Below are 104,655 nucleotides of genomic sequence, written 5' to 3'. Positions count from 1 at the left end.
TCTGACCGAGGTTGTGTAATGGCAACTAGCAGAGGGAAGGCTTGATTACCAACAACGATGAGGTGGCCTACAGGGAGGATACGAGGGCCCTCTGAGTGTGGTGTCAGGAAAACAATCTCTCACACAACAACAAAACAAAGGAGAGGTTCATGGACTTCAGGAAACAGCAGAGGGAGCACCCCCCTATCCACATCGACGGGACAATAGTGGAGAAGGTGGAAAGATTAAGTTCCTCTGCGTACACATCACAGACGAACTGAAATGGTCCACCCACACAGACAGCGTGGTGAAGAAGGCACAACAGCGCCTCTTCAACTTCAGGAGGCTGAAGAAATTTGGCTTGTCAAACAAATACTCACAAACTTTTACAGATGCACAATTGAGAGCATCCTGTTCGGCTGTATCACTGTCTGGTACGGCAACTGCTCCGCCCACAACTGCAAGGCTCTCCAGAGGGCAGTGAGGTCTGCACAACACATCACCGGGGGCAAACTACCTGCCCTCCAAGACACCTACACCACCCGATGTTACAGGAAGGCCATAAAGATCATCAAGGACAACAACCACCCGAGCCACTACCTGTTCACCCTGCCATCATCCAGAAGGCAAGGTCAGTACAGGTGCATCAAACCTGGGACAGAGAGAGTGAAAAACAGCTTCCTTCTCAAGGCCATCAGACTGTTACAGCCGTCCCTAACATTGAGTGGCTGCTGCCAACATACTGATTCAAATCTCTAGCCACTTTAATAATTAAACATTTGATGTAATAAATGTATCACTGGTCACTTTAAACAATGCCACATTATATAATGTTTACATACCCTACATTATTCATCTCATATGTATACACTGTACACTATCCCATCTACTGCATCTTGCCTCTGCCGTTCGGCCATCGCTCATACATATATCTATATGTACATATTCTTATTCATTCCTTTACACTTGTGTGTATAAGGTAGTTGTTGTGAAATTCCTAGATTACTTGTTAGATATTACCGCATAGTCGGAACTAGAAGCACAAGCATTCTGCTTCACTCGCATTAACATCTGCTAACCATATGTATGTGACCAATAAAATTTGATTTGATATGCCTTCTCTACTGCTGTCTTGGCTAGATCTTATTCTTTTATTTCACAGTAGAGCTCTCAGTCCCACTCAAAATGCCTTAGCTCTTTTGTCCCACCCCACACACATGCAAAGACCTCACCTGGCTTAAATGGTGCCTCCAGAGACTAAACCTCTCTCATCGTCACTCAATGCCTAGGTTTACCGCCACTGTACTCACATCCTACAATACCATTTTCTGTACATTATGCCCTGAATCTATTCTACCACGCCCAGAAATCGACTCTTTGATTCTCTGTCCCCAACGCACTAGATCTTATAGCCTTTAGCCGTACCCTTATCCAACTCCTCCTCTGTTCCTCTGGTGATGTAAATGTTAACCCAGGCCCTGTAGCACCCACTTCCACACCTATTCCCTAGGCGCTATCATTTGTTGACTTCTGTAACCGTAAAAGCCTTGGTTTCATGCATGTTAACATCAGAAGCCTCCTCCCTAAGTTTGTTTTATTCACTGCTTTAGCACACCACACCAACCCTGATGTCCTAGCCATGTCTGAATCCTGGCTTAAGAAGGCACCAAAACTTCTGAATTTTCCATCCCCCAAATACAACATTTTCCACCAAGATAGAAATGCCAAAAGGGGTTGCAATCTACTGCAGAGATAGCACGTCATAGCTCTGCAGGCTATCAAGGTCTGTGCACAAACAGTTCAAGCTTCTACATTTAAAAATCCATCTTTCCTGAAATGTCTCTCAACATTGCCGCTTGTTATAGACCCCTCTCAGACCCCAACTGTGCCCTGGACACTATATGTGAATTAATTGCCACCCATCTATCTTCAGAGTTTGTACTGTTAGATGACCTAAACTTGTATATGCTTAATGCCCAGGCTGTCTTACAATCTAAGCTAGATGCCCGCAGTCTCACACAAAATATCAAGGAACCTACCAGGTACAACCCTAAATCCGTAAACACGGGCAACCTCATAGATATCATCCTGACCAACCTGCCCTCTAAATACACCTCTGCTGTCTTCAACCAGGTTCTCAGCCATCATTGCATCATTGCCTGCATCCATAATGGGTCCACTGTCAAACGACCACCCCTCATCACTGTCAAATGCTCCCTAAAACACTTCAGCGAGCAGGCCTTTCTAATCGACCTGGCCCGGGTATTCTGGAAGGATATTGACCTCATTCCGTCAGTAGAGGATGCCTGGTAATTCTTTAAAAGTGCTTTCCTCACCATCTTAAATAAGCATGCCCCATTCAAAAAAATGTAGAACTAAGGACAGATATAGCCCTTGGTTCACTCCAGACTTGACTGCCTTTGACCAGCACAAAAACATCCTGTGGCTTACTGCATTAGAAGCAAATAGCCCCCGCGATATGCAACTTTTCAGGGAAGTTAGGAACCAATATACACAGGCAGTTAGGAAAGCATAGGCTAGCTTTTTCAAACAGAAATTTGCACCCTGTAGCACACACTCCAAAAATTCTGGGACACTGTAAATTCAATGGAGAACAAGAACCTCCTCCCAGCTACCAGCTGAGGCTAGGAAACACTGTCACCACCAATAAATCTACGATATTCAAGAATTTTAACAAGCATTTTTCTACGGCTGGCCATGCTTTCCACCTGGCTATCCTTACCCCGGTCAACAGCTCTGTACCCCCCACAGTAACTTGTCTAAGCCTCCCCCATTTCTCTTTCACCTAAATCCAGATAGCTGATGTTCTGAAAGAGCAGCAAAATCTGTACCCCTGCAAATCATCTGGGCTAGACAATCTGGACCCTATGTTAATAAGATCATCCACTGCAATTGTTGCAACCCCTATTACTAGCCTGTTCAACGTTTCTTTCATAACGTCTGAGATCCCTAAAGATTGGAAAGCTGCCACAGTCATCCCCCTCTTCAAAGGGGGTGATAGTCTAGACCTAAACTGTTACAGACCTATATCCATCCTGCCCTGCCTTTCTAAAGTCTTCGAAAGCCAAGTTAACAAACAGATGACCAACCATTTCAAATCCCACCGTACCTTCTCCGCTGTGCAATCTGGTTCCCGAGCTGGTCATGGTTGCACCTCAGCCACGCTCAAGGTCCTAAATGATATCATAACCACCATCGATTCTGAGCAGCCATCTTCATCAACCTGGCCAAGGCTTTCGACTCTGTCAATCACATCATTCTTATCGGCAGACTCAACAGCCTTGGTTTCTCAAATGACTGCCTCTCGCCTGGTTCACCAACAACTTCTTCGATAGAGTTCAGTGTGACAAATCGGAGGGCCTGATGTCCGGACCTCTGGCAGTCTCTATGGGGGTGCCACAGGGTTCAATTCTCGGGCCGACTCGTTTCTCTGTATACATCAATGATGTCGCTCTGGCTGCTGGTGATTCTCTGATCCACCTCTACGCAGACGACACCATTCTGTATTCATCTGGCCCTTCTTTGGAACTGTGTTAACAAACCTCCAGATGAGCTTCAATGTCATACAACACTCCTTCCGTGGCCTCCAAATGCTCTTAAATGCAAGTAAAACTAAATGCATGCTCTTCAACCGATCGCTGCCTGCACCCGCCTGCCCATCAAGCATCACGACTCTGGACGGTTCTGACTTCGAATATGTGGACAACTACAAATACCTAGGTGCATGGTTAGACTAAACTCTCTTTCCAGACTTACAATAAGCATCTCCAATTCCTATTTCGCAACAAAGCATCCATCACTCATGCTGCCAAACATACTCTCGTAAAACTGACAATCCTACCGATCCTTGACGATGTCATTTACAAAATAGCCTCCAACACTCTACTCATTAAATTAGATGTAGTCTATCACAGTGCCACCGTTTTGTCACAAAAGCCCCATATACTACCCACTACTGCGACCTGTATGCTCTTGTTGGCCGGCATTTGCTTCATATTTGTCGCCTAACCCACTGGCTCCAGGTTAACTACAGTTGAAGTCGGGAAGTTTACATACAGTTTTGTCGGAGTCATTAAAAATTGTCTTTCAACCACTCCACAAATTTCTTGTTAACAAACTATAGCTTTGGGAAGTTGGTTAGGACATCTCCTTTGTGCATGACACAATTAATTTTTTCCAACCATTGTTTACAGACAGATTATTTCACTTATAATTCACTGTATCACAATTCCAGTGGGTCAGAGGTTTACATACACTAAGTTGACTGTACCTTTAAACAGCTTGGAAAATTCCAGAAAATTATGTCATGGCTTTAGAAGCTTCTGATAAGCTAATTTACATCATTTGAATCAATTGGAGGTGTACCTGTGGATGTTTTTCAAGGCCTACTGACATACTCAGTGCCTCTTTGCTTGACATCATGGGAAAATCAGCCAAGACCTGAGAAAACATACACAAGTCTGGTTTATCCTTGGGAGCAATTTCCAAATGCCTGTATACGCATGTACAGTGCCTTGCGAAAGTATTCGGCCCCCTTGAACTTTGCGACCTTTTGCCACATTTCAGGCTTCAAACATAAAGATATAAAACTGTATTTTTTTGGTGAAGAATCAACAACAAGTGGGACATAATCATGAAGTGGAACGACATTTATTGGATATTTCAAACTTTTTTAACAAATCAAAAACTGAAGAATTGGGCGTGCAAAATTATTCAGCCCCCTTAAGTTAATACTTTGTAGCGCCACCCTTTGCTGCGATTACAGCTGTAAGTCGCTTGGGGTATGTCTCAATCAGTTTTGCACATCGAGAGACTGACATTTTTTCCCATTCCTCCTTGCAAAACAGCTCGAGCTCAGTGAGGTTGGGTGGAGAGCATTTGTGAACAGCAGTTTTCAGTTCTTTCCACAGATTCTCGATTGGATTCGGGTCTGGACTTTGACTTGGCCATTCTAACACCTGGATATGTTTATTTTTGAACCATTCCATGGTAGATTTTGCTTTATGTTTTGTATCATTGTCTTGTTGGAAGACAAACTTTAAACAACACTTTTTATGGATATCTTTAAGAAATGGCTTTCTTCTTGCCACTCTTCCATAAAGGCCAGATTTGTGCAATATACGACTGATTGTTGTCCTATGGACAGAGTCTCCCACCTCAGCTGTAGATCTCTGCAGTTTATCCAGAGTGATCATGGGCCTCTTGGCTGCATCTCTGATCAGTCTTCTCCTTGTATGAGCTGAAAGTTTAGAGGGACGGCCAGGTCTTGGTAGATTTGCAGTGGTCTGATACTCCTTCCATTTCAATATTATCGCTTGCACAGTGCTCCTTGGGATGTTTAAAGCTCGGGAAGTCTTTTTGTATCAAAATCCGGCTTTAAACTTCTTCACAACAGTATCTCGGACCTGCCTGGTGTGTTCCTTGTTCTTCATGATGCTCTCTGCGCTTTTAACGGACCTCTGAGACTATCACAGTGCAGGTGCATTTATAGGGAGACTTGATTACACACAGGTGGATTGTATTTATCATCATTAGTCATTTAGGTCAACATTGGATCATTCAGAGATCCTCACTGAACTTCTGGAGAGAGTTTGCTGCACTGAAAGTAAAGGGGCTGAATAATTTTGCACGCCCAATTTTTCAGTTTTTGATTTGTTAAAAAAGTTTGAAATATCCAAAAAATGTCGTTCCACTTCATGATTGTGTCCCACTTGTTGATTCTTCACAAAAAATACAGTTTTATATCTTTATGTTTGAAGCCTGAAATGTGGCAAAAGGTCGCAAAGTTCAAGGGGGCCGAATACTTTCGCAAGGCACTGTATAAACACCATGAGACCACGCAGCCGTCATACCGCTCAGGAAGGAGACAAGTTCTGTCTCCTAGAGATGAACGTACTTTGGTGCGAAAAGTGCAAATCAATCCCAGAACAACAGCAAATTACCTTGTGAAGATGCTGGAGGACACAGGAAAAAAATATATATCTATATCCACAGGAAAACAAGTCCTATATCGACATAACCTGAAAGGCTGCTCAGCTAGGAAGAAGCCACTGCTCCAAATCACCATAAAAAAGCCGAACTTCGGTTTGCAACTGCACATGGGGACAAACATTGTTCTTTTTCAGAAATGTCCTCTGGTCTGATGAAACAAAAATAGAACTGTTTGGCCATGATGACCATCATTATGTTTGGAGGAAAAAAGGGGATGCTTTCAAGCCGAAGAACACCATCCCAACCGTGAAGCACGGGGTGGCAGCATCATGTTGTGGGGGTGCTTTGCTGCAGGAGAGACTGGTGCACTTCAGAAATTAGATGGCATCATGAGGTAGGAAAACTATGTAGTTATATTGAAGCAACATCTCAAGACATCAGTCAGGAAGTTAAAGCTTGGTCGCAAATGGGTCTTCCAAATGGACAATGACACCAAGCATACTTCCAAAGTTGTGGCAAAATGGCTTAAAGACAACAATGTCAAGGTGTTGGAGTGGCCATCACAAAGCCCTGACCTCAATCCTATAGAAAATGTGTGGGCAGAACTGAAAAAGCATGTGCAAGCAAGGAGACCTACAAACCTCACTCTGTTACACCAGCTCTGTGTCACGACTTCCACCGAAGTTGGCTCCTCTCCCTGTTCAGGCGGCGCTCGGCAGTCGTCACCGATCCTTTTTCCTTTTCATTTGGTTATGTCTGTCTTGTGTTTCACCTGTGTTCTATTTGGGTAATGAGGGGGGGGGGGGTATTTAAATCTCGCCATTTCCTCTGGGTTTTGTGCGGGAGTGTGTCGTTTCCTGTCATTTAGTTTTGGGTTGCGTTTTTTGGGGTTCTGTTGAACAGGTGTTTTTTTCCCGGACGGTGTCTGTGTGGTTTGAGGTTACTGTTGTAGTCCTGTTTTTTCCTGTTCTTTGGACTTGTTTATTAAATGCCCTTTTCAAAACGTGCATTTTCCTGCGCCTGACTCCACACCCACATCTCCTTTGGGAGATATCTGACACTGTAAGGAGGAATGGCCCAAAATTCACCCAACTTATTGTGGGAAGCTTGTGGAAGGCTACCCGAAACATTTGACTGAATTAAATAATTTAAAGGTATTGCTACCAAATACTAATTGAGTGTATGTAAACTTCTGACCCACTGGGAATGTGATGAAAGGAATAAAATCTGAAATAAATAATTCTCTCCAATTTTTCTGACATTTCACATTCTTAAAATAAAGTGGCGATCCTAACTGACCTAAACAGGGAATTGTTATTACGATTAAATATCAGGAATTGTGAAAAACTGAGTTTAAATGTATTTGGCTAAGGTGTATGTAAACTTCCGACTTCAACTGTATATGTGCATATTCTTATTCATCCCTTTACATGTGTGTGTATTTGTGTGTATAAGGTAGTTGTTGTGAATTCGTTAGACTACTTCTTAGATTTTACTGCATAGTCGGAACTAGAAGCACAAGTATTTCGCTACACTCGCATTAACATCTGCTAACCACGTGTATGTGATCAATAACATTTGATTTGAGTTGCTGTGGCATGACCTCGAGAGCAGTTCACCAGACATCCCAAGAATATTGCTGAACTGAAACAGTTTTGTAAAGATGAATGGTCCAAAATTCCTCCTGACCGTTGTGCAGGTCTGATCCGCAACTACAGAACACGTTTGGTTGAGTTTATTGCTGCCAAAGAAGGGTCAACCAGTTATTTAATCCAAGGTTTCACATACTTTTCCCACCCAGGACTGTGAATGTTTACACGGTGTGTTCAGTAAAGACATGAAAATGTATACTTTTTTGTGTGTTATTAGTTTAAGCAGACTGTGTTTGTCTATTGTTGTGACCTAGATATTTTTGGCCAATGTATGTAGAAATCCAGGTAATTCCAAAGGGTTCACATACTTTTTCTTGACACTGTATTTCTATATACAGGGGCATAACTTTCACTGGGGATGCGGGGACATGTTCTCTTCACATTCTGAAATTGCATTTTTGTCCCCCCCCAGTTTTATCATTAGAATGTGATATAAAATGAGGCAACGTTGTGCTTTAGGTCCATGCCGACGCCTCCGAGTGGTCGGTTAGGCTGTTTGGAGTGAAGGATACAAACTGAACTGTGCCATCACTTCACCGTTTTTAACTGTTGATATTTGGCTCCCTGTGAGTGTATAGGATATATAGTGGGTTGTGAGAATAGACTTTCTTTGTTACATGTGACTACATTTCAGATCTAATCGTACAGATATTTGTGGGACTATGTTGCAACAGTGAAATTATATACAAATGAGTGAGAGAGACACAGAAAGAAAGAGACAGAGAAAGAGAGGTACATGGAGAGAGAGACAGAGAAATGTGGGAGGGAAGGAAAGTGATGAATGGAGGAAGGGAATAAGAGGAAGGGAGGAGCAGAGGGATTGACCAGGGACCCCATCGAGTAGGCACACTCATTCACTCAGTTACTCTCTCCTCTCTCAGTCTGGGACGTCTAGGACTGCTGTGTCTAGCTTTCTAACAGGTTAGTCAACTTGACTCTTATTTTAGGCTGGTTTTATTTAATGACTTTTTATTAACCTTACTGCAGTGCTTTTGGTTTTGATTTATAATATGAATTGTAATTGAAGTATATTAGTCTAGGTCATTTTTGTTAAGTTTACATGTTGGCTCTTGGCTGATTATCTCAGATGGTTCAACATGAGTGGTTGCTTCATTCTAGATTAGTTAGGCAAGGATTAAAACATGTGATTTGATGAACATCAACCATGTCTGTGACTCAACCTTTTTAAATGAAGATTTAACATAGTCCAGGTATCATTTAGGCTATGACTATGAAGCCACATGGATTAATACGTGCAAATACCCACCTAACAAAATGGAATCCAGGAGTAGGATTTATCTGGGTCTGTGAAACTGACATCATTGATGTTGGATGTTACAGGTGTTTCATTAAAATGTGGAATTGTTATGCCATACTCACCAATTCCTGATAATGGTTGCTTTCTGATTCAAATAACTTTCTGGGGTATTTACATGTAATTACAGTAAGAAAGTGAAATTATTATAATGTCTTCTGTGCATCTCAATGTAAAATGTGATCTATGTGTATTACTCGTGTTTCAGTGCACACAGTGAATGTCTATTTAGTAAGGTTATAGTGTTGTGCAATGCTAGGTATGACATTTATATAACATGCATGTCTGTCTGATTGTCTGTGTCTGTCTGGGGTGAAATTTGTTTCAGTAGCCCGAAGGTAATATTTTGTACATATGGGAGATTAGATTTTGAGAACTGAAATACTTATAGACTAATTATACCTCTAAGTTTGTGTGAAATGAAATTATAGTTCTGTGGTTAAACAGAATGTTGGAAATGTAGTGTTGGAAATGTAATAGTTTATTCATATTCTGCCCATATTAGACTGGTTTCTATCAAGTCCTCTTCATTGTATCTCTAAACTCTGTCCAGATGATGTCAGTATTGGCCTATTTGAGGATAGCCATGGCTTTCTCTCTCTTCTCGTTAACAATTCCATGCTGGCTGAGCCCAGATAGGGCCTCTTATTTTTCAAGTGACTATCAGTGCAGCATATGGAGCTAAATATCTAATTGGAAATAATCACCGCTGAATACAATATTATTGAACACTATAAAATCCAATCGAGTAATACAATTGTTATTACTTACAGTCAATTTAGTTTTGAATGTTGGGTTATTATGTTGATGACTCTGACCCTTTCTCTCTCTCTCTCTTTCTCCCCCCCTCCCCCAGACGCCTCTCCGTACTCAGACATGATGCCTCGCATCTTCCTCACCTGCTTGAGTTCTTTGCTCCTCCTCTTCCTCTCCCCCCCAACGCATGCCGAACCCCGCCGACCGTCGTCATCATCAACACGCAGCAGGACCGCACGCGCTCAGGCTCCCGTGGGCAAGGTGCGCCTGGTGGGAAACTATGCCCAGGGACATAACGAGGGTCGTGTAGAGGTGCTGCACAACAACACGTGGGGACGGTGTGTGATGATGAAGTGGACATCAAACTGGCCAATGTCGTCTGCCGGGAGCTGGGCTTCCAGACCGGCATGACATGGGCGCACAGTGCCAAATATGGAGAGGGTGATGGTAAATGTTCCAGAACAGGTGTTGCATTTTGCAACAATCAAATGTAATCTTTATTTCTATAACATAATACAGATAATATACTCTTTACAATTGAAAGGTAAATTAAACAAACGCAGTCACCTGTTGATTTCCAATCTTTTCCATCTGTCAAATGACAATGCATAGGCCTATCTTTCTGTAAATAGTGCATCTGATTTCTAACTTAAATAACTTTCTTCAAACCCTCCATTTCCTAAACACCTGGCAGGCACTTGACTTTTACTGCCGGGCCTGATTTACCATATTGCATTGGCTGCACATTTAGTAATTTCAAAACAGCAGTATCCTATCCCAGGCTGCAACCTGGTCTCATAGCATTTTGTATTATTCTGTACATAAATCAAATACATTCTATTTAGTACGATATGTTACACATTGCAAAACATACTATATGTAACGAATTTGCGAAAACGTAGCTAACTATAGCTAACTGGCTAATGTTAGCTGGGCTAGTGGTTAGGGATTAGTGTTAAATTTAGTTTAGGAGTTAGGATTAAGGGTTAGGGGAAGGGTTATCAAAAAGGGTTAAGGTTAGGGAAAGTGTTTGCTAAAAGGGTCAAGGTTAAAGGGTTAGGGTTAGCTAACATGCAAGTAGTTGAAAAGTAGCTAAAAAGTAATGTTGTAGAAAAGTTGCTAAAATGCTAAAGTTGTCCACAATGAGATTCGAACTCGCAGCCTTTGGGTTGCTAGACATTCGTGTTATACGCCAACCAATCCACTTCGACCAAACACCCTATTTTCAGTTTTGCCATAAGTAATCATCATTCTTATGTAACGATACTCAGGTAACATATCCTACTAATTTCAGTGTCCCGGGTTTACTATGTTACATCTAGTCTATGAGACCAGGCTGCATGATAGGGTGTTGGTGCTAGACAGCCTAGCCTAGCTGCTGCTCTGTCGGTTCACTCGCTCTTCCATTTTAATTGGAATTTAAAGGGGGCAATAAAGAATGTCCATAAACCAAGGCAAGTGTAGCACGTCGCTGGCAGGGCAAGGCTGTCATTACTGTAAAACAAATGCTCCTCTCAGGCCGTATATCGCCAGGCTGCCAGGCAGTGGCTGTAATAAGCAGTGCAGTGAAGTCCTATATGTTATCTTTATGACGGTGGCGAACTCGGCTCAATCACTGCTGGGTTATTTTGATTATATTAATTGGTGGTATTTACTGTGTTTACTCTAAAAAATATATATCAGGGAATGAGGGAATGGATAGATGATTCAGTTAGTCATTTGAATTCATCCATCCATATCGACCTACCCACCCCACCCTCTCATAAATAAATCTACCCACCCACCCACTCACCCACAAACCCACCCACCCAGCCATTTATCCCTCCCTGCCTCCTTACTTCTATCAATGACAAATTGATGTCCATATCCGATAATAACCTTGTTTCCGCCATCCCCAGGTCCTATCTGGATGGACAATGTGCAGTGTGACGGCACAGAGAAGACTCTGAAAGACTGTAAACATAACGGCTGGGGCGTCAATGACTGTAAGCACTCTGAGGACCTTGGCGTGGTCTGCAGTCCGGAGCGACGACTGGACCAGGTCACAGGTTTGCGTAATGGTCAGTCGGTTGCCCTGCGTCCGGATGTCAGTCCCTCGCCCCAGTGGCAGAGCATTCTGGCCAGCCGCAGTAACCCCCGACAGGCCCACCAGGGAAACGGACACCTCCCAGAGAGCCCCAGGCTGAGACAGCACCTCTACAACCCGGTAGGTAGCATTAGACCTTATACTCTCTATCCCTGCTACCTCTAGCAGTAAAGTAGGTACTGTAGACTAAAACAGCACACAACTTGGTAAGCAGCTACAGTGGGCACCACAAACTCCATTATTAATGTTTTACCTTTATTTAACTAGGCAAGTCAGTTAAGAACAAATTCTTATTTTACAATGACAGCCTACTGGGGAACAGTGGGTTAACTGCCATGTTCAGGGGCAGAACTACAGAAAGATGACTTTGTCAGCTCGAGGATTTGATCCAGTAACCTTTCTGTTACTGGCCCAATGCTCTAACCACTAGGCTACTTGTTGCCACTCTATAACTTCGGCACTTGCTGATCAACCACCGATACTGCCAATGGCAATAGTCAATCAATCTCTTTACTGTCACAGTTGATAAATTCATTGTGTAGGTCAACTGAATTTGAAAGTGTCCTTGATCAAACTATTCTACAGTGAAGGCTTAAGAAATCCCCTCCCCCTTCTCTCTCAGTATTCCAGCAAGGTGCGTATCCAGGAGGTGCGTCTGCAACCCATCCTGATGCACACTAAGAAGCGGGCCCTGATCACTGAGGGTGTGGTGCAAGTGAAGCATGCTGGGAGATGGAGGCAGGTGTGTGACCTGGGCTGGAACCTCAACAGCAGCAAAGTGGTGTGTGGAATGCTGGGGTTCCCTGATGCAGAACTACACAACGAAAGAACATACAAGTAAGTCAAACCCTCCATTTTGCCCACAGACCTGTAAATAGTTGGAATGGGTAGATTTCAGACAGGGCTACGATTTGTTTCCTGATGTACTCATGTCCTCATTTCTAAGGTGTTCATATTAAGAGGTCCCTCAGTTGTCAGGCATAACTTTCTCAGTTGTTAGTCAAAGTGTCCTAGATGAAGGATTTTTTTTTTTTAAATACGTAATGGACTTTTCTTGTCTAACATCTTCAGGAGTTCCTAATATGGATGCCTTACAGTTGTTAAGTACTGCGCTATTGGCGTTGACTCCTGGACTGTGACAGCATTGACATTAATCCCATTGTGAAATGATACACAAATGTAAATTGAATAAACGTATAGAGAAGAGAATGTAAAAACAGAGACATCAATTTGAATACTCATTTAAGTCACTGGTGTTCAGACTGGAGTGTAAAGCCTATTGTCTGCCTTATCTCCCTCCTCCAGCCTCCCCTCTCTCTTTTCTCTTTTTCTCATTCTCTCTCCCTTCTTTCCCTCCTCCAAGGCACCCTGCCCAGAATAAGGACAGGGAAGATGATAAAGATAACTCGTCTCCCTCTTTCTCTTTCTCCCTCTCTATCTCTCTCCCCCTCTTTCTACCTCATCTCTCTCTCTCTCCCTCTCGTCGTCTCTCTGCTCTTTCTCTCTCTACCTTATCCCCCTCTTTCTTTCTCTCTTTCCCACCCCTCCCTCTCCCACCTCTCTTTCTACCCCTCCTCTCTCTCTGATGTCATCTCCCTTTCCCTGCCCTCTCAGCACAGACAAACAGCTCCACTCAAACTTATAGATCCCAGTGATGAGCTCTAATATCTATACTGATTGTTATTTAACTGGCCCATCAATACAGAGGCATGTAGGGAACTGGAGAGAGACAGGGCTTTTTGTGGAGGGACTGGTGGTATTGGCAGTTCCCTCACAGGGAGTTTAACTCAACCATTCATCTCCTCACCTTTACCTGCTATTCCCTCTGAGGACACTGCTCATGTTCTGCCAGCCCAGGCATATTATAGAGGTGTGGGTGTGTGTGTGTGTGTGTGTGTGTGTGAGACTTAGTATGTGTGGGTTAGGGTCCTTGGGATGTCCCTACCCCATTGAAGTTTACATTTAAAATGGTTAAAGTAAGGGTTAGGGTTAGGTAAGGATTATGGTTAAGGTTAGGGTCATCCCAAGGATTCTGGATAGCACTAACCTTTCTCAGTCACTCAACTGAACATCCTCTGACCCTGTGGAAAACAGTGGTTTCAGGATGGTTTGATTCATAAACGAGGGAGGACCACACATTAGCATGACTATTTATGTCCCATTATGAAGGAAAGTCCTCTGTCCAGACCTACTTGGAAATCCTACTGTAATTATTTCCTGAATGTTTTGTCCTGTGTGACTCAAAGTTGAGACATTCATTCCACGTATGGGCTGCAACTACTGTGGTGAGCTGTGTGTGTTCGTGTGTGTGCTTGTATGTACGTGCGTGTGATTGAGCTGACCATAACATCTGTTCTATACTCCAGGTGTTAGAATCCTGTAACTGTTTAAAGAGAGCTACTGTTTTAGCCAGTTAATTTCCTCACTAGACATTTTCCTGTCATGCTACGTGAAAGTGAGTGGAGTTTCAAGACCGGACTGGTCAATTTTCAATGTTGTAAAATATTTGATTGGTCTGTTTGCCTGTCAACCAGTTTTTATGTGCCAGATGTTTCAATTACATCATTATATCTTTAGCTCGTGTTTGTATAAGGTGGTGGGAATGGGCGGGGTCTAATAAAATGACTACACCAGCTTTTAGAATGAAGGGAGATCCTCATATAAATACAAAACTGGCTGTTTAATGACTGCAAAGACTCACCATGTTACACCTGGTACGGCTCCTCTTACTCTTGTGGCAACCTAACCCTATAGGTCCAAGTAGACTACGCCACCTTCTGTTTAATGAGGGGAAGGACATGAACCTTAAAGAATGGCCTATTGGTTAACTAAATTGATGTGAGGACAATATTAGCATTACATGTAAGTCAGTTTTTACCATCTCCTCTTTGGTCACTGTGAGAGTTCCACATGTTGTATCTGAATGTGCTAATCGGAGAAATGTAATTGCTATTCCTACTTTGTTTTATTGTCCTAATAAGTTTAATCAGATCTTTGTATTGAAACTCCGTGTGATTTTAAATGCAGAAAAGGTTTGAGATTTTTACATCTTAACATTCATAGTTTATTACCTAAAATGGATAATGTCAAGATCTGAGCCTCTCAGGCAAACCCTGATAAAAAAATTTTTTTCTGAAACTTGGTTAACTGATAAAACCTGGACTCTGAGGATGCTATGGATGGTTACAATGTGTTTAGGGCTGATAAGAAAGGCAAAGGTGGTGGTGTTGCTATTCACCCAAATATTCTTCTTTCTGTGTCTCTCTTTTAAAGGTTACCTCTAGTTCTAAACACTTTTAATTGTTGGTTTTAAGTCTTCAGTTGGGTTCAAACAAAAAAAGAACAGTTACAGGAATCTATCCTCCACCCTCTGCCAAGAAGTGTGCACTAAACGAACTCACTGATTTAATTGCCATTTTTACTACCCAAGAGGTGTTGATCGCTGGAGAGTTTAATATTGCATGAGGAACGCAGGAGGCAGGATTTTAAAGGATTTCTGTACTAATCTAAATTTGTCCCAGCTGATTACAAAGCCTATTCGTCCAAACTTAAAGGACCCTACAAAATCGATTTTGATTTACCCCATATTTACAAATACTCCAGATAAATATGCTGGGACTGGGGTTTTTGCTTTGGATATTAATGACCACTCTCTCATTGTATGTGTCAGGGATACACGGATGCCAAGATCCAACCCTTCTGAGTATAAACTAGTATAAAACTAGTTAAAAAAGCCAAATCTGATGATTATATAAATGTATAGGGAACCCAGGTACATTTTGGAAAGCTGTAACATCACTGAAGGGTTGTCTCCTTTTCTCTACCCCAATGCATTCATTTAGATTGTGGCCCTATTACTGACTAAATGTATCATTAATGCATTTAGTCACCATTTTATCTCTGCAGGCTATACAGTAGAATGCATCTCAAGCCAGCTCTTGAAAAGAGTAGTTTGGATGTTGATGGTGAAAATCTATTGATTGATACTGAAAATGGTGGTCAGGAGTTTTCTTTTCGGAAATTCACTGATAAAGATGCCCTGGATGCTTTGCTAACATTAGACAACAACAAAAATCCACAGGGGCTGGTCATTTGGAACCTGTTCTGTTTAAGCATGCAGCTCCCTTTATTGCTGGCTCAGTAGCCCACATTTTTTATTTAACATTGTTATCAGGAAGTATTCCAAAAGCATGGAAATCTGCTTATGTGCTGCCACTTCATAAGAGATACAAATGATCTTGACAACTATCGCCCCATTTCAAGACTCCCTTCTTTAGCTAAGATTCTTGAATCATTGGGTAATGTACAACTTTGTTTATTTTTTTATCTGATAATTGTATTTTTAATAAAAACCAATCAGGGTTTAGGCCTGGGCATAGTACTACCACAGCATCCACGCTAGTTGTTAATGATCTCAGCTAAAAAGAGCTGTCAAAGTCATTCAACTGTTGATAATTCTGTTTTGCTGAAGAAGTTACCAAAAACAGGCCTGGGATATACAGCCTGTTTATGGTTTCAGAATTATCTTAGTGACAGAACTCAGGCCATCTTGACAGAATGGGGTAAAATCTGAATTTCTTGAGATTCAAAAAGGTGTTCCTCAGGGTTAAATTTTGGGTCCATTATTGTTCACATTGTATCTAATGACATTGGAAACACTGCTAATACTTGTAACATTCATCTCTATGCAGATGACACAGTTTTGTATTCCTGTGCCACCTCGGTGTAGCAGGCCATTCGTAAACTTCAGCATGACATTGATTCAATTCAGAAATCACTTAGTTCTTAAATATGTGTTAAATACAAGTAAAACCAAGCTCATGCTGTTCTCTAGGTCACAAAATGTTGACCCTGAGGATCTGCATATTTGCGCTACAAATGGAGCCCAAATTGAGCTTTTTGTCAATATACTGTAGGTACCTGGATGTCTGGATTGATAACAAGTTGTTCTTCGTATCGCAGATAGAAAATCTGACTAAGAAGCTAGGATTGTTTTTTTATGTCTAAATAAATCATACTCCAGTATTGAAAATAGGAGAAAGATTGTTAATACAACGCTTCTCCCTATAATGGATTTTGATGATATTGTTTACATGCATGCAGCAACCTCTGCAATACATTTTATCACAGGGGACAATTTTAGGACCCATTGTAGTCTGTATACAAATGTGGGATGGACCTCTCTGTCTGCAAGAGTGCTTTGTAATGAAATAAAAGAGAGAATGCAGCTGTCTCACAGAAACTGCCTCCGCTTGTACAGTGTGTATGTGTGTGTATATATATATTAGAATGTGCACAAAATCATATCATTCCAAAAACACCTTGTGAGAAAATCTCCCCCACCAACACACCGAAATGGAAGCTTGCCCACCCAGGATACAGTGCACTCCAGATCAACTGCGGCCCACAAGATGGTGACCGACCTAGAAGGGGAGACACAAAAAACCCTCCACAAGATCGGAGCGAGAGCTCTGACTGAGGGAATTATTTTGATGCCGTTCCCGACCCAATCTAGGAAGTGCCGTTAATACTCTTACACAGTATAGGCTACAATAGTATGGAAGCACACCAGGGGTGTCAAGCACCCCAAAACTCTGAGGGGGCATAAAGTATGGATGGTTTGGGAATTTTTATGCATATCTAAGCACTCCCCTTGTGTGATCTTTAACTTCATGACTGGCGGTCATTTTTTTAAAGGAAGTAAATATGCTTCTCTGTATCTCTGCTAAAATCTGGGTTAAAGATTGAAGGTACTGTGAGTCTTATTTAGTACATTTAGTAGTTGATAGATTTTTTAAAGTCTACCAACCTTGCCAGCAGGCTTTCCAGCTAATATAGTTCGACAAGCTACTCTAACTTGATTGATAGCCTGAAAGAGGTTCTTGGTAGCTAGTTATTTATATATATATAATAAATCAAAATTACAGGATAAATATGAGGGGGCACAGTGATTGGTATGAGCTTTTTTTAAGTACTGGCTACATGCGCCTGGACTGGCTCCCTTTTCCCTCCCTCCCATCCGGCTTCTGAATTGCACTCACAACCCCAGAACAGCAGTGCGTGTTACTTCTCTCGAATACTCCACGCTGCTCAATGACTCACTCACTCCTTCCTTCACCCCTATAGGCAATTATGACTGAATGGTCTTGAGAATATCAGCTGTGTGGGGACTGTAGGTGTTGTCAGCCAGGTCAACACTGCATCAGGCCTGGATACCACAGTAAAGTTTCAATTTTTTTTGTCACCAGTGGTGGAAAAAGTACCCAATTGTCATACTTGAATAAAAATTCAAGACACCTTAATAGAAAGTGTGAAAGTCACCCTATAAAATACTACTTGAGTAAAAGTCTAAAAGTATTTTGTTCTAAATATACTTAAGTATCCAAAGTAAATGTAATTGCTAAAATATACTTAAGTATCAAAAGAAAGACCATACCAGACCAGAGCATATGGCTCCTGTCCCTTCCTGGCTTCAAATTGCTTATATTAAGCAAACCAGGTGGCACCATTTTCTTGTTTTTTAATTTCACAGATAGCCAGGGGCACACTTCAGCATTCAGGCATCATTTACAAACGAAGCATGTGTGTTTAGTGAGTCTGTCAGATCAGAGGCAGTAGGGGTGACCAGGGATGATCTCTTGAGAAGTAGGTGAATTAGACAATTATCCTGTCCTGCTTAGCATTCAAAATATAAAGAATACTTATAGGTGTCAGGGAAAATGTATGGATAAAAAGTACATTCTTTATTTTTTAATGTACTGAAGTAAAAGTTGTCAAAAATATAAATTGTGAAGTACAGATTAAAAAAAACTGCTTAAGTAGTACTTTAAAGTATACTGAACAAAAATATAAATGCAACATGCAACATTTTCATTGATTTTACTGAGTTAAAGATCATATGAGGAAATCAGTTAATTGAAATAAATTCAATAGTATCTTATCTCTAGATTTCACATGACTGGGAATACAGATATGTATTTGTTGGTCACAGATACTGCTCGCCCACACAACGCCATATACCTGGTCTGCAGTTGTGAGGCCGGTTGGACGTACTGCCACATTCTCTAAAACGATGTTGGCAGCAGCTTATGCTAAAGAAATTAACATTCAATTATCTGGTAACTGCTTTGGTCGACATTCTTGTTGTCAGCATGCCAATTGCATGCTCCCTCGAAACTTGAGACATCTGTGACATTGTGTTGTGTGACAAAACTGCACATTCTAGAGTGGCTTTTTATTATCCCCAGCAGAAGGTGCACCTGTGTAATGATCATGCTAATTAGTCAGATTCTTGATATGCCACACCTGTCAGGTGAATGGATTATCTTGGAAAACGAGAAATGCTCACTAACAGGGATGTAAACACACAACATTTGAAAGAAATAAGGTTTTTGTGCTTATGGAACATTTCTGGGGTCTTTTATTTCAGGTCATGAAACATGGGACCAACACTTTACATGTTGCGTTTATATTTGTGTTCTGTATATCTTTACTTAAGTACTTCACACCACTGATTGTCACGTGCACAAGTACAGTGAAATGCATTTCTTAATTTCTGCCTAAACAGAACAGCAGAAAGATAGAGAAGAGGATAGATGGGTAGTTATAGCTTTCGCAGTATTCCTTGAATGGAGCTGAGTCTGACTACGCATCAAGGAGAGGGAGGAAGGGGGAGAGGGAGTGGTGAGTGAAGAGGACAAGATTGGTGTAGCCTGAAGGACTTGGCCTGAAGCCTTCACAGGCAGCTGACTTCTGTTGGCATCTTGTTTTATAACCTCTGAGGTCAAAGGAACCGAAACACCAAGGCTTTCAAGAAAAGAAAGAGAAAGTAAGGAATAAAGAAGAAAAAAACTAAGAGAGGTCGATATATTCAGGAACATTTCTTTGTCCGGTTTTGACAAGTGCATACTAGTCCAATGGCCTTGTCTGAAATCTGTCTTGCCTATTACTTAATAAAACTGCATTCTGTGTATCATAGACATACTATTTAGAACATATGCTTTAGTTCAAATGTATGCAGTTGGCAACAAATATTAACATACTAGACTCACCCATAGTGAGAATGCGTCATCTAATGCGTAATTGTGTTGTTTCCCGCCATTCGTTCATTGAGGTACAGTGTGTCCCCTTATCTCATTATCAGCTAACAACAGTTGTTGTCAAACACAGGTGGATCTGAAAAGATGACACTCTTCCTCAATAGTGTGCAGTGAATTCTACCAGAGAGGAAGAGATGAAGCATGAGGATTTACTCCGCCCCAAATCTATCAGCGTGAGATAAGCCCTTTAATTGTATGGAGGTCTATGAGAGAGCTTCGATTTACGTGAGGCTTATTTGATCAAATATACGTTTCGTAATGTTTAAGCCGTTACAAATGATATAAGTACTGATATAAGTGGATGCACGTGCATTCCGGCAACTTTTAGAAAACTAGTTAGCTGTGCCTGTGTATCTGCCCTCTCATTGGCTATAATAGTCCCACCTGATCTCGCCTGCCTTCAATCATTGAGGACATTTATTTCCATTGTTAGAGTTCTCACTCGGCTGTCTTATCAATATAATAGATCATCTTTGATTCTACTGCATGAAAAGTAAAAGTGAGTATGACAATCTGGTATTTAAAGCATGCACATTTTTCAAAATGTCACAGTCTACTATAAAACATTTTATTTTGCATACCCAAAATGCCTACTTGTACGGGTATTTGGACACGGCCATTGTCTTTTCAAAGTTCAAACCACCGGTTTGTTTTTTCATCAGTAGGCCTCTGTTGCATTCTGAGTTTACTAAATTAAATGACATTTTTGATGGCATTTGGTGGCTATCTGTTTTGATTCAGTTCTGTCTTTGTGTCCTAGGGTTGACCTGATGTTGGGTTCACAAATGGGGGAGAACTTCTGGAAACTGACAACAAAAAGGGACATTCTCATTGGCAAAACTCCCATCTGTTTCAAAGCATTTTCTTTCATTTCCTTCCTACTGAACAGTACCCAAGTGTTTGTATGCCTTTTGGTCCAGCTAATGAAAGCTTTAGACCTGTCATCACATTACTCTGATATGACCTAGAACGGCCAGATCGTTTTTCACCTCATTACAGTTATACATGTTTCAAGTCTATATAGTTATGAAGGCCAGTTTTGCTCTATTACATTTTTTTAATAGATTTTATTAGTAATTTAGCCCTGGTTGTTTGATAATTGTAAGACATAACAGTTTTTATGAATAGCCCAATATCCCACATCCTAAGATCGTGTGATTGATTGTCTGATGGTTGGTTGACTGAAATGGCTTAAAAGTGCAGTCTGCAACTTTCATTATTTTCTTTCTTCAAACACGGTTGTCTAAGAAGCTAAATAAAACTAGCACTTATTTAACTGGAAATGAAAGTTATAGACTGCACCTTTAATTAACTGAGCAGAGCCCAGTATGGACTGGTATGACCTGGCATGGATTCACATATATACCAGACAGTCTCTGGTCCATTCTTAGAAAGCCCAGACCAGACCAGAGCATATGGCTCCTGTCCCCTCCTGGCTCCTGTCCCGTCCTGGCTTCTGTCCATCTCTCCTGGTCTGTATGAGACTCTGAAGATGTTGTAATTATAGGTTGGGCAGGAGTAAGGCTCTTCAGGATTTCTGCCCTGCCTGCCGCCAGAGAAAAAACGTCCCAATTATAGCTGTGTGTGTGTCCGTTGATGTGTGTGTGTGTGTGTATACATGCGTGTGTGTGTGTGTGTGTACATGCATCCTTTGTGCGTGTGTGTGTCTGTGTATGTACAGTATGTATGTGTGCATCATTTGTGTGTCTGTGTAAGTATGTTTGCATGCGTGCATTGTAAATGTGTGAGTGAAGAAGAGTGTGTAGGGCAGGGACTGAGCCACTGATGCTATCCAATTATAGTTTGGGCCCTACTTTGGCCCGCTGTGTCAGCAACGTCTGTTTCTCTCTGTCACCCTGGAGATTTGAGGACCTACAACCACCATTTTGTTTAATTGCACTTCAGCTCAGCTCTCCCTAAGATGGGGGGTATCATTTTCCATAGGGTGACATTTTGTGTGTCCGATTCAGTCTTGGTTGTGTCTCAGATCTAAGCAATCTGAGTGATCCTAAGTGAGCTCGTCTCTAATTTATATGGCCGTCTTTTAATTTATGTAGGCCTATGTATTGCGGCTGTGCTTTATGTGGTTGTGGAGAAGCGATGAACCCTGGTGCTCAGCCCAAGTTGTAATTTAAATAGCTTTTTGTTTTGATGGGTATGTCATACTGCATTCGTTGTGTAAGATATCATCCTAGCCAAGGAGGAGCTCATAGGCTGTCATCACTGATTCCATGGAAAAAGTTTATCCTGATGTGATAGACAAAGACTATGCAACTCTGTAACTTCACCTTCGCAACTGAAAACTGTGCTTAGATCGGTGGTTCTCAACAACCACTACCCTGACAAAGCCTTTGGTGGTTAAAGTGGTTGTTATTCATATTCAGGGTTCAAACAGTACTCCTTCTTTTGGCACTGTATGGTAAGGGAGGGAGATACTGTACAGCTTCCTAGGAGTAAGAGGAGAGAGAGAGATAAAGAGAGAGGGATGAATTGAAAGAGAGAGAGAGAGAGAGAGAGGGGGGGGAAGAGAGAGCTAGAGAAAGTGGCAAAGCAGTAAGGCAGTCAGGAAAGTAAGAGAGTGTGACGGTGCTGGAAAACAGAAACAGCAGGGTGACTGTTGTCATTTAGCAACAGGGGTAGGTCCCCCTATCGTTAGCCTCTCTCTTTCTTGCTCTCACCCTTGCTCTCCCTCTCCCTGTGGGTTGGTAAATGAGGGGTGGAGGCCTCGAACACACTGATTATTCAGGCAGACTGGGGCTCTTGAGAGGTTAAACACATTTAAACACACACCATTACTGAGTCAGAGGTGTAGTCTAGGAACAGTAAATCTGTTTTCTCAACCTGATTCGACCTGTTCATAATGTGTGTTCATACAAGTGTTCATAATATACACACTAGTTAGCTGGCTAACATCTGCGCAATCATTACAGAGAAAGGGATTCGTGCAATCGTTTTGTGTACTGTAGAGAGCGCTCGCCATAAATACCTATAAAGACAGAAGAAGTAGCATGAATAAAGTTAGAATAGTAGTAATTATACATGGGTTTTATGTAGTGCCTTTTAATGTCCTAAAGCCACTTTAAAATTAGGTTGAAGTTAAGTGAACTTAGGTCAAGTTCAACCAAAGTTCAATTAAATATTCCATAATTGAATCAAATGTAGAGTCTAGTATCAGGCCAAAACGTGTTTTTCTTTCCTCAGTGCTCAATTATTTACTCATTGTCAGTGTGGTTTTCTGGTGAGAGAAAACAGTTGGTTTGATTGGTGTGTGATCACAATTATGTTATAGACAATCTCTCCCCTGTGTGTGTGTGTGTGTGTGTGTGTGTGTGTGTGTGTGTGTGCGCGTCGATTATCTGGGTTACGAACGTGTAACAACGGTGACGCATGGAAGACCTGTTCAAGTTATTTTATGTGTGTAGTTTAAGAATAAGTGTTCAATTCAATTCACAGCGTATGTCTGTTTCAATCAACAACAAACCTTACTGCTACAGTGTATGTCTGCCTGAACATTACCCACACATTTAATTCAACTTTTGTGGCCTTAATTTAAAGCACGCGTCAAACTCATTCATAGGAGGGCGTCTCCGGGTTTTCACTCCTCCGCTGCACTTGATGATTGATGAACTTAGGCCACTAATTAGTAAAGAACTCCCCTCACCTGGTTGTCTAGGTCTTAATTAAAAGGAAAACCCCACGGACACTTGGCCCTCCATGGAATGAGTTTGACACCACTGCCTTAAAGGGATAGTTCAACCATTAATGCTTTAAGTTTCATGTCAAGCAAGCTATGTTTGTCACAATTCTCTGAAGGTAAAAAAAAAGTTGTGACTAAGGACAAAAAAAGACTTTTAAGGGATCACAACTAACTGACTAAGTTATTTTGATGCTTATTTATGTATGCTAAATATAAGCATGCCTGGTGTCAGTTTACATCCATTGTTTTTACGTCAAAACATGCCAATGTTAGCATTAGATAACAGTGTATTTGGGTACTTGAAAGCGCTATTTGAAACCCATACATATGTAGCCTATTCTAATATTAAACTTAACATACATTTAAATAAACATGTTTATTTCAGTCCCTCCTACATGGCCCATAGACAACTTTCATAGTCTGGAAACAAGTATTTTTCTTATGTAGTTGGTGAGCACTTTACCATAGCATGACTTTACTCTATCTAGCTGCTTTAAAATATCAGGGCTATAACAAGGGGACCTGTAAGACATAGCATGGGACCTGTAAGACATAGGCATAACCTTGAGAGCAAAAGCTGCGTTAGGACGTACTGTAACATCACTTTGGAGTCACCAGGCGCAAACTCCTAACAGGAATGTGTACTGATAGAGTGTGGAGATCCAAGGCCATGAGCAGGGCAGTCTTGTAGGAAAGGACCTTCAGGTCCTCAGACTCCAATGGTTCAATCGGAGGCTCACACAGAGCGTCCAGGACCAAAGCCAGGTCTCAGGTTGGTGCCATATGCTTTGACACTAGTCTGAGCCGACATACACCTTTTAGGAACCGCACCACCAGATGATGACCCCCCGGGGTAGAGCCGTCAATCCCTACATGACACGCCGAGATTGGCTGCCATATAAAGCTTCAATGTGAAAAAGTAAAGGCCCTTCTCAAAAACCTCTTGAAAGAACATCAAAATGTCCACCAAAGAACTCTGAAAAGGAGAAACTCCTTTAACGTGACACAAACACTCAAACCCCAATCTGTCAAATTCAACAATTCAGGGTCCAAAACCACAGATTCCATATCTGTGCTTGTGGGTGCCAAACAATCCCATGCACCTGGGACAATAGATCCCGATGACATGGAACCCTTCACGGGTCCCCGCCGAACAAGCGGATGCTTGTTAATGTTGTCGGACATTAGCAACACATTCTGTCCCGCCAACATCAGAAGGAAATGTTTCAGCGCTAGCAAAACAGTCTGTAGCCCAAGCTAATTGATATGCAGTACCCTTTGCACTGTTGTCCAAATCCCTCTTTCTAAGTAGCCCACACACAACACTCCCTACCCAGCCCATGAGAATCCCCTACAACAGGAGTCAACACCCTTTGGCACGACGGGGAACCTTGAGTAACCGATGGCAGTGGCGAGATGCATCAAGCCGCATAGCAATCGCCCAGTATTGAAAGAGACACATCAACAGAAGCCCCAGAGGCACCACAGCTATCATAGAGGCCATCAGACACAATACCCACAGGCACAAGCAAAAAGGCACAGAGTGCCCCAACTGAAACCATGCCAGACAGAGACATGATGCGACTCTTCTCTTTTGGGACAAAATTGCATGATTCAGGACCAAAATGACACTGAAACGGAATTTTCTGAGCCGGAGTCAAACCGCTTTTCTGATGATTCACTATGAACCTCAGACACTGAATACGAGAAACTAGTGTGTCATGGAGGAGTTCCACCTGTTCCCACAACTCTGGACCAGCCAAGCATCCAGATATGCCAATACTCTGATCAGCATCTCACCAGTATCAAAGCTGCCTCCACCACCATAGAAACGGTGTGGGGAGATAGAGAGAGCCTGAAAGGCAGGACCAGAAACTCATAGGCCACAACCGCGAAGTGAAACCTCAACTTTCTGTGGGGTGAAAATACGCATCCTTCAGATCAATGGACGTGAACCAATCGCTGGGATGCACCGACTTCAATAACAGACGAAGTGTGAGCATTTTGAACTTGCAAACCTTGTTTAAAACATGCAAGTCCATGATGGAACGCAACGTTCCATTGCTTTTGGGAACTACGAAGTACCGTCTGTACCAACTGCTCTATACATCTGACACGAGGGCCACCCAAATAGCCTGCTTTTGAAGGAGAGAGGAAATCTCCTCTCTCAAGACAGGAGCTAGGAATTCGGGGACCATTCATGCAATGATGCCACGAAAAGGAGGGCGCACATCGAACTACAGACTATACCCCCTCGTTACCTTCCTCATCACCCATGATGAAATTGCGCATGCCCGCTGCCAGTCTCCTATACATTATCTCCTGAAGGGGCAGAGCGCCACCCTGAGGACTGGGATCATTTGTTTTTCTGTCATGCTTGTTCTCATATCCACCACTCTTGACAACCGTGCGTCTGAATGTGGGAAAGGAACTGTGTTTATTATGCTCACACCTGTGCGATACCACACTCTCGATACCCCTGAACAAAATGTTGTGGTACAACCATTCTGATACCCAGAACAGAATGTTGTGGTACAACCATTCTGATACCCAGAACAGAATGTTGTGGTACAACCATTCTGATACCCAGAACAGAATGTTGTGGTACAACCATTCTGATACCCAGAACAGACGAGGTTTGGGGACTTCGGCATCCAGTAACTTGCCTCCATTGACCCGAGTCACTTGTGAGCCCTATTGTCACAGTAAATACTTGGGAGTAGGGCCCCACTGAGCCACCACTGTCGCCTTCATACTTTTCCCCACAGACAGGATAGTACAGCAGGTCAGATGCAGCACAAAATCAACCGTAGCCTCGGATTTGGTTGAGAAGCTCTGAAACCGGCTTCCCTGCCTCCATGGTCTTATTCAGCTCCTGCAACAAATCAGTATCATACATCAGCAGCATTGTGACCACATTCAATGAACTAGCTGCCACATCCTCAGCCTGGTACACTTTGTCCATCTGATCTGCCAAGAACCGGCACAGTTTATTTGAAAAGCACCGTGTTTGGATTTACCCCCTTGTTAGCCTCTGGAGTAACTCGGCGGTGTGCTTACGAGCACTGCCTCCTCCATACCCTCTATATTCATGATTTTGTCTGGAAGCACCAGACTGGCTGAATGAGGGAATCTTAGGTTGCCTTTAGCTTATCTGTGAAATCTTTAAATGGGGGTTAGTGATTCTTCACCACTGCAGGGACAGGAAGTAAATACTAGTGATCTTACGTTTGATACCGGAGCTCAAAATCGCTAAGCAGCTAACTTTGAAGCAGTGTGCAGATGCGTGTAACATTTTATCGGAACTACATCATCAATGACATCAAAAGAATCATTTGATTGCGTGCTTTTTCAAAACGTGTGTTAGAAAATGGATGCAGTGTGTTAAAAGATTCCACTGATTTCGCTGTGGTTCCGGTGCTTTCTTTGATTCTAAGCTGCTTTCAAACACCAACATCTACTGCACATATCAAAGCTGCAGGCTTAAGTTAAATTGAGACTTGGCTTCCTCTATTGTAATTGCTCCTTTTTCACCCCAGTTGCCAAACTAACCCTGATTCAGATGACCATCCTACCCATGCTAGATTATGGAGACGTAATTTAAGGATCGGCAAGTAAGGGTGCTCTTGAGCGGCTAGATGTGCTTTACCTTTACCATGTGCTGTACCAATTCTCCTTATAGGACACATCACTGCACTCTATACTCTTCTGTAAACTGGTTCTCTGGGTATCTCTGTATACCCATCGCAACACCCACTGGTTGATGCCTATTTATAAAACCCTCTGAGGCCTCACTCCCCCTTATCTGAGATATCTACTGCAGCCCTCATCCTCCACATACAACACCTGTTCTGCCAGTCACATTCTGTTAAAGGTCCCCAAAGCACACACATCCCTGGGTCGCTCGTCTTTTCAGCTCGCTGCAGCTAGCAACTGGAACAAGCTGGAACAAACACTCAAACTGGACAATTATATCTCTTCATTCAAAGACTCAATCATGCACTCATACTGACAGTTGTGACTGCTTTGCGTGATGTATTGTTCTCTCTGCCTTCTTGCCATCTGTGCTGTTGTCCGTGCCCAATAATGTTTGTACCATGTTTTGTGCTGCTACCATGTTGTGTTGCTACCATGTTGTTGTCATGTTGTGTTACTACCATGCTGTGTTGTCAAGTGTTGCTGCCATGCTATGTTGTAATCTTAGGTCTCTGTTTCTGTAGTGTTGTGTTGTGTTGTGTCTGTTGTCATGATGTGTGTTTTGTCCTATATTTTTACTTAATTTATTTGTATTTTTAATCCCAGTATCTGGCCCGGCAGGAGGCATTTTGCCTTTTGGTAGGTGGTCATTGTAAATCATATTATTTTTCTTAACTGACTTGTCTAGTTTAATAAAGGTCAAATAGAAAAAATGTAAAAAATAAATAAATACTGGACACCTTAGTTACAAATATAGTTAGGATTTTGTACAGTGTTTTTCACCAGACAGGTAGATTAGCAGGTAGAGTAGGGAACTATGGAACTTTTAGGGACGTGAGGTTATGAGGTCAAATCCTGTTAAAAACATACTATTTTGAAAATGTTCTATGTGAAGCCACACTTTCTGCACGGTTGTTCAAATAATGCTTTATTTAGTATAGTATAAGCTTGTGTAAGCCTCTTAAGCTGACAGTCCTTGAAATGGGACAGAGTTTTTAAAATATTTATCTTTAGATTACTTATTTTAAATGATCACTGCAACCTTACAAGTTAATAAATTGCAAATTGCTATTTTTTTTATTTCACCTTTTATTTAACCAGGTAGGCTAGTTGAGAGCAAGTTGTCATTTACAACTGCGACCTGGCCAAGAAAGCAAAGCAGTTAGACACATACAACAACACAGAGTTACACATAGAATAAACAAACATACAATCAATAAGAGAGTAGAAAAATCCATATACAGCATGTGCAAATGAGGTAGGATAAGAGAGATAAGGCAATACATAGGCCATGGTGGCAAAGTAATTATAATATAGCAATTAAACACTGGAATGGTAGGATGTGCAGAAGATGAATGTGCAAGTTGAGATACTGGGGTGCAAAGGAGCGAGATAAATAAATAAATACAGTATGGGGATGAGGTAGATTGGATGGGCTATTTACAGATGAGCTATGTACAGGTGCAGTGATCTGTGAGCTGCTCTGACAGCTGGAGCTTAAAGCTAGTGAGGGAGGTAAGAGTCTCTAGCTTCAGAGATTTTTGCAGTTCGTTCCAGTCATTGGCAGCAGAGAACTGTGGAAGGAGAGGCGGCCAAAGGAAGAATTGGCTTTGGGGGTGACCAGTGAGGTGTACCTGCTGGAGCGCATGCTACAGGTGGGTGCTGCTATGGTGACCAATGAGCTGAGATAAGGTGGGGCTTTACCTAGCACAGACTTGTAGATGACCTGGAGCCAGTGGGTTTGGCGACGAGCATGAAGTGAGGGCCAGCCAATGAGATCATACAGGTCGCAGTGGTGGGTAGTATATGGGGCTTTGGTAACAAAATGGATGGCACTGTGATAGACTGCATCCAATTTGTTGAATAGAGTGTTGGAGGCTATTTTGTAAATGACATCGCCAAATTCAAGGATCGGTGGGATGGTCAGTTTTACGAGGGTATGTTTGGCAGCATGAGCGAAGGATGCCGATTCTTCTAGATTTAATTTTTGATTGGAGATTTTTAATGTGAGTCTGGAAGAAGAGTTTACAGTCTAACCAGACACCTAGGTATTTGTAGTTGTCCACATATTCTAAGGCACCATCCAGAGTAGTGATGCTGAATGGGCGGGCAGGTGCGGGCAGCGATTGGTTGAAGAGCATGCATTTAGTTTTACTTGCATTTAAGAGCATTTGGAGGCCATGGAAGGAGAGTTGTATGGCATTGAAGCTCATCTGGAGGTTAGTTAACACAGTGTCCAACGAAGGGCCAGAGGTATACAGAATGGTGTCGTCTGCGTAGAGGTGGATCTAAGAACCACTAGCAGCGAGAGCGACATCATTGATGTATACAGTCATTGATGTATACAGAGAAGAGAGTCGGCCCAAGAATTGAACCCTGTGGCACCCCGATAGAGATTGCAACAGGTCCGGACAACAGCCCTCCGATTTGACATACTGAGCTCTATCGGAGAAGTAGTTGGTGAACCAAGCGAGGCAATCATTTGAGAAACCAAGGCTGTTGAGTCTGCCAATAAGAATGTTGTGATTGACAGAGTCGAAAGCCTTAGCCAGGTCGATGAATACGGCCGCACAGTAATGTCTCTTATCGATGGTGTTATGATATTTTTTAGGACTCTGAGCGTGGCTGAGATCCACCCATGACCAGCTCTGAAACCAGATTGCGTAGCGGACAAGGTACGGTGAGATTCAAAATGGTCGGTATTCTGCTATCAAAGACCTTAGAAAGGCAGAGTAGAATAAATTTAGGTCTGTAGCAGTTTGAGTCTAGAGTGTCTCCCCCTTTGAAGAGGGGGATGACTGCGGCAGCTTTCCAATCTATGGGAATCTCAGATGATACGAAAGAGAGGTTGAACATGCTAGTAATAGGGGTTGCAATAATTTCAGGCAGATAATTTTATTAAGAGAGGGTCCAGATTGTCTAGCCCGGCTGATTTGTAGGGGTCCAGATTTTGCAGCTCTTTCAGAACACCAGCTATCTGGATTTGGGCGAGTTGCTGTAGGGAGCACAGCGCTGTTGACCGGGATAGGTGTAGCCAGGTGGAAAGCATGGCCAGCCATAGAAAAATGTTTATTGAAAATCTCAATTATTGTGGATTATTGGTAGTGACAGTGTTTCCTAGCCTCAGTGCAGTGGGCAGCTGGGAGGAGGTGCTGTTATTCTCCTTGGACCTTACAGTGTCCCAGAAGTTTCTTGAGTTTGTACTACAGGATGCAAATTTCTGTTTGAAAAAGCTAGTCCTAGCTTTCCTAACTGCCTGTGTATATTTGTTCGTAACTTCCCTAAAAAGTTTCATATTCGATGCTAATGCAGAACGCCACATGATGTTTTTGTGCTGGTCAAGGGCAGACAGGTCTGGAGTGAACCAAGTCATATATCTATTCCTAGTTCTACATTGTTTGAATGGAGCATGCTTATTTAAGATGGTGAGGAAGGCACTTTTAAAGAATAGCCAGGCATCCTCTACTGACGGGATGAGGTCAATGTCATTCCTGGATACCCTGGCCAGGTCAATTAGAAAGGCCTGTTTGCATAAGTGTTTAAGGGAGCGTTTGACAGTGATGAGGGGTGGTCGTTTGACCGCAGACCCATTACGGATGCAGGCAATGAGGCAGTGATCGCTGAGATCTTGGTTGAAAACATCAGAGGTTTATTTGGAGGGCGAGTTAGATAGGATGATATCTATGAGGGTGCCCGTGTTTACAGATTTGGGGTTGTACCTTGTAGGTTCATTGATAATTTGTGTGAGATTGAGGGCATCACTATTAGATTGTAGGATGGTGTTAAGCATGTCCCAGTTTAGGTCACCTAGCCTCACGAGCTCAGAAGATAGATGGGGAGCAATCAATTCACATATGGTTTCCAGGGCACAGCTGGGGGCAGAGGGTGGTCTATAGCAAGCGGCAATGGTGAGCGACTTGTTTCTGGAAAGGGGAATTTTTAGAAGTAGAGCTCGAATTGTTTTGGTACAGACCTGGATAGTAGGATAGAACTCTGCAGGCTATCTCTGCAGTAGATTGCAACACCGACCCCTTTGACAGTTCTATCTTGGCGGAAAATGTTATAGTTAGGGATGGAAATGTCAGGGTTTTTGGTGGTTTTCCTAAGCCAGGATTCACACATGGCTAAGACATCCGGGTTGGCAGATGAAAAAGCTAACTTAGGGAGCAGGCTTCTAATGTTGACATGCATTAACCCAAGGCTTTTACGGTTACAGAAGTCAACAAATGAGAGCACTTGGGGAATAGGAGTGGAGCTAGGCACTGCAGGTCTTGGGTTAACCTCTACATCACCAGAGGAACAGAGGAGAAGTAGGATAAGGGTATGGCTAAAGGCTATAAGAACTGGCCGTCTAGCACGTTCAGAGCAGAGAGTAAAGGGAGCAGGTTTCTGGGCACGATAGCATAGATTCAAGGCATAATGTACAGATAAAGGTATGGTAGGAAGAGAGTACATTGGAGGTAAACCTAGGCATTGAGTAATGAAGAGAGAGATATAGTCTCTAGAGACGTTTAAACCAGGTGATGTCATTGCATATGTGAGAGGTGGAACAACGTGGTTGGTTAAGGCATATTGAGCAGGGCTATAGGCTCTACAGTGAAATAACACAGTAATCACTACCCAGGACAGTAATGGACAAGGCTTATTGGTATTAGGGAGAGGCATGCGTAGCCAAGTAATCGTATGGGTCCAGTGAGTGGTTGGGCTGGCTGGGGACACGGCGATTCAGACAGTTAGCAGGCCGGTGCTAGCAAGCTAGCAGTTAGCAGGCCGGGGCTAGTCAGCTAGCATAAGGGCCATAGAGGGACGTCGCAATGGGGGAAAGTCTGTTTTTGCCTCCTCCTGCGGCGATGTCGATAGACCAGTAGTGGGATTAATAGGGTTCCAAGTAGCAGAGGGGTCCAAGTCCAATTGGCAAAATGGGTATAGTAGTCCAAAAAAACTGGCCGGCGGATCAGCTAACAGTCCAATATGCTATAGATAGCTAACAGGCCGCGGTTAGAAGAATGGGCCTTCAGGGGACGTCGTGCCTGAGGGGCCTGTTGGGATCCTCGGGCAGATTATGTCGGTATTCCAGTCGTGAAGGATCGGCGGGGTTCCGTGCCTCATACCGGCAGTAGAAGGGCTCCGGATATTGTAGCCGAGGAGTGGGCTTCAGGAGTAGCCCAGGAGCCCTAGCCGGGAGATGGGTCTAGCATGGGCTAGCCCCAGGCTAGTTGGTGCTTGCTCCGGGACGGGAACGTTAGCCAGGAGTAGCCAACCCAGGTTACAGTTCAGATGATTAGGTCCAGAGTTTGTGGTAGGAATCCGGTGCTATGGAGAGAAAGATAGGTCCGGTATGCTCTGGCTTGAAACCTGTTGTGCGAACTGGCGAGAGCTTTCCGAGCTAAAGGTTAGCCGACTGATAGCTGATAGCTGGTAGCTAGTTAGCCACCAATTAACCACCAATGCTTCACTCTCTCCTGCCGAATCCAAAGCCAGGGCTTTAGGATGCCCCAGACTGATGTCATCTGATTCACACTCTTGAAAACCCTCCAGAGCGAACCAGGGATAGTATTTCAACCCTTCTGCACACTGCCAGAGAAACTTGAATGAGACACTGGAATGAGCCTCACTTGGCTGGGATGACACCCCTACCAACTCCAACCAGTGCTGCTGCTCTGTCCTGGCCTCTAGCCTTTTTTTAAACATACTCTTTCTTACCGCTGGCCATCTTACTCAAGCAAGGAGCACTGGCTACACATGCAGAGCAGAAAGTAGTCAGCTTCTACAAAATAAAAAAAACAATACCAAGACCCAAAACTCGCAACTTCTAGGACAGGTATCATCAACTAGATTCAGCCATGGGGCGATTTGTTGCTTGAGCGGATGGTCGGGGGCCGGAACATAATTACAAAGAATTTGTAGACTGAATATTGATCACTAGGAGCCCAAACAGATATAATGTTTGACTAAAATAATAATTTCAAACCTTCCTTACATTTATATATGATCACGTGTAGCTGTGTTATGCGTAGGGATACTTGGAAACAAATGTATTAAATTAAAATCACTTGTAGCTGATTTTCCTGGTGTTTTTATAGTCTTTTATGTCCAAAAAAAGTACTCTATACCAATAAATACAATTTTTTTGCTCAGAAAACTTTGGGGGCCAAATAAAACAACCCACTTGCCGCCAGTTGGGGAATCCTAATCTTGGGGGACGACTTGTCTCTCCCCACTAACAAACACCTAAGTTGGAGCAGAATCTCGTAGTCATCTTGTGCTTGAAGAGTTTGTGACTTTCTGTTTTCAGGCAAGCTGAAGAGCAAAGAATTTTTTAAAATGAATATGAGCCCTGGTATTATAGCCACAGAGGCAGGGCTTCCGAGGATGGGCTCGTTATGTATTGGCCCGTTGGGCGTGATGTCAGTTTTCTTTAGGTGAATATGATTGGTTGTTGACTCCCAATAGTATGCTATACCGAGTGACCTACTGACAGAGAACTGGCTGTTTCAACTCTTTTTTATTAAGTAATTGGTTCCACAGACTTTTTTTTGTTTACTCAACTTTTCAGCCGAAGTGTTACCTGAACTAAGAGAAATCAGTTTGTCCCAAACTTAGCTCCAAAATTTCTGTCCACTTGTCTCATATGTTCATTCAACTAGAAATTGTTATTTGGGCATTTTACCAACAAAAAAGACTGTGAGACTAGTTACACACAGCACTTAAAAAAACAAAGTTTTCAACTTACATATTTCACGTACATGATTACATTGTAAATGCTCATTTGTACAGTAATTATTTTTCAACATGTCCTCACCTGGGATTTGAACATACAACCGCTATGTTCATGGCATTCAGATCTTCCTGAAACATCTCCATGTCTGTGTCAATTATCAGTTAATCTGACTACTCTCCCATCATTATTTGAGTTCCTTATTTCAGCAATTTTTGGCTTTTCTGTATAGTTGACTGATGTTGATGGGGTATATTACTCTGTTTTAATGTTACTCCTTAATCACTATGATAAATAACATGGTTATTTGCTTTGAAGTGCAAAGTGTAACACAGGTCAAATCAGTCATTTACACAGACATGTTGGCATAGCAGGAAGATTGGAATACCATGGACCAAGAGGTTGTGAGTTAAAATCCCAGGTGACTACATATTGAATATTAATTACTGTATAAATATGCATGCACAATATAACCGTGTGTGTCAAATATGTAAGTTGAAAACATTGTATGTTAAAAGCACTGTTCTCAAGTTGGAGCTAAGTTTGGAAAACTAAGCTTTTTTAGTTCAATCAATACTTGGGCCAAAAAGTTGAATAAAGTAAACCAAAAAAATGGCTGAGGAACCACTTACTTAATAACAATTTGAATCTCTTGATTCCAACATCCTTGTTTGTAGTATGTGACTAGAAAGGCAGAAATGTTTGTTAGTTTCATGATGGAAATCCAAATATCCTGTGTTATCTGTAGATGTATTTGTTTCCCTAAGTGCAACTGACTGAGGTGTGTGTGTGTGTGGTTTACCTCAACTCCTGTTTGGCACTCCTGTTGCGGGAACTGAGGGACGGCTGCTTTGATGCTGATCGACCGTGTGTGTGTTGAGAGAGAGAGAATCAACAGGGATTCCTTTTGGGCACGTCTTGGCTATGCCTTTGATGGAGTGTCAGGAATGGATTCTGGGTCTTTCATTTATTTAGTTTCTCGGACGGCCTGACAAGTTCTTACGGTTAAAGTGTGCCAACATTGAGTGTTTGTTTGTGTGCGTTTGGGGGTTTTGTTTCAACATTTTCCCAGCAATGTCGCTCATAGCTGTTCAAAGTCACATTTGTATATAGCCTATGCATGGTTGGTTAGGTTAAAGAGTTGTTTCAAAATGCCCAGTGTTTATTCTTGAATCCATTCCTAGTGATCCAGTTATTTTACAAATGTTGTTGTACCAGCAATGTTCTTGTAAGATGCCAAGTAAGAGTGATTTAAGAGTTCTTATTTTGTCATGTTACCAACACCCCAGCAACACCACACCAGGGTCATATTCATTATGGCCAAACGGATACTGTTAGAAAAAAGGGTTCCAAAAGGGTTCTTTGGCTGTCCCCATAGGTGAACCTTTTTGGTTCCAGGTAGAACCTTTTTGGTTCCAGGTAGAACCATGTTGGGTTCCATGTAGAACCCTATGTGGAAAGATTGTTTACATGGAACCGAAAAGGGTTCTACCTGTAACCAAAATGGGTTCTTTAAAGGGTTATCCTATGGGGCCAGCCAAAGAACCATTTTAGGTTCTAGATAGCACCTTTTTTTCTAAGAGTCTAGCAACTTTCTAAATGGAAAACAAAAACAGGTAGTCCATCCCTGTTTCAGTCTGTTTCCTTAGAGTTGTTGCCTAATGAATACAACCCAGTTGTTTGAGCAGACCTATACCCCCACATTGTCAACAGAGATCATTGTTTTTCCCTTGAAGCCTGGCTTAGCTGACGGTACATATGTGGTACATAGGCCTACATTCTGACCACTCATTCTAAACATACACACAGACCTAGACTAGACATTCCTGATGCAAATATCTACACCCCAAAGTAAAGCAGCGAGAGCCAGGCCGTGGTGGTCAGAGAGAACAGGGAAAAATGAGTTTGTTCTTATTCTAACTATGCCACTCATGGTCACCAAAATACCACCTATGCACACACATGCACGCACACACAAAGATTTACTGTAGCACAACACAGATGGGCCTTTCTGTAGGCGGACATATTTGTCTATGTAAGTGTATTTATACTTGTTGACATCCGTACGGCCAGAATGTCAGGTACAGATGCTTCTAGGACATAACTGGTACTGTCTGTGTCCATGTACACAAACAGCACATGTCCACCAAGGTGGCTTTTGTTTTTGACAATGTGTTTGGCTGTAATTCTGTGTGGCATGACCCATATTAACCATATGTGAGGCCAGTTTGTGAGGTGTAGGGAATGCTTCACCCATCTGTGTTCATCATCAACACATGCCAACCAATATGGCTAATAAACTGTGTGGCATTAACCAAGCACCAGTGGTGGAAAAAGTACCCAATAGTCATACTTGAGTCAAAGTTAAGATACTTTAAAAGAAAATGACTCAAGTAAAAGTGAATGTCGCCCAGTAAAATACTACTTCAGAAAAAGTCTAAAGGTAGTACCAAAAGTAAATGTAATCACTAAAATATACTTAAGTATCAAAAGCAAAAGTCAAATTATAACTCATTTAAAATTCCTTTAATTAAGCAAACACGATGGCACGGTTTTCTTGATTTTTAAAAATGTACGGATAACCAGGGGCACTTCAACACTCAGACATCCTTTACAAACGAAGCTTTTGTGTTTAGTGAGTCTGCCAGATCAGAAGCAGTAGGGATGACCGGGGATGTTCTCTTGATAAGTGGGTGAATTAAACAATTTTCCTGTCCTGCTAAGCATCCAAAATGGATCTAGTGCTTTTGGGTGTCACGGAAAATGTAAGGAGTAAAAGTACATTATTTTCTTTAGGAATGTAGTGCAGTGAAAGTAAAAGTTGTCAAAAATATGAATAGTAAAGTAAAGTACAGATACCCCAAAAAACAAATTAAGTAGTACTTTAAAGTATTTTTACCTAAGTACTTTATACCACTGCCAAACACATGACACAGTTGTCTTCTACAAACGCTGATTCTGTAGGCAAGATTTAGTCATCTCACCTCACAGGAATAACATGGGTTTCATGAAACCTCAACGAGTAAACAGAAGAGATATTAACATCCTTTCTTAATGTTCCTGTTTCTTCACAGGAAAATCTGGGACTCCAAGGTTGCTGATCCATCCACAAGGTAAGACCTAGTCAATGTTTGAACATCTCAACTAACTACAAATGATTTGTTTCTCCAGATGTTGATCATTTTGTATTATAATGTTCTATTATAATGCCTTGTGAGTTTTAAATGTGCTTATAATGCATTATGTAGAGTGTTTAAATGAACTGTTACTGGATAGTTCTTGTCTTGTTCCTCTCCTTCATGGTACTGACATGACAGACGTTAGCTATGCACATGTTATGTGTTATAAAGTGTTATATGACATTTATGACCTCTTCTCTCCCACTTCCTAGACTGAGCCTCATGGCTCGTAAAAAGGGTTTCTGGGTAGAGAAGGTTCACTGCCTGGGGTCAGAGACCAGCCTATCAGAGTGTCACGCTCAGCTGTCCATTCCACATAGCCCCACCCCCTGTAAGAGTGGGAGACATGCGGTGGCGAGGTGTGTACCGGGACCTCAGTTTGCACGTATGTCATCTGGAAGACCCCAGGCACCCCACCCAATTGTGGTAAGAGACAGGTACACGCACACATAAAAACATAGACACACACTCACATAAAAACATAGACACACACACATCATGCATCACTGTGCCAAGAGCCAAGACCTCGACACTTGTCCTGTGTTCTGCACAAACACAAGATACAAAACATTCTTAGACAATAATACAATGATGCTGACACTCTCTGTCTCTCTCTGTCTTTTGTCTCTCTGTCTCTCGGTCTCTCACTCTCTTTCTCTGTCTTTCGGTCTCTCGCTGTCTCTCTCGCTCATTCTGACTCTCTCTCGCTCTTTCTCTCCTCTCCCCCTCTAGCCGGTGCGTCTGAAGGCTGGCCCCAGGCTGGGTGAGGGCCGGGTGGAGGTGCTGAAGGAGGGGAAATGGGGGACCATTGTAGACCACGTCTGGAACCGCGTCTCAGCTAGCGTGGTGTGCAGGGAGCTTGGCTTCGGAACCGCCAAAGAGGCCCTCACTGGAGCTTACATGGGACAAGGTAGGGTAGGACTCCCTCTCTATCTGTTATTCTCTGTCTTTTTGTCTCTCTGACTCTTTTTCTGTCCTACAGGGGTCAAGGTTCGATTTTTATTCTCACTGGCAAAGGAGAAAGTTCACTCCGGTTGTGCCACGTGAACATGGAAGTTGTGTTTTTACCAGTTTCTTCCATTTGTTCCTGCCATACAGGGTTCGGGGTCTTAGGCACAGACACCCATGTATATGTCTCTGTACTCTGTGTACCTTAGGCTGTTTGAGATTCCATGTGAGTCAGAGGAACTTTTTCAGCCATGCTTAGGACTTATCTTAGCACTCTACGCTCGTCTGCCGCTGAACGGTCTGAGAATGTATTTGTCTGTGAGCCTGAGGGTGCTGATCTGTGGTTCACACACTGTTAGCGGATTTCCCCTCATCTCCACCATGGTCACTGCAGCTGTGTGTGTGTGCTTGGGCAGCTGGAGGGCTCAGCGTATATGGCTCAGTTCACAGCCGAAAGCTCCTCAAAGGAATGGAATCAGCAATCTCAGCTCTACCAAGACGTGCACACGCAAACATGCACACACACACACACAGCTGTGCATTTTTTAAATACATATATTGTTTCCTAATATGCGACAGCCACCAGCTGTTCTTACCACCTAGCCACGGGTCTTTCCCTGTCCTAGATGACGAAGTGAAAATATGTTTTTAGAAAATGAAAATTAAATACATAAATATCTAATAAGTATTCACATCCCTTTCCTATGACATTCAAAATTGAGCTCGGGTGCATCAAATTTACTTTGATCATCCTTCAGATGTCATTACAACTTGGTGGAGTCCACCTGTAACCAATTCAATTGTTTGGACATGATTTAGAAAGAACCCCACCTGTCTATATAAGTCCCACAGTTGACAGTGCATATCAGAGCAGAAACTATATCATGAAGTCCAAGGAACTGTCTGTAGATCTCTGAGATAGAATTGTGATGAGTCATATTATCTGGGGAAGTGTATAAAACAATTTATAGAGTGTTGAATGTTTCCAAGAGCAGAGTGGTCTCCATCATTTGGAAATTGAAAAAAATATGGAACTACCCAGACTCTGCCTAGAGATGGCCGTCCTACCAAACTGACCAACTGGGCAGCATACAAGACATTTTGAACTCACCTTGTTGTGCTGTGCTCACTGGAACAGGAAGGAATTGCAACAGTCCTTCTTGTGGGCTCTAGAAGGAGTCCCAAAATCCTGACTTGGATTTCCGAGTTAGAAACCGTATTTTCCGTATTTTCCCTGTCAGAGCTAGTTTTATCTAAGTTCCCAGTTGTCTTGAACTCACAAGTCTGAGATTTCCCAGTTCTGAGTTTCCAGTTGTTTTAAATGCAGCAGAAGGCCTTCTGGATGGACAGCATGGACAATTTATTCAAACTTTTGTGGCCCATGGCGTTACCCCCTTTTTCGTGATATCCAATTGGTAGTTACGATCTTGTCTCATCGCTGCAACTCCTGTACGGACTCAGTGAAGGTCGAGAGCCAAGCCACACTGCTTCTTGACACACTGCTTGCTTAACACGGAAGATAGTCGCACCAATGTGTTGGAGGAAACACTGATGACCGAAGTCCGAAGTCCGCTAGAGCATGATGAGACAAGAAAATCACGGACGGCCAAACCCTCCCCTAACCTGGACGATGCTGGGCCAATTGTGCGCCTCTCATGGGTCTACCGGTCACACCTGGCTGCAGTGGCACCTTAGCACTCATTGTTGAATTTGCGATTTCCAACTTGTTGTGTAATGTTAATGTCCAATGGTTGATGAGCACCGATATGTTTTATCTATAATTTCTCTTCACATGACAAGGATGGAAAAGGATTTGCCAGTAGATTGCCGACTTGAAGCATGATGATGACTGCTAGCTAAGATTTTGAAAGTAAGATGTTGACATGATCAGTCCAATCAAAGCTACTTTAGATATAATGTGATTTGATGTAATTTTATCTGTGGCCAATGACCTTGAGCCTTCTTGGATGTGCACTTCTAAAGTCTATGGCAGCACCCAACGAGCTTGAATTTTATTTAGCTCTGTGACGTAGTGTCCCGATGAGTGTGAGAACACTGAGCCAATCACGGCACAAATAGAGGACATTACCAACCCCTATGCTCCGTATTTTCCACTGGCTGCCCCACCATCATAGAAAGCACTGCGGTAGGCTGAAACAACAGCATTTTGGAGCTGCCTATTTTTTTTAGCTATACAGGTGCCCCACCTGCCCTGAATGACGCATAGCCACTGTTCTTCACTCCTGGTTCTAGAGAGCCTTAGGAGTGGGGAACATTGTAGCTCTTAGCATCCTCATCTCTCACTATTCAACAATCTCTGGTATCAATCAGCCTTCTACACCTATACTGTAGCCTATTATAACCACACCCATCCTAACCTAATCCCCACCACTGCCACATCAAAGTACCCCTGTCCCAGATCTTATGGCTGCTACATACTGTAGCACCCAGCAGTCTGTGCCTGTGTTGTAAGAGTCAAGGCGAAGTGAAAAGCTTTTAATTTTCTCCCAAAATAAGTTCATATTTCCTCCTGATCCAACCACTGGGCTGCTGCTTCAGTAACACCCAGTGTGTGGGTGTGAATGCTTACAATGTCTGTGTTAAGTCCTAGACCTGCCTGTAGCATTACTATGTTACGTGCAGCTCTAGCCTCCTAGGCTGTCATATCAAATGACAGGTTAAATTTAATAGTTTATTCCTCTCGCAATGCTTTAAATGCAAGTCCCTAACTATATCCTGATTGGCAGGGCAATGGGTGTGAGAGTTTTCAGCTGTACACACACACACACACACACACATTACACACTTTCGTAACAGCTGCTTAACTACAGCCATAGCCGGACTACGGGACATCTGCCAACACTCTCTATATCATGTTGCTTTTTAGACTTTTAACTGTCCTATATAATTTTCACTGAGTTCTGCAGGCCACATAAACGTATACATGTATGGTGTTGGAAAAACCTACATTAAGAGTCCAGATGACAGGACACAGTCTAACGGACACAGACAGATAGACAGATGCAGACACAGATGCAGACAGACAGGCAGGCAGGCAGGCAGACACAGACACAGGCAGATCGACACAGACAGACCAAACCGACACAGATAGACAGACTGACACAGACAGGAAGACTGGCCCAGGCAGACCGACACAATTAGACAGACCGACCGAGACAGACCGACAGAGACAGACCGACAGAGACAGACCGACAGAGACTGACTGACCGACAGAGACTGACTGACCGACAGAGACTGACTGACCGACAGAGACTGACTGACCGACAGAGACTGACTGACCGACAGAGACTGACCGACAGAGACTGACCGACAGAGACTGACCGACAGAGACTGACCCAGACAATAGGAAATGTACATTGAATAACTGGTGTTTTTATGTACTGTAGTTTGTTGTCGTGCAATAGTATCAATAAATGCAGTAAATGCACGTAAAATGTACAGTCACTAAACATTAGTTTAAATATAGTATTTACAATAAACATTTTTAGATAAATATACTATGCTATAATTAATGTTAGCACATACAGTACATGCCAATCAAGCAGACAGATACAAATCTTTAAGACTTTAGGGAGCTGGAAGCGGGATGATTGTGGTCACATAGCTAGTGAGAATAGCCCAAATAGTTGGTTAGTGGTTAGGAGGGAACCCTAGTATTTCCCTCTCTCTGAAGTTAAGCGTGGTTTAGGGAACATTAATGGTGTTTTTCTTTCCGTGGGACTTCTTAATGTTCAGCTGTTTAATCCTATTTGAAGTCCATTCAATCATCAAATAGGCCCTTTCATGTCACCAAGCCTGAGCAGTAAAAACCATATAGGTCTGCCTGTGTGGGTGTGCCATATAGGTCTGCCTATGTGGGTGTGCCATATAGGTCTGCCTATGTGGGTGTGCCATATAGGTCTGCCTATGTGGGTGTGCCATATAGGTCTGCCTGTGTGGGTGTGCCATATAGGTCTGCCTGTGTGGGTGTGCCATATAGGTCTGCCTGTGTGGGTGTGCCATATAGGTCTGCCTGTGTGGGTGTGCCATATAGGTCTGCCTGTGTGGGTGTGCCATATAGGTCTGCCTGTGTGGGTGTGCCATATAGGTCTGCCTATGTGGGTGTGCCATATAGGTCTGCCTGTGTGGGTGTGCCATATAGGTCTGCCTGTGTGGGTGTGCCATATAGGTCTGCCTGTGTGGGTGTGCCATATAGGTCTGCCTGTGTGGGTGTGCCATATAGGTCTGCCTGTGTGGGTGTGCCATATAGGTCTGCCTGTGTGGGTGTGCCATATAGGTCTGCCTGTGTGGGTGTGCCATATAGGTCTGCCTGTGTGGGTGTGCCATATAGGTCTGCCTGTGTGGGTGTGCCATATAGGTCTGCCTGTGTGGGTGTGCCATATAGGTCTGCCTGTGTGGGTGTGCCATATAGGTCTGCCTGTGTGGGTGTGCCATATAGGTCTGCCTGTGTGGGTGTGCCATATAGGTCTGCTTGTGTGGGTGTGCCATATAGGTCTGCCTGTGTGGGTGTGCCATATAGGTCTGCCTGTGTGGGTGTGCCATATAGGTCTGCCTATGTGGGTGTGCCATATAGGTCTGCTTGTGTGGGTGTGCCATATAGGTCTGCCTGTGTGGGTGTGCCATATAGGTCTGCCTGTGTGGGTGTGCCATATAGGTCTGCCTGTGTGGGTGTGCCATATAGGTCTGCCTGTGTGGGTGTGCCATATAGGTCTGCCTGTGTGGGTGTGCCATATAGGTCTGCCTGTGTGGGTGTGCCATATAGGTCTGCCTGTGTGGGTGTGCCATATAGGTCTGCCTGTGTGGGTGTGACCATATAGGTCTGCCTGTGTGGGTGTGACCATATAGGTCTGCCTGTGTGGGTGTGCCATATAGGTCTGCCTATGTGGGTGTGCCATATAGGTCTGCCTGTGTGGGTGTGCCATATAGGTCTGCCTGTGTGGGTGTGCCATATAGGTCTGCCTGTGTGGGTGTGCCATATAGGTCTGCCTGTGTGGGTGTGCCATATAGGTCTGCCTGTGTGGGTGTGCCATATAGGTCTGCCTGTGTGGGTGTGCCATATAGGTCTGCCTGTGTGGGTGTGCCATATAGGTCTGCCTGTGTGGGTGTGCCATATAGGTCTGCCTGTGTGGGTGTGCCATATAGGTCTGCCTGTGTGGGTGTGCCATATAGGTCTGCCTGTGTGGGTGTGCCATATAGGTCTGCCTGTGTGGGTGTGCCATATAGGTCTGCCTGTGTGTATTTCAACCATAGGGTTTGTGACATTTCTCAGTCACGTTGCCTGTACTGATCCCAGTAGCTTTAAGGTGGGGCTGTTTGGGGACACAAATATACAGTGGGGAGAACAAGTATTTGATACACTGCCGGTTTTGCTACTTACAAAGCACGTAGAGGTCATGCAATGAAATGCAAATTAATTACTTAAAAATCATACAATGTGATTTTCTGGATTTTTGTTTTATATTCCGTCTCTCACAGTTGAAGTGTACATATGATCCAAATTACAGACCTCTACATGCTTTGTAAGTTGGAAAACCTGCAAAATCAGCAGTGTATCAAATACTTGTTCTCCCCATTGTAGCTCTGTGTGAGTGACTGTGTGTGTGTGAGAGAGAGAGACGTGTGGTGTTAACAGTGTGTCTGAATGTGTGTGTTTACTGGGAGCATGTTAATGTGGTAATGTGAGACACCAACTATAGAACTAGCCATCCTGATAGCCAGTCATCCATAACCATCTACTACAGATATAGGCCTCTTTCACTACCGCTATCGGAGCTCGGCCTCTTTCATCCTCTTGGGGGATCTACTACCATACGTCAGCCATGTTTTTTTACGCTGCACCGTCTGTCAAAGGGATTACCACACATGCAAATCAGCTGCTGTAAGGTCACGCACACGCAGAGTTCTGACTGGATATGAGATATGTTAGGGTTCACAGACCAAATCTACTGTACCTCACGGGGAAAGAGGACTAGTCTAAAGAATACACAAAAACATTTCTCCTCTGAAAATGAGACCTTGAAAGGAGATAATTGAATGTACGCACACACAAATGTGATACAGAAGGAACTGCACAAAGTACACAGCAGTGAATGGGAAATTAGTGGGAGTGAATTTTACATTTGCTGACTGTTTATAGCACTCAACTTTACTTTAATCATTGGTAAAGTTAAGTCAAAAACTGAAACCAATGTCTAAACTCATCAGCTGCCATTTCAACTCTCATCACCAATGGTTTAAATTACAGGGACAATGCCTCTGTTTCCTATTCTGACGAACACTGGTGTATTTTTACTTCTACATGTTATTTACTCTGTGAGGTGGTATACATCCATGTGTGTGTGTGTGTGGCCGATTTGTTAGTATGTGCTTGTGTGCATGATTCTTCGTAACCAGTTTCTCAGGATCTATTTTGTACCCGCCTTTTTTCATGGAACTACTGCCCAAATCAGCTCAAATGTGCTTTTTTAAATGAAGATCCACAATCCACAGAAGCTGTGTTGGTCTTGATAAGTTAAACTGTGGTTGTTCTGATGTACCTACTACTCAGTGGTATTTTACATGGTTTTCTACACACACATATGGAGATGATTGGTTCAGGAAGTGGGTTTTCTTTAGTCTATTTAATGTGGGTGGATGTATACCCAGTCATTGTTACCAATATGGATGGAAGCCTACAATCTATAATTTAGAACAGGGATGGGCAACTCCAGTCCTCGGGTGCTGGAGTGGTGTTACATTCTAAAGTGACGATCATGATTAGTTGGGTAAAGTGTGACACCAATCAGGCCACCGAGGACTGGAGTTTCCCATCCCTAATTATGCAATCACCAACCTGCTTTCTCTCAACTCTCTTGCTCTCTGATGTTTTGGTCAGAATCACCTGTGTGTTATTTTTGTGGTGACTCAATATCTTCCCAGCTTACACCTTCTTTTAATTTATCTAAACATTGTAAAAAAAAACTAAAAAACAATGTCAAGCCCTCTTCTCGATGTACTTCCTCATTATCTCAATGTTACTTTTCACACTTATCAATAAAAGTTAATGTACTTGCCTACTGTCTAAATTTGAGTACTCTTCCCACTTTCTTTCCTTCATCACATTGACAGGTTGTTTTACAGTTAGAAGCACCAATCTATTAACTCAAGTGTTACTCTGTTCTTGCTTGCACGTGTTCTCTGCTCGCCAGGGGGTTGTAGCGGATGGCTAAGTTACCATTGAGCAGTGACGTTATCTTTCCGAAAAGTACTGGCTGGGTGGCGGGTGTTTTTTTGTGTGTTTTTTCTAAAGTACAAAATGGTGGTAATGATGTGTGTCGGATCTCTGGAGTACTCGAGGTACAGCCTTGTTATCTCCTCTGGCAGACAGGCAGACAGCGAGAGATAGAGATAGGAACCTTTTGTTGCTTAAGTACAGATAGGAACCTTTTGTTGATGGGGTGCTGTTGGGGTTCTGTTGTGGTGGGGAAGACACAATCGGTTCCCGCAAACAAATGGCTGAGATCGTTATCTGTTTATTGCTCTTTAACCTCAGCTTTCACTACTGTGGGTGTAGGTGGGTGTGTCTATTAGATAAGGCCCGTTTAGGGGGATTGCATTGCAATGCCCTCAGGTCTAGGTTAAGTACCACGCAAGATACAGAGAGATGCATGGTTGTTGTGGTGTGTTCATGCTCTCATCTTCCCTCTTCTCCCTCTCCCTCTTTCTCTCTAGGTACTGGTCCTATCCATATGAACAGTGTCCAGTGTTTGGGGACAGAGAAGTCTATCCTAGACTGTTACTTCCAAGATGTCCCTCTCTGGACCTTTAAACACACCCAAGATGCCTCAGTACGCTGCAACATCCCCAAGCTTGGCCTGGACAGCACGGTTAGAGCACACAGAATTTCACACACACACACCTTTACATTATATAATTAAGCAATAAGACCATGTTCTGTTATAATCTCCACTTGGCACAGCCAGAAGAGGACTGGCCACCCCTCAGAGCCTGGTTCCAGTCTAGGTTTTTTCCTAGGTTCCAGCCTTTTCAGGGAGTTTTTCCTAGCCAAGCTGCTTCTACATCTGCATTGCTTGCTGCTTGGGGTTTTAGGCTGGGTTTCTGTGCAGTACTTTGAGACATCGGCTGATGTAAAAATGACTTTATAAATACATTTGATTGATTGAGGGGGTGTGGTATATAGCCAATATACCAGTGCCTACCACAAACCCCTGAGGTGCCATATTGCTATTATAAACTGGTTACGAGTGTAATCAGAGCAGTAAAAATACATGTCTTGTCATACCCGTGGTTTACGGTCTGATATACTTCGGCTGTCAGCCAATCAGCATTCAGGGCTCGAACCACCCAGTTTATAATACCAATTCAATTATTATAGAGTCATTAGATATTTATAATTATGAACGTCTGACTTGCGAAACATACAGGTTGAGAAAATACTGAATTGAAATGTATTTTTCTCCCTCCTTCTTTTCCTCCCTCCTCCCTCCTCATCCTATCCTAGGTGCGATTGGCGGGGGGCAGGGAGCCAGGTGAGGGGCGTGTGGAGGTACTGATGGATGTAGGGGGTCGTAAGAGATGGGGGTCAGTCTGCAGTGAGAACTGGGGAATCAACGAAGCCATGGTGGTCTGTAGACAGCTGGGTCTGGGGTTCGCATCCCGAGCACACCAGGTACGGAAACACACCTATGAAACCCTATTCCCTGTATAATGCACAACTTCTGGACAGAGGCCATTGTGGGAATATGGTGCCATTTCCCCCCTAGAGTACACCCTGACTCCCACAATTCACCCATCAACTCACGGTGTCCCTGAGACCTCAAACCTGAAAAATCACCGGATAGCTGAAACTCAGTAATACTTTCTGAGTCACATATGTAGGAACTTCTTCAAGACTGTTGGAAAACCATTCCTCATGAATCTAGTTGAGAGAATGCCAAGAGTGTGCAAAGCTGTCATCAAGGCAGAGGGTGCTATTTTGAAGAATCAAAAAGATAAAATATATTTTGATTTGTTTAACACTTTCTTGGTTACTACATCTTCCAATGTGTTATTTCATAGTTCTGATGTCTTCACTACTATTCTACAATGTAGAAAACAGTAAAAAAAAGAAAAACCCTTGAATGAGTAGGTGTGTCTTTTGACTGGTACTGTGTAAATGTATATATATACAGCTGAAGTCGGAAGTTTACATACACTAAGTTGACTGTGCCTTTAAACAGCTTGGAAAATTCCAGAAAATTATGTAATAGCTTTAGAAGCTTCTGATAGGCTAATTGACATCATTTGAGTCAATTGGAGGTGTACCTGTGGATGTATTTCAAGGCCTACCTTCAAACTCAGTGCCTCTTTGCTTGACATCATGGGAAAATCAAAAGGAATCAACAAAGTCAAGGTATTGGAGTGGCCATCACAAAGCCCTGACCTCAAACTTATAGAAAATGTGTGGCCAGAACTGAAAAGCATGTGCAAGCAAGGAGGCCTACAAACCTGACACTGTTACACCAGCTCTGTAAGGAGGAATGGGCCAAAATTCACCCAACTTATTGTGGGAAGCTTGTGGAAGGCTAACCGAAATGTTTGACCCAAGTTAAACAATTTAAAGGAAATGCTACCAAATGCTAATTGCGTGTATGTAAACTTCTGACCCACTGGGAATGTGATGAAAGGAATAAAAGCTGAAATAAATCATTCTCTCTGCCATCATTCTGACGTTTCACATTCTTAAAATAAAGTGGTGATCGTAGCTGACCCAAGGCAGGGAATTTTTACTCGGATTAAATGTAAGGAATTGTGAAAAACTGAGTTTGAATGTATTTGGCTTACCTTAGCCAAATACATTTAAAATCAGTTTTTCACAATACCTGACATTTAATCAGAGTAAAAATCCCCTTTGTTAGGTCAGTTAGGATCACCACTTTACGTTCCGGGTAGCCTTCCACAAGCTTCCCATAATACGTTGGGTGAATTTTGGCCCGTTCCTCTTGACAGACCTGGTGTAACAGAGTCAGGTTAATACGGCCTTGCTCACGCACGCTTTTTCAGTTCTGCCCATAAATTTACTATGGGATTGAGGTCAGGGCTTTGTGATGGCCACTCCAATACCTTGACTTTCTTGTCCTTAAGCCATTTTGCCACAACTGTGGAAGTATGCTTGGTGTCATTGTCCATTTGGAAGACCCATTTGCGACCAAGCTTTAACTTCCTGACTGATGTCTTGAGATGTTGCTTCAATATATCCACATAATTTTCCTCCCTCATGATGCCATCTATTTTGTGAAGTGAACCAGTCCCTCTTGCAGCAAAGCAACCCCACAACATGATGCTGCCACCCCTGTGCTTCACGGTTGGGATGGTGTTCTTCGGCTTGCAAGCCTGCCCCCTTTTCATCCTACCATGATGATGGTCATTATGGCCAAACAGTTCTATATTTGTTTCATCAGACCAGAGGACATTTCTCCAAAAAGTACTATCTATGTCCTCATGTGCAGTTGCAAACCATAGTCTGTTTTTTTTGGGCGGTTTTGGAGCAGTGGCTTCTTCCTTGCTGAGCGGCCTTTCAGGTTATGTTGATATAGGACTTGCTTTACGTGGATATAGATACTGTTGTACCTGTTTCCTCCAGCATCTTCAGAAGGTCCTCTGCTGTTGTTCTGAGATTGATTTACACTTTTTGCACCAAAGTACATTCATCTCTAAGGAGACAGAACATGTCTCCTTCCTGAGCGGTATGATGGCTGTGTGGTCCCATGGTGTTTATACTTGCATACTATTGTTTGTACAGATGAACGTGGTACCTTCAGGTGTTTGGAAATTGCTCCCAAGGATGAATCAGACTTGTGGAGGTCTTGGCTGATTTCTTTTGATTTTCCCATGATATCAAGCAAAGAGGCACAGAGTTTGAAGGTAGGCCTTGAAATACATCCACAGGCACACCTCCAATTGACTCAAATGATGTCAATTAGCCTATCAGAAGCTTCTAAAGCCATGACATAATTTTCTGGAATTTTCCAAGCTGTTTAAAGGCACATTCAACTTAGTGTATGTAAACTTCTGGCCCACTGGAATTGTGATACAGTGAGTTATAAGTGAAATAATCTGTCTGTAAACAATTGTTGGAAAAAATTAATTGTGTCATGCACAAAGGAGATGTCCTAACCGACTTGCCAAGACTATAGTTTGTGAACAAGAAATATGAGGAGTGGTTGAAAATGAATTTTAATGACTCCAACCTAAGTGTATGTAAATGCCCGACTTCAACTATATATATATATATATATATATATATATATATATATATATATATATATGAATGCCTTATGAACGAATGTATAATGCATGTACAGTATAATGCCTTGCAACACAACATAATGCCTTGCAACACAACATAATGCCTTACAACACAACATAATGCCTTACAACACAACATAATGCCTTACAACACAACATAATGCCTTACAACACAACATAATGCCTTACAACACAACATAATGCCTTACAACACAACATAATGCCTTACAACACAACATAATGCCTTACAACACAACATAATGCCTTACAACACAACATAATGCCTTACAACACAACATAATGCCTTGCAACACAACATAATGCCTTGCAACACAACATAATGCCTTGCAACACAACATAATGCCTTGCAACACAACATAATGCCTTGCAACACAACATAATGCCTTGCAACACAACATAATGCCTTACAACACAACATAATGCCTTACAACACAACATAATGCCTTACAACACAACATAATGCCTTACAATAATCCTTTGTAACACTCGCTTTATTTTGTCATAACGTAACTGACTTGCAGACCTACCGCCATTTCCACTGCTGACCGTCACCTGACCATTCAGCAGCTAAATACTGTACAGTGCTAAATGACTGTATCTACCCATAACCCAAGGGGAAGTGTGTGTTAATTGTGTGTGTGTGTCAGTCTGCATTATGTTTATACAAAAGCTAGTCTGTGAGTGGATGGGTGGTGCAGGAAAAATCTCAACTATCCATAAATACATTATTTTGAAATATCCATATCTACAGTACATCTACAGTACAGAGGGTATTTAGGAAAGGGATGTTTGCCAATAGTTGAAATACCCATGAAGTCGAACAAAAAACTCTCAAAAAGCATTTCTTTCAATTCACAGGATGACGGAGGAAAGAAAAGTAATGTACAAAAGTTAAACATTCTCTCTCTCTCTAGGAGACGTGGTATTGGGCTGGGGATCGTAACGCAGCAGAGTTGGTGTTGAGTGGAACCCACTGTGTTGGAACTGAGCTGTCAATCCAACAGTGTCGCCGTAACAACCATGTACACTGTCCCCGAGGGGGTGGGACTAATGCTGCAGGGGTCACCTGTTCAGAGAGTGAGTCATTATCAAAGCACACCTGTCCACCTGGCTAGATCTCTTCAACTGTGTAATCTTAACAGATCCTGCCAAGGGTTCTTTTCAAATGTCAAGAAATGGGTGAAAACGGTTTGAAACTGAAGTACCTGAACTCCAATATTAGCACTTATTTTCAGTCTTCCGCTTGAAAAGGTTTTCTCCTGTTTGCTTTCTGAATGTGAACTTGGTTTTTGATCATCTCTGATTAAGCTTTAACCCTCCCCTTCCCTTATTGGCCCTTGACCTATTGTTTCCTGTAATACCTGACTTACCTTTCATCCCTGACCCCCATACATGCCTAAATTACCCCAAACCACTCACCGCTCTCCTCTGCCCCCTAGCTGCCCCAGACCTGGTACTAGATGCCCAACTGGTTCAGGAGACAGTTTACTTAGAGGACCGACCCCTACACCTGCTGACCTGTGCCAACGAGGAGAACTGTCTGTCATCTTCCGCTGCCAGAATGAACTGGCCCTACGGACACCGCCGCCTGCTACGATTCTCCTCCAGGATTATGAACATGGGACGGGCCGACTTCAGACCTAGGGCTACCAGAGAGTCTTGGACATGGCACGCATGTCATAGGTAAGAGGTGTTGTGGGAGTTGTATTTTTATGATGTCTATATGATTTGTGGTAGTTGCAGCCTTTTGCATAATAAACATTTTAGTTTTAGGTATTGTACTTGTTGTCCTGTTTCACTTCATGAAGGGATTGTGGTAGTTGTAGTTTTACAATGCCTTGCCATATACTTAGTAGTAGCTGGAATATTCTATTGCAATACTTGTGATGAGCTATATTACTATATCACTGTACTCTATGGATGGGATGTGGTTGACCTCTATGAAGGGGATGTGGTTGACCTCTATGAAGGGGATGTGGTTGACCTCTATGAAGGGGATGTGGTTGACCTCTATGGATGGGATGTGGTTGATCACTATGGATGTGATGTGGTAGACCTCTATGAAGGGGATGTGGTTGAACTTTATGAAGGGGATGTGGATGACCTCTATGGATCGGGATGTGGTTGACCTCTATGGATGTGATGTGTTTGATCTCTATGGATGTGATGTGTTTGATCTCTATGGATGGGATGTGGTAGACCTCTATGAAGGGGATGTGGTTGACCTCTATGGATGTGATGTGGTAGACCTCTATGGATTTGATGTGGTTGACCTCTATGAAGGGGATGTGTTTGAACTCTATGGATGGGATGTGGTAGACCTCTATGAAGGGGATGTGGTTGACCTCTATGGATGTGATGTGGTAGACCTCTATGGATGGGATGTCGTTGACTTCTATGGATGGGATGTGGTTGACCTCTATGGATGGGATGTGTTTGACCTCTATGGATGGGATGTGGTAGACCTCTATGGGTGGGATGTGGTAGACTTCTATGGATGGGATGTGGTTGTCCTCTATGGATGGGATGTGGTTGACCTCTATGAAGGGGATGTGTTTGACCTCTATGAAGGGGATGTGGTTGACTTCTATGGATGGGATGTGGTTGACTTCTATGGATGGGATGTGGTTGACCTCTATGAAGGGGATGTGGTTGACCTCTATGAAGGGGATGTGGTTGACCTCTATGGATGGGATGTGTTTGACCTCTATGTATGTGATGTGGTAGACCTCTATGGATGGGATGTGGTTGACCTCTACGGATGGGATGTGTTTGACCTCTATAGATGTGATGTGGTAGACCTCTATGGATGGGATGTTGTTGACTTCTATGGATGGGATGTGGTTGACCTCTATGGATGGGATGTGGTTGACCTCTATGGATGGGATGTGGTTGACCTCTATGGATGGGATGTGGTTGATCACTATGGATGTGATGTGGTAGACCTCTATGAAGGGGATGTGGTTGACCTCTATGAAGGGGATGTGGTTGACCTCTATGAAGGGGATGTGGTAGACCTCTATGGATGGGATGTGTTTGACCTCTATGGATGTGATGTGGTAGACCTCTATGGATGGGATGTGGATGACCTCTATGGATGGGATGTGGATGACCTCTATGGATGTGATGTGGTAGACCTCTATGGATGGGATGTCGTTGACTTCTATGGATGGGATGTGTTTGACCTCTGTGGATGGGATGTGTTTGACCTCTATGAAGAGGATGTGGTAAACCTCTACGGATGTGATGTGGTTGACCTCTATGGATGTGATGTGGTAGACCTCTATGGATGTGATGTGGTAGACCTCTATGGATGTGATGTGGTAGACCTCTATGGATGTGATGTGGTAGACCTCTATGGATGTGATGTGGTAGACCTTTATGGATGTGATGTGGTCGACCTCTATGGATGTGATGTTGTTGACCTTAATGCTTGGGTTATGGTTGACCTTTATGGATGTGATGTGGTAGACCTCTATGGATTTGATGTGGTTGACCTTTATGAAGGGGATGTGGTTGACCTCTATGGATGGGATGTGGTTGATCACTATGGATGTGATGTGGTAGACCTCTATGAAGGGGATGTGGTTGACCTCTATGAAAGGGATGTGGTTGACCTCTATAAAGGGGATGTGGTTGACCTCTATGAAGGGGATGTGGTTTGACCTCTATGAAGGGGATGTGGTTGACCTTTATGAAGGGGATGTGGTTGACCTTTATGAAGGGGTTGTGGTTGACCTTTATGAAGGGGATGTGGTTGACCTTTATGAAGGGGATGTGGTTGACCTTTATGAAGGGGATGTGGTTGACCTTTATGAAAGGGATGTGGTTGACCTTTATGAAGGGGCTGTGGATGACCTTTATGAAGGGGATGTGGTTGACGTCTATAAAAGGATTGTGGTTGACTTATATGAAAGGGATGTGGTTGACCTTTATGAAGGGGCTGTGGATGACCTTTATGAAGGGGATGTGGTTGACGTCTATAAAAGGATTGTGGTTGACTTATATGAAAGGGATGTGGTTGACCTTTATGAAGGGGCTGTGGTTGACCTTTATGAGGGGGATGTAGTTGACCTCTATGAAGCGGATGTGGTTGAGCTTTATGAAACGGATGTGGTTGACCTTTATAAAACAGATGTGGTTGACCTTTATGAAGGGGATGTGGTTGACCTTCCCGAGGGGATGTGGCTGACCTCTATGAAGGGGATGTGGTTGATACAGTTACATATGGGGATATCATTTTTTATGATATATTGAACTTTATTGTTTTCACAAAAGCATAGTATAATTTTGGCACTAGTTTTCTGTACCTGCACCAAAACGCCACTATTTTTCCTTCATAGCTCCTTCATCATTTGTTTTCAGCACTTTTATTTTCTCATGGCTCTCTCTTGTCTCTCTGCAGCAGACATATGGTGAGCAATATGTTTGAAACATTGAATCTTATAGAAAAACTAACAGGTCTGTGAGAGCCGGAACTCTTACTGGTTGGTAGGGATCAAATACTCAAATAAAATGCAAATTTATTACTTAAAAATCATACAATGTGATTTTCTGGATTTTTAGATTCCGTCTCTCACAGTTGAAGTGTACCTACGATAAAAATTACAGACCTCTACATGCTTTGTAAGTAGGAAAACCAGCAAAATCAGTAGTGTACTTGTTCTCCCCACGGCATTGTCAGGTTTAGTGAGGGCAAAATATATTTTGTAAAATTCTCAGAAACGCTCCAGGAAACCGAACCCGGGAAAACAACCTTAGTTCCACTCCAAGGGAGGCTGTTGGAGTCCAATCCTCAATCGACACAGCCTGCTTGTTGTGGTTAGCTGTGGTTGTCAGTCATTATAAATGTGTAACTCTGTGTTGTTGTATGTATCTAATTGCTATGCTTTATCTTGGCCAGGTCGCAGTTGCAAATGAGAACTTGTTCTCATCTAGCCTACCTGGTTAAATACAGGTGAAATAAATAAATAAATACATAAAATAAGTAGTTGGTAGTGGAAGTTGTGGCTCTGGCTGACCATGCTTCAGGTAAATGTTTCTAAGTTGCATTATTATGGAAACCATCACCACGGACTTGCATTGTACAACTGTAATGGGATGATTGGCACTTGTGGAACACAATTGGTCTGTGTGGGATGAATAATGTCTTATTGACTTGAACTGAATTGAGTTAGTGACAGGTTAGAGGTCTGTGTGGGATGAATAATGTCTTATTGACTTGAACTGAATTGAGTTAGTGACAGGTTAGAGGTCTGTGTGGGAGGAATAAGGTCTTATTGACTTGAACTGAATTGAGTTAGTGACAGGTTAGAGGTCTGTGTGGGAGGAATAATGTCTTATTGACTAGAATTGAATTGAGTTAGTGACAGGTTAGAGGACTGTGTGGGATTTATAAGGTCTTATTGACTTGAACTGAATTGAGTTAGTGACAGGTTAGAGGTCTGTGTGGGAGGAATAATGTCTTATTGACTAGAATTGAATTGAGTTAGTGACAGGTTAGAGGTCTGTGTGGGAGGAATAATGTCTTATTGACTAGAATTGAATTGAGTTAGTGACAGGTTAGAGGACTGTGTGGGATGAATAATGTCTTATTGACTAGAATTGAATTGAGTTAGTGACAGGTTAGAAAACATGTGAAGGTATGACCTCATTGCCATTAAGTACAATAACTGCTGTTTGTACAGAACATTACTCACGGAAATGTATGGACCACATAAAGCTTTGCTTTGATAATGTTATGAATACACATTTTGCTGTTCTGTTGTACTTGAATCTTAGTGGGTGTCATTGTTCAGAACGTTGCAAGCGAATGACTCCTCACTTTCGTAGCATCACTTTTCATACTGCTGACACTAACAAAATATTCAACCTATTGTGACCTCAACATAAGTTAGTAGATGGCGTTTGTATAAAAACTGGCTCATAGGGTCACATAGAAACCAATATTTGTTGATTGGCCTTAGTGGTAGTTAGTCATTGGTCAGTTACTTTGATATAAATTACATAATTTCACCACCTATACATGTGACACATTCCTCTATCCTGGTCTTCTATCAAGTCAGGAACTTTTGCCCCCAATTAAGGCCATTTCTTGTCAGATGACGAGAGTGTGTTCTGACTGTCGTCATCGGAGAAGAAGGAGTCATTTAACCCTCCTCAGTGTGTTCTCTGTAGAGTTCTGTGTATGTGTGTATTCTGTTCCAGTAAGTTGGGGGTGGCCTGGCGGCATGTTGTCATCTACCCAGATTCCTTAGCTGTCCACTGAATGTGTGTAATGACTGTGTGTGTCTTAATGAGTACATTGAGATATGACTGGGCCACTCTGTGTTACACAGTCTGGGGGTTGCACAGGGCCGCCCCGCCTTTCTTAATCTGTTCCAATAACACAGGAGTGGTGTGTTTCTATCTGCACATGTTCGTGCATGTCTTGGTTCATGCATGCGTGTGTGCTTGCATGCATTACTTTCCGGTGTGTGTGAATGCATGAATGTGTGTGGGTGAGTTTCAATGCCCCCTATTCACTGTGAGTGTGTAAACAGCTCTGTGTGTGAGCGGTGCTACCTATCAAGTTCTAAAACAAGTTTCTACGAGAGGTGTCACTCTGACACCCTGCCCCATGTTTTAGTGGTGAGGTCACTAGGCTACCAGACATGGGGACCTACTGTTGTCATTCTGAAACACACACACACATACACACACCCTATTATTCTGTGTTACCAGGCACTACCACAGCATAGAGGTGTTCACCCACTATGACCTGTTGACTCTGAATGGAACCAGAATAGCTGAGGGACACAAGGCCAGCTTCTGTCTGGAGGATACATACTGCCCTGAAGGTAATAACACCATGTTATTAACATGGATGCAACAGCAATGTCACATGCTATTAACATTTCTAACAACCATTTATTTTAAATGACTTGGCTTCATATGCTGTCCATGGCCTGCATTACTCCTGGACCATGGTTCATCTGTTTCTATTTTATTTACTTGAGTCACTGAAACTGGCTCCAAAAACCTCAAGTTGAAGAGTAAAGTCACTGTTCTGGTTTGTGTCAGGTCTGCATAAGCGTTTCTCCTGCTACAACATGGGCGACCAGGGCATCTCAGTGGGTTGCTGGGACACGTATCGCCACGACATCGACTGTCAGTGGATTGACATCACCGATGTCAAGCCTGGAGACTACATCTTCCAGGTACAGGCACACGCACACACGCACACGCACACACGCACACACACACACACACACACACACACACACACAAAGGTGCACTTGATCAAGCTTCGAGTTTGCACTTTTGAGACTCATTGGTTCCTTTGTACCGCGCACATTTTGTAAGTATGTTGAAATACCACATGTTTGTGACTGAGGTCTGCAGACCCTCCTCTGTGATATGTGATAACATGAGAGACAGCTATGTTGTACTACCCCCCCCCACACACACACACACACACTCCCTTTCTGTCATGACCCTGTCTCATGTTCATCAGCAGTGTCTTTGTGGGTGTCACCTCAGGATACATCAAATACTCCAACTCCCACCAGCCACCACTTCTGTCTCAGACTACTAATCCCAGTATGCCATCCCAGGGGCCAATTAGGCTCTCGATTCTTTTTATATCTCAGCCATGGGAAAGCCATGAGCAACAGCCAACATTGCTACAGTGAAACACTCTATCTGTTAGTGAGGGTTATGGTGAGACTAGCTCCCCCAGTAAAACTCACTGATATCTGTTATCTAATGAGAGAGGGGTTACAGGGAAACTAGCACCCCCGTAATTACTGGTACTACCTAATTAATCCCTGCTAATGAGAGGGGGGTTGTGGTAAAATGTGTTCCCTAAGACTGTGCTACCTAAGCCATGGGAGTCAGTTGAGAGGTTACAGTGAAGACGGTTCCCTGTTTCATCACACACTCTCTAAGTGTCACAGCCTGTTTTATTTAATCACCCTGCATGTCTCTGTGATAGATGTACACACACACATGTTCATGGACACACACACACATGGACATATGTATTTTAGGCATGTAGAGCAGGGCATAATTACAGGTGGTGGCCCTGCCACAGCTATGAGGAGAAAAGGAGGAGAAGAAGAGAGTATAGAAGAAGAGAGTATAGAAGAAGAGAGTATAGAAGAAGAGAGGATAGAAGAAGAGAGGATAGAAGAAGAGAGGATAGAAGAAGAGAGGAGAGAAGAAGAGAGGAGAGAAGAAGAGAGGGTGAGAAGAAGAGAGGGTGAGAAGAAGAGAGGGTGAGAAGAAGAGAGGGTGAGAAGAAGAGAGGGTGAGAAGAAGAGAGGGTGAGAAGAAGAGAGGGTGAGAAGAAGAGAGGGTGAGAAGAAGAGAGGGTGAGAAGAAGAGAGGGTGAGAAGAAGAGAGGGTGAGAAGAAGAGAGGGTGAGAAGAAGAGAGGGTGAGAAGAAGAGAGGGTGAGAAGAAGAGAGGATGAGAAGTAGAAAGGAAGAGAGGAGGAGGAGGAGGAGAAGAGAGGATAGGATAGAAGGAGAGGTTAGAAGAGAATATGAGAAGAGAGGATAGAAGAAGAGAGGATAGAAGAGAGTATGAGAAGAAGAGTGATAGAAGAAGAGAGGATAGAAGAAGAGAGGATGAGAAGAAGAGAGGATGAGAAGAAGAGAGGATGAGAAGAAGAGAGGATGAGGAGAGTGCTTGGGAGACTAGGAGGAAGAGGAGGACAGGGGTGAGTGATAAAGATGGGCAATTCCACAGTAACAGAGTGACACTTCGATTTTTCATGTTAAAATGTATGTCAAACAAAAAACAATAATTGTACCGTTAAACAAACCATACATCGTTTTACACAGAAAATTTTACAAAGACGAATTCTTATTAACAGACTATAGTTTTGGCAAGTCGGTTAGGACATCTACTTTGTGTATAACACAAGTAATATTTCCAAAAATTGTTTAGACAGATTATTTCACTGTATCACAATTCGTGGGTCAGAAGTTTACTTGTGACCTGAGGTGTACCTGTGGATGTATTTCAAGCATCCAGCGACACTGCTACCTACATGTCTACATTTGAGAGAGGTGGACATTTAATAAAGATCTAGAAGCTCTGTCCTTGAACCACGCAGGGTTAGAAATAGTTCCCACCCCCCCACCATATAGGACGCCCCACCATTAGAAACAGTTCATTTCCCAACATACAATTCCGTTGCTGTTCTTTCAGGCCTTTTCTCACTCTGTTACACATTCCGAAGGCCCAAGCCAACAGGCTACAGATGACCAAGTCCAACACTAATTTCAACAGAGGCTAGGTTTTGTGCATTCACAAACTTGAACAAGTTCTTCTGGCGTTTTTTTGTTGGTGCAGTTTAGAGTTGCTTTCCTGTGTTACTGGCTGCATCCTGTATTTAAAGTGGGTGTAGTAGGTTTACATAGTGGCTATAAGGGAAAATGGGCCCTCAGTATTATCACCGTGTGTTTGTGTGTGTGTGTGTGTGTTTTAGCCTGCCTGCCTGTGTTTTCCTGCATTCGCACGTGTGTGTGTGTGTGTGGGCTCGCGGGTGTGTGCGCGCCGGAGTGTGTGGGCTTACAGAAGAGAATGGCTATGTCAGCAGCTGTGAAAGTAGACTGTTAGACTGGTGAATAACAGCCTATTAGAACATGGTAAAGCTCGGAATAGCACCTATTACAGAAACGTATACAGTCATGGTAATGCACTCTGTAACTACTGCACCTTTTTAACCTCCAACTAAATGACTCCTTTAATTCATGTCCTCAACTCAACTTAAAGGTGTTCTTTAAGTTCAGAGCCAAGAGTAATTTTAGCCGATGTGGTCGACTGCATAGGCGACGTTTGAGGCTTTTGTGATCGATTTTGATTTTAACATGAAAAATGTAAATAGAATGACATTACAATGAACAGCACAGAAAAGTGGAAATGGAGCAAACAGGTTGATGCTTCCTCTGACAGATTCTTCAGTTATAAGTCAAATAGTGAGACTCAGTTGGGCATATGGAATGGCCATACTTTAGTCCTGTGACGAACCATACAACTCTCAGCATGTACACCCAATGGGTGAAAATATGTTTGCTACTCAACATTTATGCTAAACTTACAACCTTCCATACAGTAGTCAAAACTATTGATGAGTTTTCCTCAGGCTGCTATTGAAGCAGTGTCTTCCAGCATTTATTTTATGTTTCTCACAATGGGTTTTATTATAGTGTCTTGACATTATACATCTTTACAACTTGATTGCTACTCAAAGAGCAAATGGGGATCTCATCCATCCGTCCCTCTATATGGAGAGAAAAGTACTGTATTTATTTCTCCTATTGAAATATGGATAAGCCATCCCACTTTTTTATGGAAAGGAATAAGACTAACTATAAAAACAATACCAACCATGACTGACTTTTAATGACAGAGAACATCTAACAATTTTACATCCAACTAATCTTTATTTCAGATGTCTCTTTCAGTCCGGTGGATGCTAGCACACTCTGCACATATTATTACTCTATGGGTGTGACCTAAATGATACCCTAGTTGCCATATCATGCACAACTTTTGACCAGAGCCCTATAGGCTCTGGTCAAAAGTACTGCACTACATAGGGAATATGGTGCTATTTGGGATGCAGGCTATTACTCCTCTCTCTTCCACGCCACGGGTCTGGTACGGCTGGGAGACTTGAGGGGTAAGAATGAAATGAAATTGTAACACCTGCCAACTATGGTTACCTTAAATGGCAGTTTCTGTTAAATGAGAGGGTGACACCTCGACCTTATGAAGACACACAGGTTTGTGACAGGCCACCTATTGAGCTGGGTCATGAGCAATGCAATGGACCAGGCAACACTTGATCAATAATATATATTTTTAATTACAATATTCTTCAGTTACAAGATTACAAACCAACTGGCAATTTCTTTCTGTTTACCAATACAGATAGCAATCAATACATACCTGGATGGTGGCTTGCACACTAATCAAAACAATTAGAATACCTAGGACTACAATCGCGCTACTGACACTTTAAGAGCAAATAAATGACATTGTACATAATTTCATCATCATAACAAATACCTGGTGAAGATACCATCACCGCAAGCATATGGGAGCACGGGGAGTGGCGCTTGGATAGAGAACTTCAAAAAACAAACGATAAGCGACAACCTTGAACGCAGGGCAGACTATGTTAGGATGGACGCCACTAGGAGCTAGCTCCAACCAGAGCCCTGCAGCTTAGACCTTTGTAGTTTGCACTGACAGCTAGCATCTTGTACTCCAAGTGCACCGCAGGTTATAAGGGAGGCAGAGGGTGTGAACTACACTAGTTTAGGGGAAGCTCCAATCTTCATACAATTAAGCACAGAAGATTTCCAAGTCACAGCAAATGCATGCACTCATTTAAGGGCAATCAGCAATACGTTTTGATCAATCATTGGTGAAACCACACATAGATCAGTGAACATTTTGTTAAATAGGAAAGCTAAAGTCCACCCTCTGACAAAATAATAAACTCCTCCCTCTGTTTTCTAATAAAGCAGTGTGGTAAGAATTGAGTTAGTAGCTGCAAGTCAGGAGATCAGACAACCATAATTCTCATACATTGTAATAACTTTGTCATTACTCTCTGGCTCTGGTCCATTACAGGGCTCAAGTATAGTCAACTACTGATACGTGCACAAAGAACAAGTACAATCTCAATTTGAGTACAGTAAAGTTAATCAGTCCCAATTCAAATATGTGTTTCTTGTTCTGCCTGCTCTGGTTTAGTGCACTCAGTCCATTGACATTGTATACAGTTGACTATACTAATAGCTATATCCTCTGTCTTTGTCATGTTGCAGGTGGAAGTTAACCCTTCGTTAGACATGGCTGAATCGGACTTCCAGAACAACGTGATGAGATGTCGATGCAAATACGACGGACACAGAGCATACATGTATGGATGTCACGCAGGTATGGGAAGTTATTTCACTCTTGTTAACACACATTCACACTCTTGTTATCTATCCCTGTCTCTCTCTCTCTCTCTCTCTCTCTGTCTCGCTTCCTCAATCTCTCTCTCTCCTTCTCGCTCGCTCGCTCTCTAACTGTATGTTGTTTCTTCTACCAGGTGATGCGTACAGTGCAGAGATTGAGGACCTGTTCGAGCACCAACGGCAGATCTCCAATAACTTTGTCTAGGCCCATTCAGGGCCCAGCGTTGGCACAGTCTGGTGCCCAGCGAAAAGGGCTCAGAGCTGGGAACATATACTTCTCAGGGTGGCCTGGGGTCTGGTGGGTCCAGGGACTCCTGCCCCACAACACTAGAGGACTCACGGAATTGCACCTGTCCACCTCCCTGACCTGCTGTTGGCTACACTACCCAAAATACACCACAACCAGGAGAAGACCATCACCCTTACCACACCCAACAGTCAATAGAAACTGAGAGCAGGACAGGTGTCACCAAGGCAACCAAATTAGTTCAGTTAACAATGGATAATTAAAATGGTATGGATTCAATCAACTGTTAGGTCATTTGTTAGTTTATGAATGTGGATTACTAGTAATTTAGCTACTCAAAGTTTGTATGAATTAATTCTGATTAAGATTAAATTATTATTGTCTGTCCATGATTTAGAATGACTAACATGTCAAATCAAATCAAATGTATTTATATAGCCCTTCTTACATCCGCTGATATCTCAAAGTGCTGTACAGAAACCCAGCTGTACAGAAATCCAGCCTAAAACCCCAAACATATGCTTGGTCCCGTATACCCGCGTCCCAGGAAAGGGGAAAGAATGATTGAAAAGAGGTCTGCGTTATCTGTTTGACTGTTGGTCTGTCTGGACAAATGTCTCCTACATCTACATTATCACAATATTGGTACTGTTTGACCAAATCACAACCTTCCAGTAGACTTTGATGTCCGTAGCTCTACAGTGGCCCGGGTTTGAATACATAGTTGTGTATGAATCGATTATCTTAGTTTTTACAATTTAATTAGCTGTTTTATTATTGTGCAGGTAGTCATATTCTGATGTGTTAACCATTTTTTCTCAAAATATTGTAACTACAGTAGAACTGATACACAAAACTAAATAGTTTTGAGTTAGTAAACATTTCTCTCTTCTGTTTTTAAATTACTATTACATGAAGGCCTTCAAGTTGGCTTTTGTGATTTTATCTTGATACCAGCCAAGAAAATGTAACTTGATGTAGTTTACTTTATTCTTTACTGTGTTAACTGAATTTTAATGCTTTTGGTGCAAATCTTTTCATAATATGTAATGCTGCAGGTTAATTTATTTAAGGCTAATGCTTGCATACTTTTTATAATGATTAAACATATAAAGCAAACACATTTTCACCCAATAAGTCACTATCTAGGTTATATACTAGAAAAAAGGGTCTACTTAGAACTGATGGTTCTTTGGCTGTCCCTGTAGCTCAGAGAACTGTTTTTGGTTCTAGATAGAACTCTTTTTGGTTCCAGAAAAAAAATGTTGGGTTCCAGGTAGAAAATATTTTCTTCGAGTGTAACTTCAAAGGGTCGTATCATCTTAACTTTTCGTATTCCTTTCACCAAATGTCAAACTGAGAGACAGCTTTGTGCCATCCGTCTCAGTGCACTTTTCCTTTTCCTGGCCTTCCCAGTGTGAGTGAAAGCAGGTTCGGCGGTAAACCCACAGCCAGGTAGGCAGTGTATAAAACGCCTTTAATTAGCTGTATTTGGGTTAGAGTTAGGGTAAGCATGGGGCGTACACAGAGAAACACTGCAACTGTGAACTCTGCTGTCACCAGCTATAGGCCTGGGTAGGATAGACAGACTAGAGAGGGAGAGAGGAGGAAGGGAAGGGAAAGAGAGGGTGGGGGTAGAGAGGTAACAGAAAAAGGTCGACAGAGAGGACCAGAGAGAAACAGACTGATAGAGATAGAGAACACTGCCTTTGAATGGGCAGAAAGCACAGGAGGTTGGTGGCACCTTAATTGGGGAGAACGGGCTCGTGGTAATGACTGGAGCGGAATCTGTGGTGTATAAAATACATCAAACACACGGTTTCCAGGTGTTTGATGCCATTCCATTTGCTCCGTTCCGGCCATTATTGTGAGCTGTTCTCCCCTCAGCAGCCTCCACTAGCAGAGAGAGATCAAAGAGAAAGAAAGAAAAGGAACGAGGAGAAGCCTTGACGTGGGCAACACAACAGATTTTACTACCAGTGAAAATCCACCATGGCCACTACTGCAGAAACCGCATAACTGGCATTCTGAGCTCCTAAAGAGAACAACATGTTTGTCTGAGAGTAAAATAAACTGCTTGATTCAAACAGTCAACAGCTGCTGCTGGTGCTGCTGTTGGGAACTGCTAAAAGCTAAAAGCAGACTAGAAGTTGAACATTGCTTCATCCCTGTAGTGTTTCAAATATACTGTATCTATCCATTTCCCAGTTTAATCAGTATCGGTGGAATATTCGATTTTATATACAATGTCTCTATTTTGAGTCATCCATGTTTGTGGCATGTATGCCATAGCTGACTGGTAGATGGATCTGTTTGTGTTTTATCCTTATCTTTTGTCTTTTGCTTGAGTTGGCTAAAATGGAAACAAATCTGGCGCAAAGCTAGTATGCAGACCTTCCTCTGTGCTCTTAAAAGACTGACAGGACACTATAATGTGGCGTGGTCGGCTGTAAACACTAGAGTTCCTTAAAATCCCTCGAGTCTATCGACGCACCAATCTATATAGAAATCTATCAGTTTAAGCTAGATTTATCAGTTTTTTTTTGCATGGGCTGCATCTCAATCCGTCTATGTTCGTATCCCACATCTGCGGTGGAAAGTGACAGAGCTACAGTGCTGTTTGTCAGACCACGAGACATCCCGAAAATCTGTCTTCTCACAAAAACCTCTGTAGCATCCCTGAACGATTTGGCCTAAAAACCTCTATAGAAAGTGGAGACTCACAAACACGATTGTGTTCTCCGTTTTGTTCTACAATCCTCACAAGTGTCACAGGACTTATCTAAAGGCAACCCATACAAATGAATGGTAGTATTGAGGTAGTTTAGAACCAACAAAAATAAGGTGTTAAATATGTGTCAAATAAATACAAATATTTCCTGAGCTTTCATATCGCCTTTTTTTTAATGATTTATTGATTGTCTATTTCTTGCCATTTTTGAATGTGTTAGTCAATGCGTTTCTATGGGCTATGGTAGTAAAGGCCAAATTCAATATTTTTGATACCTAAATGGGTCCTAAAATTCAAAATCAAATAGCTAAATGATCCATGGTATGACCTTCTTAAAACAATTCCATATGTCAGCTTAGAACCACCCCCCCCCCCCCAACAGATTATACTTTGAAGAGTTTTTTTAATGAATATCTTTAGCAGATCCCTTTGGGTTCCCTGCCCACTCAATACACATTTCATGGGCTTTAGTTATTGCCATCTTGTCTTCATCAACTTTTATATTACAAAACACCTCCATGTTATTATGAAACAGTGTTAAGTTAACCCACATCTCCCCCCCCCACACACACACTTTTTAATCAATAAAAGCTGTAGATTAAATCATACTAAATACAGTTTAGAGGTGTCTCTACAGGGGTATTTAATCATGTTATAGCTTAATATTTTTGTTTTTTAATTGTATTGTGCTTGTGTACAGTTGCTATTGACATAATAACATAGTCTATTCTATGTGTTGTTATTTAATTTTTGTATTATGTTCCATAACTTTAATAACAGTTTTTGATTCTTATCCATCACATTCACTACATCTACATCATATATTTTACTGTATGTACGCATGTCCATGCTGTTGGAATATCTAGCGTTGGGATATCTATAATGCTACATTGCCAGTTCGCTAACTGGTTGTCATATGTGATAATGTGTGAAACGGTATGCAGTGTAAGCTGAATGTGTGAGCTAGGGTGCTTATTTAATATTCATATAGAAAGCTTGTGCTCTCAGAGACTCATAACTCCCAAAACCAAATATTTGATTCAGTATTCTTTCATGAAATAAACGATCAATTCTTATGTCAAAGGGTTTCACATTTAAGATTTGTTTCATTTTAATCCCTTTGCTAAAGCGATTTATTTTGAGAATTTGATGATGTTGTTATGCATAATTGGTGTATGGAAATGGACTTTGTTACATTTTGCCAATGGAATAGTTGGGATAGCTGTGGTTAAGTACTGGCTAGAGGACTTGGCTGCATAGATGAGTTACAGCACAAGTATCACTACATTCATTACTGTGAATCAATAAAAACCATCATGATACAAGTTGTCTCCCCTGTCTGTTTCTTTCTCCTCATATTACTTCTCTTGACTGTATTCTCAGGTCAGGACTGACCCTGTGACATGACTTGCTTTTTTCCCCTCTTCAGATCACATGATTGAGAAAAACCCATGGCCCATTCATGATGAGTTTGCCACAATGCTGTTAAAGTACTTTTTATTTTGGAGAAGGGGCCACAGTGCAGGCATCTGTCCCATCCCAGCTCAAAAAAAATATTTGAATAGCCAATTAAGGCCACCATTAGTGGAATCAGGTATGTCAGAGCTGGGCTGAAACAAAACCTGCACACACTACAACCCTTCATGACTGGAGCTGCCCATCCCTGTACTACACGCTCCGTAACAAAATTATAACGAGTAGCGATTATACTTTTATAAGTGTATGAGTATTGGTAAAAACCATTTCAAGAGTCTTCTGAATAGTACAAGTTGTAGAAAAAAAATAGTTTTAATGTTAGCTTTTCTGTTACTGAAATTTATTAATTACATTTTTTATTTCACCTTTATTTAACCAGGTAGGCCTGCAAAAGAGCAAGAGGGTAAGTAATAATAAGGGGATGAGGTATTCGGGTGTGCTATTCACAGATTGGCTGTGCACAGGTACAGTGATCGGTAAGCTGCTCTGACAGCTGATGCATAAAGTTAGAGAGGGAGATAAGACTCCAGCGTCAGAGATTTTTGCAATTCGTTTTTTGTTGCTTTGTTTTGCGAAATAGGAAGCCGATTGCAGATTTAACTTTGGATTGGAGATGCTTAATGTGAGTCTGGAAGGAGAGTTTACAGTCTAGCCAGACACCTAGGTATTTATAGTTGTCCACAGAACTGTCCAGAGTAGTGATGCTAGACGGACGGGCGGGCAGGCAGCGATTGGTTGAAGAGCATGCATTTCATTTTTCTAGCATTCCAGAGCAGTTGGAGGCCACAGAAGGAGTGTTGTATGGCGTTGAAGCTCGTTTGGAGGTTTGTTAACACAATGTCCAAAGAAGGGCCAGATGTATACAGAATGGTATCGTCTGCGTAGAGGTGGATCAGAGAATCACCAGCAGCAAGAGCGACATTATTGATACATACAGAGAAACGAGTCGGCCTGAGAATTGAACCCTGTGGCACCCCCATAGAGACTGCCAGAGGTCCGGACAACAGGCCCTCCGATTTGACACACTGAACTCTATCTGAGAAGTAGTTGGTGAATCAGGCGAGGCAGAAGAAGAAGCCAAGGCTATTTGAGAAGCCAAGGCTATTGAGTCTGCCGATAAGAATGTTGTGATTGACAGAGTCGAAAGCCTTGGCCAGGTCGATGAAGAAGGCTGCACAGTACTTTCTTTTATCAATGGCGGTGATGATAACGTTTAGGACCTTGAGCATGGCTGAGGTGCACCTTTGACCAGGTTGGAAACCAGATTGCCTAGTGGAGAAGATACGGTGGGATTCGAAATGATCAATTATCTGTTTATTAACTTGCTTTCAAAGATTTTAGAAAGGCAGGGCAGGATGGATATACAGTTGAAGTCGGAAGATTACATACTGTTACCTTCCCCAGTTTCTGTGTTGTGGTTTTGTTTGTATGTGTGTGTTTCAGGATGGCTTACTGAAATTCTAAGCAGCTGATTGGTCGGCCGCATTGATGATTGGAGATCTGACCCCGCCCTCTCGTCAGGAGACACAGCTGTCTTCATTTACCGACTCCTTCTGAAGCTATAAAGGCCACTGTTCCTTTGTTAGGCGAGAGAGCTGATGGTTATGTCCTGTGTTGGTTGTTGCTCAGAGACAGGTTTTTGTAAAGTATTTTGTAGCCGCTACTTCTGAGGTATGTGTCCCCTCATGGGACGCAGTGTTTTTGATTATTGAAATTGTTTACTTATGTTTGTATTATTGTTTCATTTGTTCAAAGGGGGGGAAGGGGAAGGGACCTTGGGAGTGCTTAGGCAACATATACCCGTAGTATGTACTCTGTATATGCACACAAGGTAAGACCTGGGTGGACCACACCCCTGTATTTTGGATAGTGCGCCAGGTGGTGCGGGTGGGTAGGTAAGGTAGTCTTTTTTTTTTCTTAAGTGGGTAGGTAAGGTAGTCTTTTTCCCCAAATTAAAAAAATAAAAATTATCGTGTGAAGGAAGAAATTCCCTATCAACGGTAAATTCTCTGCCGTTGTCATCGTTCTTACCCGCACCTACAATACCATTCATATTTCACTCCACGGTGAGTTGAGTTGTAGCAGGGTGTTGTGTTCCCTCTTCCTAGAGGTGTACGTAACACATACACTTAGGTTGGAGACATTAAAACTAGTTTTCAACCACACCACAAATGTCTAATTAACAAACTATAGTTTTGGCAAGTTGGTTAGGACATCTACTTTGTGACACAAGTCATTTTCCAACAATTGTTTACAGAGAGATTATTTCACTTATTAACTGTATCACAATTCCATTGGGTCAGAAGTTTACATACACTAAGTTGACTGTGCCTTTAATTAAACACAGTTGAAAAATCCAGAAATGGATGTCATTGCTAATTTACATCATTTGAGTCAATTGGAGGTGTGGCTGTATTTCAAGGCCTCCTGACAGACTCAGGCCCCTTTGCTTGACATTGGGGAAATCAGCCAAGACCTCAGAAAAAAATTGTAGACCTCCACAAGTCTGGTTCATCCTTGGGAACAATTTCCAAATGCCTGAAGGTACCATGTGTATCTGTACAAACAATTGTACGCATGTATTTACACTATTGGACCACGCAGCTGTCATAACGCTCAGGAAGGAGACACGTACTTTGGTGCGAAAAGTGCAAATCAATCCCAGAACAACAAGGACCTTGTGAAAATGCTGGAGGAAACATGTACAGAAGTATCTATATACACAGTAAAACGAGTTCTATATTGACATAGCCTGAAAGGCCGCTCAGCAAGGAAGAAGCCACTGCTCCAAAATTGCCATAAAAGAGCCAGACTACGGTTTGCAACTGCACATGGGGACAAAGATTGTTCTTTTTGAGAAATGTCCTCTTGTCTGATGAAACAACAATAGAACTGTTTGGTCATAATGACCATCGATATGTTTGGAGGAAAAAGGGGGAGGCTTACAAGCCAAAGAACACCATCTCAAGACATCAGTAAGGAAGTTAAAGCTTGGTCACAAATGGGTCTTCCAAATGGACAATGACCCCAAGCATACTTCCAAAGTTGTGACAAAATGGCTTAACGACAACAAAGTTGAGCTATTGGAGTGGAATGGGCCAAAATTCACCTAAATTATTGTGGAAGCTTGTGGACGGCTACCCAAAATGTTTGACCCAAGTTAAATAATTTAAAGGCAATACTACCAAATACTAATTGAGTGTATGTAAACTTCTGACCCACTGGGAACGTGATGAAAGAAATACAAACTGAAATAAATAATTCCCTCTACTATTATTCTGACATTGCACATTCTTAAAATAACGTGGTGATCCTAACTGACCTAATACAGGACATTTTTACTGGGATTAAATGTCAGTCATTCTAAAAAATGTATTTGGCTAAGGTGTATGTAACCTTTCGACTTCAACTGTAGGTCTATAACAGTTTGAGTCTAATGTGTCTCCCGCATTGAAGAGAGAGATGACCACGGCAGCGTTCCAATCTTTGGGGATCTCAGACGATACTAAAGAGAGGGTGAATAGGCTAGTAATGGGTTTGCAACAATTTCGGATGATAATTTTAGATAGAGAGAGTCTAGGGTTGTCTAGCCCAGATGATTTGTAGGAATCCAGATGTTGCAGTTCTTTCAGGGTTTGGGCAAGTTGCTGTAGGGGGTGCTGAGATGTTGGCCGGGATAAGGGTAGCCAGGTGGAAAACGGATTTAGGGTTGTACCTGGTAGGTTCCTTGATAATTTGTGTGCGATTGAGGGCATCTAGCTTTGATTGTAGGACGACCGGGGTGTTAAGCATATCCCAGAACTGGTTGTCTAGTGCGTTCGGAACAGAGAGTAATAGGATCAGATTTCTGGGCAAGGAAGAAAAGATTCAAGGCATAATGTACAGACGGGTATGGTCAGATGTGAGTACAGTGGAGGCCTAGGCATTGCGTGACAATGAGAGAGGTTCTGTCTCTAAAGGCACCATTAAAGCCAGGTGTGGTCACCACATGTGTGGGGGGTGGAACATAAGGGATAGCTAAGCCATATTAACCTCTTGAAACTCCCCATCCCGGATCCGGGATTGTGACTAAGCCTCAGGCTCATTAGCATAACGCAACGTTAACGATTTCTGAAAATCGCAAATAAAATTAAAATAATGCGTTTGCTCTCAAGCTTAGCCTTTTCTTAACAACACTGTCATCTCAGATTTTCAAAATATGCTTTTGAACCATAGAAATTGACTAATTTGTGTAAGAGTATGCAAAGCTAGCATAGCATTTTGTGTAGCATGTAGCACGCAACATTTTCACAAAAGCCAGATAACCAAATAAATAAAATCATTTACCTTTGAAGAGCTTCTGATGTTTTCAATGAGGAGACTCCCAGCCACATACCAAATGCGCAGTGTTTCCTGAAAGCGTCTGTGTGTAGGAGAAATCGTTCCGTTTTCTACATTGCGCCTGGCTACCGAAACGAACCGAAAATGCAGTCACCTACAACGTGAAACTTTTTCCGGATTAACTACATAATATATCGACCGAAACATGGCAAACGTTGTTTGGAATCAATCCTCAAGGTGTTTTTTCACATATCTCTTCATTGACATGCAGTTCGTGGAAGCTTGCTTCTCTCTCTGTGCCCCATGGAAAAATACTGGCAGGTGACTTTTGCGCACCAATTTCGGCGCAGGACACCGGGCGGACACGTGGTAAATGTGGTCTCTTATGGTCAATCTTCCAACGATCTGCCTACAAATACGTCACAATGCTGCAGACACCTTGGGGAAACGACAGAAAGGGCAGACTCATTCCTCTTGCGTTCACAGCCATATAAGGAGATCATGAAAGACAGAGCCTCAAAAATCCTTGTCATTTCCTGGATGCCAAGTCATCTTGGTTTTGCCTGAAGCTCACGTTAAAGGGCACGCACAGAGAAGATATTTGTATTTCTGGACACGTCAGAGTGTTTTCTTTCGAACAGTAGCAATTATATGCATAGTCGAGCATCTTTTTGTGACAAAATATCTTGTTTAAAACGGGAACGTTTTTCTTCCAAAAATGAAATAGCGCCACCATAAGTGTAAGAGGTTAAGCAGGGCTGGAGGCTCTACAGTGAAATAAGACAAAAATGACTAACCAAAACAGCAATAGACAAGGCATATTGACATTAGGGAGAGGCATGTGTAGCCGAGTGATCATAGGGTCCAGTGAGTAGCTAGGCGAGCTGGAGGCACGGCGATTCAGACAGCTAGTAGGTCAGGGCTAGCAGCAGGCTAGCAGATGGGCCTCGGGGGGAGTCGCAACGGGAGAGCCTGTTGAAATCTCCTTGGACGGTTATGTCGTAAGACCAGTTGTGATAGATCGGCGGGGCTCCGTGTCAGCAGCAAAGGGTCTTCTGCCAATAGGCAGAAGAGGTATTGAAGCACAGGAATTATCTGATGGATTTCTTCGGCTAGCCGGTGCTTGCTTCAGGACAGAGATGTTAGACAGGAGTAGCCACTCGGATAGCAGTTAGCTAGCTGCAAGGATCCGGAGTGAAGGTTCAGAGCTAGTGGTAGGAATCCGGAGATGTGGGAGAGAAAAGCAGTCCGATATTCTCTGGGTAGATATCGCATGGTGCAGACTATATTTTTATTATTTTTAATCTCATTTTCCATCTACGGACTGAACATACTCTCCTGCAACCCGCCTCACCCGCCTCTGCTATTTTTACACTTTTGAAACAGAACCCCCTTCAGTTGCTAGCCAGCTAACTAGCTACTGGCTAGTAGTCAGTTAGCCACTGCTAGCGGTCATCACCGTTAACTCGGACTGGCAGCCTCAGCCCAGGCAACTCCTGCAAAGAAAAACTATATATACAAGGGAAGGGACAAGACAATCAAAACAGACAACCCACTGCTGCGCCGTCTTGGATCCGAAATCATATGCAAATACTCAGCACAGATCATTCCTGTGGGGAAGTGAGAAAATCCCCAAAAATATTTCTGTAACTAAAGTACACACAGCCCATCAGAAACTAATGGTTGAATTCAAGAATTCCAAACTGTGATATGGGAGGGGTGGGTTGAAAGCACCCAAATGTTCCAAAATGTTTTATTAAAAATGAAAGTTTGATTTGATAACCAAACACCTAACACAAAACATTCCCTGACTGGTTTCTTACACACACACACACACACACACACACACACACACACACACACACACACACACACACACACACACACACACACACACACACACACACACACACACACACACACACACACACACACACACACACACACACACACCCCAACCTCGGTACAGACTTAAAACAGATGCTTTGGATGGACAAAAGACTTGAAAGAGACGCACCTGGGATAGTGCACATACTGTACATGCATGCACGCACACACACACACACTCAGACATACACTCAAAGATGCCTGCTTATCGTGAGAGATCGGAACATGAGAGAACGAGTGCCAGAGAGCGATGGAGTGATGGAGACAGAGAGAGTGAGAGCTTAAAGAGAGAGGGAGGTGAGTTGATAAACACTCCGCCAGCCGCCCTGTTCATGTTTTATCCAGACTGAACTAGTCTGCTTTCTGTTAGCAACACGTGTTGTTGTTATGAGAAACAGCGGTAGCACCAGACCCAGCCAGCCTGCCCCCTCAGGGAATCTCAGGGCTGGCTACAATGAGGACTGTGTTCACCTCTCAATGACAGACCTGTCCCTGAATACGACCCACACCCTGTCACTGATATCTATAGACATTCATCCTTTCATTGACATAGAGCTGGAATGGATAGAACTGTCATTCAGCCTACATAGAACTGGGCTGATAGTTCTATGTCACCTACATAGAACCAGATTGATCCAGTATAACCGTCATTCACCCTTTCACTGACATTGAGCTAGTGTGGATAGAACTGTCATTCACACTATCATCTTCATAGAACTGGAATGGATAGAAATCTGTTATATACAATAGATGGGTGTCTTCTTCCTGAATGGCCTAGGTGCTATGATAATCTGATCCCAGATCTGTGGTTAAGGGTGACTTCTACCTTGCGTTTACAGGAACTGTGACTGGTAGAAACATCATGGGCCTACATGCCTATGGTCCCCACTGCCAACCTGCACTAAACAGCAGGTCGGCAGGTCTGTTGAACGCAGAACGAGGGAGAGCTCAATTTATTTTTATTTTTTATTTCACCTTTATTTAACCAGGTAGGCTAGTTGAGAACAGGTTCTCATTTACAACTGAGACCTGGCCAAGATAAAGCATAGCAGTGTGACCAGACAACAACATAGAGTTACACATGGAGTAAACAATTAACAAGTCAATAACACAGTAGAAAAAAAGAGTCTGTATACATTGTGTGCAAAAGGCATGAGGAGGTAGGCGAATAATTACAATTTAGCAGATTAACACTGGAGTGATAAATGATCAGATGGTCATGTGCAGGTAGAGATACTGGTGTGCAAAAGAGCAGAAAAGTACTCACTGTATATAGACTTTTTGTTTTATTTTGTTCTACTGTATTATTGACTGTATGTTTTGTTTAATCCATGTTTAACTCTGTGTTGTTGTATGTGTCAAATTGCTACGCTTTATCTTGGCCAGGTCGCAGTTGCAAATGAGAAATTGTTCTCAACTAGCTTACCTGGTTAAATAAAGGTGAAATAAAAAATCTATATTAAAAAAGGGGAGGTGTAGCTATACAGTGCCCTCTGAAAGTATTCAAACCCCTTGACTTTTTCCACATTTTGTTAGGTTTCTGCCTTATTCTAAAATTGATTAAATTGTTTCTTCCCCTCATCAATCTACAGACAATACCCCATAATGACAAAGCAAAAACATTATTATTATTTGTTTGGGGGGGGTCTCCCATTCTTCTCTGCAGATCCTCTCAAGCTCTTTCAGGTCTCTCCAGGGATGTTCGATCGTGTTCAAGTCCATGCTCTGATTGGGCCACTCAAGGACATTCAGAGACTTGTCCCGAAGCCTGTGTGCTTTGGGTCGTTATTAGGGTCGTTATCCTCTTAGAAGTTGAACCTTTGCCCTGGAGCAGGTTTTCATTAAGTATCTCTCTGTCCTTTGCTCCGTTCATCTTTGCCTTGATCCTGACTAGTCTCCCAATCCCTGCCACTGAAGAATATCCCACAGCATGATGCTGCCACCACCATGCTTCACCGTAGGGATGGTGCCAGGTTTCCTCCAGATGTGACGCTTTGGCATTCAGGTCAAGGAGTTCAATCTTGGTTTCATCATACCAGAGAATCTTGTTCCTCATGGTCTGAGAGTGTTTATGTGCCTTTTGGCAAACTGATGGAGGCCACTGTGTTCTTGGGGACCTTCAATGCTGCAAAAATGTTTTGCTACCCTTCCCCAGATCTGTGCCTCAACACAATCCTGTCTCAGGCCCTACAGACAATTCTTTCAACCTCATGGCTTGGTTTTTGCTCTGACATGCACTGTCAACTGTGGGACATTACATATCAATTTAATTTACCACAGGTGGACTCCAATCAAATTGTAGAACCATCTCAAGAATGATCAATGGAAACAGGATGCACCTGATCTCAATTTCGAAGGGGCTGAATACTTATGTAAATAAGGTATTTCTGCTTGTTATTTTTAACACATTTGCAAATATTTCTAGAAACCTGTTTTCGCTTTGTCATTATGGGGTATCTTGTATAGATTGCTGAGGATTTTTATTTATTTAATCACTTTAAGAATACGTCTGTAACGTAACACAATGTGAATAACGTCAAGGTATCTGAATACTTTCCGAAGGCACTGTATATATTCAGAGCCATATCCCTGTAATGCCTAGAGAAGATCTCAAGTTTTATTGAAGTGCTGTGGTTGCAGGTTCACCTGCCTCATCTAAAGCCTGTTCTTTTGGGGTGTTGCTATAGGCCACAAAGTGCTAACAGTCAGTATCTAAATAATGTTTGTGAAATGCTTGATAGTGCATGTGATGTGAACGGAAGGTCTACTTTCTGGGGGACCTGAATATTGACTGGTTATCATCAAGCTGGGACAAAGTTTCTCACTGTAACCAGTGCCTGTAACCTGGTTCAGGTTATTAATCGACCCACAAGGGTGTTTACAAACACTGCAGGAACAAGATCATCCACATGTATTGTTCACATTTTTACTAATACTGTAGAACATGTTCTAAATCTTTATACGTACCCATTGGATGCAGTGATAAATATAGTGGCTATATCTAGGAGAACCAAGGTTCCAAAAGCTGGGCCTAAAATAGTGTATAAGATCATACACAAGTTTTTGTTGGACGATGTTAAAAATATGTGTTGCTGTGATTAATTGCCACGTGTGCTCCCTCTCCGGCCTCAAGGTCACCAGGCTGCTCGTTATGGCTCAAACCTGTCACCATCATTACACGCACCTGCGCATCATCAGACTCACCTGGACTCCATCACCTCCTTGATTACCTGCCCTATATATCACTCCCTTTGGTTCCTTCCCCAGGTGTCATTGTTTCTGTTTCAGTTTCCTGTCTGTGTGTTGTTCGTGTTTTGTTCATTTGTTTATTAAATGATGCACTCCCTGAACTTCCTAAATTATGCACTCCCAGTGCACACGTTACAGAATGACACCTCACCAAAGGGAAGCATCAGGTTGTGTTTTTATTTGTGTTTGTTTTGTGTTGGAGATGATGTCGAGTCCCGGTGTCCAAATCGGAGCTACCTGGGAGGCCTCAGCCAGTTTGTCGGGTCCCCCTGCCTCAGCTGGCTCGACGGGATTCCATATCTCTGCAGGATCAATAGGCTCCCATGCCTCAGTGGGTTCGATAGGCTCCCATGTCTCAGCTGGCTGACAGGATGCCATGCCTCAGTGGGTTTGATGGGCTCCCATGCCTCAGCTGGTGAACAGGTTCCCGTGCCTCGACCGAGGCAACCAGGGAGGTCTCAGCTGGCTCATCAGGCTCTCACGGTTCAGCCGGTTCTTCAGGTTTCTGCGCCTCAAGCGACCAGTCCGCTCCAGATCGTCCCTTTGGTTGGCGTCCTGCGGCTGGAGCCAAATGTGCTGGGGAGGGGGTACCGCCACATATGCTCTCTCTCCGGCGCTCTAGGTCTCCATGTTCTTGCGTCTCAGCCTGGACTAGCCGGTCGTCCGCTCCTGATCCCCGGGATCGTCATTTTGGTCAGCGTCCTGCTGCTGGAGCCGCGTGGCGGGGAGGGGGTACTGTCACGTGTGCTCCCTCTCCGGCCTCTAGGTCACCAGGCTGCTCGTTATGGCACACACCTGTCACCATTGTTACGCGCACCTGCGCGTCAGATTCACCTGGACTCCATCACCTCCTTGATTACCTGCTCCATATATCACTCCCTTTGGTTCCTTCCCCAGGTGTCATTATTTCAGTTTCCTGTCTGTGCGTTGTTCATGTTTCTTATTTTGTTCATTTGTTTATTAAATTATGCACTCCCTGAACTTGCTTCCCGACTCCCAATGCACACATTACATTAATAAGGAGCATCCGGACACTAAACTTGATGAATTTATGAATATGCGTCTTCCAATTATTGATAAACATGCACCTGAAACTGACTGTTAGAACTGTTAAGGCTCCATAGATTGATGAGGAATTGAAAAACTGTATGGTTGAAAGAGACGGAGCAAAAGAAGTGGCTAATAAGTCTGGCTGCACATCTGACTGGCTTACTTACTGCAAACTGACAAATGATGTGACTAAACTCAACAAAAGAAGAAGAAACCATATCATGAAGCCAAGATTAATGATATAAAGAATGATGGAAAATGATGGAGTACTTAAAATATAACTATGGGCAGAAAGACAAATTCAACTTCATCATTCATCGAAACAGATGGCATATTCATCACAAAACCATTTGGTGTTGCCAATCATTTTAATAATTACTTCATTGGCAAAGTGGTCAAACTTAGGGCGAAAATGCCAACAACAAACACTGTGACATCGTATTCATGCAACAAATATAAATAATGAAAGAAAATAACTGTAAGTTTGAATTTTGTAAAGTTAGTGTGGGAGAGGTGGAAACATTATTGTTATCGATCAATAATGACAAATCTCCTGGCATTGACAACTTAGACAGAAAGCTACTGAGAATGGTATCTGACTCGATGGCCACTCCTATCTGTCACATCTTTAATCTGAATGTAGATGAAGGTGTTTGTCCTCAGGCCTGGAGGGAAGCTACCCAAGCGTTATATCAGCTTTCTGCCAGCTCTTAGTCGGAAAAAATAGCGTTTGACCAAATACAATGCTTTTTCTCTGTAAACAAATTGGCAACAGACGTTCATCATACTTATAAAGAAGGACACTCAACATGTACTGATGATTGGTTGAAAGAAATTGATAATACCATTGTGGGAGCTGTACTGTTAGACTTTCAGTGCAGCCTTCAATATTATTGACAATAACATGTTGTGGAGAAAAATGATGTTTTATGGCTTTTCAACCTCTGCTATATTGTGGATTCAGAGCTATCTATCTAATAGAACTCAGAGGATTTTCATTAATGGAAGCGTCTCTAATGTTATACATGTAGAGTGTGGTGTACCGCAAGGCAGCTCTCTAGGCCGTATTTTATTTTGTGAGTGACCTGCCACTAGCATTAAATAAAGCCTGTGTGTCACTGTATGCTGATGATTCAACCATATACGTGTCAGCAACCACATCTAATGAAATCACTGAAAGCCTTAACAAGGAGTTGCAGTCAGTTTTGGAATGGGTGGCCAGTAAAACTGGTCCTGAACATCTCTAAAACTAAGAACATTGTATTTGGTACTAATCATTCCCTAAGCTCTAGATCTCAGCTGAATCTGGTAAAGAATGGTTTGGCTGTTGATGAGGCTAAATTACTTGGTGTTACCTTAGATTGCAAACTATCATGGTCAAAACATATAGATTCAATGGTTGTAATGATGGGGAGAGGTCTGGCCGTAATAAAGAGATGCCCTGCTTTGTTGACACCACACTCCAAAAAGCAAGTCCTGCAGGCTCTAGTTTTGTCTTATCTTGATTATTGTCCAGTCATATGGACAAGTGCTGCAAAGAAATACCTAGTTAAGTTGCAGCTGGCCCAGAACAGAGTGGCACGTCTTGCTCGTCATTGTAATCAGAGGGATAATATAAAGACTATACATTCCAGTCTCTCTTGGCTAAGAGTTGAGGAGAGACTGACTGCATCACTTCTTCTTTTTCTAAGAAATGTTAATGTGTTGAAAAGTCAAATAACACACTCCTCTGACACACACGATTATCCCACCAGACATGCCACCAGGGGTCTTTTCACAGTCTCCAAATCCAGAACAAATTCAAGAAAGTGTACAGTATTATACAGTCATTTTTGCATGGAACTCCCTTCCATCTTATTGCTCAAATGAACAGAAAACCTGGCTTCATGTTTTGTGTGGACCCCAGGAAGAGTAGCTTCTGCTTTATCAACAGCTAATGGGGATCCTAATAAAATACCAACTAGGGAGGTGTTGTGCAGTGGGTTGTCTTCCCAGCACCCAGGTTAGGCCTAGAGTTGTCGAATCTTAAGTTAATCACCCTGCGCAGAAGGGAATGCAAACTTGTATTGTATTTGAGCTTTAAATAGACTTCTAAAGTATGTAAATTCCACTTAAAAATGTCAGACTTGATTTGCACTAACCTAAAATGTATCAACCACAAGAATGTCCATTCATTATAATCCACACAAGAATTCACATTTCCTGTTGCTGCAGGATAATTTTCCTGTCTTGAGAAACTGGTCAAATGAAGATCCTACATCTGTATATTGTGTGGCCTGCTGTTGCCTGGCCAACCCCCTGTCCCTCTGAAGGACATCCAGACCATTCTGACTGTCACAGCATGTAAAGCATTATACAGCTCAAACCACTGAGCCGGACATTACTGGTTCAAACACACGGCTAATGATATGGCGCAGGCTTCTCTCATATAAAGGCAGGAGTGACACGTGGAAGATGGATGACACGTGTGTGTGGGTGCACGCGTGCACAAATGTATGCGCGGTCACGCTTGTGTGTGTGTGTATGCGTGCGTGCATGTTTGTGCACGTGTGCATGGTTTGGTATCTGCATATGTGTGTGTGTTTGAATCCTCATCCCTGTCCTCTCTAAAGTTGTTATCTGTGTATACAGTGAGTGTACAAAACATTAGGAACTCTTTCTTTGACATAGACTGACCAGGTGAAGGCAGGTGAAACGTACAATCCCTTATTGATGTCACCGGTTAAATCCACTTCGATCAGTGTAGATGAAGGGGAGGAGACAGGTTAAAGAAGGATTTTGAAGCCTTGAGACAAATAAGACATGGATCGTGTATGTGTGCCCTTCAGATGGTGAATGGGAAAGACAAAATATTTAAGTGCCTATGAATGTGGTATGGTAGAAGGTGCCAGGTGCATCGGTTTGTGTGTCAAGAAATGCAACGCTGCTGGGTTTTTCACGCTCAACAGTTTCCCGTGTGTATCAAGAATGGTCCCCCCACCCAACAGACATCCAACCAACTTGACACAACTGTGGGAAGCATTGGAGGCAACATGGGCCAGCATCCCTGTGGAACGCTTTCGACACCTTGTAAAGTCCATGCCCCGATGAATTAAGGCGGGTGTACCTGAATATTAGGAAGCTGTTCTTAATGTTTTTTGAAGTCAGTATATTGCATAGAAACAGAGAGACAGACATCCTGATTGCGACACACATACACTAACACATCATACTCATCATCTAGAATGGCTCCTATATGCTAATGACTAAGGACTCAATTCAATTAAAACCCTATTTGCATAATTCTCCCATCATTTTGAGAGGAAAACACATTTGACCGGACGTATTCAATTTTCATCTGAATAAACATAGTTATTAAATCATTCTTCATTTAATTTTTTTCTTATAACCATGTGGGAGTGTACAGTAGATTAGACTCCAGAGAGTTTGTGTGACAGAAGAGTATGATTAATATGTGTGTGTGTGTGTGTGTGTTGTTGATGTGCCCTTGAGCAAGGCACTTAACCGTGATTTGCTCCAGGGGCACCGTGCTACCATGACTGACCCTGTAAAACGACACATTTCACTGCACCTACGTGATGTATGTGACAATAAAACATCTGTGTTCGTGAATGCTCGCCGCGTGCATGTGTGTGAGCTCTGTGAGGGTACACATGCTATGGCCAGTCTCAACTCCTTGACAATTATTGCTATATATACCTCTCTATATACCACTCCAAATGGCTACCACTAACCAGCCTGATTATAGGCTGGAGCAAGGAGAGAGGGTTGCAGAGGGAGAAGAGAGAGAGAGGAAGGAGGCAGAGTGAGATTAAGATTAAATGAAATAAGGGTGAGGGAGAGAGAAATGAAAGATCTCAGTATCTAATGTGGTTTCTTTTCCTTTTTCCTCCTGTTTTATCTCTTCTCCACCTGCACTTGATTAATACAAACTTGACAGGCGAAAGCAATTTCTCAAATGTCTTACTTCTCCAATTCCCAATCCCCATATTGTTTTCACCTAGCCTTCACCTTCAAATCATGAAGAAGAATTGTCAAGAAGCTTTTAGACTAGGTTATAGTGTAACTTTCTTCAATGACCACAGTTCTATACTGGCAGGATGACGCCAGTCCTATATGGCATTCTATCTTCTGAATATTACATACTTTCAGCTGTATTCACTAGAAAATAAAACAAATGTAAAAAAATCACCAAACATTACTAGAGAAGTGCCACCCTCTCCTGGTAGGTTATGAAACTACATTGAGCGCTCAATGGTCGACTCGGAGAGATTAAAGAAGGAAGAAAGAACACATACATTCTTAACATTTGAGGGATATTTGAGGGCTAAAGGTAGACAAGAAGTTATCCGTAATTGTACTAAGGCTACCGCCTCATCCACAGAAGAAAGGAAAAGAGGCCTGAAGATGGAGTGATGAGAGAGAGGACAGGCGAGGGACAGAGAGAGAGACAGATGAGGTTGGGTCAGTCTAGGACAGAGAGAGTTGAAGGTCCTGACACAGACATTGAGAAGGAGAGTTATGACCGATAGCTACATCAAGCACTCACGGCTGGCCACATTCCTTGTCATACAGTAGGCATTCCTGAGACCTAGAGGCTTATATAGAGGTACATCTCTCTCTCTTGCTTTCTCCCCCCCACTCTCTCTCTCACTCCCTCTCTTTCACTCCCTCTCTTTCTCTCTCTCTTTCACTCCCTCTCTTTCTCTCTCTCTTTCTCTCTCTCTTTCTCTCTCTCTCTCTCTCTCTCTCTCTCTTTCTCCCCCCACTCTCTCTCTCACTCCCTCTCTTTCACTCCCTCTCTTTCTCTCTCTCTTTCTCTATCTCTCTCCCTCTCTCTCTCTCTCTCTGTCTCTCTCTCTCTCTCTCTCTCTCTCTCTCTCTCTCTTTCTCCCCCCACTCTCTCTCTCCTTCTCTCCCTCACTTTCTCTCTCTCCATTCTGTCTCCCATCTCCCATTATTTTCCTCGTCCCCCATGTCACCACTTAGCCAGTTACAGCAGCTGAGTCACAGTGTCTTTATTTAGACGGTTGTCCCTTGTGTCTTGCCATTGTCACTTTGGCTTGCTCTATGAGGGTAAAAGGGCTGGTTCACTCTTACTGTTCAGCATTATGTGACAAGTGTATCTGTCTAGACACCCTATAGAGATAATATATATGTGTCACATATCAGTGACCCTCGTGGGTCCATTCTGCGAAATGGTTTAACCTGTGCTCTCTGGGACACTGGAAAGAGTAGCCTACACACTGCAATACATAATGATATGTCAAGGCTGAGTTAAGAGTAAGCCCACTGCATGAGCTAAAGCCTAGGCAATAGCTCTGGGAGCTAACATGAGCCACCGGGGCCCAATGGAAACACAGAACAGAGTATTGATAATAAGTAAAGTGGTGAAGTGCAGAACCACAAAATTATAATTAATCAAAGCAATGTTCCTTGGTTGTTACACTGGCAGCTAGAATAATGATATAATTTCTGAATTCTTGAACCTAGACTTGCGGCCATATTTGGTGTACACATTTGAATGGCTGATAAATTTAGAGTTAGAATTAGAAAACCTTTATTGTCCACACAATGTGGAAAAATGCCTTCGGGTTCACAATAATTTATGTTTATTATAACAATTTGCATTGTTACGCCATGTTGAGTGTACTGGCCAAGAAACCAGACACTGAGGGGTTTTGTCCTTTCTACTAATCCGAATTCTAGGCCCCCTCATGTGTGGAAGCCATACCATCCCTGTATCTGAAAGCAGCATGATCATATTCTCTCTCCCTCCATCTATATCTCCCTCCTCCTTCCTCCCTTTCTCTCTCTCTCTCTCTCTCTCTCTCTCTCTCTCTCTCCTCCCATCTTCATTTCCCTCCTCCATCCTCCATCCTCCCTTTGTCTCTCTCTCTCTCCTCCCATCTCCATCTCCCTCCTCCTCCCTCCCTTTGTCTCTCTCTCTCTCTCCTCCCATCTCCATCTCCCTCCTCCTTCCACCACTGCCTACATCACTAGTGTATCCGTTTGAATAAAATGCAAAATAGTAGCTAGCAAGATGAAGATGAGTGCATTTCACAAGTGGCTAGTTTGCATCAACTACCTTAACTGAAACCATTGAAAATGTTTTTCCTGCACACTTTGGTTTTCATTTGCGTCGTTTTGTCATGTCTGCCTCGTGATTTGTTGGGAGAGTCCCGGGATCCCCCCTCCCCCCGTCGACATAGGCAGTGACATAGTTCCTCTATGCCAAAAGAGTCCACAATTGATTGAAACGAGACCCAAGTCTCTATGTGGCATGGGGAAGGGTTTTAGAAGACTATCCCGCTCCCCCCACCCCTCCCCCTCTCACACTCTCTTTATCCCTTTAGGTAAAAGCAGAAAAGCAGCGAGATCGAATTAGAACTACGGGACGGTTTTTAACAGAAACGCTCGTCGGCCCGCCTCACTCCAATGACGCGCATAATTGGAAGCATCTTGGCATGAAGATATAGCCGAGGTGGCATATCAATAGGGTCTCCATCCCAAATGACACCCTATTCTCTACATAGAGCACTACTATTGACCATATCCCTATGGGCCCTAGTCAAAAGTACTATATAAGGAATAAGGTGCAGTTTGGGACGTAATCAGGCTCTCACTGCAAGGGCATGGAGATAAGGAGAGACAGCCTGGCTTTAACAGGTCTTGTCCAAGATTAGGTCAAGGGTCTCCTGCCTAATAATGAGGAAGGATGCGCCCCAAATGGCACCCTATTCCCTATATACTTTTGACCAGGTCCCATAGGGTTGTGCACAATGTAGGAAATAGGATGCCCTTTGGGACACATTCAAAGAGAATGTACATTGAGGGTAGTCTTACACACAAATAACTATGAAACGTGTGAAGCACTGGTGTGAACAGCTATGCAGTAGCTTTCTGAAATGACACAGAGAGTGATGATTGTATTGTAGTCATCCGAAGCTGGGACAAGCAAACAGTTTCTGTTGTCACGGCTCGCGGTGGGTTCATTCTGTATCCATGTGCAGTAGCTAGTTCACTCCATCGTGTCCTCCGAGCTTCCTCATTGATATAAGAAACATGATACAGCACAATAGTTGTATAGCACTGTACCTTCCAGTGTCTCAGCTTGATGTGAAGGTTACAATCTCATTCTTTTGGGGAGTAACTCTAGTTTAAAGGACCAAAATCACCTTTCTTTTTCATTTTCTCTCTCGACTGTTCTCTCTCTAGTTCTCTCTCCTTTACGGCAGGTGTAAATGTGCAGTGAAATACTTACCTGCAAGCTCTCCTCCCACAGTGCAGTAAAACTATAAATAATAAAATGTCAAATCTGTAATGCGAGCATGCATGTGTATGTTTGTGTGTGTATGTGTGCGTACCAGGATGTGTGTATGTGTGTGTGTCAGGATGTGTGTGTCAGGATGTGTGTGCCAGGATGTGTGTGTCAGGATGTGTGTGTCAGGATGTGTGTGTCAGGGTGTGTGTGTCAGGGTGTGTGTGTCAGGATGTGCGTACCAGGATGTGTGTATGTGTGTGTGTCAGGGTGTGTGTGTCAGGATGTGTGTGTCAGGGTGTGTGTGTCAGGATGTGTGTGTCAGGATGTGTGTGTCAGGATGTGTGTGTCAGGGTGTGTGTGTCAGGGTGTGTGTGTCAGGATGTGCGTACCAGGATGTGTGTATGTGTGTGTGTCAGGGTGTGTGTGTCAGGATGTGTGTGTCAGGATGTGTGTGCCAGGATGTGTGTGTCAGGGTGTGTGTGTCAGGATGTGTGTGTCAGGATGTGTGTGTCAGGGTGTGTGTGTCAGGATGTGTGTGTCAGGGTGTGTGTGTCAGGGTGTGTGTGTCAGGATGTGTGTGCCAGGATGTGTGTGTCAGGGTGTGTGTGTCAGGATGTGTGTGTCAGGGTGTGTGTGTCAGGATGTGTGTCAGGATGTGTTTGTCAGGGTGTGTGTGCCAGGATGTGTGTGTCAGGGTGTGTGTGTCAGGGTGTGTGTGTCAGGGTGTGTGTGTCAGGATGTGTGTGTCAGGGTGTGTGTGTCAGGATGTGTGTGTCAGGGTGTGTGTGTCAGGATGTGTGTGTCAGGGTGTGTGTGTCAGGATGTGTGTGTCAGGATGTGTGTGTCAGGGTGTGTGTGTCAGGATGTGTGTCAGGATGTGTTTGTCAGGGTGTGTGTGCCAGGATGTGTTTGTCAGGGTGTGTGTGTCAGGATGTGTGTGTCAGGGTGTGTGTGTCAGGGTGTGTGTGTCAGGATGTGTGTGCCAGGGTGTGTGTGTCAGGGTGTGTGTGTCAGGATGTGTGTGTCAGGGTGTGTGTGTCAGGATGTGTGTGTCAGGATGTGTTTGTCAGGGTGTGTGTGCCAGGGTGTGTTTGTCAGGGTGTGTGTGCCAGGGTGTGTGTGTCAGGATGTGTGTGTCAGGGTGTGTGTGTCAGGATGTGTTTGTCAGGGTGTGTGTGTCAGGGTGTGTGTGTCAGGATGTGTGTGTCAGGGTGTGTGTGTCAGGATGTGTGTCAGGATGTGTTTGTCAGGGTGTGTGTGCCAGGGTGTGTGTGTCAGGATGTGTGTCAGGATGTGTTTGTCAGGGTGTGTGTGCCAGGATGTGTTTGTCAGGGTGTGTGTGTCAGGGTGTGTGTGCCAGGGTGTGTTTGTCAGGGTGTGTGTGCCAGGGTGTGTGTGTCAGGATGTGTGTGTCAGGGTGTGTGTGTCAGGATGTGTTTGTCAGGGTGTGTGTGTCAGGGTGTGTGTGTCAGGATGTGTGTGTCAGGGTGTGTGTGTCAGGATGTGTGTCAGGATGTGTTTGTCAGGGTGTGTGTGCCAGGGTGTGTGTGCCAGGGTGTGTGTGTCAGGGTGTGTGTGCCAGGGTGTGTGTGCCAGGGTGTGTGTGTCAGGATGTGTGTGTCAGGATGTGTGTGTCAGGGTGTGTGTGCCAGGGTGTGTGTGTCAGGGTGTGTGTGTCAGGATGTGTGTGTCAGGATGTGTGTGTCAGGGTGTGTGTGCCAGGGTAGACCTCTCCAATGCAACGCAGACCTCTCATTCCCCTCACAAATAAAAGCGTGCGCAAAGCCTTATTAACCCTGCGTCAGTATCACCCTTTTGACTTGAGACATTTTATTAGCTGCAGCCCTCACCCCTCCTCACCCTCCTCAACCCTCCTCCTGTCTATTCTTCTCTACTGTCGTCTCGGCTGATGAAAAACATAGCTTATGGTGCCCTCTCCAGTTCAAGAGAGTGGGTAGGAGGGTGTGAGACAAGGGCTGGGTGACTGGCCACTATTCTTTGACCGCTATGGGTCTTCGTCAGGCTTTGATCCAAAGTGTGTATGCTTGCATGAGTGTGTGCATGTCTGTGTGTGTGTTGTTTCTTGACTGCCCAGTGCCCACAGTAACCCCAGGGTATGTTTCCCGCTAACCCCTTAGCATCTGCCAGTTCACCCACTGAACAGAACCTGTTTCTGCCAGGCTGTAAGGTGGAAATAGTCCTGAGTGTTTACACTCACTGTGGAAAATGAAATACCATACACTCCAATCCAGCTATGTGGCTTTGAATATCTCCACAAATACCCAATAAAACGACTCAAATATAGCAAACATGTCCATGTATCAAATGTCAGACTCAATATGATGTCATGCTACTAGGCTGTAAATTGTGTTTATTAATATTATTATCCAGGGCCCTCTATATCTATCATAGAATGGACCATAAAGGTTGAATCTATTTATTTTGGCCTTGGGGAGCCACACAGTTTAAAAAGCCTTGGACAGACTTCAACCAACTACACAAAGGTGATAAATCTGTTTTGGACGAGACCAACTTTATGCCTGTCTTTAGCCTCTTCTTGCACATGACTGTTAAAATAGATACCTTATCATGCTTCTCTACTTCAATTTCTATGCTCAATAATGACCAGTAACATAAAATGTATTCTGAAAGTATTGAATAAAACGTAAATTGTTCTGCAAGCTAGCAGGCCAGCACTAACTCTGCTCTGCTAATGGTCATAATTACATCAACTACAGTAGCCTTTTCTAATTACTGTGACCTAGCGGGTCCAATCCTTTAAACACCAGCTTAAACAAACAGATTTCAGCTGCGTTGGGAAAATAAAAAGTAATTTATGGTTATTGAAGTGAGATCAATTAGATGATTGTGGTGATGGTGATTTGGTGTGTGTGTGTGTGTGTGTGTGTGTGTGTGTGTGTGTGTGTGTGTGTGTGTGTGTGTGTGTGTGTGTGTGTGTGTGTGTGTGTGTGTGTGTGTGTCTGGACGTGTGTGTAAGCGCATGCATGTGTGTGTGTGTGTGTGTGTGTGTGTGTGTGTGTGTGTGTGTGTGTGTGTGTGTGTGTGTAGAGAGAGAGAGTGAGAGTGTGTGTGTGTGCATATGTGCGTGCGTACAGTAATTAATACAGAGAACTGTAAGAGATGGAACTGGGCTCCCCTCCCTCCCTCCCTCCCTCCCTCCCTCCCTCCCTCCCTCCCTCCCTCCCTCCCTCCCTCCCTCCCTCCCTCCCTCCCTCCCTCCCTCCCTCCCTCCCTCCTGTTATTTATCACTCCTGTCATAGTGTTGTTGTGATTATGGATGTCATACAGCCATAAAGCGCCTTTCGATCAATAACCCTGAAATTAAACAAAAAAATGCATTTCCGCAGAGACTGAGCACCGACCGGCTCTGGCGGCACGGCCACACTCACACACAAACTCCAGAGGGAATTACCTGGTTGGAACATTTCTGATGAGACAGAGATGGAGAGACAGACTGAGGTGGGCTGAGGGATTGGGATGGTGTTCAGGTAATTTGTTGTGATAATTTAATGAAACCTACCTGTATGACTGTTAGCGTTAGGTTGTGTCCTAAATGGTATCATATTTCATATGTAGTGCACTACTTTTGACCAAGGCCCATTGGGAATACTCCCTAGCAGGCAGGAATTACCTGGTTGGAACTTGGAACACAGCTGAGCTGATTATCCCGCTAAAGAGAAAGAGATGGAGTGACAGACTGGGGGACAGAGGTGGGGTGAATGTGGAGAATGTGGTGTGGTAAAGACACCTACCTAGTCCTGTGTGGCTCAGTTTATAGAGCATGGCGCTTGCAAAGCTAGGGTCATAAGTTTGATACTCATTGGGGCCACTCATAAATTCACCTGCTAACTACATTTACATTTTAGTTATTTAGCAGAAAGGCAAGGGTGTTATTTGAATTTCTTTTATTTAACTGGCATGCATACAATATACACTGGGGGTCTGAAATTATTGACACCCTTGATAAAGAGGAGAAAAAAATGACTGTATATAGTAAATAAAAAAAATAAAAAGTTTGAGTATTATACTAAAACAATTGCTCAGAGAAAGATATTTTGTTTATTAACAAGTAAAAAATGTTTTACTCAAGAATGTAGGGGTCACAATTCATGACACCCCCTTTTCAAAAACGTTCAATACCTCACCTTGCAAGATAACGGCACTGAGCCTATTTCTAAAATGTTGTATGAGTTGGAGAACACATTGAGAGGGATCTTCTACCTACTAGCCTACTTAATCATTGCTGTTTGAACTGTCAGATTGCTCAGTACTTGTGACTATTGCTGTGGACTTAGTTTCAGGCCTATTTGTGTAAACGTCTTGCTAATTTGTAGGTGTGTTGTGTTGTAGCCGGTGTTGTCTTCACCTCTTCACCACCTCAGGCAATCCACTATACATGTTAGGACTTCAGTCTCCCCTGTTAATTCAGCGGCAGCTGTAAGCGCCAAAATGGAGACTGTCGCTGAAACAGAGATATTCTGCGGAGTTGTTCGAGAAAGACTTCAGACCACTCTCTCACTTGAGTATCTTAACTTCTGATGACCTCATTTTGCTCCTTTGTAGTTTTGTCAAGTAAATGTCTTCCTATCCCTGTTTGCTCCTCTCGCTGAAGGTTTTACAGAAGCTCCCCACACCTTTGCTGCAACCCTTCTAATTTAGTGTACCCTGCTCGCACAACCCATGTTGAATTTCTAGTCTCCGGCAGCATTTAGAACTGCCAATCAGTCCTTGCACTTTATGGCCCTGACAGAGACATGGATTACCCCAGTTAACACTGCTACTGCAGCTGCTTTCTCCTCATCTGACTATGTGTTCTCTCATAATCCAAGAGTATCCGGTTGTTGCGGTGGTGGCACAGGGCTACTTATTTCTTCTAAGTGAAGATTTTTCTCTTTTTCCCTCCTTATTTGAATGACACACTGTCACTCATCCACTCAAGCTTAACATTGTTGTTATCTATTGCTCACCAGGTGCCCTTGGAGAGATTCTCAATGAGCTTGACTCCACGATAAGCTCATTTCCCAGTGATGGTTCACCATTCATTGTACTGGGTGACTTCAACCCCCTGACACTCTTTCTTTCCACTCCTTTCCTCTTTTGACCTCATCCTTCCTCAGTCCCCTCCCACTCACAAGGCAGTTAATACACTTGACCTCATCTTTACTAGAGGCTGTTCCTCTACTAATCTCACTGCAACCCCCCTCCATGTCTGATCACTGCTTTGCTTCTTTTTTCTCCATCTCTCCTCCAAACCTACACACTCAGCCCCTACCCAGATGGTCATGCGCCATCGCAATCTCCGCTCTCTTTCTCCCACTACTCTCGCCTCTTTAATCCTATAATCTCTCCCTTTTGCTAAATCCTTCTCTCTTCTGTCTCTTGACTCTGCCTCTTCGACACTACTAACCTCACTTTTCGCATCCTTTGACTCTCACTGTCCCCTTTCATCCAGGACAGCTCGGCCCTCCCCACCCGCTCCCTGGCTGAGTGACTCACTGTGTTGTGTTGTGTTCAGCACTGATTGTTTAGTATAGCATCCATGATTTGTATCATCAATTGTGCGGTCTGTTTTGTTAATATGTTTTTATCGGAAATCACTAGGTGATTTGGTTTTTCTATTTCCGTTGTATGTAAGATGCTACTTGTTTAGATAAACGTCAACCTCAACTGACAACGTGTTTGTTTGGTTCTTTTCAAATATAACACTGCGTGCTCACAGAACAGGGCTGTCGGGCAGCTGTGCGGAAATGGAGGAAACCAACATTTCTATCTGGAGACCTTCTCCCATTCATCACTTCCCTCATCAACTCATCCTTAACTACTGGCTGACCAGTATCCTTTCTTTCTTTTCTTTCCAAAACATTTGAGCGTGCTGTCTATGACAAACTCTCTCATTATCTCTCTCAGAACAATCTTGTTGACCCTAACCAGTCAGGTTTCAAGCAGCTCACTCATCTGAGACCGCTCTCCTCTGTGTCACAGAGGCTTTTAGCTCTGCCAAAGTTGACTCTCTTCTCTATTCCTCCGAGAACGATCTGCTGCCTTCGACAACATGAATCATCAGCTCCTCCTCTCTACCCTCTCAGGGCTTGGTGTCTCAGGCTCTGCACACTTCTGGATTACATCCCACCTGACAGATCACTCCTGCCAGGTGGTATGGAGAGGATGTGTGTCTGCACCAGATGTTTGGAGCTAATCTCAGTTCAAAAGAATTGGCCCAAAATAAAAAATGAATGTAAATAAAATAGTTTAAGGAAAAGTGAAGTAATGCATGTTGAAACATGTAAAGAAAAAAATATGTCAACTAAAAATATTGAATTGTATGAACAATTCAAACATATTGAAAATGATTTTCAAAGTATTCAGTTGATGTTTACATTCAATCTTAGTTCCGTTGGTCAAATAACTAATTTTCACTCTTGGTTCTTGTCCTTGACAATGTCTTTCCACCTTTTTCACGTCATCTTTTCTCTCCACCAAGTTTTGGTACTCTATTGACGTGGAGGCGGGGTTAGGGGGATAGGTGTGTCCAACAATCCACGAAGGACAGCAAAACCAATAGGTTACTTACAAGCGTCATAAAACAACTAACTGGTAATAAATGTCATGGCAATCTGCTTCCAGCAAACTACTTCCTGTTTTAACCATTTTAACCATTTAACCATTTTAGCCTGTACAAGCTTGCAATTTTTCTCAGGTCCTTCTCATACGGGTATAGTGTGTATAAACTGTATACACTGAGTGTACAAAACATGCTCTTTCCATGACATAGACTGACCAGGTGAGTCCAGGTGTTAGCTATGATCCCTTATTGGTGTCACCTGTTACATCCATTTCAATCAGTGGAGATGAAGGGGAGGAGACAGGTTAAATAAATATTTTTAAGGCTTGAGACAATTGACACATGGATTGTGCAGGTGTGCCATTCAGGGGGTGAATGGGCAAACAAAATATTTAAGTATCTTTGAACAGGACATGGTAGTAAGTTCCAGGCACACTGGTTTGTGTCAAGAACTGCAACGCTGCTGGGTTTTTCACACTCAACAGTTTACCATGTGTATTAAGAATGGCCCACCACCCAAAGGACATCGAGCCAGCTTGACATAACTGTGGGAAGCATTGGAGTCAACATAGGCCAGCATCCCTGTGGAAAGCTTTTGACAACTTGCAGAGTCCTCGCCCCCTGACAAATTGAGACTGTTCTGAGGGCAAAAGGGTGGGGGGGGGGTTGTTGCTTTTGTTTACAGAGACAGGCGATGAGATATTACATAGGATCATCATCACGTGGGCCAACTTCCTGCACACACTGCTCAGAGAGGGGACCATCTTGATGTTACAAGAGAAAGTAAAGGCCAACTTGCTGGAGGAATTTAAAAGCTTTCCCCCGACATGCAGGTCATTGGTGACTGCACCGAGTTTATGTGACAGACACCATCCTCACTTCTGCTGCAGAATAAGATGTTCTCCAACTACAAATCCCACTGCACAATGAAGGAATTAGTGGGAATAGCTCCTCATGGACTGATCACCTTTGTGTCCTCACTGTACACAGGCTCTATCAGTGATAAAGACAGTCAGGCATCCAACAGCTTCTCACAGAGGACATGGCAGTAATGCCCGACAAGGGGTTCCTCGTCGATGACCTTGTACCAAAGAAGATTTAACATCCCCCATTTCACTCAAAACAGAGCCAAATGCTAACAGAAGAAATTCATCAGACACAAGAGACCACTTGAAGGGTGTGATTCAGAGGGTGAAGGAGAACAAGTTGTTTGACACCAATATTCCCCTAGCTACTGCAGGAAGCATCCACCAGCTCTTCACTGTGGCATGCCTGCTCTTGTCAAGAAATGGGCCAAGGAGGTGTGAAGATACTGTTTTCTTCAGCGTAGAGGGAAATGGAGCGAAATCTAACTTCTCATAATTTATATTGATTCATTTATAATGGGCCAAGGAGGTGTGAAGATACCGTTTTCTTCAGCGTAGAGGGAAATGGAGCGAAATCTAACTTCTCATAATTTATATTGATTCATTTATAATGGGCCAAGGAGGTGTGAAGATACCGTTTTCTTCAGCGTAGAGGGAAATGGAGCGAAATCTAACTTCTCATAATTTATATTGATTCATTTATAATGGGCCAAGGAGGTGTGAAGATACCGTTTTCTTCAGCGTAGAGGGAAATGGAGCGAAATCTGACTTCTCATAATTTATATTGATTCATTTATAATGGGCCAAGGAGGTGTGAAGATACCGTTTTCTTCAGCGTAGAGGGAAATGGAGCGAAATCTAACTTCTCATAATTTATATTGATTCATTTATAATGGGCCAAGGAGGTGTGAAGATACCGTTTTCTTCAGCGTAGAGGGAAATGGAGCGAAATCTGACTTCTCATAATTTATATTGATTCATTTATAATGGGCCAAGGAGGTGTGAAGATACCGTTTTCTTCAGCGTAGAGGGAAATGGAGCGAAATCTGACTTCTCATAATTTATATTGATTCATTTATAATGGGCCAAGGAGGTGTGAAGATACCGTTTTCTTCAGCGTAGAGGGAAATGGAGCGAAATCTGACTTCTCATAATTTATATTGATTCATTTATAATGGGCCAAGGAGGTGTGAAGATACCGTTTTCTTCAGCGTAGAGGGAAATGGAGCGAAATCTGACTTCTCATAATTTATATTGATTCATTTATAATGGGCCAAGGAGGTGTGAAGATACCGTTTTCTTCAGCGTAGAGGGAAATGGAGCGAAATCTGACTTCTCATAATTTATATTGATTCATATATATGTGATATTAATATTTACATCCCAATTTGATACTTTAATTATTTGTGATACTGGCATTGACATGCTATTTTAAACCTTGATTATCATTTGATTACCATTTACCAGCTGTGATCAAATATGCCGCCTTAAGTTTTTCTATTTTAAAAGTTTGCTTCCAGTCTCATTAATCATCCTAGAGCAAAACAATCCTGATTAAGAGGATCCTAGCCTAGTATTTTAGTAATTTTACAGTTTGTGTTCTCTACACATTGAAGTGACATTTCTATTCTAAACACACACACACACGCACACACAGACCGAGAGATCCATCAACAGTCCAACCATTCCTTTGTAGAGTGTACTTCCATATAAATTATGAGATCTTAAACAATAAAATACAGTAACTTTATAGCTTACCTCACTTTTCCTTCTACCATGTGGTTTGTTGTAGGCTTGGATATAAACATCTTGCTGATGGGCCCAGGTTTCACGCCATGTAAGACAGTGGTTCCCAACTCACGGTCCTCGAGTACTCGCAACAGTACACATTTCTATTGTAGCCCCGGACAAGCACACCTGATTCAACTTGTCAACGAATCATCAGGCCCTCAATGAGTTGAATCAGGAATGGTTGTCCTGGGCTACCACGAAAATGCATGCTTTTAGGTGTACTCGAGGACTGAAGTCGGGAACCACTGCTGTAAGACAAATACAGAACTATGTTTGCAACCTCTGAGAAAGAGAACCAATCATAGATTAGGAAAGTACTGTTTTTGTAAACAGTGGACCACTAACAGTAAACACTAATCAATGAATGTGAGTGTTAAGCTCCTGTGGGTAAATCTAGACATTGTAAATGCACCTAAAATGTATCGTTAAAACACTTAGTTGATTTGTGCCATTGTTGTTTTGCCTCTGTACAGCTATGAACAGGAGGCACAACTGGCAAACTGAGCTGGCCTTCTGGAAGAGCAGTAAATCTGCATGGTTGCAGAAAGCAATGCCTGCAACCATGCAATTGTGATGGGTGACGATGATAGGATCAGAATCCCAAAGGACAATCTATTCTAAACAGATCCCAGAACAAAAAAGTATGGGTAGCACTTTGTAATAACTTCACGCAATAAAGCATTTATAGTGGATAAGTAAATCATTTATTCACTATTTATTAATCATTACTCTAACAACTAGTAACCTAGTTTTTCACACATTTATTAACAACATGTAAAGTGTTTAGCATTCATGAGAGCACCAACTGTTACGGACGACTGTGTGATCACGCTCTCCATAGCCGACGTGAGCAAGACCTTTAAACAGGTCAACATTCACAAGGCCGTATTACCAGGATGTGTACTCAGAGCATACGCGGACAAAAGGAACACCAATGTGAGAATGCAGCTCATTGACTCCAGCTCAGTGTTCAACATTATAGCGCCACAAAGCTCAACACTAAGCTAAGGACCCTGGGACTAAACACCTATCTCTGCAAATGGATCCTGGACTTCCTGACAGGCTGCCCCCAGGTGGTAAGGGTAGGCAACAACACATCTGCAACGGTGATCCTCAACATCAGGGGTGCGTACTTAGTCCCAGAGACAACAACCTCACCCTCAATGTGAGCAAGACAAAGGAGATGATTATGGACTACAGGAAAGGGAGGGCCGAACACGCCCCCACTCACATCAACGGGGCTGTAGTAGAGCGATTCAAGAGTTTGAAGTTACTTGGTGTCCACATCACCAACAAACTATCATTGTCCAAACAGACCAAGAAAGTTGTGAAGAGGGCACTACAATGCCTTTCCCCCCCATGAGACTGAAAAGAGAGACTGAAATGAGACTGAAAATATTTGGCATGGGTGCCCATATTCTTAAAAATGTCTACAGCTGCACCATCGAGAGCATCCTGACCGGTTGCATCACCGCCTGGTATGGAAACTGCTCAGCATCCCAGTGTAAGGCGCTACAGAGGGTAATGCATACAGCCCAGTACATCACTGGGGCCAAGCTTTCTGCCATCTAGGACTTACAGTGGCAAGTTTTTCATATGAATGTGAACCCTTTGTAATTATCTAGATTTCTGCCTAAATTGGTCATAAAATTTGATCTGATCTTCATCTAAGTCACAACAATATACAAACATAGTGTGCTTCAACTAATTATAAGTTTTCATGTCTTTATTGAACAATCCGTGTATACATTCACAGTGCAGGGTGGAAAAATTATGTTAACCCTTGGATTTAATAACTGGTTGACCCACCTTTGGCTGCAAATTAAAATATTGTAATTTGGTCAGATGTGTGACTAGGTTCTATGTCCATGTGTTAGAAATTGGAATTTCCGGTTTGCGAAGTCTACACCCTCGCAAAATATACTCTCATCTGAAGTTAAAGCACTGCCTTTGCCAAATAGTCAGTGGTGAAAACCCAAACACTGGAACTACTGCTGCTAGTTATCCTACACCTTCCATTCTGCCGCAACAGATTCTTTGGTTTATGCTGAGAGATTAAGAGCAGTGCGTAGACTGCTTACAACATATGGAAACAAATAACTGAGCACATTATGTTGCTGAACTATTCCATTACGTTTAGAGTTACTACCTTCAGAGGCCCAGTAAAAGTTAAAATAGTCTGCGGTGGAAAGCACTGGAAGCATTTAAAGGTTATACATGTAAAGAAATTTACCTTTTCGCCTGGATGTTGAGATCATGCTTTGTGCCTGAACTAAACGCACCAACAAAACTGAGGTTTTTGGACATAAAAAGGGATTTATTTTAACATTTATTGTCTAACATGGAGACCTGGGAGTGCCACCAGATGAAGATCATCAAAGGTAAGTGATTAATTTTAACTCTATTTCTGACTTTTGTGACACCTCTCCTTTGTTGGAAAATGGCTGTATGGTTTTCTGTGGCTAGGCGCTGACCTAACATAATCGCATGGTGTGCTTTCGCCGTAAAGCCTTTTTGAAATATGACACAGCAGCTGGATTAACAAAACGTTTATTTTTAATCCTATTTAATCCTAACACTTGTATCTTTCACCAATGTTTATGATGAGTATTTCTGTAATTTGATGTGGCTCTCTGAAATTTCACCGGATGTTTGTTTGAGACCATGATTACTGAACATAACGCGCCAATTTCAACTGAGGTTTTTTGACATAAAGATTAACTTTATCGAACAAAACACACATTTACTGTGTAACATGAAGTCCTGTGAGTGCCATCTGATGAAGATCATCAAAGGTTAGTAATAAATTTAATCGCTATTTCTGAATTTTGTGAGCCCTCTCCTTGGCTGCAAAATGACTGTATGGTTTTCTGTGACTAGGCGCTGACCTAACATAATCGCATGGTGTGTTTTTGCCGTAAAGCCTTTTTGAAGTCGGACACTGTAGTTGGATTAACAAGAAGTTTATCTTCAAAATGGCGTATAGTACTTGTATGTTTGAGGAATTTTAATTATGGGATTTCTGTTGTTTTGAATTTGGCGCCCTACAATTTCACTTGCTGTTGTCGAGGTGGGACGCTGATACCAGAGAGGTTAATTAAAGTCACTATTTACATCATGGTGAAATCCCTGAGTGGTTTTCTTCCTCTCCGGCAACTGATTTAGGAAGAACGCCTGTATATGTGTAGTGACTGGGCGTAATTAATAACTTCACCATGGTCAAAGGTATATTCAATGTCTGCTTTTTTTAACGATCTACCAATAGGTGCCCTTCAAGGCAATGCACTGAAAAACCTCCCTGGTCTTTGTGGTTGAATCTGTGTTTGAAATTCACTGCTCGACTGAGGGACCGTACAGATAATTGTGTGTGTGGGGTACAGAGATGAGGTAGTCATTCCAAAATCATGGTAAACACTAGTGATCCACACAAATAAGATGCCGTACTGCAAACCACTGTGGTACTGAACCATTATTTGCCTGTTTGGAGCTCACCTGTTAGCTTGCATGATTCATCTCCTTCAACCTCTCAGCAAGTAGCTGTTTTCACTGACTGGATGTTTTTTGTTTGTCTCACCATTCTCGGTAAAATGCATACACTGTGCGTGAATGGCCCAGGAGGCTGATCATTTCCTACATACTGGCACCAGCATGCTTGGCACTGACAGTCATACCGCGCTCAAAGTGACTTAGACCTTTACAATCCGCCCTGGCATGCTGGAAATTAACTTCTGGGCCACATCCTGACTGATGGTAGTCCATTATTGCATAATCAATGCTTGGAGTTTGTCCGAATTTGTGGGGTTTTGTTTGTCCACCCGCCTCTTGGGAATTGACCACAAGTGCTCAATGGGATGAAGGTCTGGGGAGTCTTCTGGTCATGGACACAACATATTAATGTTTTGTTCCCCGAGCCACTTAGTTATAACGTTTGCCTTATGGCAAGGTGCTCCATCATGCTGGAAAAGGTATTGTTCGTCACCAAACTGTTCCTGGATGGTTGGGAGAAGTTGCTCTCGGAGGATGTGTTGGTACCATTCTTTATTCATGGCTGTGTTCTTAGGCAAACTTGTGAGTGAGCCCACTCCCTTGGCTGAGAAGCAACACCACACATGAATGGTCTCGGGATGCTTTACTGTTGGCATGACACAGGACTGATGTTGGGCTCACCGTGTCTTCTCCAGGCAAGCTTTTTTTCGTTTGCCCCAAACAATCGGAAAGGGGATTCATCAGAGAAAATGACGTTACCCCAGTCCTCAGCAGTCCAATCGCTGTACCTTTTGCAGAATATTAGTCTGTCCCTGATGTTTTTCCTGGAGAGAAGTGGCTTCTTTGCTGCCCTTCTTGACACCAGGCTATCCTCCAAAAGTTTTCGCTTCACTGTGCATGCAGGTGCACTCACACCTGCCTGCTGCCATTCCTGAGCAAGCTCTGTACTGGTGGTGCCCCAATCTCACAGCTGAATCAACTTGCTGGACTTTCTTGGGTGCCTGAAGCCTTGAAGTTCTTGATAATCCGATAAATAGTTGGTTTAGGTGCAATCTTAATGGCAGCAATATCCTTGCCTGTGAAGCCCTTTTTGAGCAAAGCAATGATGACGTCACGTGTTTCTTTGCAGGTAACCATGAATTACAGAGGAAGAACAATCATTCCACGCACCAGCCTCCCTTTGAAGCTTCCAGTCTGTTATTCAAAATCAATCAGCATGACAGAGTTATCTCCAGCCTTGTCCTTGTCAACACTCACACCTGTGTTAACGAAAGAATCACTGACATGATGTCAGCTGGTCCTTTTGTGGCAGGGCTGAAATGCAGTGGAAATGATTTTGGGGGATTCAGTTCATTTGCATGGCAAAGAGGGACTTTGCAATTCATTGTAATTCATCTGATCACTCTTCATAACATTCTGAAGTATATGCAAATTGCCATCATACAAACTGAGGCAGCAGACTTTGTGAAAATTAATATTTGTGCCAATCTGAAAACTTTTGGCCACGACTGTATTTACTGTAACATACTTTGTTGTTTCCTTATTTTTTTACCATTGATATGTTCTAGGTCAGGGATCATCAACTAGATTCAGCCATGTGATGATTTTTTTGTAATTGAATGGTCGGGGTTCCGGAACATAATTACAAATAATTTATAACACTGCAATTTGACTGCAAGAAATCCAGACAGATACATTTGACAAAAACATGATCATTTCAAACCTTGCTTACATTCGTGTATACGATCCTGTGTCTCCCTGTTATGCGTAGGAATACTTTGGAACAGATTTCCAAAAGTAAAATAACTGATGTTTTTACAGTCTTCTATATGGCACAATAAAAATTCAACAAACATTTATTTACAAAATACATTTTCTCAGGAACTGTGTGTGTGGGGGGGGGGGGGGGGGTGCAACTAAAACCACCGGCGCTCTAGTTTATTTTGAGACCTTAAGGAGAATTAGGTACAGCTGAAATGTCTACCAATGGCATGTCTATCATTTTGTGAGAAATTTCGCTGGTCATTCAAAAAATGTATTAAGTATTTATAAAGTGTAAATAGCTCACACTTTAGATGCGGCCGTGAAAAAAACTGAACTAATGATTAGTAAATGGTTCATAAGGACCTATATTAAACATATTATCTATGGAGTATTGATTAATAAATGATGAATAAACTATTTACTGATCCATTATAAATGCTTTACTACATGGAGTTATTGTAAAGTGCTACCAAAGTATGTGATTAGAGATATTAGTAAAAACATTGATGACAGTGTGAAATAACTATATCCTACTAAACCAAATGCCAAATATACTTAGGCCTGTGTGTTAGTTAGTATAAGAAAATTAAGAGCACAGCATACCAAACATTTTAGGCAGTGGATATACAGATTTTGTAACCCTATGCCAAACACTTCCAGCATTTAATCTTGACACTTGAACTTAAACATCTGAACTTAAAGGAAAACTCCACAAAAAACAATATTTGGGTATTTGTTTCATTAGTCCCATTGTTAACATAGTCCCAAATAGTTTTTCTTGTCATCACTCAAGTTTTCAAGATATTTATCTTTCAAAATATATAAATGATCCCCCTATGATGTATTTTGCAGCATCATACAAGGATGATTTCTGTATTTTGAAGTTACATATCTTCTCCTATTTGTATCTTGCATACAGTATGCAGTATATACATCTCATTCCAAAATCATGGGCATTAATATGGAGTTGGTCCCCCCTTTGCTGCTTTAACAGCCTCCACTCTGCTGGGAAGGCTTTTCACTAGATGTTGGAACATTGCTGCAGGGATTTGCTCCATTCAGCCACAATAGCATTAGTGAAGTTGGGCACTGATGTTGGGAGATTAGGCCGGGCTCGCAGTCAGGATTCCAATTTATCCCAAAGGTGTCCGATGGGGTTGAGGTCAGGGCTCTGTGCAGGCTAGTCTTTTTCTTCCACAACAAATCGACAAATAATTTCTGTATGGATCTCGCTTTGTCCACGGGGATCATGCTGAAACAGGAAAGGGTCTTCCCCAAACTGTTGCCAAGAATTTGGAAGCACAAAATTGTCCAGAATGTCATTGTATGATGTAGTATTAAGATTTCCCTTCATTGGAGCTAAGGGGCCTAACCTGAACAAAGAAAAACAGCCCCAGACCATAATTCCTCATCCACCAAACGTTACAGTTTGCACAATGCATTTGGGCAGGTAGTGTTCTCCTGGCATTCGCCAAACCCTGAAGAATCCGTCAGACTCCCAGTGAAGCATGATTCATCACTTCGTCTCATAGCAAAGGACCTGAACGCTTATGTAAATAAGGTATTTTATGTTTTTATTTGTAATACATTTGCAGAAATTTCAAAAAACATGTTTTCGAATGGTTATTGTGGGGTATTCTGTGTAGATTGGGGAGGATTTTATATTTATTTAACCCATTTTAGAATAAGGCTGTAACGTAACAAAATGTGGAAAAAGTTAAGGCGTCTAAATACTTTCCGAATGCTTTTCATTAACTATGCACTACGCAGAAATCACTCCACCATTTCCTGCTTCCTAAAATTGGTTCGGGTCACCCAAAAAGTTACATATTACAGATTTAAATCATGTACGGCTGTTTTTGGGCCAAAATTACATTTGCTCATATGGGCAGAATATTGTATGTATGGCCTACAGAAGTTGTATCAGTTACACAGTTCATGCGAAAATATTCAGATCTGGTAAAAGGCTGACATCGGTAAAAAAGAATAGGCTATTTTTATAGAAATGGAAAGGGCATCTGCTAAATGACAAATGTAAATGTAAATGTGATCGTGATCTTAGAGACACCAAGTAACAATAGCCTATAATTAAAGGGATTGCATGTCAATCTATTACTGGGCTCTCACCATCAAGTCACATGCACAATTATGAGCTTTCTTATCGTTTTGATTGCCATTTATTAATTGACATCATAGTGCTGTGCGACACATCTCCTTTCGTATAGAGTTGTTCAGGCTGTGGAATGTTGTCCCACTTCTCTTCAATGGCTGTGAGAGGTTGCTGGATATTGGTGGGAACTGGAACACGGGTTTCCTACACGTCGATCCAGAGCATCCCAAACATGCTCAATGGGTGACATATCTGGTGAGCATGCACGCCATGGAAGAACTTGGACATGTTCAGCTTCCAGGAAGACATCTGTGGCATTGTGTTGTGTGACAAAACTGCACATTTTAGAGTGCTGTTTTATTGTCCCCGGCACAACATGCACCTGTGTAATGATCATGCTGTTTAATCAGTTTCTTGGTATTCCACACCTGTCAGTTGGATGGATTATCTTGGCAATGGAGAAATGCTCGCTAACAGGGATGTAAACAAACTTGTGCAAAAAAATTGGAGAAATAAACATTTTGTGCATATGGACAACGTTTGGGATTTTTTATTTTAACTCATGAAACATGGGACCAACACTTTAAATGTTGCATTTATATTTTTGTTCAGTATAATATGAACTCACTGTGGAAAGGGGAGACTCTCATGAAGACAAAGGTATTATCAATTTTTCCCCTACAAGTGTCACGGGACTCGTCTAAAGGGAGCCTGTACAAATAATGGATGTATGGAGATAGTTTTGTGCCAACAAAAAGTTGTTAAAGAGTTAAATATGTGTCCTCCCAACAACAACAAAAAATCCTGAACTTTCTTATATCTCCTATATGTAGGATAGACACTTCATAACCTGATTCCTTATGATTTATTTTTTTACCTTTTTTTTTACCAACTATGAATGTGTTTTCAATTTGTATTTGTATTAATTAAGGATACCCATTATTTGCTGCCAATGCAGCAGCTACTCTTCCTGGGGTCCAGCAAAATGAAGGCAATTTAAAATATTATATGACATTACATTTCATAACACTTTTCACAACACAATTGGTGTATGCTTCTACTCTATTACCACATACCTACAATACAAAATCCATGTGTACGTGTGTGTAGAGTGCGAGTCTATCATTTGTATGTGTAAGTGTGTGTCTGTGCCTGTGTGTGTGTCTCTTCACAGTCCCCGCTGTTATAAGGTGTATTTCTACCTGGTTTTTAAATCTGATTTTACTGCTTGCATCAGTTACCTGGTGTGGAATAGAGTTCCATGTTGCCATGGCTCTGTGTAGTACTGTGCTCCTCCCAGTCTGTTCTGGACTTCGAGATTCAGAAGAGAGCTCACTATCAATGCATTTCTATGGGCTACAGTAGTAGCAAAATGATCCATGGTGTGACCACCTTAAAACAATTCCATATGTTTCCCAGTTCCATTGAATGTTTAAAATCATAGTGTAAGAACACTTTTAAAGCCTCAAATGATAAGATGATCCAACTTTCAAAACAAGTCATTTTTAGCTAGCCAAGGCAGTCAACTAACTATTTAGCTTTCTAGCACATTCACTAATTTGTTTGTAAATAACTAATAAACAAGTTAATTAGCTACTACATATTCTTGTCAAACTGTCAACAGAGTAGTTAGCAAGCAACAAGACATTTATTTATTATATTTAACTAGGCAAGTCTGTTAAGAACACATTCCTACTTACAATGATGGCCTAGGAACAACATATCTTTACCTTGTCAGCTCAGGGATTTGATCTAGCAACCTTTCAGTTACTGGCCCAACACTATAGGCTACCTGCCGCCAACTGGGAAACTAAGCTAACATATGGAATTGTTTTAAGGTGGTCATACCGTGGATCATTTAGCTATTTGATGAGGAATTCAATGACATCTTTAGGTATAAAAAAATATTTAAAAAAATGATTTAATAAAATATGGAATTTCGCCTTTACTACTGTTGTCACGTTCTGACCCTAGTTATTGTGTTAATTGTTTGTTTTAGTTGGCCAGGACGTGAGTTGGGTGGGCATTCTATGTTTTGTGTGTCTAGGTTGTTTTTCTGTGTTCGGCCTAGTATGGTTCTCAATCAGAGGCAGGTGTCGTTAGTTGTCTCTGATTGAGAATCATACTTAAGTAGCCTGGGTTTCACTGTTTGTTTGTGTGTGATTGTTTCCGCGTCTGTATTTTACACCACATGGTACTGTTTTCGGTTTCGGTTATTCACGTTAAGTTTATTGTTTTTGTATGGAGTGTTCAGTTTATGTGCTTAAATAAACAACCATGGACACTTACCACACCGCATATTGGTCCTCCGATCCTTCCTTCAGACGAAGAGGAGGAAAACCATTACAACTGTAGCCCATAGAAACACATTGATAGTGAGGTCTCAGAACAGACTCGATATGCCAAATAACAGTCTCAAAACCACTTGAGGGCAAACAAATAAGATTTAAAGATTCAGACACATGGCCAGGAATCCAATTTGTATCTGACTACAAACCATCTAAAGTGGTTTGAAATGTGGCTTAAAAAATCTGATTCCATGTACTTCTTGGCTGTTCAGACTGCAGGAAAAATACGAGATTCGAATTGTATATGCAAAAAAAATGGATATGACTCACTTCAAACTGCCAATGTGTACACGGCTCAATTGAACTGGTGATGGCCCATCGGGTGTTGATTAGGACTCTTAAATTATTCAGATGATTGATTAGAAATTACTCTTTCAGAACCTTCACACCAAGCCTGCCGGTCAATCAGCACACAGTTATCTGGACACTTTCCTACCTGTGCAGGTCAGTTACATTCGGTCTTTTTTTAATATAAAAAAAATTCACATGGTAGCCTATCTACAGTCAGACTGTACATGTTGGTGCCAATCACCTGTGGGTGGTTTTATTTCCCCATGTTGTCAGATCCAAAATCTGTTAACACTTTTTTTTTTTTTTATGTTCATTGTTGGACATCAAAGACTGTAAAAACACAATTTATTTTAATTTTGGAAATATATTCCCAAGTATTCCCAGGCATAATAGAGAGAAATGTGCTTCTACACCTGCACTGCTTGCTGCTTGGGGTTTTAGGCTGGGTTTCTGTCCAGCTGGGTTTCTGTGCAGCACTTTGATATATCAGCTAATGTAAGAAGGGCTATGTAAATACATTTGATTTGATTTGATTGTACACAAATGTAAGCAAGGTTTGAAATGATCATGTTTTTGTCAAATATTATATTATAGTAAAAATCGGCCCGTGGCTGAATCTGGTTGATGATTGCTGCTCTAGTGGAGCGGCTAGAACAAGCCGCTGTGCAGAATCTCTAATAAAGGCAGTTCCTATCCAACATGTTCCATTTCCTTTTCAAGGAAATATTGTATGCCGAGTCGTCCCCCACAATGAAATTGGGGCGGGGACTGCAGGGGCGGGGACTGCAGGATCTGTCTCCATTCGTATGTTAGTCACACGTGATATCTCAGAAAGCACGGGCCCAATTTTGACGGAACTTGGGGGAATGATTAATCTTGCCGTAAAGATCCGGCATTTATAAAATCCACCCCCGGGCCTAAAATCTGTCTTCTCCAGCAGGTGGTGTATTTCTTTGGCACATGACATGGAGTAGGCCTACAGGGGGTGGATTATCTATAGAGACTGGTACTCAGGCTAACTGCCTACTATTTTTAAGACATTTATTTTCATTGTTCGAGTGGCCACTTGAGTATGTCAACAATATAATGGATAATCTGTGGTCACACACGATAACTGAAATTTGTATGTCATACGATATCTCAATTGGCCCAAGGGGGCGCTGCAAAATTTGTGGGGGACGACATGTTTACCGTTGCCTTGTTTTATTGTTAATAAATTGAAAGAAAATAAATTATAACCAGGTTAAAATCACTTTTATTTCGGTTTATTTGTTTCTTCTAGGCTATTGAATAGGCCTATGTGTTTTGACAATATATTAATACATGTATTTGTAGGGTTACGGATTAGGCTAGTACATTTTTAAGTAGGAGGCACAAAAGGAGAGCATGCTTCCTGTGACTTGTTCATGCATCTCAGATGATTTGTTTTATAGACAAAGATATTTTATAGTCTGTTTTCAGACAGGTTTAAACAGCCAGCTGTGTGTGCGGGCAGACGTAAGAGTTGCCTATGAAGGAGTTCACGTTTTCTGCAGCATTCGCTGTAAAATATAATGCTCTGCTGCGGTGCTTCGATCATGTGCATATTTATATTACGGTATATAAGGAATGGTACATTGCAGTCATTTAGCAGACAGTCTCATGAAAAGCCTTTTACAGTCAACAAATGTGGCCTTGGCTGAACCAGCATTACAGTAATTCACCTGAAATGACGAGTCCCAGATTCAAACCCATTACCTCTGTATTTCTGTACCCTTGCCTGGCAGACAGTATAGAAAACCCCACAGTATCTGAGCAGTGTTAGCTTAGTGTATCTCAGCCC

The 104,655-nt window shown here is 42.5% G+C and overlaps 1 protein-coding gene across 1 annotated transcript; it reads left to right on the top strand.

Annotated features, from left to right (window-relative positions):
• The first annotated feature begins 8,415 nt into the window (after positions 1-8,415).
• Positions 8,416-65,662, top strand: loxl4 (lysyl oxidase-like 4). The gene is given in 16 exon segments (XM_064933901.1): positions 8,416-8,504; positions 9,755-9,988; positions 9,991-10,101; positions 11,553-11,860; positions 12,363-12,577; positions 37,025-37,063; positions 37,342-37,555; positions 37,862-38,039; positions 45,809-45,963; positions 46,599-46,766; positions 50,320-50,482; positions 50,845-51,088; positions 56,129-56,244; positions 56,468-56,604; positions 61,236-61,347; positions 61,505-65,662. Coding segments are annotated over 15 exon segments (2,445 nt in total). The 5' UTR covers positions 8,416-8,504; positions 9,755-9,774; the 3' UTR covers positions 61,576-65,662.
• The last annotated feature ends 38,993 nt before the right edge of the window (positions 65,663-104,655 follow it).

This window comes from Oncorhynchus masou, chromosome 24, assembly GCF_036934945.1.
Source record: "Oncorhynchus masou masou isolate Uvic2021 chromosome 24, UVic_Omas_1.1, whole genome shotgun sequence".
Taxonomy (NCBI): domain Eukaryota; kingdom Metazoa; phylum Chordata; class Actinopteri; order Salmoniformes; family Salmonidae; genus Oncorhynchus; species Oncorhynchus masou.
This window is presented reverse-complemented; position numbering and strand designations above follow the sequence as displayed.